The 144,179-nt window shown below is 47.8% G+C and overlaps 4 protein-coding genes and 1 long non-coding RNA gene across 9 annotated transcripts in view; all 5 read left to right on the top strand.

The window, feature by feature from the left end:
* The window catches only part of LOC139047354 (uncharacterized), a 121,673-nt gene extending 105,784 nt beyond the window's left edge, over positions 1–15,889 (top strand). For 2 of the 4 annotated variants that reach the window (XR_011507112.1, XM_070521179.1), the window contains exons 3-5: positions 1–43; positions 13,171–13,293; positions 15,753–15,889. The exon at positions 1–43 is cut by the window's left edge and continues 77 nt beyond it. Coding sequence is in view for 1 of the 4 variants with exons in the window: in XM_070521179.1 (XP_070377280.1) it covers positions 1–43; positions 13,171–13,293; positions 15,753–15,763 (177 nt within the window). In the remaining 3 variants the exon portion in view is untranslated. The remainder of the gene's footprint in view (positions 44–13,170; positions 13,294–15,752) is intronic. The other 2 variants (XR_011507113.1, XR_011507111.1) reach the window with 1 other exon arrangement.
* Positions 15,890–35,938: 20,049 nt separating this feature from the next.
* LOC139047748 (kelch-like protein 10) lies at positions 35,939–67,998 on the top strand. Its single transcript, XM_070521769.1, has 12 exons — positions 35,939–36,398; positions 39,554–39,761; positions 41,444–41,593; positions 42,153–42,355; positions 46,426–46,504; positions 48,936–49,132; positions 50,906–51,074; positions 54,371–54,525; positions 56,269–56,447; positions 59,952–60,071; positions 66,234–66,359; positions 67,892–67,998. Exons 1-12 carry the CDS (start codon positions 36,130–36,132, stop codon positions 67,903–67,905), a joined length of 1,869 nt encoding a protein of 622 aa, XP_070377870.1. The 5' UTR covers positions 35,939–36,129; the 3' UTR covers positions 67,906–67,998.
* A 4,725-nt stretch (positions 67,999–72,723) lies between these two features.
* Positions 72,724–135,650, top strand: LOC139047747 (fatty acid CoA ligase Acsl3-like). 2 transcript variants are annotated; one of them, XM_070521766.1, is made up of 3 exons: positions 72,724–73,140; positions 126,257–127,818; positions 133,988–135,650. In XM_070521766.1, exons 2-3 carry the CDS (start codon positions 127,102–127,104, stop codon positions 135,428–135,430), a joined length of 2,160 nt encoding a protein of 719 aa, XP_070377867.1. In that variant the 5' UTR covers positions 72,724–73,140; positions 126,257–127,101; the 3' UTR covers positions 135,431–135,650. The 2 variants fall into 2 exon arrangements, with proteins under 2 accessions (XP_070377867.1, XP_070377868.1); XM_070521767.1 differs by lacking the exon at positions 72,724–73,140 and adding an exon at positions 92,528–92,551.
* Positions 106,480–107,856, top strand: LOC139047353 (uncharacterized). The gene is made up of 2 exons (XR_011507110.1): positions 106,480–106,801; positions 107,584–107,856. It is a non-coding gene; the product is annotated as an uncharacterized lncRNA (long non-coding RNA).
* Positions 135,651–138,494: 2,844 nt separating the features above from the next.
* Positions 138,495–144,179, top strand: part of LOC139047746 (fatty acid CoA ligase Acsl3-like) — an 8,070-nt gene continuing 2,385 nt past the window's right edge. Inside the window, exon 1 of the mRNA XM_070521765.1 lies at positions 138,495–140,883. Within this exon, the coding sequence (XP_070377866.1) occupies positions 140,167–140,883 (717 nt within the window). The 5' untranslated portion in view covers positions 138,495–140,166. The remainder of the gene's footprint in view (positions 140,884–144,179) is intronic.

Here is a 144,179-nt window from a genome sequence, read left to right as displayed (position 1 = left end):
CTCTTCTTTACTTTTGGTGGGCACAGACCTATGCGCAAGTGCCGTGAGTATTTGCTTCCACTCGAAAATTTGAATTCATTTTTGATGCGTGGTCACGGCGTAATGGTAAAATTATCAGAAATAAAAAGTCATTTACGAATGTTATGATGTAGAAATAGTCGCGGATAATACTTTGATTATTATGAAAATTGTCGGCTCATTTCTCTGCATCATATTTATTTTATGCACAAAATTACGCCTGTGTTAAAGTACTCTAGATCTAAAGGCGCATAGTATAGTGCCATTTCAAAATAGAGTTGTGATCGTTTTGATCTTATCGCTAGTTTTATGGCGTTAGATTAAAAACGCAGTAAAAGACCATCCTGTATTGGCAGGTTTGATTTCAATAAATCCGCGCACTTACAGTCCTCAATACATTGCAAAAAATGTACGCAGCGTACGTTAAAAGCTCTGCTCAGTTTTTTCAAGCACGACAGGCTTATGTGAAAGTATGTGACCGCGTGTCACTGTAACTCCAGCGTTCCCTAGGTTGGTTTCTGTCACCATCTTCCTATTCTCCCACGTGGGGAGAATGGGAGATACTTCTTTGAAATTTTGACTCGGCGCGGGCCTTACGCGAGTCAGTGATGCCTTGAATTACGCGCTCTGGCTGCTATACAAAATAATGGAACCACTGGCGGGCGACCATAAACACACACACTGTCACCTACTCATTTTTTGGACATGGACTCTAAACAGTTTTAGTACTCCACCATAACGATATGTACGCAGCATGCAAGTGCTTTGCGGCACGTAGGAGTGCGTGTCGCATTAGGGATTTTAGTACTGCGAAATGCCTATATATACGTAAGCGGGATAGTGTCGTTAGACGCCGGGCCCGTCGGAGCACGTTGGCCGCATCCGCCAGTGGGTCGAGCCGTCGGTGAACTATAGACGCTGTTGTTCTCGCCAACGTGACGTAACGTGTGCGGGTGCGCTCTATAGCTACGTCGGACTGTATTTAGCCCTTTTAAAGACTCTACAATTAATACTTACAACAGCAATAATTATTACAATTTTTGTTAATGGCAATGACCACTTCTTCTTTAAAAGTACGTTTAGGCAAAACAAAGAAGCCGCCATCTTTGTCTGCTTGCAGCAGGCACAGGTCTTTCTGCTTGAAGTAGGTTACAATACGCTGAATTGAACAATTTTTATCCACACAATTGCGATTCGCAGCACTTTTGTAAACACAATCGGCGCACTCAAGTAAACACCTTTCACGCTGTTCTACTTCCTCTTTTGCAGCCATACGTCTATGCAATGCAGCTAAATCATGCGCAGTTATTTTCGGTTTCATTTGGGCACCTAGTATGGCTACTGAAGGAATATCGAACAAAACGTGAGACGCTTGGTCCACAGAGAACCATACGCATACCGCTCGGTATCGTACACCGGCGAGGCAAAATTTTCCGAAGAGGTTGAGCTCAAGCGAACGCGTTGCAATCCGTCGAGTTAGTGATGGCTTCGAGCGACAATGCATTGTTTCTTTTTCTCGTCTCCTAGCCAGAAAGCGTCTAAAACCCTGCCAGGCCAAAATCCACTCTGTCAGAGATAAACGATTGCTGTCCGAACTGCGTCGCACGGTGTTCGCGACAACACAAGAAAAACGCATGCGCTCTGGCTGGCTGTGGCAGCCCGCGGGTAGCGAGAACAAGAAAAATTGAAGACGCTCAACGTGTCCTCACGAATAAAAGTCAAAATGGAAAAAATATAAGAACGTAGTTTCCTTTGCTGGCTTTAGTGTCTTCACATAGATGCCTTGGCGCAGGTGAAAAATATGTCAATATTCTTTTCTGTGACATGATGGCACAAGTGAAGCACTACAACGCTTTGTATCATCGAACCTCGCTGCATGCTTTGTCAACTTGTCTGATAGTGTCTTGATTTGGCTTCTATCGTTGTGTGGTCCGACGTACGACTCCAGAAACGTCAATGCATCTTTGGCGTCAAATTTTTATAACACTAAACCCACAAAGTTCCGGGATTGAAAATCTAAAGCAAGACTTTAGAATTGTCAGTGCACACTTCGCATCAAAATTTTATGAGAACTTTACACCCATGAAGATTCGGAATTGAAATACATGTGCTCCGTACATTCCACCGCCTCCTCGAGGTGCCGCGACGAGCCCGTTCGCCATCAAGACGCCCCCGAAGCTTTGTGCTCGGTTGGGGCTCCTTGCGTTATGTGACTCCAGGTGCATAGGCGTTGCCACGAAATTCAGTCCGAGTTCACAATGTTCGTGGCGAAATGTCTTTTTCAATGCGAAAGACATAAAATCCAGAATGATTTCCGGCGCCGGGGTTGTTTTGGTCGGCGGTGCATGACAGCACGAAAAAAATTTCGGGGGGAAAAGGAGGGGCTGAAGCCCCATAAGCCCCCCCCCCCCCCCTCCCCTCTGGCTACACCCCTGGTTGCGGGGTTGGAGTAGGTGTTTGTACGATGTCGCCTCCAAGCTACTTCTTGTTGCTTGTTAAGGGATTTGTGTGCTGGCGTGTATACATGCCCTGGCTAACCTGTGGTGGTCATCATCATCATCAGCCTGGTTACGCCCACTGCAGGGCAAAGGCCTCTCCCATACTTCTCCAACAACCCCGGTCATGTACTAATTGTGGCCATGCCGTCCCTGCAAACTTCTTAATATCATCCGCCCACCTAACTTTCTGCCGCCCCCTGCTACGCTTCCCTTCCCTTGGGATCCAGTCCGTAACCCTTAATGACCATCGGTTATCCTCCCTCCTCATTACATGTCCTGCCCATGCCCATTTATTTTTCTTGATTTCAACTAAGATGTCATTAACTCGCGTTTGTTCCCTCACCCAATCTGCTCTTTTCTTATCCCTTAACGTTACACCTATCATTCTTCTTTCCATAGCTCGTTGCGTCGTCCTCAATTTGAGTAGAACCCTTTTCGTAAGCCGCCAGGTTTCTGCCCCGTAGGTGAGTACTGGTAAGACGCAGCTATTATACACTTTCCTCTTGAGGGATAATGGCAACCTGCTGTTCATGATCTGAGAATGCCTGCCAAACGCACCCCAGCCCATTCTTATTCTTCTGATTATTTCTGTCTCATGATCCGGATCTGCCGTTACTACCTGCCCTAAGTAGATGTATTCCCTTACTACTTCCAGTGCCTCGCTGCCTATTGTAAATTGCTGTTCTCTTACGAGACTGTTAAACATTACTTTAGTTTTCTGCAGATTAATTTTTAATCCCACTCTTCTGCTTTGCCTCTTCAGGTCAGTGAGCATGTATTGCAATTAGTCCCCTGAGTTACTAAGCAAGGCAATATCATCAGCGAATCGCAAGTTACTAAGGTATTCTCCATCAACTTTTATCCCCAATTCTTCCCAATCCAGGTCTCTGAATACCTCCTGTAAACACGCTGTGAATAGCATTGGAGAGATCGTATCTCCCTGTCTGACGCCTTTCTTTATTGGGATTTCGTTGCTTTCTTTATGGAGGACTACGGTGGCTGTGGAGCCGCTATAGATATCTTTCAGTATTTTTACATACGGCTCGTCTACACCCTGATTCCGTAATGCCTCCATGACTGCTGAGGTTTCGACAGAATCAAACGCTTTCTCGTAATCAGCCTCCTGTGGTGGTGGTGGTGGTTAAATTATATTTCCGAAAAGGGGCCTGAATGACACCGGACTGTTCGTCAAGGTGTAGAGGGCACCTCCCGTGTCGAGACGGGGAGCCCTAGTGCTGAGTTATTTCCTGGTAGCTGACCATGTGATCCTAGCATGCGATCCCTCGCTGATCCTAGCATGAGCCGTCTGCGTGCTCGGTTGGCGAGTCCTCGAGCGGCGGTGTGGGCGGCATCGTTGCCGGTTAAGGAGGAGTGGGCTGTTGCCAAATGATTTGGATTGGTCGTGGGTGTTGGTTGGTGTCTAGTATATGTTTTACGGGAGCCGAAACCCGACCTTTCGCAAAATTATTTATTGCTGCTTTGGAATCGATAATAATGTGATGAAAATGTGTGGAGGCTATTGCCAGAGCGATAGCCGCCTCTTCCACGGTTCCAATGCTTCTGGTTCAAACTGAGCCACTAGCGCGCATTTCACCTGAGGAGTCCACCACTGCGAGGGACGTACAGGTACGTTCTATGTATGCTGCTGCGTCAACATAGACGACGTCTTTGAAGATGTGCAATTTCTGATGCACGGCTTTGGACTATTCGGCCCTCCTTTGTGGAATTCGGAGTAAATGTTTTTAGGGAGTGGATTAACTTTGAGATGAGGCCTCTGATCATGAGCAATGTCTGCTTTAGTGCTTTGCATCGGCTCATAGTTGATGCCGAGGTTCCGGAGGATCTTTCGCCCGGCGGCACTCTGAGCTTATCTTTCGTATTGAGATATAAGGAGCGCTTCCACAAGTTCATCGAGTGTATTGTGCACACCTAGGGCTGGCAACTTAGCGTTGGCCGTTCTTATAGGTAGCCCAAGAGCCAGTTTCTAGGCCCTCTGGATAATTCCCTCTATTTTCTCTTTTTCAGCCGCTTTGAGGAGCCAAAGGTACGGGGCGATGTAGGTGATGCGGCTGAGCACGAAGGCTTCTACCAACCATATGAAGTTGGCTTCTTTCAAGCGAGTGTGTCGGTTGGCAATTCTTTAGATGAGGCGCCTCTTCTGCTGGACGCACGCTTCTAGTTTATGAATGGTTTTGCCGTTGCGCCCGTGGGCTTGCATGAAGAGGCCGAGTACACGGATGGTGTTCACCACCGGGATCGCGACTCCTTCAGCTTGCACAGTGATCTCTGGGAGAGGTCCAGTATCGGATTTGCGGTTTGTAGAGGTTCTGAGTAGGAAGAGTTCTGATTTTTGTGGGGAGCAGGCGAGGCCTCTGTCAGTTACTTTTCAACCGTGCTTGCAGCTTGTTGTAGCTTGGTTTCTATACATCCATCGTTACTTTTAACCACCTACAGGGTGATGTCGTCGGTATACAGACTGTGGTATAGATCTGTAATCTGATTAAGTTGTTCCGGTAATCGGATCATTGCTAAATAAAAGAAGGGGGACAAGACTGATCACTGCGGTGCGCCATGACTTCCGAGAGGAATTTTGTCCGATTGTAGTTTCCCTATCCTTAGTTCCGCTATGCAGTGGCTGAGGAAATCTTTGATGTAGTTGTAGGTCCTCTGGCCTACCCATAGATTCCATCCCATCCCAGAGGCGTGGAAACGCTCTAAGGCAGTCCTGATACCGAAGCAAGGCAAGCCGTCCAGCCTCGATCACTTTCGGCCCATTTCCCTCACATCCTGCGTTGGCAAGGTGATGGAGCACGCGTTCCTCTCTCACATGAACCACCACCTGGAGGACACTGGAGCTTACCTACCCACTATGATGGGCTTCCGGTCACACCTCTCCACTCAAGACGTCATGCTCCAGCACTACCACAAGATTATCAATGACCCAACTAGTGGCAACGGGGCCATCCTCGGCCTAGATCTGGAAAATGCATTTGACAATGTAGCACATGCAGCAATCCTGAGCCGCATAAACAAGCTCAACTTGGGTGAGAGAAGCTACAACTAAGTCAGAGACTTCCTGTCGCGCCGCACAGTCACCCTCGCGATCGGCAGCACGACATACGACGAACACACATTAGGAAGCACCGGCACTCCACAAGGGTCGGTCCCGCTCCTTTTCAACCTCGTGATGCTGGGTCTCCCAGCCTACCTCGACGAGATCGATGGCCTCCATCATGCCTTGTATGCAGATGCCGTCACCCTGTGGGTCAACAAGGGCAGTGACGGTAAGATAGAATGCATTTTACAAGCAGCGGTCTCTGCAGTCGAAACCTGCCTCCAAGACACAGGTCTCCGACTATCGCCACTCAATTCGGAGCTGCTCGTCTACCGCCCGCGCCGCCGGACCAAGCCTACAGCCGAATTGCACCAATGTGACGACATAATCCTCTATATGCAAGACGGCTCCTGCATTCCCCGAGTCCCGAAGATACGCATCCTAGGCATGCATATAACAGCCAACGTGTCAAACATAGAAGCTATTCGCACAATCGAAGGCAAGGTTACAGCGGCTACCCGCCTGATCAAACGCATTACAAACAAGCACACGGGCATGAAGGAGGACAGTGTCATGCGACTTATACACTCTTTCGCAATCAGTCACATCACTTATGTGGTGGCCTTCCACAACTGGAGTGTCACCGAAAGGGAGAAAATCAACACCCTTATACGCAACAATTACAAGATTGCCCTTGGCCTACCGGAGTCCACAAGCACTGCTCGTCTGCTACAGCTGGGGGTATACAACACGCTTGAGGAAATCGTGGATGCGCAAAGAACCTCTCAACTCGAACGCATGTCTCTGGCAGCCACGGGCCGGTACATCCCGCAGAAACTCGGCCTCATCTACCACGTCCAACATGGTCAGAAACAGGTCATTCCACTCGACCTCAGCGACACGCTGTTTGTCACCCCTATCACTCGACACATGCACCCCGAATTTAATCGGGGCCGACGCCAGGCCCGTGCCAAGGCACTGCTGCGCTCCTTGGGTGGAAAGAGGACTACGCGCTTTGCAGACGCCGCAGAATACACACGAGAACAACGGTTCACGGCGGTAGTCGTAGACGTCAGCTCCCGGCTTACGCACGCGTGTAGTGTCGCAACGGAATACCCCGAAACAGCGGAAGAGGTAGCGATTGCGCTTGCGCTTACTAACCCCCTCTGCGAGGTAGTTCTTAGCGACTCACAATCCGCAGTTCACAATTACGCGCGGGGGTGCATTTCCTCCGAAGCTCTCCAGATTCTAAGGAAAGCTGGTCGACAGCATTTCGATAACACCGTGATCATGTGATTTCCAGCACACGTTGCCCCCCCCCCCTCCCCCCTACCTATGACGGCCCCCTAACTTGAACGAGGTATCACACCGCTCTGCGCGAGAACTGACCCGCCGCGCAGAATCAGAGACCGCCTCTTCGAATTCAGAACTCCTGGTTCAAAACACGGGAGAACACCTGGTCAGGTACAATGACATCACCAAGCACTACCAGCTAGGCAGGCGGTTGCTGCCCCCACCTCACCCCATGCTGAAGCGTCGCCAGGCAGTCATCTGGCGACAATTGCAAGCACAAACATTCCCCAGTCCGGTGCGACTGCAGCACATTTTCCCCGCGCAATACCCGACTGCTCTTTGCAAATTATGTCAGGAAACTAGAGCAACGCTTTCACACATGTTGTGGGAGTGTCGTGTTACATCAGCTACAATGGCAGCAGCTCCGAGGGCTTTTGCGTCGAAGTGGGCCGCCGCTCTGCGCAGCTCCAACCTCAAGACGCGAGAGTGGGCTGTCCAGCAAGCCCGAGTAGGCGGCTACGAGGCAAGGCCTCGAAGTCCCCTCATGGGAGACCTGAGCCCGGGTCGTCAAATTTGCCGGATTCAAAATAAAGTTGTTTCCATCCATACCTCTAGATTTAGGTAGCCCTAAACACAGCCTTAATGTCTGCTTTTATCAAAGAACAAGAGGGCGAAGCACATATGCACGCGCCCCAGAGTTCATTAAACACTCGAATTCCAAGACGGGGCGTACATACATACAAGAGATTGAAACCAAGGTGGCTCTGCGCATCCCTGATCGACTGTTGTTCAGTCTATGTCTAAGAAAGCCGAATAGCACGCGTCTCTTATTGGGTTTGGCAAGAAAACCAGCATTCTTTGTCATATTCATATTTTGCTCTCGACACAGTATGTTTAACTTTATTTGCAACAAACTTACAGTATCAACAATTTTTAGGGCCTTAGTTATGTAATTGATTCTTCAAGGCGGATTTTTTAAAAGTTTGGCCATTATGATTGTGCTAATTATTTCACAACTTTGAAATTTTGCAAATATCGCCTTTAGTTCCTTAGCACTCCTTGTCCCAAATCTTATCTCCGCATGCCCCTTAGATAACCCATAAAAGCGATTTAAAGTATGCAATTTAAGTGTAACACCTATTGTGCAACATTACGTGACAGCAAAACATTACAAGCACTAAAGCTTGACTAGGATTTATCTTCAATTGCGTGAACCTTAAATTCAGCTTTCCTACGGAACGCCTTTAAGAAAGAGCAAATGCTTAATGCCTTTTGCTTAGAACTCGCTTCAGACAGGGTAGTCAATGATGACCACAAATTACTTTGAAATTCAATGTAATTGGCCAATGTTCGTGCCTGAGATACTAAGTACGTCACCGGGCACATAATTTCCGAAGTCACCGGAATGTGGTCACTATTTGTGGCATAGTTAACAGTCGACCGAGAGGACACGCAAAGACCTGACCCTGAGAATGTCGATTCTAGAGCGGAAGCCGCTAAACATCTAACAAATGTAGGATGTCCTAAATATTGACATAAGAGATTGATTATTGTCGTGTGACCAATGCCACAGTAGAGTACCACAAGGATGTATTTTCAAACCCCATGCCAGATAATGAGAGTCCAAGTCAACCGCCAGTTTAACAGCATTGCACCTAGTAGACATTACACTTTCCAGAGGTCGTGTGTCGTGAGCCGCTGAAAGATCCTATACGTTCCCGGTGCAAAATGAGTGACATAAAAGTATACTTACGGTTATTACTAGAATTCCGAATTCAGTGGAAAGAAGTTTTAATGCTATTTTAGCTTTGTGGCCCATTCTGGTTGACACTAATGTTAGTAATCCACCGCCTCTTGTAGACCGATCTAAAAGAAAAGAGCGATACATTCTTAGATGAAATCTTTTCCCCGGGGCTTGCCAAGTTTCTTGAAAAATGATTATATCAGCATTTATTTGAGCAGTGAGACACAACAAGTCTGTGGAAGCTGAAGAAAATTGAACGACTGTTCCACTGCAATACCTTTAAGGATGCTATGATGGAGATAGCTCGCGTAGCCCCTCGCGTCCAAATGCATGATTTGTATTCTACTCGGCAGAAGCCGGAAGATATGGAGCAGCGCTTAGGGGCCCTAGTGGAAGAGAGCCGCCCAAGACAAACACGTGGCTACTGAGACTCTCTGAAAAAAAACAACGACCGTCTCCTACCTTGCAGGACGGCCAAGGAGACCCTATGCGCAACATCGTAATTAAACGTGAAATAGAATACGATTAACATAGGAATTAGATTATTAATAAACATGAGAAAGAGCCCTACTATATACATATAACCAACATTTATTCATGGAATCATTTGAACAATCGTGTACACCCGTAAGCAGAAGTAAACGGACTCCAGGGTCGTCGAAAAAACTGAATTTCTTCGTAATTAACACTGATCAATGGAAACTCACGAGTGTACTATAAAACTTGTAATACAGTCTTTAATTTCAAGTTACATTCAGAGAAAGAGGAGAAAATTAGTTTTAAGGCGCAAATCCTGGTCGGTATACTTTTGCTCACGGATGTACATCGACCTTGTCTTCTTTGGCGTCGACGCTTCCCTTTTCACACACTTTTCGGGGTCTGTCTGTCTGTCTGTCTATCACTGGGAGGAGGAGGAGGGGAAGACATAAGTAGAAGGCAGGGAGGTTAACCAGAATAACATCCGGTTGGCTACCCTACACCGGGGGAATGGGGGAAAACAAAGATAACAGGGAGAGAGAGGAAGGAAGGAAATTGCGGTGAGTTCGCTGACGTGTGTGGCCTTACAGAAATTACATTAAAAGTCACAGATGGTCGCACAAGCCCGTCGTCCTTAAAAATGGCTGTGGCTTAGCTGAGGTTAAGCCCAGGATGCGAAGAATACTAGCCTTTATTTTAGTTGTTGAACCACTGTTTAGCCTGGTGAACTGCTGTTGCTTGGCTATATTTGGTTCGGCTAGACGAAGAAACAACTCATGCGTTACTCTGCTTCGCCTTCAAGAGTGGAACGCGACAGCGTTCCCGTCGACCCGCCAAGGGGTGTAAGACAATGGGCTTCGGCGCAGCGACTACGCGCCCCGCATTGGACGCGGTGAGCGTCGCGCAACGCAGCGTTCGGCGCGGCAACGAAATGTGCGCCTGAGCAAGAGACGCACGCCTGAGAAACAGCTCGTTTCTAAGGCAACACCGCATTCACTAGAGGCGCTTTTGTACCGCTTTGAAGCATCGTACTCGTGGCTCAGTGGTAGCGTCTCCGTCTCACACTCCGGAGACCCTGGTTCGATTCCCACCCAGCCCATCTTGCAAGAGTTGAGCCAAAGCCACCTAGAAAATCAGTCTCTGTAGCACGCCGCAACCTTCGCTTCTCATTCCAACGAGCAGCTCTGTCTCCAAGAGGCATCTCACCTCGTGAGTGTCTAGCAGAGGCAAGCGCAGCTGCTTATATACCGCCGCGACGCCGTGAGCGACGGCGCGAGTTGGAGCCCCGTTTCTCCTCTGTCGTGACGTCACGGTGTCACGTGGTATTGAAGGCGACACCGCCGCGCCTGAGGAGCTGGGTTGAGCTCTCGTAATATGCTTCGCATAAAAGCACAAAAGCGCCTTCACCGCTTTATGGGCCGACGGGCGATGGGGGCGGTGTTCCAACAGCGCCTGCACAGAAAGTGGCCGATTGTCCAGTTTTGGAAAGCTTTGGCAAGTTCTTTTTTCTCAGGGGTGTATCGTGGACAGTGGCACAGCAGGTGGTCGATGTCCTCTTCTGTGCCACAGACCTCGCATGCTGCGCTCTCAGTTACTCCAATTATTGTAGAGTATGCCTTTGTGAAGGCAACTCCTAACCAAAGGCGACAGAGAAGCGTAACTTCACGTCTATCTATCACTGAGAGTCACTTGGGTCACTGAGCATGTGCCAATGTGTACACACGTGCACATTGGCACATGCTCTTCAACGAACCGCTTTCACGCAAAAATGGGCCACTGTAAACGTGGGATTGGGTAGGTCCCGCTGTTTGAAGAAACTCTTTAGGCCGACTTGGGCTTTTGAGCAGATGTCATTTGGTCTGTGCTGGTCTTCAATGAACATCTTTGACGCCACCTGGGCTAACCAGGTATGTGCCACTAGGAATGTATCGCCTTACATTGACGAAACAGGTGCCTAAAATTTCTCCGATGCTGAGAGGAATCGAGCCCACGTTACAAGGGTTCTAAGGACAGCAACCCGACGCATTTGAAGGCTACGCCACAAATGCACTGGGTATGTGCTTTTTCAATGAACGCATGTCACGCCAACGCTTTAGCAACTTGCCACATGAATGCACTGGGCATGTGCTACGTTTCAATGCTGTTATCAACTTCGGTCAATGAATATGTGCCACTGATTGTGCGGCAAGCGGAGGAACAATTCTGAGCATTCGCAGGCACCGATGCGCCAGGCTTCTCGTCTCGGAAGCCGCACGCAGACTTCTCGGCAGTGCCACTAAATGGGGCAGCACCCGCCGTGGTTGCTCAGTGGCTATGGTGTTGGGCTGCTGAGCACGAGGTCGCGGGATCGAATCCCGGCCACGGCGGCCGCATTTCGATGGGGGCGAAATGCGAAAACACCCGTGTGCTTAGATTTAGGTGCACGTTAAAGAACCCCAGGTGGTCGAAATTTCCGGAGCCCTCCACTACGGCGTGCCTCATAATCAGAAAGTGGTTTTGGCGCGTAAAACCCCATAATTTTTAACTAAATGGGGCAGCGAGTCCAGAAAGAAGCGCGACGAACCCACTTATCGCATGACGCGTTTCTCAGCGCACACACGTGCACCATCGCGCCATACGTTTCGGAGGTCACGTGCAGGCTTCGCGGAGGAGGTGCTAGATGGCGCCGAGTGTCCCTACGGGAAGTGCGAAACAGGAGTTCCGCTGCAGTACACGCCTCTTGCATAATCCATTTCAAAGGCTGCAATGTGTTCTGTCGCTATGTGGATTCCATGATAAAGCACTACCGTCGACAGTCATCGTGAGGTGGGGTCTGCCGCAATTTTAAAGGTTGTCTTCGCCCAAACTAATCTTCCTCATTGCATCTGGGAAGTCAAGGAGGCTGGCCTACGACAGACTGCTTTCGTTCTAGTGGTCACTAAAATAATGCACGTGTACTATATACAGGGTGCTCCACTCAACGTGTGACAAAATGTGAAAATATGGGAGTATGATGCAGCTGACAGAACCAAGGCATGTGGTTTGCCGTCGCTCAGCTAGACCGTATTGTCTTTTCGTGAGCGCTAATTGTTCTTGTGAGCAATCCAGGTATACAACTTCGCGAATGAACAATAAAAAACGATATCCCAGTTTTTAAACTGCACCTAATAATACGTCTAAAGAAGACAAAGTTGACGTGCTATACATCGCTCTGATATATGCCATTAATTTCTGAGTGCGACTTTTTCGAGTCCCTCCTAAGCATTGCAACAATGCACGCAAGCTGTAAATTTGAATATAAATTTTGCCCACTTGAGATGTTCAAACAGGTGCATTTTACAGAAAGGCGGTTTCGGTTTTTTGGTGCCGGATTGCAGACCTGTAAAATTTATGCGTCAAGTATTTTAAACATACCAGTATTTGGGGAATATTTAAAAGCATCGAGGTCCAAAATACAACTTCTTCGACACTGATTAATAGAATTTAGCTTTCGTGGTCAAATGCAACAACTTTCCTACAAATCCATCCAGTAGTTGTCTCGTTATGACCTATCTGCGTTTTACGTGTATTGTAATATAGCGCAATTGGAGCAGCTCGCTTTAAACCTTATGACCTCCGCCGGAAGGGGCACTTCTCTTCACGAAAGAAGGAATAGAACCAGAAATTGATGATTAGAACATAAGGATCGAGAAAAGAGCAGTTTGTCAGATACTGAAGGCTGAAGTAAAACGTAGAATGGACCTTGGCAATTTGAACAAAGCTGACAATTAGAATGCGTGCAAATGAAATGAGAAATATTACGTCATATACCTGTTTATCGATAAGCAGCACAGTTTTGCACTTCATCATGTCACACAGCTCTTATTTTCTTTGCGGGCATTTGTGTCACTATGATTATTATATGCTGTCAATGGTAAAACCGGGAAAAGTTAAAAATGGTAACTTAAAAATATTTAATCCCTTACTTTTGATGGCCACACCACTCTGGAATGTTTATTGTGCTTTTTTAACTGTGTCTGTGAGGGTGGAGTGGGGTGGCCGCAGCGGAAGCTTTCGACCTTGTAGTTTTTCCATTTAAAAGTGATTCTAATTACTTATTTTTACAGTGCCGTGGTTTACCGGGAGGCGATATGAAGATTTTTTTCTGCCGGAATGCAAGGAAAAAGGCGGCCGCACTGTGCGCTGCGCTGGCGCAATCGATCTAGGGAAACGCGCATGTTGCGAGTGCTGTGAGTTACATTATATATTGTTTCTTTAACTATTATTTCGATAGCAATTATACATGATGTTTTCGTTCTTCGGAAACCGCATGCAGATTTCTTTACAGAAAGACTATTAATAAACACATTTTATTGCGCCCTTACTTTTTTAAAATCTTGAATATCACGCCTAATTTGAGATATTCTTAGTCGAATTTCAACGCTGAACACAAGCAATATCAAGACTGAGCGCGCGCCGGAGCTACGTCAGACAACACGCTTTGTGACGATGTGAGTGAGGAAGTTTCAATGATTGCAAGTCGCGGCAAATACTAATGCAGCATATCGCGGCAGATGCTTGCCAGGCAAAACGCGCCGTGTCGTGTATCTGCCGGATGTTCATATTCAAAATTCAACGCGCTTTTCGTCATCAGGCGTTTCTGTCTGATGGATAACACTAACGCTGCGCTCGGTTTCGGTTGAAACATGATTATGAATTTTTTTAATTAGGTGAAATTTTCAAGATTAAAAAGATGAGGGTGCATTAAAATGTGACTTCCTCTATATTTGACATTTAAGCAACTGTCCCGAGGGTTGAAAAAAAGGTAATTGACGATTGTTCGTTAATTCTTCTGATACTCACGTTGTTAGCGGCAAAATATGATCGCCTTAAGGTCAAACGAATTTGCAAAAATTCCCCGATCGCTAAGCTCATAATCTATATACAAAAAATCCGCATATATGGTTTAAACAACATGGTGTACGGACGCTCCTGGCAAATTTTCACGGTGTTCGCCACCATTACCGTCACTGTGCAATGTTCCGCAAATGGTTCGGTAGGTTATTCTAAAGCAGTTTGTCCCCTTAAGGGTGTTCTGCTGTGTTAGTTATAGACACGCAAAAACAACCTTCAATAGCTTTAGCTACAGCTAATATCAGCAGCCATTTATGACTTCTGGGCCTAGACGTACATCTGCGCTACAGGGAGTTCGTAGCGACCGTGCTATATTCGTCGTCCCCGCTCCGCGGAATACCAGTTTGCCTCGTTCTCAGTGCCTCTACGTGCGGGTCATTGCCCCCTTGCTGGCCCGACGGCGGCGTCACCACAGCCATTCGGCAAACCTGCTTTTACTTTTGAATAAAGCCAGCCGACTCTCCGTTCTCAAACAGTCAAAGCGCCTATTATTTGCCTCCGCAAAATCAAGCTCCCAAGTTCATGCAAGCGAACTTCAAAACTTTCGACTTTAAGCTCAACACGCATCTGATCTGAGTGACTTTTTCTGTATTCTAACGCCGTGAATCGCCTTTCCCTCACTTAACCTCGCATGGTCACCGCACCCTCCCTCGCCCTCGCCTCACAACGTGCGCCCCCCCCCCCCTCACCTCATTCTCACCTGAGGGTTAGGGCAGATGAGGGTGTCCATGTCAGGTAAAAATATATATTTTTCTCTGAGCAGCCACAAATAACTTCTTTGTAGCTGACGTCCAATCCACCTCCGCGACCAACTTTCATAGACCTGTTTTAGATTCGTCTTTCTAGAATTTACTTCCTCGCTATTTTAGTACATGATCTTTACCCTCGTAAAAGGTGGCAGTTTACTATTTTCTATTGATACATTCTTAAACATTTCTGAAAAGACTTCTTAAGAGGAAGCTTTAGCTCGGGCCCAACTCCGATGCGGCCTATTCAAATACATATAAAATGCAAAAACGTTTTTCTGAAATAACCCCTGGACCGATTTTAATGAAATTTGCTGCATTTGAGAGAGAAAGGTAAATTCTAGTGACTGTTGGAAACACAATTTTGATTTACTGTTTCACTTTTGTTTAAAAAATTTTCAAATATTAGACGGTTTGAAAAAAAAAGAAACCAGAAGCACGGAGTTTACAAATTCGTAGCTCTGCATCAAGAGCAGATATCGCGGTTCTGTAAAAGGCAACCGTTAGATCACTCGAAGCGGACAAATTCGATATGTCATTTTACATCTTGCATGAATTTGTTAAGTTGTTTACAAGGGTTCTGCGCAATCTGTACTTCCATATTAATACATTTTTTGATATTCATGTGTAACATATCAATTTTGTCCGCTTTAGATGTGCTATTAGATGCAATTCACAGAAGTGTATTGTCATTTTTCGTTGTTGGGTTACAGAGTTGTAAACTTGATAGTTTGTGTTTTGATAATTTTTGATTTTTACCAATTTTTATTAAAAAATTGACGACCTAAATCGAAAATTCCAAACCAACAGTCACTAGATTTTAAGTTTTTCTTTTAAATGCAACAAACCTTGCCAAATTTGGTGCAGCGGTTGCCGAGAAAAACGAATTCTCCTTTTACATGTATTTACATAGCAGCGCCGGAGTTAAAGCTTCCTATTAAGGTAAAGAATAAAAGGTGAATGCATATGAATAAATAGGCAGAGTATTACGAGTCATGATTTCTTCCATGTTTAACTTATGTGAATATTTCTTTTCTGTTTCATTGCAGACCGAACGTAACTTGGATGATGGCAATAACAGATCACGCATTTGTAGCAACTTTACCTTATGATGGTGGTGGTGACCTATCCTGGATGCTCTATTGAAGTAATCAGAAGAAATTAGACAAAATAAAGGTTGGCAAGCATAGTTCGTTGATAAATATACTCGGAATCTGGCAAGAGGTTACGAAATTATTATTACGTAAACGGGTTCATTGTTTTGGTATCTTTATACGGGGACTTCTCTCGTCGCAGCTATAGATATACCAATATACCTTGACATCGGGCAAAGGGAAGGGGTCTGGCAAGCGGCCAGCATTTCCTCCTCTCTGACTTTCGCGAGCCGGCAAGGTGCTGTTTGAATCTGCTGTTATCGCGGGCTGTCGAAAAACTTGGGAAGATTTAGCTCGTTTTGGTAAATATGTACGCGATGGTTATTCATACAAGGAGGACGGGGAACCACCATTATATGCCGTAGCCTTCGGGTGCAGCAGTAACTCTGTACAGTATGTAGAAAGTTATCTTGGCTGCGCAAGCATGCGACGTGCATTGCCGGATGCGATATGTGTAGCTACGTGTTGTGACCTATTTTGGCTGTAAATCGTGACGAAAGCAGCGCATAAGCAGCGATAAGCAGTACCGGCGTAAATTTGATAATCTTCTGACTGTTTGATTGCTTGGCGTAGGAAATGAATGTAAATGCGCTCGTGTACAGCCAACCCAATGCAACTCCGAAACAGCTAAGCGGCACCTGTTATAGAACGTTTGCGGCATCGTTCTGACGCACTTCATGTCTACTATGCTGCGGCTGCATTAGCGTCCTGTGTCAGGCCGATGAGCCAAAACAGTGATCATTGTGGTTGGTAACCCAACATGATAAGATAACCAATGTGCTTCAACATTGCCTATTTGCCCTTTCAAGCGATGATATCTGAAAGTGACCACAAAAAAGAATGCGACGGCTACTTGTGAGGACACAATTGCCGCGAAATTGGTTAGCCCGTAGGATAGGATGGGCCCAAAAAGACCGAACAAGAAAATCGGTTTTCATCCTCTTCCGGCCTGTGCGGTTTGAAACTCACTTATCAAGATTGATCAAATGGCTAATTTGGTCATCGTCTAACGCTAAGGAAAATGTGCCAAGACACCTAAGCACCTATTGAGATTTGTGAATGCGAAGTCATTAAGGTCCTCTTGAACGCCGCTGATGGGTTCTTCGAGTTAGCTTGGCGCGTTTTCATTTCCCCTTACCGAGGGGCAGTCAGAACGCAGCCGAGAGCTTGCGCGGACAAAGAACGCGAGGATAACACAGGCTTACCATAGCGAGGGTGACGTGGCGTCATGGCGATGCCCTCTCCCCTCAGGCAAGATCTGGCGCGCTAATGAGCCAGCAGGTGTTTTACTTTCGCCTGCTCTGGTGTGACGAGGCGCAGCTTGTGACCTGGCGTCGCAACCAATGGGAACTCCATCGAGGCGCGCTCATGCAGTGACGAGTTTAGGTGCCGTTTTGCTGCCGCAGCTGACGGACGCCGGCTATTTCGTTCAATGGGTCATTTGACGCTTTCGCCAAAAAAAGAACAGCCGGGTTAGCGTTGCAATAAAACCGCGCTTGGTCATGCCGCATGCTCTTTCCATGCGCTGTAGAACAAACTTCTACCGCGGATCCTAGCTGACGTCAGTCAGGCTGTTCAGCAAAAAAAAAAGCAACGAGTACAAAGACACTGTGCAAGATACAATTACAATATCTACGGTGTTTACTCGCCAGCGTTTCCGCGATCAAACACCGTCGATCTTAATATTGCGTCTTGCATCAAGTCTTCCAAATCTTTTTTTTTCTTTAATGCGAGATGATTACTTGGCTCATTGTGCAACCCAGCCGTCATCGGAAAGGGCTGGAAGAAAAGCTGTGGCAGAAAAACGGCACACAAATTACGTCGCCTTCACATAACTAAAAAAATTCAAAGATTTCTAATCACTTCTTATGAGTTGTGAATGTGAAACCCATGTCCAGTTTAACGCCGCTGAGTAGACCTTCGAGTTTTGCGCTGCGATTAATGTTATTGAGTTTTGCTGCGGGGTACGTTACCGAGTTTTGACACTACCCAGTTGAAAAAGACAACAGGAATTCCTGTCGCAACTACAGAAATTTCTGTTGTACAACAGGATTTTTCTGTAGTAACTACAGATTCCTGATGGAGCGACAGACTTTTCTGATGTACAACAGACATTTGTTGTTGCTACTACAGAAGTACAGTCTGTCGTATGTCTGTTGTTACAACAGAAAGCTGAAGCTCTACAACAGATTTTTGTAGTACTACAGAAATTTCTGTTGTACAACAGGATTTTTCTGTAGTAACTACAGATTCCTGATGGAGCGACAGACTTTTCTGATGTACAACAGACATTTGTTGTTGCTACTACAGAAGTACAGTCTGTCGTATGTCTGTTGTTACAACAGAAAGCTGAAGCTCTACAACAGATTTTTGTAGTACTACAGAAAAAATTGTCATCACTACAGGCACCCTGTTGTCCCAACAGAAATACTCCTGAAGTAACCCGAAAAACTTCTGTAGTGCTACAGAGAGCTGTTGAAATACTACAGAAACCTATTGTGGCAACAGGCCCCCAATTGTCACAACAGAAGTGTTCCTGATGTAATGCGACCAACTTCTGTTGTACTACAGAAAAATGTTGTTGTACGACAGAAACCTATCATTGCAACAGGCCCCCAGTTGTCATAACAGAAGTGTTCCTGAAGTAATGGACAAACTTCTGTTGTACTACAGAGAACTGTTCCACAACCTGAAACCTATCGCCGCAACATATACCCAATGATGACAACAGAAGTGCACTGAAATTGTGTGATGCGACAAGCTTCTGTAGTGCCCGGTTGAAAAAGACAAAATGAATTCCTGTCGCAACTACAGAAATTCTGTTGTACGACAGAAGTTGTTGACATTTCTTAATTGGGAGACATTTCTGACGTTACGACAGAAATTCTGATTTCGCAACAGAAGCATTCTGTCGCGACAACAAGAGTTCTGAAGTCGGAACAACAGCTTTATATCCTGACAGCGACTCCGACGTTACGACACCAATTCTGACGTCGCAGCAGAAACATTCGGTCGCGACGGCCAAGAGTTCCGAAGTCGCAACAGAAGCGCTTCCCGTCACGGTCCTTTAAAATTGTATGTTTTTGCATCGGTAGTGTACACTGTACTTTTCTCCTGCGCGGTATTCAATCGCACTTCTCTGAAGCCGGCAATGCTGACACCGATGGCACCGACACCGGTATTAAAGTCGACGTGGCGAATAGTTATAATTGTGCCGTGACGACGCGGCACCAGCAACGCCCTACCGGCCTCCTCTAAATCGGCCGCTGATCAAAATCATACCATCTGCGGGAATGGCTGCGTATCCGTTATTTTTTTTTTTGGTAAGATGTGGCACACAGGCCTGTGGACTTACATGTGCTGTTACACTGACACATTAGTTAATTTCCCAGGAATATTTCACAAGCTTATGCGAAGCGGAAAAGAAGATTTCGGTTGTTCCACAAAGTTGCGTGAAAAGCTGTCTCGCTCGGGTCTCATTAATCTGATACAGTGCTGCCGTGAGAAGCCAGTATGCTGTCAGAAAGAACTCTCATCCACGAATGTTTATGTAGATATTTTGCATTGAACACACGAATTATATGCGCGCTCAAAAGTGTAAAGAACGAGAGACAACTGTCGAAACTAGCAGTAATAACCCTAAAAGTCAACGTTGTCTATTTCTGAATTTCTTATTTAATATGGATATCGTACATCAAAATCGATGTTCTAGCACTGCACGATGTACTTGTCGATGGTACGAACACTCTTGCTCTTCTAGAGATGCGGCACTTGACGCGGTGGAGTGATAGCGGATCTTGGCTCTCAAAACGCAAATGTAAACATCAGCGCATCAGCACGTCGTACTATTCACATGGCCAAAACGTACACTCGAAGACCATGTCAGGGGTGGTGCAGTGGTAAGATGCCGGGCTAGGAATCGAGAGGTCGCATGTTCGAATCCTAGGCAAAGACGTTTTTTTTTTAATTTTTTTTTTACTTTTATGTTTTTCTTTTTTGTGCTAACAAATTTACATAATCTTACGGACGTCTCTGTCAATTTTTAAAATTAAATATTGATCAAGAACTACAGAACTTTCTACTACAGGACGTCACACTACAGACAACAGAACTACAGGCAACAGAACTACAGGCAACAGAACTACAGAACTACAGACAACAGAACTACAGAAACAACGTCCCAAAATACAACAGACTGGTAAAATTTCCTGTTGTGTTTTTCAACTGGGTAAACTGGTGCGTAGGTTTATTTTTTGTACAGTTTCTGTGTTAGCATGTTGCCTGTAGACCGGAATCATTTGGACGATATTGCTGAGAAATCAAGGACGCCGCACGCCACGGACGTCCTGCGGAACGAGGGACAAGCGAAGTAGCAGCAGCCACCAGCAGGGCATCTACGCCACGCCCCGCGGTGTTGCGTCGCCGTAACTGCTCCGTCGAGGCGCGCTTGTGACGTGGCGTCGTGGCGATGCCTTCACCCCTCACGCAATACCTGGTGCGATAGTGCAGTAGCAGGTGTTCCGTACCGTCCGCTCTGCTTCGTCGAGGCTCAAGCCAGCAAGCACGAACAAGCGTCACAGTTAATGGGATTTTAGGTACCCTTTCGTGGCTACAGACGCCGCCAGCCTTTTCACTCAATAGACCATTTGACACTTTCGCATCAAAAGATGGCTATGGTGAGGATTCAATCCTCTGCCCCATAGCCGCTGCTACTGCTTCGTGGCCGAGCGTGCTAACCAGTGCGCCATAATTCTTTATTTTTTATTTCATGATATTTATTACGAATACAATACCTACTTGCGTAAAGTACCTACATAGCCACCAAAATAGCCATAGCCGCGTCTACAAGCACAAAATAAACGCTTCACAATACAATTATTACAGTAAACAGTTCTCTAATAAGGAGGCAAAAGGACACGCTGCGTCGACAATGGATGCCAGTCTGGTTGTAAATCTTTTGGATCGTAAAAAGATTGCAGCTGTAAAATCATCTGAATTAAATATGAATGCCGAGACACAAGTGGTTCTGCATTCGGATCTAAAATGCGAGTTTTCTATAAACTGTACAAAGTCAAAGGTGCAGCATGTCAAAAGGCACATCTTCACATTTAGGTGCCATAAGGTATCGTATCGTATGAGGATTTACATCAAGATCCTTTTTTAAAAGTCGTATGGAGAATGTACTAAAACAAGATGGTGTCCTTGCAGTAAAAAACAGCGTTCTGTAGTTTTGGTTCCACTTCAGAGACGACAGTTAATTGAAGATACATATGTGTCTTTGTCACTTAACCAGGCATTAACAAATAGCATTTCAGTACGCACTTTATAGATGAATGTATTGGAGTGGTGGAGAAATAGGCATTTTACAGACTCGTGAAAGCACGTCATGTCCAGCTAAGCCGATGCTCAGCGATCGGTGTTAGGGAGGTTAAAAAGCACATCAATTGGATCTTTATACAAATTTTTGCGCGAGATAGAAAATAAGTATTCATTTGAGAACCCCATTGCCAGAGAGTGCACGGAGAGGTGTAATTCACGCATGAATCCTTGCAAACATGGACGTGCAGCAAAGTTTGTCAAAATGACCAAATTTGGTAAAACGTTGACGACATAAATTTGCAAGAACAGTAAGCAATGGGTGAGAACAGGCTCGAAAAAGGGAGAAATAAGCATTTTTACGATTAAGGTGAGCCAGGCCAAGTCCGCCTATAATAATTGGTCTGAAAATGTTGTCACGCCTCAATGGCTCTTATACGTTGATGAGCAAATAAAAATTGCGAAGATTCCGCGAATTCGCTGAATGTAAATCCTGGGAAAATGAAATATCTACAGCACATAGAAGAGTTTTGTTGCCAAAAATAAATTCCATGCTTTAGCTCTGCCAAAGATTGAGAGGTTCGGGCAATGAATGTTCGGGCATAGCGCCTTAGGGTTGACACTTGACTTATTTGCATCCAGTGTAACGCCCGGGTATTTTGGTGGCTCACAAGACCATTCAATACCAACAAACTGTGTTGGCTCGAAGATCCATGAACCAAACTACAGCCCCAATCTTTCAGCTCAATTCGGTCGTGCACCAGAGGTGGTGCGAAATTCCTCTATCTTGGACACCCGAGTCTTGATACTGAACTTGTCCGTGCAAAAGAAAGCGAGGTCATCTGCATATGCCAGCGCTTTTACCTCTGTCCCATAAATACTGAAACGATGGCTATTACTAGAGTGAACTACGTATAAACACGGTGGTTCTAAATAGCGGGCAAGAAGTAATGGTGACAAGGGACAGCCTTGCCTCATATAGGAACGAATGGACACAGGCTTGGACAGGTGACCATTAACAATTAAACGAGTTGAACAATCGTTATAGCACAGCGTCACACCTCTAAATACAACGGAGCTGATGTTAGCACGCTCGAGAAAAGAAAACGGAAAATAATGACGGACCCTATCAAACGGCTTAGCTAAGTATACTTGGAGCAGTGCTAGTTAGCCATGAGAACTTGAACAGTGTTCCATTATTGTACGGGCAATGCCTATGTTTGTATTGAGCGGCCTTTTAGACCTCTGGTCCCGTGAGAGCCAGTAAGAACCGACATTGCAAATTGTAGTCTGTATGACAGCACCTTTGCAAAAATTTTATAGTCTACCTTACAGAGTAATATGTCTGTAGGCTTCAGTAGATCTCAGTTTCTATTGGTCTGTGTATTTTGGAATGAACATTTTTTTACTTCTAGTGAATGCTTGAGGAAGAGCATTCAGATCAAAGCCAAGTCCGAAATTATTGAGTAACACGAAAAGGAGTACGGACTTATGGCTCCATAAAGCTCGCCTGCAATGCTATCCGGACACGGCGTCCTTGATATCGATAATTCGTCAATAGCAAATTTTTTGTTGAGTGAAAGAACCATTAATGACAGCACACTCTTGTTCAGTTAAAGGGGTCGCAAAAAACACAAAACGTGCTATCAGATTATCATTTTTTTCATAAGGGGCACTAAACAATGCAGTGTACCAAACCTCAAATTCGGAAATAATTTCCTTTGTATTAGAGACCAAGGACCCGTTGGAATAAATATCTAATATCCACCTGCTTTTTTCATTGTGCTATTCACCAAGTAAAGTATGTCGTGTGGGTACCTCAGAATGCAAAGTACAATTATTACGCGATCGAACATGGGCACCTCTATAGCGCATTGTGTCATATTCCTGAAGTGCGTCTTTAACTCAAGTGCTGTCCGTACACGTATCTACACCTTCTCTCTCCCTTCTCTCGCTTCCCCTTCTCCCTTCCCTCGGCGTAGGGTAGCCAACCAGACTATTGACTGGTTAACATCCCTGCCTTCCTATATTACTCTCTCTCTTCCTGAAGTGCACATTTCGCATTAGTAATTTCGTTCCTATAAGAACCCGGTGTCTCGCATCCTAGGTCACAGAGGGTATAAAGACTTTTCAGTAAAGTATTTTCTTCAGATTTTCTCTAGAAGGACCGCACAGACTCAGTTTAAATCGCAGCTGACCAAACTTCTTGTTTCAAAATCTCCCATGAGGCAAATAAAGGCATATCAGCAGCAAAACAAATTTAGAGTTCCAACCACGCACGAGAAATAAAGTAGCCATCATTCACAAGTTAGAAGTTAAGTTTCCAGAGCGCCTAGTTTGGTCTCAAATTTGAGCGAAGGTTTTGCTAATCTGCGCGATAACAATGCAATGATCTGAAAGAGAAACAGCTTTTGTTTTACAAGACATTCAGGGGATATAAGAGCAGATGAAATATAAATGCGATAAAGTCGTGAGAGGGTACTACCTTGTGCATGTGCATAACAAGGGAAGCTGCTCGATACCCCTCTGTCAAAAAGCCCAGCCTTCTCAATCACTGCGCGCAATCGTTGCATCGCGCAGTTATCACTGTTATCCCAGCTGTAACAGGCGACAGTGACAATTGCCTTCGGCCCCGTGCACGCACTTCACCTATGCCTGGCGAGCGATTCAATAGATGGCGTAACGATCGGCTGCGGAGTAAAAGCTTTACTGCGGAGCAAGCGTGGCGAACTGCAGCCGCTCTCTCTGCCTTTCGCGTTGTCGGCGATCCGCACACGCCGATGCCGGAGCCCATGGCTGACGTCGAGGAATAAGACGCAGCGCACTTCAGGTACCCATCGGACGACTGCTACGACATCTCCCGGAGTATGAGGGGGAGAACGATGAAGAACCCAACGAACCCGATGAAGAAAAGTAGTGTCACCACCGTGGTGCCGCTCGGAAAAATACTGTGATCACCTGGCAAATGGGTGTAATCGTATGAAAAGGGGTGTCATCGAGAAAGAACGCTCACAACAATGTGCAACTAAACACTGCGTTATTGAGAACTACGCAAATAAAACTCAGTTGAAAGATCGCAATATGGCTGATTTGTCGTCTTGCGTCGTTGAAACCTCATAAGCACTGGTATTACACTCTGGAACAACGCAGCAGCACTAAACTCAGCAACTTTTTGCCTCAATATTAAACTCAGTGCCATCATTTATTTTATTTGTTTATTTTTTGAAAGTGCCCAAGAACAGCTTTACACCTTAATATTAGTGCACTTGTGCTACACAAAGAACACAAAACCGAAAAACAAAACAGGATATCTCAAACAAAAGTGGCACAAAGCGCAACAAAATTTGAATTAATCAAAGACAGAAGTCAGATAATGAGCAAGTGGTAGAGCTGAAGGTATCAAGATCATGATGCAAGGTATTTTGTTGTGCTACAAGACGTGTTATAGCGTTGGATGTGCAAGAGGAATTCACGTAGAAAATGCTAGGATTACGCAAGTTAGGGCGAGGCAGGCAGAACGTTACAGCTAACAATAACAGCGGACAGGAGAAGTGATTGTGAATTAGTTTATACAAAAATAAGTAATCACGCTATTTCCGCCTTATTTCTAGGGGTCTCATATTAAACATCTGCAGTACGCGCTCATAGGCATAAAATACACGGCGTCCAAGAAATCGCTCGTAGAGGATACGAATGAAACATCGCTGAACACATTAAATTTTTTCAACATTGGTCAAATTAATACATTTTCATACAACTGAACTACACTACAACTTCGAGCAGACAAAAGAATACTAGAGAATAAGGCAGTTCACATTCGTAAAGGTTTTAGTCATCCTTGATATGAGGCCCAACTTCCCGTAGCATGCATTAACGATGCTTGGAACGTGTTCTTCGAAAGTTAGCCGGGAGTCAACCAATATTCCTAAGTCGCGCGTAAAATTCACTCTTTTCAAACGAATTTGATCAGGTTAATATTCGTATAGTAAAGGGTACATTTTGCGATTAAAAGATACAGCAAGCGACACACTCAGCGATACGTAATGCTCTGGCATTTACACATCACAGGAACTGCTCAGGTGGCCTCATAGTTTTTTTTCTCTGAGGAGCTTGGCTAAGGTTAGCAGGGACACCCTATATGATCCACCAGCTACCACTACTTCGGATGTTCGCACAGTCCACAGCCGGTCGCACAAGTGTAGTTCACACTGTACGATGTGCTTTTATTACTCTCAAAAACCATTTTATTCTCGGGCGAAAACCGCGTCCTACAAACGAGGTAGTCACGTAATGTATCTACAAAAAACGATGTCAACGCTTGTCAAAGCCAACAGCAGAGCTTATTCTATAGCGGAACAGTACCCAGACTGCTGAGATCAACGCCAGTTCCAAGATATTCATTTACAGAGTGTCGAATGAAATACATTGGCTTCGAGTTACTTTTCTGTTGCATTGTCTGGAACTGCAGTTTGTTAAATATGCCTTGTAAACTCAACCGCTTTGATTCGTAAATTGCAAGATGAGCGGTAAATCAGTTAATCAAAAAAGTTAATCTGTGAATTCTTGTTAGCCGATTATACATTCTCATTCCTCGTACGTATAATGTCCGCCGCTTAGAGTAATCCAGCTCCAGGACTAATATTACACCGTCTGCCACAGCCATCTTTTTTTTTCCAAGAATTTCTCAATAAATATAACAAGGAAAAAAAGAAATAAAAACGATGTGTGCTAGGCGAGAGGACATCGAGGCACCTTACTCTAAACTAATAAAACCAATTATATGATTTTAGGACACACTCCAGTATGTTTTGTATATTGAATGGGTTTACTGATTTAATGAATTTTAATTATTCGGTTTCCTGCATGTATGTCTACGCTATACGCTTTAGAACGCATACGAAAAAAATAAACCCAATTATTTGCTGCGATCTATTTTTTGCTTGACCTTATTTTCTTCTTCCCGCATTGTAACGAAACCCGCGATTCAAAATATATACGAATCAAATCAAATTTAAAAATATACGAATAAATATATACGAATCCTACGCACCATGTGATACGGTGGACGCGAAACTTTGGTGATGTAGGAAGCTTGTATTTATCCTGTAAGTGTTCACGTTCATGGTACATCAATGCAGGTACTGGGGCCCTATAACGCAAAACTATTCCAATATGTTTCTATTCCAATCTCCTGACGTCAAATTTGCGTAACCACCAACGCAAGCACCGGGCGGTCACCCGCAGGGTTGTCTGAACAGACCAATCAAACGCCCTCTTTTGTTTGCTTGAAAAACGAATAACATTGCCTACACTGATCGGCTTGTCGTATCTAATTGGCTGAGAAGGGGCGAGGAGAACGCTCAAGTGGAGAGGGATTCGATGGGGCCGAGCCACTGCACTGAAAGTCGATAACCGGATGAAGCGGGTGGTGCCGGCGTCTACGATTGGTCGGCTTTCCCTTACTTAGCTTGCGGTGGCTGGTCGAACATCGCAGCGGCATGCAACGGAAGCTCAAGAATGACGCTAAAACGGACCCTCAGCAAAGAAGAGTTGGCAAAATGAGGGGGTAAACGTGCCGAAAGTGCTCGAAAACGTTACACGGCCACGCAAGAAGTTTTATTATACGCAAATACACCCATGCTCCCCGGCAGGTGCGAGTAGCCAGCGTCTGAGCGATAGGCGGCAACCATCTTCTATTCCTTTTGGAACGGGGCAGCATGCGGCTATTCCGAAGAAAATTCAGTTTTGTTCGGCATATTAATGCATCTTTATCGCGTACACGTCACTTTGACGCGGTGAGTTCTTGCGGGTTTGTGACGTCACGTGACAAGCAGGGGAAGTGGGTGCAGCCCGAAAACTTTTTACCAATAGCCGAGGGCTAATGGCGGAAAGGGGTCGAATCAGAAATAACTGTTTTTTTTCTGTCAAATCATGAATAATCAGTGTGTACACATAATATCAGATGGGAAGGTATCGCGGCTTTCGTGACGTCGCATGAAAGACAGGTGAAGTGGGGGCGGTCGAAAAAATGTTTTGACCTATCGTGGAGGGCTGATAGCAGAATTGGAATAGAAAAGTTTGGAATAGTTTTACGTTATAGCGCCCCTGGGCTACGTTTCTTGAATGTCCCGTTTGCGTAATGTATGTACCATTGAGGTGACTTCCTAATTCCCTAAACGAGGCGAATGATGGCCACTGCTTCACTTTAGAATGTATCCATAGCCGCGACAAGGTTCCATCATACCCTCGATACCGAGACCCTGTTGGTGTCGCGGTTTAGGTAGGATTGCAACTAAAGCGAGTCCGTGTACTGAACCGTATGAAATGATTTGCGGAAATTACCTAGACGTAAAGTGAGAGCACCTGCCAAATCAAGAAATGTGTGCTTACTGGACAGATGAAGTTCGCTGGCACCACTCAGCTCTAGATTGAGTCACCCTGGGAGCTGAATAAAACAGGGTGGGAAGCAACATCTGCCAGTACGCAGTTTGTCCTTTAATACGCACATCTCTGCTCCTTTGCGATTGAAGCTTATATAAAGTGCCAGCTAGGGAACCTTTAGACTGTTTGGGACCCTTGTTGTCATCCGTACCAACTGCATTTAGCGAAAAAACACGCGCATCATTCTGACCAAATCTTTAGGGCTATGCTTGAGGCCTTGTTATCGCGCTCCCGAAGTATCACTCTGTATTAGATTGAGTGCTTCTTGTTCCGGCTTTTCATGGATATTCGTGTGCGTTAAATATGTATTTCCATTGTTTTTTCTCTCTCTCCTTTCCCTTTGGTAATCCTCGCTGCTCTTGCGAGTTCTTATAATGGATATAACACTAATGGCACTTCTGTGCTTTCTGAGAACGTCTCGCTTGTGTCAGTGCCTTTGACTCTGTAGTGCTGTTCGCGCACGTCTTTCTACCCCAATCTCTCTCTTTCTCTCCCTTCTTTCGCAGGGTAGTCAACCGGGCTATTGACTGGCCAACATCCCTGCCTTACTGTTACCTCTGTCTCTCTCTCTCTTTCTCTCTGAAAATCAATAAAACTGACATGAGCATTGTCACTGAAAAATGACAGATAAATAAATTAGCACAAAATCACATAAGGAAAATCAGGCACACACACGAGCATTGTTTCATAACTGTGAGTTTATTGATGAAAATGAAGTGCGACAGAAGTTCTCTCATGTCGTCGGTAATGCGCTACCGTTGAATCAATATAGCGACACAATGTATTGCTACCGTCAAAGTAACTTATGTATGAGACATGTATTGCAGCGGGACTGCAGTGTTGCGTTTCCTAACACTCGGTGCTACCAGGCGCCGCCACCTCGAAGCCTGCGCGTGACCTCCTAAATGCATCACATGCCGGTGTGGCCGAGCGCTGAGAAACATGTCATGCTGGAACCGGGCTCCTCTCGCACTTCAGTTTTCAGTTCAGCTTTATTAACTTAAAGACCCCTTTCTGGGGGGCACTGCATAAGGGTTGAGTTTTTAATTGTATACCAAACTAGCAAGGAAGATTACCATTTAAGATGATCACTAACACAATCTTGAAAAGTGACGTTGAAGCGATGATGGCGATGTCCCAACGAAGGCCGTTCCAGTCTGTAGCTGCTGGATAAAAGAACGAGGCGGAAAAACTAGTAGTACCTGATCATGGGCGGGCAACCTGAAATGATTGACTGGTGTGGTGAGATATGCGTGTTGCAGCTGTTATATAAGGTGGCTGAATTAGTGAAGAATGAAAAATTTTATGGTAAAGGGCGAGAGTGGCAATGCGGCGACGCAACGAAAGGGGCTGTAATTCAGATTTAGCTTTCAAAGATGAAATACTGATGTAATACCAGAATGAATAGAATGGAAAGAACAACCCGCCTAGTAATTCATTTGAGTCGTGACAGTGCTATTGGAAGGCCGTGTGCTTACGAGGTGTGCCGAAAGTGTGCATAAGTGCATTTGTCTTGGGGCTGGTCCACTATATGTAGGTGTACGAAATAGCAGCTCAAGCCAAGTCGCAGGCCACTGAAGCATCTTAGGCTAATAATTGGGTAAAGTGCATGTGAATGTCGCGATGTGTATAATTTCAAGCTATGTCATAATGGGTAATCGTTCTAGTGGCCATGCACAGATTCGCGGTACAACCACCATAACCGCGTGGGCGGGAGACACATATTTTTTGAAAAGGGATTGTTCGTAAAGATAAGAAATGTATGTTGTGCTGCAGAGGACACAATAAGTATGCCAGGCCAGCTTGTTCTCACTACGATATCTGCGCAATGTTGTTAAAGTACATACGATAGTAGCCTCCAAGTAATCGATCACTTATTTTGTAATTCCTCAATTACTTCCGTGGGGCAGCGATTTGCAACTGTAATCAATTACATTTTTGCGTGAGGTAATTGTAATTACATTTTCTTTCTGTATCGTGCAGAAGTCAGCACACAAGCCTCTGACTTAAACTGGTGTTGAAACATCTCTTAAAGGGGTCCTGAAACACTATTTGAACGTAATAAGAAAGCGTTGCCGATCTGCGCACTTGAGTCAAGTATTATTGCACTGAAAGAAGCAGGAAATTTACAATTCCGTGTCAAAAGTAGTGAAAAATCACTTGCCCAATCACATGCAAAGAAATAGTGACTAGGAGAGGGAGGACAAAGAGCCGCGTCAGTGGAAAGGAAATCTGGGCAGCTCTTGTAGGAATCGTGCAGAGAGTCCGCGCTAACCCAACCACTGGCATCGTGGAACCCTGCGAGCATATTTTTAGGGAGCGCTTTGGCAAAGATCTCGGCCCTGACCAGAGGTGGAAGGGACATGTTTCTCATGAGGGGGCCTAAGCTGTATTCCCAGTTGGGCAAGAGCACGTCTTTCTGTCGTTGTAAGCGCTAAACAGTATAGCTGTGCAGTTCGGTGGGCTTCAGTCAGCTCACCTACCGTGTTATGAACGCCCAGGAGAAGCAGCTGATAGGTGCTGGCATAGCGAGGGATGCCAAGTGCTGCCTTGTAGGCCTTTCGGTTGATGGAATCCACCTGGGTATGTGAGAAAGCGCATATGTGATCTGACTGAGAATAAATGACGGAACTGGATCAACTTACAAAGGTCTTTTTCCTTAGCCCCGTGTTTGCGAATAATACCAATGCGACCTGCTATCTGCTGCGCCGCTGCTTTCAGCTCCGTGATGGATGCCCCATTGTGCGTGCTGTTTTGCAGCAGCATTCTTAAGAGGCAGATGGTCTGCCCCTCATGAGTGCTGACGCCGTTTAGGCGAATATGAAGGGTGACAGGCCGGGGTAAAGGCTAAGCACAGCGTTTGGTTTTGTTGCGAATTACGAGAACCTCGGCTTTGCTGGTGGGCCAGTCAGCCCCAGGGCCTTCATATGCGACTGCATGGGGTGAACAGCGGCTTGAAGGGCAATCTGAATGTCCCCATCACAACCTTTGCAGGTCAAGATGGGAACATTGTACGCTAAGAGGGAATGAGCCATATTTGAAATGAATGCCAGCTTCGCAGGAAGCTGAACCTTTGTATAAAGAGCAACGGAGAAATGCCCCGCGGAGTTGTGCCCCGCGTTGAGAGAAAAATACACTCACTGGTAAGTTCGCCGAATGTCATTTGTACAGTACGCCTGGTCAGGAAAATCCCGAGAATGTTGTATGCACGGGAATACGGGTTGGTGGAATTTAGATTGGCCATGATGGCGGCATACTTTCGATGGCGACCTAACACCGTCGAACGCATTGCTGACATCAAGCCCAGGAATGGCCCTGGGGGCCCTCAAAGAACGGGGGTCTAGGATATCGTTCTGCACTTGGTGCAGGATGTCATGCGTTGACAGGTGGCGCCTGAAACCAAATATGGTGTCAGGAAAAAGGTTATTATCTTCCGTGTCGGTGATAAGCTGTTTAAGAAGCACCTGTTCCATGGCCTTTCCAATAGAAAATAACGCATAAATTGAGCGAAAGTTCTGAAGACTGAGAATCTTCCCTGGCTTCGGGATGATTGATCAGGTTAGCTGGGACTGCTATAAGTGGCACTTCGAGGTACCGCAGCATTTTGTTAGCAATGCCGTCAGCCCCAAGAGTAGAAGTGATGCGAAGTTGGTCGAGAACGGTGACAATTCCGGCTTCTGTATTGTCGGCATCGAGCAACGCATTAGGCGCACCCAAATGTTGGAGAGTGGGGTCATTATCTTCATGGAGATTAAGATACCATTGCTGAAGTTCTTGAAGAACCTCTGCGTCGGTGCCAGGGCATGGATGTACCAATTAATGAAGGCGGTATTTAGACGGGGCTTTGGTCTGCGCAGAATGGACAAGGCGGCGGGTCCAACTGCCCGTTAAGGCTATCACAAAGTTGATGCCATTGTGTGCGATCTACGTAAGCCGCGTGCTTCAGAATCTCGCGCTCCATCGCCGTGATTTTTGAGCAGGACGGTAAGATCGTATTTCTGCCGAAGTCACCGGTGCTGGAGGATGGCCTGAGCAGACCACAGGTGGGCGAGATGGAAGTCCAGCACCGGTTGGTGAGCGGCTGTTGGGAGGTCAGCTGTAATGGCCTTTGCGTCCTCAAGAAGCGAGGCGGTTTAATCAGAAAGATTGTCAATTTCACTGGGTGTCATACGCTCGTGAAGGTGGCTAGCTTGTTCCGATCAGTGTAAGAGGCTACGAAGGCACGAGCTTTGTGCATGGCTGTGGAAATGATGATGGACAAGATGTAGCGGTCACTTCCCAGACTCTGGAGGGAGTTCGTCCCGTTAACGCGCGACGCGTGCTTTACCAGGCTCAAATCCGGTGGTTTGATACGAGAGACATTGTTCCCGATTCACGTGTGATGCGAAAGATCATTAAGGACGGTGAGGCCAAGATATCTGATGTACTCCCAGAGCTTAGTAGCCTTATGCTCGCATTTGGTAAAGCTCTAGAAAGTGTGGCGGGCATCGCAATCGCCAGCGATTATGAGCTGGAAGCCAGCAGCCAGACGCACGACTCCGCGGAGCAGAAACGAAAAGCGCTTGTCCCGAGGGTACCGTAGACCTTGAGCACAAGGAGACTGGTCTGTGCGCTGTTAGGAGGAATTTAGACAAGCGTATGAGCTACTGCAGAGACAGCAACATTGTGCAGTATCGCAGTGAGGCTGCAAGGAACTAAAATGGCGGTGATTGGCTGGGAGCCTTGACTGATGAGTTGGTTGAAGGCGGTGCATACCGCAATTTGGCTGGTGTGCCACTCCCCTGTAGAATCAAAACATCGGATGGACCACCGGAGTGCCAAATGAATCGCTGCAGATTGCCCCACTTGGAGCGAAAGCTGCTGCAGTTCTATTGCCAACCATGAATCGAATCGTTGCTCGCCATGCCTAATGAGAGGTGGTAACCGTGCTGGACGGCTGTATGGGCGGTGTTGAGGAGCGCTCAGGGAGGAGTGGCGGCAGCAAAGTCTTCTGCAAGATGGAGACAGAGGGCTAAGAACAAGAGGTCGTAATTCGGGGTTCCGAGACAGCCTGCACGGGGGTAGAGTGGCGTAACCGATAATTCGCGTCGCGTAGTAGGGAAACGCGAGATTGATGAATGAAGCAGGGACCTGCTCCTGAAGCTGGGTGAGGAAAGTTTGGAGAAGTTCCAACTTATGTACCCATGTGACGAGATCAGACTTCTTCCATGGAACCTCGGCGGAGGCAGGGAGCAGTGCAATGGCCCGGCGCCTTGGCCTCGGGTAGTATTCGCGTTCATAACGGCTGACACAGGCTGACAGGTGACCATTACCAACAAAACGAGTTGAACAATCGTTATAACACAGTTTCACACTTTTAAGTAAACCTCTTGCTGGGCTATAGTTGGTTTACTCAAGTAAAACTCTTGCTTGAGCTAGTTGGTTAGAACTGAATAAGGACACAAACAACGCCGGTCCGGTCGTCGCTCCTGTCGTTTGTGGCAATACTTGTCTTTTGCGTCTTGCCTTTACTCACACACACCTTTAAGTACAACCGAGCCGACGTTAGCATGCTCGGGACAAAAAAATAGAAAAGAATGATGCACCCTATCAAGCGCATTAGCTAAGTGTACTTGGGGCTTTGCTAGTTGGTCATGAGAACTTGAACAGTGTTCCAATACTGTAGGGGCGATGTCTATGTTTCTATTTAGTGACCTTTAAGACCGTGGGCCTGGTGAGAACCAATAACAATCAACATTGCAAATTGTAGTCTGTTTGATAGTACCCTTCGAAAAATGCATAGTCTGCATTACATTGTAATATGTCCGTAGACTTCAACATGTCGCAGTTTCTCTCTGTCGGTGTATTTTAATATGAACACTGTGTGACTTCTAGCAAATGATTGAGGAAGTATCCAGATCAAAACCAAGACTAAAAAATATTGAATAACACGAGAGGAAGTAAGTGTTTAAAGGCTTTATAAAGCTCGCCTGAAATGCCATCCTGACACGGCGTCCTTGATATCGGTAATTCGCCAATAGCTAAATATATTTTTGTTGAGTGAAATAACCACTGATGACAGCACATTCTTCTTCAGTTTAATGGATCACGAAAGACTCAACACGTGCTCCAAGATGATTATTATTTTTTCCAGAAGGCGCATTAAATAAAGCCGTGTAGTAAGCCTCAAATTCGGAAATTATTTCCTTTATGTTATAGACCAAGGACCCGTTGGAATAAACGCCTAATATCAGCCTGCTTGCGCTAGAAATGGCTGCTTCTTCGAATAATCCAGCTCACAGACAAGACTAGTGCTACCTGCCATGGGCGATTTCTAATAATTCCGAAAAACATAAAAATGATCAGTTCGTATATAAACCAGACTTCATACACATACACGTTTCTTTATTTTTAATTTTTACGCTCCTAATGCTAACCTATTAATATCTGAAACGTACGGACAGTTGCGACGCTTGAACTTGGTGGCGTGGACGATACCACTGGTTGGCGCAACGGACGACGTAGTGTGCATTTCTAGAATAATTTCGTAGTTGACATCAGTCACTCGACAAAGCACGCAGTGTGGACTTGTGTAAGAGGATAGTAGTTTGCCAAAAGTACCTGACTATAGTGAGGGGGACCCTTCACTATAGCCATAACACTATAATGACGGGGTAACAGCCACCGACCCAGAACTTGTGGAATAGTGGACGTCGTCTGTTTCTATGGCGCCGCGCAAGAGGATTGGGATTATGGTCGTGTGGTCGTGGCTTCAAACCACGTTGCTGCATTGTTATTTTCATTGTGTCACTTCTGCAGTACTTGTCATTTTGTTCTACGCTTCACCACCACGCCTGACAGGGAGCGCCCCTGCCAAGAGGAGCGAAGCGACCCGTTACGTAGCCCTGGGGAAGGATCGTGGTGGCCTTAGGTATATGCTGCTTTAGCCGCCACTGACCAACGACAAAATTAAGAGCCCTTCCACTATGGGAAGATAGAAGACCAGCGAAGCTGTTAAGGGCTTGACACAAAGGTGACCCAGAATATTCAACAAAGGTACGAAGATATTTGTTGTCCTAAACTGTGGTCGTCGTGGCGATATACGTACGCACACACATTCGCGTATCGCCTCTGTTATTAAATGTGTCCGTCACGTGAGACAATGAATGGCTCATGCCCCTTAAGCAATGGCTCATACCCCTAAAACGCCGCTCCACATTACGACGGCAGAAGTGAGTGAGTGAGTGAGTGAGTGAGTGAGTGAGTGAGTGAGTGAGTGAGTGAGTGAGTGAGTGAGTGAGTGAGTGAGTGAGTGAGTGAGTGAGTGAGTGAGTGAGTGAGTGAGTGAGTGAGTGAGTGAGTGAGTGAGTAAAAACTTAACTGAGTTTTAGTAATTGTGTTTTTCTGCGGCTGGGACGGTATCTTCAGGGGAGTCTCCCTCCTTGTGTCTTCCCCGGAGGTGTTCACTAGCTGCTTCGTCCGTCCTCAATCGGAATGGTCGGCGGCCCTCAGTCCAGGGCTCCGCTGGCCTCTGCTGTCCGTCGTGCACGCCACACAACGATGTTTCGTCGTTGTCCAGTGAACGCTGCGAAGACTGAAGAATATTGAAATTCTATGCTCGAATGACCAGCGGCAACGGAGCCAGCTGTGGAAGGCGACGACGTTTGAGCCATTGCTGATGGTGATAGTTTTTTTGCCCAATGGACCCAGTGCGGAAGAAGACGACGACGACGAACGCGAGAGCAGTGGCACTAGCGCGTTTGCGTGGTTCGCGGAGAGAATGTTTTAGCAATTCTTTTTGAAAAAGTTGTACAATACATTTTTCAAAAACATCTGTTCGTATCGTTGTGTTTGGGACCTCTTTGGGTCCCACGTGTGACAAGGATAGTTCAAGGGCACGTTACAGGTCCCCGAGCCCACAGGGTTATGTGCCATTAAGCTTGGACGCTTTCTGCACTCTCACCAGGCCCGCCCCACATGACGATTTGTTTTTGTCAACATCTCGGGACACATTTTTTCCAGATCTTAGCCATTGACAGTTTCGCTGTAATAATGACGCGTGGTTACGTTGTTACTGTGCGACCCAGCGACACGGATCAACCCCTGACAAGCGAAACTCCGTTCACATAACATGCGGTAGAATAAAAGAGCCCCCTCACTGGATGGCGACCAAACCAAAAATGCGATCGCGAAATGCAAGCAACGAGGCGGCGGAGGTCACAACAGTGCTCCTGGGTCTCTCGAAAGACTTGCAGGCGAGCGCGTGCAAGTTGCGAGCATGGTCAGGCCGAACGGTAACGAAGACGAGGAAGTCGCGAACTACGTGTCACACAGTGCGTGCAAATCGCCGGTAGGGGGCTATTGCAGCCGCCAAGTCCAATCACACGGCGACACGGCTTAGTCAGCGCTCGGTCAGGCCGGTGTGCTCTGGGCGCACCGGTGGTGTGGCCGGCTGGGCGACGCTTGGCTGTGACCAGCTCGCTCGCTCGCTCGCTCGCCTTGCCCTGGCCACCGCAGTTTCGCAATAAACCCAGAGATGTGCGCCGCCGTTGATGCCGCGGAGAAGCCCAAGGATGTGGATGACACCGCCGGCAATACCGGCGACGGGGCCATGGTCACCATCTGGTCAGAAGCGGCGCTGCTCTTCGACGACAGTGGCCAGCGGCATGACTTCGCGCCTCGCCCGGCGTCCAGGGCCATGCCTGGACTGCGAGCACAGAGGAAGACCCGCCAGTACTGCGACGTCGCGTTCCAAGCGCCCGACGGTTCGGAGACCTGGGCACATGGGTTCGTCATGGCTGCCAAGTGAGTGTCGATCGTTCCCGCTTCCCTCTTTTTTCACTTGTCGAGTTGTCGCGCATGCACTTGCTTGAGCACCCGCTGCAATACTGCCAATGTAAATACTAAGTTAATTGTAAAATAAAAGCTAGTTGTTTCAAGCTAAAGATTTAGCTATGATTGGGCAGCGAAATCAGGATCAACCATAAAATTTGTTTTAAAGCCGTTCATATTCATCCTGAAGTCAATGACACAAAGACTGCTTTGTAAGAAAAAAAAACACCCGAAGTGCTTGAGGGAGTAGTGTGCGAGTACCGCTTCTTCGTGTTAAATGCAGCGCCGCTGTTTGCAAGCGTGTCTACAGTTGCCGGCGTCTTTTTCACTTAAACCCGAAACGTGCGGGTTGAGTCTGCCGTCGGGTGCGTCTATAGTCGGTGACAACCTAAGAATTACAAGGTTATGTCGTGCCGCGCTGCGTATTTACAACATGAAAACGTTGCGCAATCCGATGAGGGCGAATAATACAACCTTTCAAAAATTGCATCCGAAATTGCTCGGTGCGACTGACCAATGTCGGTGGCCAAGGCCATATACCAGGGTCATTCAGTACTTCTGATTAGTCAAGGACCCTGGTTATATGCACACTAACATGAATACAGTTTGTGTGGATACGGCAGCCAATCGAGTCTGCTTATTTTCATGACGTCAAGTGGTTTCGAATCTTTAAAACAACCGTTCTTTTTTTTCTTACAAAGCGGTCTCTGTGTCACTGACTTCAGGATGAATCTGAACGTCTGTAGGGCAAAGTTTATAGTTGATCATGATTTCACTGCGCAATCATAGCTAAATTTTTAGCTTGATACAACTAGCTTTTATTTTACAATTAACTTAGCATTTACATTAGCAGAGCGAAGTCATTAAGTCCTGAGCGGATTCGAGCAGACTCGGCTCTCTTTCAGAGGTGAAAGACAGGTGTACTGCGTTTTTGTAGGAGGAGCTTGTTTGTATTGTCACCGACTACAGACATCCCCAGCTCAAACAGCTACCGCGTTTTAGACCAAGTAACGAGCGCGGTTTTTGTGAGGCAGACAGCACAAGTTTCCTTTCCGTTAATTCCATCAGAGCAAATTCAAGCTGAATCGCCAATACTTTGTCGGGCTCACGTGGCGTTGCACGTCGAGGCGACCCGTGCGAAAAGGAGGCGTCAGCTATATGATATAACGACGCGCCATCGTGTTTTCTTTTCCCGCCGGTTATCCAGCGACCGGCCACCATCCCGGCTCGTGTACTCATTTCCATACATTTTACCAAGAGGTTCGCTCGAGTATACCTGATCGCCAGCTGGATCGCCAGTGTTGGTCTTACTCGATAAATAACCCGGCGACCCAATTTCGGCTTGGTAAGCCCACCCGATCGGAGTTTGTCGAATTCATGTATGCATGCGATCCAGGAGCCGGCTCGCAAAATTGATTTGAAGCGAATGCCTTTCCTTGGCTCTTTCGGCCGTTTTCGTTTCGTGGTGGCGGACGTGTCGGACTTTCATCTTCGATGTAAAGCTAGTTACGGGACCCGTTCATTCCCGAGGGCCGATTACAGGTCTTTGAGACTCACGTGGCTGTCGTGCGAGAACTTTGCAGCGTCTGCAAGTTTAGGTGGCTGTGGTCGGTGGTGGCACTTGCCGCCTCTCCCTGCCACCTGGGCTGACGGTTGCGGTGCGCGCGTATTCATCGCCAAAATCCGCTGAGCGTCTCTTGTCGAGACGCGCCGTTTTTCTCGTCTTGCAGGCTCATTACAGCTTCGCTTAGACTGACTCCCACAGTGCGGGAGGTCTGCATGATTTCTGGTCTCTGTGCAGTAAGCAATCCAGCGGAGAAGTAAGCCCACGGTGCGCAGCCGTTGTCGTGGCATCGTTAATTGTCACGCTGTCGTCATTTCCATTGTCGTCATGCCATCATGGTCATGCGGCCGTCGCCATCGTCACGTGGTCACCCCCTTCACCGCCGTAATGCCATCGTCGTCATGACGACGTCGTGCCGTCTACCAAACTTGTCGACAATAACTTGAGCCGGCGTTATTGAATACCGTTATCGACGTCATCGGAGCTGCTTTCGGAAGATTTGCTAGTTTGTCCATTTCATTTCCGCATAAGCTATGCGCTTACTTTGACAACCACCTATGATATTTTCCGCAACAATTTTTCTAGCTTCATCCTAACTATAGCGCACCGGGACGAGCAAGCGGATGGTCGAATCAACCCGCTTGCAGGTTGAAGCCGATCGTGAGGAAGGAACCGCCTGTTCAAGTCGCCCTCAATGCCTTCCAGTAGCCACGCTTATATCCGATCTAGAAAAAAAATTCTAGTGAAAAAATTGTCCGGCCGATATATGTCATTCGGTATGGCAGATGGTGTGTCGCGTTGACTTGTACATGGCTGAACTCGTTGGACCCATTCACTTAACGAAATGCATACAAACCTGGTCGGGTCGGCCTGGATCAACCCATCTTCTTAACCAACTCTGCCTCGGTGATTTTTGTAAATGAATTACGCTATAGTGTGCGGTGTTACATCGCACACTAGCGGAATCTTGCTCACTCGTGCTACGAAGCTCGACGTGGAACTCTAGTTAACGCATAAAGCATAATCATCGGGTTGCGGCGACTCAAAATAGACGACGGAATGCACGAAGAAGGCGAGCAAAGGTCACATATATTTGCTCTGTCGAGTTACTATAAACTTGATATCTCTATCAATTAGCTTATAGTTTTAAGAGTTCCAATTACTGATTAGGTTTCATTTATTCTCCTCCAAACTCTTGTTGTTTGTTTAACCGTTGCACCACCCATGTCGTGGCCGACCCCCATTCTTGCGCCATTTCACAGAGGACCAACCAATCATCCTAGATCAGACGTCGCGCGCGCACGAAAGAAAAAACGGAAGTGCTTGCGGTGTTTTTATAGTTGACAGTACCCATTTTGAAGGTGGGTAGAACGAGGGTCACGCGACTTTGTGCACTCATTTATGCTGCACCATTTGAGCGATGAGCACCGTTTCATTCTGGTGACGAAAGTAGGAGGGAGAGCTAAGCTAAGGTCAAGACGAGAGTTGCCAGAAGGTTCTTTGTTCATCGTAGAGACACAAGGCTGACGCACTATGAAGCCATTATCGATCATTTCGCACGCAGGTATTCTGGCTGCTACGAGCTCTTCGTTCTTGCCAAGGAAGGCATGAGCCCCGAACAGGAGTGGCCCCTGCCTATCAGGGTGGGGGTGCAAGACCTGGACCGCGAAATGATCGAGCTGCTTGTCGACTTCGCCTACCACATTCCTCTGCACGAGCGCGTCGGCCTGCACAATGTCGGCAAGGTGCTCGAGCTCGCCGAGAAGCTCAAGGTGAGTTGTAGCCCCGGACAGGGGGCCAGAATGAAATAAATGTTTCTCTCTCTCTGATGGTGAATCGTTTGCAGCGAAGGCGCTTCTGAGGCTTCGTCTTGAGGAGACGGCATGCAGAGGAACATTGCCGCTAGCATGTATAGTCATGTGTCATGATCTACATGCTATAGTCATGTCATGACCCATGACCCATAGAACGATGATCGTTCTATGGGTCATGGGTCGAGGGTGTGGCTTTCGTTGGTGGTGGTAGCGAAACGCGACGATGGCAGACCTCTGGAATGTTTGAACCGGTGTTTATTTGAACGCTTGAGAGACGTAGGGGGAAGACTTTCTTCAGAAGCCATGCCCTACCTGGTCGTGGTATAGCTCATGGAGTTGTAGAGCCCGTAGAGAGTGTAACGACGGGATGTATAGTCGCAGAGAGCATGTTGTAATGCAGCAAGGAGTAAGCAGGGACCTTTGAGTTATGGTTTATGGCTAGCATCTGGTGTGAGGCAGAATATAGCATTTAGAGAAAATATATTATGGTGACAATCGTTCAATAACGGATGGTACAGTTACTTGCCCCGGTTTATAAAACTAAAGAAATTAGATTTTTCATGAGTTGTGTCTGAAACATGGCGATTATGGTGGCACCTGGCCGGCTTGCGTCACCTGCATTACGGCAAAGCATGGCCTTCGATGTCTAATGTAGGTATCACAAGAGATGCCCGCAAAGACAACTTCGCATTTTATTTTGTTGAGAAACTAGTGGTATAGAGTTGACCATGCAAAACAATTAGATAAATGCAATTTTCCTCGAAATTTGATAAAAGAACATCTCTAACTTAGCAGCAGTAACTACGAAATAATAAAAAGTTGTGCTCAACTTTTGCCGAATCGTTCGTTTTCGGAAAGAACTCCGTACGTACAGCCCGCTTGATGGAGCGCTTAACTGCTTGCATTTTGCGGCTACAGAAATGTTACCGAACAACGCGTCTGTCCAAACAGCCCTCGCGTGCTGTCAAACACGGGGAAAGCACAATGTGCATCGCAGGCGCAAATCAGCCGGCGCTGAACGTGTCACTCAAAACGCGTCGAAGAGCAGCAGCGATATTCTACGTCGTCACGATCAAACTGTCATAACTGAGCTACAAGACGAAGCAACAACGCTACCGCGAATAATAGCAAGTACACTCTAAACAAAATTACACCTCTTGTGTCGTATCTATAGCCACACAACGATTACCGTCATCCGTCTTGTCGGAATTTCCTTCCTTCCTTTAACGCTGCGAGCCTGGAACTTGCGAGCCCGCTTGCGCGTTATCAGAATGACAGAGCATTCTCGGCAGGAAAGTAGAGTGCACAGCGTTTTCAAGAAAGGAAACGCAGGCAAGGCAGATGATGATTATCGTTGTGTGGCAAATATACACGCCAAAGGTTTTACATTTGTCTAAGAGTGTATTCTGAGAAGCGGCAAACGTTGGTTTTCCGACTTACTTGATCCTAGGATAGGCGATCGGTGTTGTTCTTCCTTTTTTTTTGCACGTGCGCTGAAGATGGTTATGCGGCTGTCCGCTAGGGGAAAGAGTGGCGCTGGCGTCTCGCCGCAAACATTACTTTGGGAGCCCCGTTGTATATACGAAGTTTGCCGAAGTGCGCAAAGACTTCACCTAAAAAATGTGATTTTCACAACGCAGGTAATCCGGTTACGGGATCATTGCCTCAGCGTTCTCAGGCGAAACCTTGAACCGGAAAACTGCATCGAAATTTATCATCTCACCTCGAGCCGCGGGCACCCGGACATCGCTGGAGAAGCATTCCGCTATCTGATTCGGAATTTCCGCGAGGTACGGACACTGAAGGTGGATCGTTTTCAACAGAATAACGCGTCATAAGTACAGCTCGCATTTCGCCATCGACGTTGAAACTTGTGTTCACGCACTTGGAAAGAAAGAATAGTTGCTTGGAACTTCACAAAGATAATGTAATAATTCAAGTCTAAGGACATCTGGAATGTCCAAACAGGAAGATTAGGGAAATAAATGTGTTACACGTCATTTATTTGTTTTTTTATTTACACAATACTGCAGGTAGCAATGTTGCCCAAGCAGGAGAGGGTTTACAAAATATGCTTTTTTAACAGTTTTACAAATGAATCATAACATGTGCGTTCAACAACACATTCTGGTAAATGATTCCATTCTTCGCTCAACGTACGTACGTAGCGAAGTTAAGCGACGTCGCTTAACTTCGCTCAATGACGATGGTGCTAGTTCCCTTCAGTAGCTTTTACAGCGAACTGTTCGTTACTGCTTATGCTGCAGCCCTTGGTGATGACCCCACAGGGGTGGAACCGGATGTCTTGACCCATTTACACACCACAGAGGCCGTCTATGGGTTGCGCAGGTGTGGAAGAACAGCACCCAGTTCGGGGACCTGACACCAGAGGAGCTTCGTACCATCCTGGAAGACGACCGACTGTGCGCATCCAGCGAGGTGGAAGACACGTTCAGCGCTATCCTCGAGTGGATCTCCGCCGACGTGGCCGAGAGAAAAGCCTACCTCGCCAAGTTTCTGCCGCTCGTGCGCTTTCCACAGTGTTCCGTCATGTGAGTGCACCCCGCCAATGTCATCCGCGTCTTTGTAAACGAAAGCGACGGCCAATGGCGTAGCCAGGTGATGGCACACTGGACACGTGCCCTCACTCTTCTTCGAAATTTCTGCGTTATTATGACGCCTCCCCAGCCCTCCTTCCTCTTCCTTCCTGGTCAAGTGCGTAACCGCTCCCCCCCTCCTCGTCACCCTTCCTAAAAAAAGATTCTGGCTACACCACGGACAACGGCTGCACGGTGCATCGACTTTGTCATCGCTCATGGGATCACACTCATTTCATGACCTCTCAGTGAATCGGGACACTGGACATATTTACACAGTGGGACAGCCGCATTTGTGGGTGAAGCTTGTACCGACTATAAAGTGGGGCTACATTTACTCGTTAATTAAAGACAGCTTTATTTAATTAGTTGGCATCGACGAGGGAAGCCATGGAAGTGGGGAAGTGGTTCCGATTCATGCTTGTCGCGGGAATGAGAGAAAGGAAATGAGAAAAAAAATGCAGATTGTTGTGGTGAGATGGCCCGATAACACTGTACGACGGGCGAAACTGTGTGAAACGTGTTTAGAAGCGTGAACTTGCGCGCGCCACTGCGGCCGCTTTTTGTCGAGTCACAAGCGCTGACGCATAGGGCCGGCCCGGTGGCGTATTTCCAACTGCTTGTAGGTACAGCGGGGCGCGACGCTTGCGGAGACGACGGACGTTTGCGCGCATGCGCGAGTAAGAGCAGGTGCGAGAGAGGAAATGTGGGGAATTTTGCTCCTTGAAAATACGACTCTGCCTAGGTACTACGGAGGAGTTTCTTGGCGCGCGTTGTATGCGCTTGTCCCTAGGCATGCCGGCAGAAGTCGCGGGGCGCGGTGGTGCTGAACTTACCACCGCAAGTTGGCAGCTCGAGGCAATTATATTTATTCGATCATGTTTTTACTAATGAAAACAACGTGTCATTATTTCGCATTATTGGCGGCCCCTCCAGGACACCAAAGCGGCAACGGGGACATCAAAGCTAGAAGGCGTGCCAGGGGAGTATAAAATCGTCTGTCCGCTATCGCGGACAGCCAATTTTTTATGCGAACAGTCCCTGGCACGCTTCGGCCTCTGCGGCCCCAACCCACGGGCCGCCCTGTTTCCAGCTTTGATCCCCCCGCTACCGCTTGGGTGCCCGGAGATCCTGCGCCGCCTGCTTTAATATAACCTCACGAGCTCTCCTGAGGCCTCCGTTTGCCGGTTACATGTGCCCTCCCGGAGCAGTGCTTGTAAAAATCCGATCTATCGCCGCGACGAAAAAAGCGACCCGCGACTTATACACACCAGTCAGAACATTATCTCTTCAGACACAGTGATCACCAAGCGGCGTCCGCGCCCGCTGCCTCACCGCGCGGGCAGCCAGCGGCGGAGCGTATAAACCAACTCGACCGCACTCCGCAATGTCGGCATGTCTAGGGACAAACGAATACAACGCGCGCTAAGAAACCTCCTCCGTACTGCCTAGGCCGAGTCATATTGGCGGCGAGGAGTTACGGAGTCGCCCTCTATCGGAAGCGCCTCGCTGCCGTAGTATGAGGGATCACGTGGCACGCTCCTCATAGGTTTTGCTGTCAGCGCTCACTGAAAACACCACGCGCGAGCTCTCCCGGACATTTCTGTAAGTACTTTCGACAAGAGAGAAGTTTCTTACTGTCTAAATAATAATCTTGGGCAAGCTGAAAGCACACAATCGTTTACAGCCGCTATCTCTTTACCGAATACGTACAGTGAACGCCACTGCGCGGTCGCCGCGATGGAGTCGCCCGAACCGGCTTCTTGCGTGAAAGGTAGGTAAACGCTGAGAGCAAACTATGTGAAATATGTTGTTATAGAGTTGTATAACTAAATGGAGCGTAATAGAATGAAGCCTCAATGCAGCGATCGCGCAGATTCGCAGCGACCGACTGCGCGTCTGCATACTTGTCCACGCACGGTTTCGCTTTCTCCGCGCGCGCGTTTTCGCACCGTGCCATGAGCTTTAGGCCGCAGAATATGAGCATTTGACAGTATACAGGCAACCATTGTTGCGTGGGCGCTATCAGAGCTGTTCAAAAATAATTTCATTGTAGAGACTTCGACGCCTACGGGGACTGTGAAGTGCCGTCGCGACAATGCAATCTTTTTTTTCTTCTAAGTTCTTTAACCTTTCAATACTATTTCTCGAGTTGCGTCGCACTGTATGTTTATCGGCGTTCTCAGCGTGCAATTTCCCGCTGCTCCTTTTTTGTAATCCAGTGCATTAATTCATAACACAAACATGACCACATGCCACGCTTTCTTTAAATGTGCTTCTTACCGCTGCCTTTCCACTCCACTGAACTTGCCAGTATCTATAGTATCGACAAGTTCATAGACCAAACCGTCATGACATTAGTCGGGCAGCGGACTCGGGCGAGCGTCTCAGTGCGCGTTTTCAGAACATCGCAGACCGGGCGCCGTAGAAGAAATCTTCCTCGCGTCTGTGCTTGCTGCATACCCGAGTTGTAGCCAATGACAGTTTGCCGGTTTTATGTTTCGCGAGCCAAGCTTCACACAGCTTCTTGTCCTGCGGCTACGTGTGAATAAGGCCGACCCCTGCCTCCGTTACGTGCGTCCGGCCCTGCGGCACCGAGCAGTAGCCTGCCATGTTGCGCGCCTTCAAAGGCAGCCACTACCTATTGTAGTGCTTTCAAGCGTTGTAAAGGAGACACTCGAAGCGGGAAAATTTCGCCACTAAATGAAAACCGCAGATTACGAGGGAATTTAAACTCGTTTTCAGCTCGCTTCGGCGCGCCCGAAGCAGCCGACGCGGCCGCTATGTCCACGTGATCCCTCCTAGCACGTCACGCCGACGGTGGCGCCAGCTTTTCCCGTGGTGGAGCTCGAGGCCAATATTCAAGGAGCAAAAGCCCCCAGGTTTTCTCTCTCGCGCCCGCTCTTACTCGCGCCTGCGCAGAAACGTCGAGCTCCGTCAAAAGTGCCACGCCCCGCTCTACCTACTAGCAGTTCTAAAAACGCGGCCCGGTGGCGAGCGCAACGAGTCATTTTTTTTTTTTTCTGGGGTGCACCTTCTCGTGGCCAATCTTCGTTGTTTCTTTCTTTTTACGAACGGTGCATTCTACCGCAGAAAAGCGTGACAGAAGACGCGCTCTATAGAAGGAGACCGGCAAGACGACAATGGACAATTGATTTCCGCTGTATAAACGAAGTTCTGCCCGTTGAAGCCGCCACAGCGCATATCGCAAGAGGGCTACCTCGCGGCTACATTCGGATATCGCCGGCGCCCAAGGAATGAAGCGCGGGAACATGCACCCTTGCAGTCTTGGAGGGACGCGCATGCGTGCAGGCGTTGTCTCGACACCAGGGGTTCACCGCTTGGAGGGGAGGAGGGTCACTTTGCCACGCGCTCGCGCATACCGCAATCTTTTGCTGTTGACTGTACATGCTTTTATGTGACACTTGATGCCGACGGCTTCCTTTACACAGTTTCCTTTATCTGATGTTAAGCAGACAATAGTTTTCGTCGTAGCAAACATGTCCGTGGAAGAAAGGGTTAGCGTTAGATATGAACGTTGCTCTGGTTGAAATCATGCGCACTTTTGTTATGTATTATATTGAAGTGGCTCACCTTTGATAGGTTTAACTGCCGAGGTTTCGCAACAATGCGAGGTGGAGAAGCCAATAGGGGAAAGTGAACCGAGTTTATTGCTAAGGATGTTCTTTCTAGCCATATATGTGCTATTGTTGAATAAAAATGCGGCTACTGTAGGGACCATCTATGGTTAGTTATTGCATGAAAGGTTAGACAATGAAGACTATATTCTGATAACAAGTCCCTTCTATTTCGCTGCACTTTCTCAGCCAGTTCGCGAGGTGCAGGCGACATACTTGCGTGCGTCTCGCGTTCCGTTTTTAGGTGCCTGACAATATTGATAATCACGTCAAATTGTGGTTGCAGCAGCGCGTCCCGTTCGGGCCATCAGAGCCCTGGACAAAAAGCTGCTTCGCTTCGGGCCACTTCACTTTCCACAGCATAGCTTTATTTACGCCTTGGTGCAGGGAGTTTGAGAAAGTCATGACCCACCCACAAGTCCAGGGTGACGGAGACAGCCAGAAAGTGCTGAAAGTGATCTACGAGGTGAGCTGGTCCTTTTCTGCACAACGCGACGCTCGCCGTAAAATAACTTACACCCTCAAAAATGAATATAGGTGTAAATCGGTCGTACACTCTTAAATGTGCACCCTTTGGGTCGTATCTTTCCGGGCAACGATAATCGCCATCTGTCTTGCTTTCATTTCCTTTGTTGAAAACGCTGCGCTCGCTACTTTCCTGTCGAGAATGCTCTGTCTGTCGTGCTGATAACGCGCATGCCGTTCGTGACTGCAGCACCGGGCTCGTAGCGTTAAATAAAGGAAATGCGGACAAGACAGATGCCGATTGTTGGGGGGCAAGATGACCGAAAGGGTGTAATTTTTCTTAAGAGTGTATAACTCGAAACTTTTCGCCCTTTTACTCGTAAAAATGAATAATGGCGTAAATCGGTCATATAACTCAAACCTTTACGCATTTTTACACCCTTAAAGATGAATAAGGGTGTAAATTATCGTGTACCTCGAACCCCTACACTCATTTTGTTACACTCTTAAAAGTGAATAAGTGTAAATCGGTCGCATAAGTACTACCCTTCCACCCAGGTAGGATGTAAAGGTTTGAGTTATAAGATCGATTTATACCCCCATTCACTTTTAAGAGTGTCAGTAATTTTACTGTGCTTGCTCTATTCCTGATCAACACATGCTGCCTGTGATAGCATTGGGCATGCTGTTGGTGACGCGTTGATCGCGACGTAGTTGTATGTGAGCTGTGGGTTCAGTCACAAAATAAGGAATGAATGCTCCTGCATGTACGTATATGTACCGTTATCTGCCGCCAGATGTTTAGACTACAAAACACTACGAAAGGGTCCATGCGAAATCCAAAAATAATGCATATGCGCCTTTATGGCGCATGCATTATTCTGGCGTTATGCTATGCGTTATCTTATGCGTTATGTTATGCGTTATGCTGGCGCATGCGGCGTCGACATTGTAGTCGTGCTCTATAACTGCTCATTTACGGACGTGGTGTATAAAGATCGCGCTACAATCGCACATGATCGGTGCAGTCCGCAAAGTCTCCAAGTGTCATTATAAACACGTATACTCAAATGATAGGTTATTAGTCATCAGACTTTGAAGTCATCAGACTTGACGTAACGGATGAAAAACGCAACAAAAAGATGAAGCTAGGAAGACTGATTTTTTGGCAAGCTATAAAGCTGTCAGTGCTTCCAGAAAATCAGACGTCTCGTAAGGCCTCGTAAGTGAATTTAACGAGCGCGTACAAAACTATTATTGCAGTGACGGTCTATGCAATATTAATTTGCTGATGTGAAGACGCCGGTAAAAGTGTAACCGCAAATTTATAGTAGCTTTCGTGGTTTCTTCTGACGAGATACAACGTGAAAAAAAAAATGGGAAAGCTCGGCGCATCTTGCGTTTATGTGTAATTGTCTTAAGCCAAGCGTTCTTTGGTGCTTGCCCATATGTGAAAGCCAATTGGGTGAAAAATTCGTTACGCTAATAACAGAAAAGCAGGTAGGCGAACGGAATAAAAAATTTTTGCAAATGTAACGATTATGACGCAGATTCAATACAGTGTTTGCTGTTGGGGCACAAGCACATTGTGTCAATCTTTCTTGGGTTGTTGGTCAGGACTGTGAAAACACGCAGAGTGACATACCCATTTTCGCATATCTAGTGACCAGGGTTGACTATTCGGGCAAATACCCAGTGGCACATAACCAGCCGTCCATACTCAACGACTCATGCTTACTACCACGTCAAGGCAGAACCGAAAAAGTAGGCAAAGCAGAGACAAATAAAGGATTGCTTCAACAATGTTTTCGAAGCGTGTGGTTCAGCAACCTGCCTCAAGACATCTTTATTCGGCTGCCGTCCAAGTCTTCTGTGTTCCGGTATTCTGTAAATCGTAGTAAGCACACTGACACACACAAAAAAGGATTTCCATTGACTCCTTCACTTTGCGATGGAGAGTTCTAGCTTCCCCGTGCACGTACCACCCTTAACGGAATAACGAGATGGCGCAGACGTCGAGGGCAGTATAGTCGCTGGTAGCGGAACCTTGCGACAATTGGTGAACGCGTTAGAAGCATCTATGTTAACATGCATGTTCGCATCGGAGGAGGAAAGCAAGTTAACATCGCTGCTGACTATTTACACAACGGGTGTGTGTAAAATTGATCGCCGCAATAACAACTCTGTGTCCTCGCTCGCTAAGCCGTCCCCCGCGAGATGGCGCCACCAACGCAGCCGCTTGCAGCGTGTCTCCGGTAACCTGATATTCGGTGAATAGTTACACGTATACGGGGCAACCTGAATCTCTACCATATTGTTCGAGTATTGTACTAGCCTGATTTCCAATTGTTGACTTTTTTCCTTTTGTATCGAGTATTGCTCTAGCCTGTTAATCGGAGGCATGCTTAAAAACGAGTGCTTTCTCCGTGCAGACGCTCACCCAGCGGCACATGACGGTTGGCGCAGTAGGCGGTATTGACCTGTCCCCAAAGATGTGGACGCCCCGAGTGCCCAAGGACATCCTGTTCGTTTTCGGCGGCTGGGTACAGGGGGCTGTCAACCACATGTACACATACAACTGCCGCGCCAACAAGTGGCGAGCGATGGGCAACCAGTACGCCGCGCCCAGGTAACGTGTACGCTCGTTCGTTCTTGCGTTGAAGCCATTTGTCGCAGGTGTAGTTGTGGCGACGAAGATGTTTGTTGTTGTTGTTGTTGTTGTGTCGGGGTGAGCAGCCTTGCACAGTTCGCAGGGTAACAAAACGCGTTAGGAAGAGTAGCCACTGGTTGATACGTGCACATAGGCATCGTACGCAGACGAAGGCTGCCGTCTGTCAAATATGATGAGGAATGAAGCGGCTTCGCTTTGTCTTTGACAAACCGGCTTGTATCTACGATAAATATTATAAGTGTTTTCGCTGATTTGTCACTTCGTCTGAAGCCTCTTTTCGTGTCATATGTCTAATCAGGCAAGAAAATGCATCGAAAATGAAAATGTGTGTATTGCAATCTCGGAGGCAACAGCCGTGACTTGCCGATGAGCACGTGCCGCACAAACAGATGCTGCACCAAATCGGGAAGACGGGACTTTGCTATCGCGGCCCTCTAGTTTGTTTACCAAGGTAGACGGACACGACGAGACAGCCTTTAAGGCTCGTCGCAGTTAGTAGTATGCGAGGTAATTACGAGATGCTGAAAGCAGCCATTTACAAACTCCCGTTTCCGCTGAACCCCTGGCTCGCTCGCGCTCACGCTTCGCATGTTAGCGACATATCATTTATTGCCGCATTTGCACGAAGTGCTTGCGTGTCTCGTCCAGAAGTGGCTCCATCACACCGTCTGCTGCGACCGTGACGAAAAAAATGGCTGTGGCTTAGGTAAGGTTAAGCCCAGGATGCGAAGCATACTAGCCTTTATTTTAGTTGTTGAACCACTGTTTAGCCTGGTGAACTGCTGTTGTTTGGCTATATTTGGTTCGACTAGACGAAGAAACAACTCATGCATTACTGCTTCGCCTTCGAGAGTGGAACGCGACAGCGTTCCCGTCGACCCGCCAAGGGGTGTAAGACAATGGGCTACAGGGCAGCGACTACGCGCCCCGCATTGGACGCGGTGAGCGTCGAGCAAAGCAGCGTTCGGCGCGGCAACGAAATGTGCGCCTGAGCAAGAGACGCACGCCTTAGAAACAGCTAGTTTCTAAGGCAACACCGCATTCACTAGAGGCGCTTTTGTACCGCTTTGAAGCATCGTACTCGTGGCTCAGTGGTAGCGTCTCCGATCCACACTCCGGAGACCCTGGTTCGATTCCCACCCAGCCCGTCTTGCAAGAGTTGAGCCAAAGCCACTTCTCCTCTGTCGTGACGTCACGGTGTCACGTGGTTTCAAGGCGACACCGCCGCGCCTGAGGAGCTGGGTTGAGCTCTCGTAATATGCTTCGCATAAAAGTTTGCTCGTCGGCGAAGCGCCGGCGCTGCCTATCAGGGCCAAACGTACACCCGGCCACAAAAGTTTACGGACCACGGCATCGCAGAAAACGTTCAATTTCCAAGCAGCCTGCAGCAGTAGCCAGTAGAGCTGCATACGAAAATGTTCTTAACATGTTCTAGCCGATGCTCGAAATGAAAATACCAGGTTGCGTTGTGAGGTTGTGGAGATATTCAGCTTTTTCTCAAATTTCGTGGTCCGTAATATTTTGTGGCCGGGTGTACTTCCAGTGTTAGCCCGCTACACTGGTTGCCGCCAGCGTGCGATTAAATAAAACGCGACAGTCTTTCAGCGTTGCGGCTCATTAGGAAGTCGTTCGCAAATTTTCGTTCATCGGTCTCGGGCACATAGGTAAATGTGCTCGCGTTTGAAAGGCGCTCGCCGACCCACCGGCTGCTCTGTGCCGCGTCCACTGCAGGGCGTACCACGGCGTCGCAGTGATCGACCAGTGCATCTACTTCGTGGGCGGCTTCAACGGCCGCGAGTGCTACCACTCGGTCATCTGCTTCGACGTGTCTCTGGCCAGATGGAGCTCCAAGTCGAACATGTCGAGCCCACGCTGCTACGTCAGCGTCGCCGTCCTCCAGGCAAGCACGGCCGACGAAAGGCAGCCACGCACTTTTGCTGCGTATCGCCAGCTTTTTAAAACAGCTTGCGTTAACTGCAGTATACGTGTTTGGGCTATCCGTATGTATACCAGGTATTCTTTTCTACGCGCACTTTTAAAGCGAAAGCTTTACTGGCCGCGAACTTGCGATTTCGCCGTGGCCGTGCTCCGAGGAGGCACATGACGTCACACCGAGTTCCTCGTCGTTGCGCTCGCCTCCGCTCGCTTCGCCAGCTGCGTGGCATGCATGATAACATCTCGGAGGACTGAAAAAGATAGCTCGCGTGCGCCGCAACCACAATTGAGGTGGCAGTATGGACGGCGACAATTCTGATAAGGAGGAGGATGTCTGGAATCGACATCGGAACGAGATGAAGAGGAAACATATCGCCCAGGAAACAGACAAACAGCGCGCCGAACGACTGGCTAAATGCCACAACATAGCTAGACAACCAGGCTAACCTGCACTTGCAATCAAGATTAACCAAGGCTAACCATGCTATGCCTTAGCTTTCGCTAGGTATATCCTGGCATAGCCGAGCTAAGACACTGCCATTTTTTTTGTCTGATAGGTGAGGTCGGTAGGCGAAAGAGGGAAGTCATGTAGCTTAACTGAAATCCTAAGCCTAGCATCACTTTTGAAATGTCCGCTCCCAAAAGCTGCTAAGCGATCCCGGCCTCGGTGTTCTAGTTAACATGGTCACGAGCTATTACTAACAATTTAAGCTGACATGTCTTGAAAGTCATGCTAGTGTTAGGATTTCTGCTAAGCGTACGTGACTTCACTACTCCTCGGCTTCAATGTAATCTTGTTTAACCAGCATATTTTAGTTAATTACCAAATTTTCTTTGACCTCTTTCTTTTCTTTTTTGGTGCTATGATCACTCAACCACGTATCCATAAGCAAGTACGGCAGGCGCCTGTATATATGACACTTATTTTATGGTGCCGCATCAAAAAAAAACATGTGTTATATGTTCCTTATTCATACATAATACTGGGACGTATGGAACATAAGGAGCATGTGTAGCAACAGCCATGTTCGTAGCGACGCCTTCAAGAGCGGAAATTTTGGCCTATTTGAGGTTGGTTATTCATGATTTCCAGTAACCGCACTGTGACCTTTTAGATCAAGCACTACGTGACCCTTGCGCTTGAAAAGGACGTTCGACATGCGATGTCATGGCTGCCAGTGGCGCTGGCTACCACTCCCAGGGCTAATTCTATACGCACATGCACAAATACCCAAGAAAAAGCTGGAGGACGCTTAAGCTTCGCCTTTAACAGTGGAACGCCATAGCATCCAAAGATACCTTACTGCTTCTCGCGCTTCGCGGCAACTGGAGAGCATGTAACCGTAATGTTTCCAGGGAAACGCTAATTCGCAAACGCTATGCACGAAGGCGGGCTTTCTGGTAGAAACGCGGCCTCTTGCGTGGGTGCGCCATGCGGCGGAGGCGAACGTCATCTTGAGGTATGGCAAGGAATCGGGCGCGCCGCTCCGTGGCCCCCGAGATACTGTTGCTCCGGTGCGCGCCAATGGCGGACGCCGTCGCTGGTCTATGAATGGTAGAAACGCTCGAAAAGTGGCTTCCTTGAATTTTCGCGTGACACAATTATGTTTTCTCGTATATCCAAATTACAGTCCGAGAGCCATCATGTCTATAGGTTGTGTGCATGTCGTATTTTACGATTTTCGTGCGTATTTTAGCTTGAGAACTTCAATTAGTTCAGTAATTTTCTTGCGCCGCATGGAGGGCCTGGGCATGGGTGGTTAGAAAATATTTTAGCCGAAGCGACGCCGGACACCGGAGGGCGGGAGACGACGGCCTCCACAGTAGCTTAAATGGTGTAGTGCACAGCCTGCGCATATTGCGGAACACATGGGGAGCCTTCCATTTTCATATTTATTTTCTTCATTATTTCTACATCTTTAATTAAAACGTAACAGTCTGTTCTCGCTACGCCTTCTCTGGCATTGTTGTTTGTTGTGTTCACTGCGTTCCATTGCAGAGCCCAGGGCACAGAGAACCGGCCGATGCCTGCTTGATCTATAGACCAAATGAGGCTCTTGCAACCAAGGTAGCCAACGACCAACTTCAGCGAAATTTCGGATCGCGTAAAAAAACATTTGCCGTGATAATGTACAGTTGCAGAGAGGATGCAGCGATGATGGGAACAGGCACATCAGAAACTCTCGAAAACCCATATTTCATCGTGCTGAAACTGTAAAAAAAAAATACCCCAATTACAGATGGCCGGGAATGACGTGGAACCTAGACTCGGACTGACTCGAGTCGTAGTTGCTGCTCGGTAATTTGCCTAGTAACTTGCCTGGCGCACAGCCATATTTGCTCCTGTCATCTGCTATACGGGGAATATGAACGCTAATAATTAAATATGGGAGACGTGCGCATAGAAGTTTTAATCGAATACGAATCGAATAGCGTCAGAAGCATCTCGAATAGGAATCGAATACTGTCAGAAGCGAACAGAATCGAATCAAATATCGAATATACATTGCAATAGCTTACGAATATTGCAGGGTCGTCTGACGATTTCTGTCAGAAATGTCTTTTTTTTAGATCCTAGTATTTTCAACACTATGAAAGTTGTCATTACACTGCACAACATAAAGCATGTCTTATTAAAGCACAACGGGAGAGTTAGGAACAACTAAGCATTCTGTACAAGAACTCAGGGTTCTTCAGAGCACAAGTTGCCATACATTATCAAATAATGTTTAGAAATAACAAATACATATTTCGTCCGATGAATAGACGCAGATATTGTATGTTCAAATAATACCAAACAATCCCCACTGCGGAGTGACATGTCTAAACAACGTATTACTTCGAGTTATTGTGGTTAACCTGAAAAGTCTGGCTGTCTGTGCGATACTGCGTACTGAAGCACGTTCCAATTTGAATTGGTTGGAAGTGATTCCATTTTTGCGTCAATTATGTCTCTGACCACGCACAGTCGACTACGTTAAGTATTCTAGAACCATTCAAAAAAATATTCTCATTTTTTTCTACAGTGCCTATTCTATTCGAGGATCGAATCGAATACGAGAGTATTCGATTCCCGATTCGAAACCTTGGGATATGCGCACATTCCTATATTTAGTGTGCCTGCGGTTGCCGCTAAGCCTCGTACGGCTTTGTCGCAGCCACACCTTAGCGATAACTTTGGTTTTGCGTTATTGTCAAACTGAGCTCGAACGAGATTTGGGCAGCAGTTCTCTAAACGGGGCCTGTCGCGTTGTCTCGCAGGGCTACATCTACGCCATGGGCGGTTTCGACGGTCGCACGCGCTTCAGGACGGTGGAGCGGTACGACATCAAGAAGAACCAGTGGTACCCGGTGGCCGACATGAACGACAACCGCAGCGACGCCGCCGCCGCGGTGGCACGCGGGCGCATCTACATGTGAGGCCGTGTTCGTACTCTGGTCTGCATGCTGCGCTTGAAACGCGCGCACCATAGAGTTTCTCACTATAACACCTAAAGGGTAATCTGGCGCCACCGTCTATGCGAGTTTCTTAAGGGGGCACCGTGCCGTCATGGGAATGACGGTATATGTGTCTGCGAGGCTCGTGTTGGCTGGTGTTGTAAGAGGCTTCGTCTAAAACGTGGATATGGCTACGCAAATAACGCGTTCTCAAAGTAAAATCTTCATAAAATGTTTCCATTCACGCATAATACATCTTTACTCACCCACGATGCATGACCAAGCGAAGAAAAGCCAGAACAGACGACCAACTGTTTCAAAGCGAGCGTGAACCTTGTCGTCTGTCCTCCAACTTTAGCGGCGCACTGATACTTTTTACGTAACATGTAGTCGTACACACAATAACATGTTCTCATAGTTAAACAAAACATGTTTTCGCGTAATAATAAAGCTATAACAGCTTTTGACGTGCTGTTTTAGTAGAAAATGAATCATTGTGACAGACAGAACGGTACTTGCCAAGCGCGTCTTCAAGGTGTCCTGTCTCTACGAGAACGATGACAATCCGAAGTCACAACATACCGGCATTCCCATGCATGCCACAGCGCAGCAGCGCCAGATTTCCCTCTAGGTAATGTAGTGAGAAACTCTATGGCGCGCACGAAAGGAAGGAACAGACGGCACGAAAGGAAGGAACAGACGGCACGAATGGAAGGAACAGACGGCACGAGCGTTGCCGTGTAGTTTCTGTCGCGGATTTGCACTCGCATTTTGTCACAAGAGGCGCGTGGCAAATTAAGCGGGAAGTAATAGAGGCGTTCCGCAATGAAGAGGTGGCCACAGAAAAAGAATTCGCCTATCTTAGCAGGGCGTGTCATGGGATCGACTGATATACTAAAGACAGTCGGCGTTTGTTTTTGTGGTTTAAGTTATTCCTCATTTCGTCGTGTTAGCTTCGCCGCAACGCGGTGCTTGTACGGTTCCTTAAGACTAGGTGACTAGTTTTCACCGCCCCGTTTCCAAGTGGATGTCATCGTCATCCAATTCAGTGAAGCGTAAACCTTCCAAAAGCGCTTGGATTTAATGGGGACGGACGCATGAGCCGGTCAGCATTCCGGATAAGCAAGACACGTTTAAAGTATATTGGTGGGGGAAAAAAAACAGGGAAGAGATTGGTACGACCGGATCCGTTACAGCCATAAGTAGCGGTACAAGATAGGGAAGTTCTGAAGAAGGGGAGGAAAAATGGTTAAGGAGATGTATACAAAAATGCCAGGATGAAAATCATGTATAGCATAACTGATTAACACAAGCAGGCTACTATTTGTCGCCGCCCCGTTTCAAAGGGAATGCCAAAAAATCATCATCATCACCATAATCATCATGAAATAATGGTCCTTCTATAAAACTACCAGTTGAGAGTTGGCACCCGTGTCATTCGGTAGATCACTGAACTGACTGATTTCAATGAATCTATCCCTGTATTCAGAGTACCGACTCGGAGCTCTTCCTGGACTCCGCGCGACGAGTGCTCTAACAATTATAATGCAGAACGTGCATTGAAATTGAAGCGAACTCTTCAGCTGGTCACATTTATTAGCAGGTGTTCTGCGTTCTTCGTATATGAGCTCACGTAGAATAGGACCGAGGAAGTGGACTGCATCCCTATAGCGTACTTAACTGCAGTGATGGTAATTGTGATCACTCTCATTCTCACGCAGCGTGGGTGGCTTCACGGGTATGGCGATGTTGGACACCGTGGAATGTTACGACCCGTCGACCAATGTCTGGACCCGGGTGCTCACCATGGGCTCGCCACGTAGTGGCCACAAGGCAGTCGTCCACAAGGACATGATATACGTCATGGGTGGAACCAGCGGCCTTGTGCGACTTTCCTCCAGTACGCCTCTGCTCACTCGTTAGCACTCTAAACATGGTATCTGAAGGCAGCACAAAATGGTATTAAAAACTTGCGCTAGGCAATGTTCACTTCTATAGACCTCGCATTACAATAGTTATCATTTTATTATTACGCTGGTCAAGGTACCTTTGTTGAAGGCACATTTATTCTTATCTAGGGCAAAGAGCACAACTTGCTAAAGATGTGAAACATAGGCGAGCTATGACGTTCGTGCGGTAAGTTTTATTCGCATGAAGCGAATGAACGAGATAAGCACAGTGAGCACCCACCTTCCGAGGCTATTCGGGGCAGTTCTCCGCATAGCGAGAGAGAAAGAGAGAGAGAGAGAGGGAGAAAGGTTAGTTTCTCGCGAAAGGCAAAGCGTTGATAGCGATAGCAAAGTATTACACGATTACACGAAGTTAGGTTTGCAGTTCATCGGCCGTTTAAGTTGCAGTAAACATTCTGAAAGTAAACGGAGCTTGAAAAGGGGCCTAGTTGGTGCAGCTTCAGCGTTCTGTGGCGCTATGGCAGGCACGGTGACACGCGTAGTACAAGACAAGGAACAGGACAAGTGAAGCCCAGACTACTTTAAAGAGGGAAGAGGGGTGGGTAAGGAAAGTCCGAGGCACACGTAATGAACACGCACATGTAACACTAGCTTACTAATAAATTAACAAGCATGGTGTCGCATGCGCACAGACAAACATGAAGGCATGTTATTCAGCGACCGCGATCAGCACTCCCACACTAGCATGATGAAGAGCGCCGGCAGCAAACGAGCGAACGCTTCATGCTGCCTATCGCTTCAACGCGTCTCCAATTAAATCTTGCATGCTGCAAATGACGCCACCTCCAACACGCGGGAAGACTGTGCACATGAAGCTACCGACCATCTCGGCTCGCCTATGGTTTGCACCCACCGCAGATCGCCTCCAAGATAGGACGCGCGGGCCGCGCATGCGCACAGCCGGGTCATGCGCAGCCACGGCCTGGCTAGAGGACGAGACGCGCGCTCACCTGCCCCCCTCCTTCCCCCTAGCGCGCACTTGATCACGTGACCTCCAACTCGAGGCCCTCGTGGGAAAACGGTAAACGCGTTCAAGCCACCATTCTCGGCTCACCCTCGCATATTTTCTCTCGTACCCACAGCAAACGGCGCCCGGGCTGTGATCTTATCGCACTTGGACTTCATACAGAACATCATGGCGACGGCGAACATTCGCCTGAGTTTGCATAAAGTGTTATCGCAATAAAGGAAACGCTAGGTGACCCCGAACTTAAACACGTTTTTGGGAATGATCAATAAACCCGCCGAGGCCCTGTGGAATGCTCCCCCGATTACCTACGGCGCGTATTACCAGTATGGCAGGCAGCAAAACTCACACAGTTTAACTTAAATGTAAGAGCGTTTGCCTTTGTCGTAATCGAGCCGATTTCTGTGCTTATTATGACGCGCCAGTAAACATGATGGCTGCTGGCTGGGCTTTATTTGTCATCATGACAACGTAGATATAGCCTTTAATATCGAGCACGTTTCATACACATACACGTCTTACGACGTCACTGCGAACATAAATGCTTAAGAGCGACACCTAGTCGTTGTTTTTATTAGGTGCGAGAAGGTCTTGCGGGAACTTCGGGCGTGTTCGTCAGCAATCATTTCTTTGTGATTTGCTTTTCTTTTGTGGCTTACGAATTCATCCTCTCATTGTACGATGTTCATTTTTTTCTGTCGCAGGAGCGCGATTTACTACAGCGTAACTGATTCCGATCGGTTCCCCTTCGCTAAATAAATGCTATGAACTGTACCACGAAGAGAGATTACAGGAGCCACCAATGTACTTATTTAAATAAGTCTTGTCAAATCAGAAATAAAATCATGTACTGACAACATCCACCGACCGCTTATTCACAACAAAAGCTTCAGAACTATATTCAGTCGCAAATGAGAAAATTAGGGAAATACTGCTCCCCCTGCTGCCTACAACCCCACCCCCACCCCAAAAATCGCGACGAGCCCTCTTTCCCCACCCTCTGTGCTTTAGGAAATACTTCCCTCATTGAGACCACCGGCACCCGCCCAGTGTACGCTTCGTTTGCACGACTTCGACGCGAGCAGGTCAAGTCTAAAGTCATGCAAGCTGACCCAGCCCGACCCCATCGCGTTTATGTGCATCTAGCACAGCAGGTTAAGCGATTCAAACCGACGCCTTCCTTTGCCTGCAGGTGGGTTGACCAAACTCACTTCGACGTTCAGTCGTCTCGTCCCGATAAAGTTTACACGAATCCGACGACCAGTTTTCAACCCGACCAGTCGACTCAACCGGACTTTATCAGGTTCATGTCAATGTCCCTATAAACCCCATAGTTGTCCAGAAAACGAGAGAACGCCGCAGTCGTGCGTGAAGCGCACATGCAGCGAAAATATCTGCGTGTAGCAATAAGGAAGACAACACAGGAAGTGGTCGTCGTTCGAAAGGGAGTTGGGAGAGTGATTTCCTTGACCAACACATCAAGCGAGCTGCCTTACCATCGTGTTCATCTCAATGTCAACGCCAGCCATACCGCGAAACGGGCTTGACGAACAAAACACTTCTCGACTGACGAGATTCCACCCTTGCAGAACTTGATTATCGGGATTCTGGAAACAGTTACGTTTCAGTCGCTTAATACTGCCTGAGTGAGTCATGCTAGTGTTACCTTGCACCCTATTGGACTGAAGTTAATTTTTTTCTAAATGTTTAGAAGGATAGGTAGAACCTAGGGTGCCCAGTGACAGTGACAGATAATGAAGCCAGACAAGGCATAGGGGAAGTTAATTGTTCTGTTTAATTGAAATGTAGAAAAAATAATAACGCAAAGGAAAATCAAAGTGGACGAAAATACAACTTGCCTCAGGTTTGGACCAAGCTCGTATCTCAGCATTGCGCATGCGGTCTTCACTTGTGGCAAGTTATATTTTCGTCCACTTGCATTTTCCTTTATCTTTTTCCTTTATCTTAGGAAGAGAGAGAGGAGTGGTCGGGGAATGGAAAGACTGGCGGAGAAGTAACATTGGGCGTTTATTGGTTGACGCTAGCGATGACGTCATTAAGTCCCCGACTAGGCCGGCTGTTAGCAGCGGAGTAAACGCAAATCCTTCGCTCACACCGATATCACTGTTCGTGGCATAAACGCTGTTTTCTGCATCTTTAAGGAGCATAAGGTAGCAGCCCACAACATGCTAGCGTGAGTAAATCTCCATTCTTACTTTATTTCAATAAAGAAGACGAAAAAAAATGCGACTATAGCTTTGATCGATGAGTACGCCTTGTTTGTCACAGCAGGTTTCCGCTTCGCTGAGCATATTATTATTATTATTATTAATATTAATATTATTATTATTGTTGTTGTTGTTGTTGTTGTTGTTGTTGTTGTTGCTGTTGTTGTTTCTTTGCCTCTGATGACGACGGACCCCGCCTTCTGACGCGTGCTTGCGGCTTTTCCTTCACTGCTTTCCAGTGGTGGCGTTGGACGTGACACGAGCTCGCTTCACGGAGCTTCCGGCCATGCCAGTGGGGAAGAGCAACTTCGCTGCAGTGGTTCTCGAAGGTCGCATCTACACTATCGGGGGATTCAATGGTAAGCCGAGCCTACATACACGCCCGCTCACATTACATGCGGCATCGCTAGCCTTTTTTCCTTTATTTTTTGCCGATTATTGAATCGCTTCAGGCACATGCAGTCGAGAGCTAGCCGAGGTAAGGGCTCGAACCTACAAGGTTACCACGGAGAAACAGTAGCTAAGAGAGGACTTTGATAACGCAATGCGAGAAATTATAGAACTCAAACAGTGCAGCCGGAACATGAACACTGAAGTAAAAGGCCTCCCGTTTGTTATTCACGAAGACCTGTAGGGAAAACGATGCAGAAGGTGGCTATGCATCGTAACTACTCTTTCTGAAGGTGACATCGATATATTCCATAGGATGCTGTACTACGTCAAATCGGAACCAGATGTCGTCGTGAAGTTCTAATGTCGCTCAGCTCGTGACAATGTGCTTTCTGCTGCCAGAGAATCAAGACTGAACGTCAGTTTGCTCGGGTTTGAGGGTGATGACCCACTATATGTTGAGCATTTCTGTGTTGAAGACAAGGCATTCAATTAAATAAAGCTCGCAAGCTCAAGAAAGAGAAGAACTGGAAGTTCGTTTGGACTCCTCAGGGGAAAATTTTAGCCAGAAGGACAGGAACTTCCCCAGTCCTTCACGTGACGCGCGAAAGGGATCTAACGAAAATTGTGTAAACGTGTACCGCATCTTAGCATAAACTTTCCATCTTCATGTACTACTCATTTAGTGACATAGACAAAGTAACGAAAAATAATTTTTCCATATTCCACTGCAACATTCGTAGCGTCTGAAGAAACTAAATACTCTACTAGCTCATCTCTCCATGCATACATTTGCTTTTTATGCCATTGCATGAAGTGAAACTTGGCTCAGGGATAGTGTATTGGTGTCTACACCTGGTGATAAGATGTCATCGCTTCCAAAAAACTCACGCACTCGTGGAGGTGGTGTTGCACTCTTTCTTACACATTATACCTTCAAGGTTTTGTCCACTGCGTCTCCTAGCGACGAAGACACTGAAGCACTGTTCATTAAGCTTAGTTGAGGTCTTGTTAATGGTGGGGTCTACTGCCCTCCCAACTCGGCAATGGCATCGTCTTTAGGGCAGTTCGAATCTCCTGGCTACAGTATCTCAAGCAAATCGCGGCCATATTGACGTTGTTGGCAATTTTAACGTAGATTTAAGAAATGATGCGAATCATAACTATAGCTTTCTTCCGCAGTCATTCAAACTCCACAATCGTATAACTGAGTCTACTCGAGTAACCGGCACACGTACTTCGTTAATTGATCATCCTCTAACGAACACTGATACCGGAGTGTGTTCTCGTGTATCATCATAATTATCATCATCAGCCCATTCATGTCCACTGCAGGGCGAAGGCCTCTCCCTGCGATCTCCAATTACTCCTGTCCTGCGCCAACCGATTCCAACTTGCACCCGCAAATTGCCTAATTTCGTCGCACCATCTTGTCTTCTGCCGTCCTCTACCGCGCTTCCCTTCTCTTGGTACCCATTCTGTCACCCTAATGGTCCAACGGTTATCTAGTCTGCGCACAACATGACCTACCAAGGCCACTTTTTTCTCCTAATGTCTATTAAAATGTCGTCTATGCCCATTTGCTCTCTGATCCAAACCGCTCGCCTTCAGTCTCTTAAAGTTATGCCTAGCGTTCTTCGTTCCATCGCCCTTTGCGCGGTCCTTAACTTGTTCCCAAGTTTCTTTGTCCCCCTCCAAGTCTCTGCGCCTTATGTCAGCACTGGTAAAATGCACTGATTGCATACTTCCCGTTTCAATGATGACAGTAAGCTCCCAGTCCGGAGCTCATGATGTCTGCCGTATGCGATCCAACCCATTTTTATTCTTCTGTGAATTTCCTTCTCATGGTCAGGGTTCCCTGTGATTAGTTGACCTAGGTAAACGTACCTCTCCGCGGACTCTAGAGGCTGATTTGCGATCTTGAACTCTTGTTCGCTTGCCAGGTTATCTATCATTATCTTTGTCTTCTGCATATCAATTTTCAGCTCCACTCTTACGCTCTCACTGTTAATGTCCTCAATCATTTGTTGTAACTCGTGTGCATTGTTGCTGAATAGAACAATTTCATCAGCAAACCGAAGGTTGTTGAGGTATTAGGTATTCGCCGTCGATCTTTACTCCTAAGCTTTTCCAGTTTAATAGCTTGAATACTACGGGGGTGCGCCCCTCTGTCAAGCCAGTCATAGGCTTTTTGGGTGGACCCCTAACATCCCTGATGTAGAAATAAAGGTATTTGTATTTGTACTTCTTCTAAGCACGCAGTGAATAGCATTGGAGAGATTGTGTCTCCTTGTCTCACCCCTTTCTTTATAGTGGTAAACAAGAAAAGTGGGTATCTTCCCACTTTTCTTGTGTAGAAATATGGTGGCTGTGGAATCTCTGTAGATATTTTCCACGGTATTTACGTAAGCCGTCTGTACTCCCTGATTACGCAATGTCTCAATGACTGCTGGTATCTCTACTGAATCAAATGCTTTTTCGTAATCTATGAAAGCCATATAGAGAGGCTTATTGTACTCTGCAGATTTCTCAATAACCTGGTTAAGTACATGGATATGATCCATTGTAGTAACCTTTCCTGAAGCCGAGCCTGTTCCTTTGGTTGACTAAAGTCCATTGTTGCCCTTATTCTATTGGAGATTATTTTGGTAAATATTTTATATATTACTGGGAGTAGGCTAATTGGCCTATAATTTTTAGTTCTTTAACGTCGCCCTTTTTATGGATTAGTATAATGTTTGCATTCTTCCAGTTTTCTGGGACCATAGCAGTCGATAGACACTTCGTATAGAGAGCCGCCAGTTTTCCTACCATTATATCTCCTCCATCTTTGATTAAATCGACTGTTATTCCATCCTCTCCTGCCGCTTTTCCCCGTTTCATGCCTTGTAAAGCCTTTCTGACCTCATCTCTAGTTATAGGAGGAGTTTCTGTATGTTGTTCATGATTGTTTCGAATAGAGTGCTCCTGAGTCCTCTGGGTACTGTAAAGGTCAGTATAGAATTCTTCCGCTGATTTTATTATTCCTTCGAGATTGCTGATGATATTACCCTGCTTATCTTTCAGTGATTACATCTTGGTTTGCCCTATGCCAAGTTTCCTTCTCACTGATTTCAGGCTCCGTCCATTTTTAACGACTTCTTCAGTTTTTCTCACGTTATAATTTCTTATATTACTTATTTTCGCTTTGATGATCAGTTTTTACAGTTCCGCGAATTCTACCTTATCTCTTAAGTTGGACACTTTCATTCTTTGTCATTTCTTTATTAGGTCCTTTGTTACTTGGGAGAGCTTGCCTCCTAGTTGCCTCGGTGCCTTGTCTCCCACTTCAATTGCTGCCTCTGAAGCCAGCCTCGTTACAGTTTCATTCATTACCTCTATGTCATCATCATCATCTCTCTTTTCTAAGGCTGCATATTCGTTTACAAATACCAGCGTAAATTTGTCTGCTTTTACCCTTACTGCCTCTACGTTGACCTGTTTTTTCTTAACCAATTTAACTCTTTCTCTCTTCAAATTTAGGTGAATCCTAGTCCTCACTAAACTATGATCACTGCACTTTACCCTACCTATTACTTCTACATCGTGCATTATGCTGGGATCAGCAGAAAGTATAAAGTCAATTTCATTTCTCGCTACACTATTGGGGCTTTTCCAGGTCCATTTTCTGTTGCTACGTTTCCTGAAGAAAGTGTTCATTATTATCAGTTTATTCCTTTCTGCAAATTCTACCAGCATCTCTACTCTAGCGTTTCTAGAATGGACACCGTAGTATCCAATTGCCTGTTCACCCGCCTGCTTTTTCCCCACTTTTGCATTGCAGTGCCCCATTACTACTGTATACCGCCTTTGCACATTTCTCATCGCTAATTCAACATCTTCATAAAACTGATCTACTTCCTCATCGTCGTGGCTAGATGTTGGAGCGTAGGCTTGTACTATCTTTAATCTATACTTCCTATTGAGTTTGATTACGACTACTGCTACCCTCTCGTTTATGCTGTAGAATTCGTCAGTGTTACCCGCTATGTCTTTATGGATTAGGAATCCTACCCCGCATTGCTTCTTATCATTGGGACCTCTATAGCAGAGGACATGGCCGTTATTCAGCAATGTGTAAGCCTCAGCAGTTCTAATCTCACTAAGGCCGATAATATCCCAAACAATGTCTGATAGTTCTTCGAAGAGTCCTGCTTAGCTAGCCGCACTCGAGAGGGTTCAGGTGTTAAACGTTGCAAGGGTCAGTTTCCATGGGCGGCCTGTCCTGACCATTCTTAGCACCCTTTGCTGCGTTACATGTCTGACCGCCGCCTTGATCAGGTGCTCCGCAGCCACTGGAGACTGAGCGCAATTGGTTCATTGAGATCGTTTCAGTAGGGAGGTTGTGGTCGAATACTGCACCAGGGAGGCCAATTCCTGTTCTGGTGAGGGAGTGTCTTTGTTCAAGCTTAGTGGGCCTTCCTAATTTGGTTGTACCTGGATTAGTATAGCCCCACTCGCTCTCGGCGTCTTTCGCTGGTGTCAGGCGCCACTCCGAGCCTGTAGATGTAGTGCACTGGAGGATGTCATACGTGAATACACCATCGTCAAAAAAAAAGGGGGGGGGGGAGGATTTGAACTTCCGACTACCGCAACCGAGCCTAAGAAATAGCTCAGTAATATAATCCCGCAAGTGACTAGGCTACCTGTCAACGATAAGTACGGCCCAGAGGGCCTTACATGCCTAAGAGATCCGCTCATTTGTCCGCCCTTTGCGGGGTTTTGCTGATCGGCATAGGTTCTACGACGTAGTGTCAATTTTCGGTTGTCCTAGCCTTTTGTTTCCCGCATCTTACGCGTGCACGTGGTACAGAGCGCGCCGAGGTGCACGATATATTTTTGCTGAATTTGAACAGCGTTTAACTCTTGTGCGTAAAAATGGAAAAGAAAGGGAGAAGTTTTTCAGCGCTTACCGAGAGGTCCCAAGTGTCGTATGATCCGCTCGTCGCGTCCGCTTGTCTCTTGTCGTCCGAAAAACTCGCTTTCCCGGTTGTCTATTCACAATGTTTCCTAGCATATTGATAAATGATAAAGCCATAGATGGAGCATTTCTAGTGAATTGTTAAGCCGCGCTGCTGGCCGTAATGGCGTTCAAGGCCGACCAATGTGCGTTCTGACCGCATAGATGGCACTCAACTTCTGACGTATACAGCAACCCTATAGCTGACCACACGCCTATATTCCTGGTATGCAAAGATCAGAGGTGTGGAAGAGCCAACCGCATACGCTAACAGATTACGTCATGTTCCGCGACATGTTATGCCAAACAGGCTTTTATGCTACCTGTGACCATGATGTCAATCTGTATCTCCATGACTCCTGACAGGGTTCGCAGTCGTATCTTGTCTCGCTTGGCACCATTTGTCAAGTGTATGCAGTGTTGACCACAAGCTTGTTTAAAAAGAACCTCTTAAAATTTTGATAAGTTAGGGGGGCCCCGAACCACTTTTTATCGAAGTGGAGAAAGACATTTGAAGTGAAGAACCACTTTGCCGCAAAAAGTACTTCAATGCGTTCAGCAGAAGCAAAGTTATCAGCAATCAAACGCGGCCTCAGCTGTGCTCCCCTTTCTCCTCCAATGCCTTGCACTGCGAAGGCTACGGCGGAGACGTCACCGTGACGCGCAGTTCAAATTTCCGATTCGGTGCCTATGCCGCGCTAAACTCAAGCCAAGTGCGGCTGTCCTCAGAGAGCCGCGGTGCACTTAGCCACTGGACTCGTGGCGGCACCTCGCGGCGGCCACGGTGTAGCAAAACGCAGCGACCAATAGCGGCCGCGTATCGGAGTGTGCTTTATGACGAAATAAAGCACACGGAAAAGAGCGAGGATCATGGGGTTTTTGAAACGAGAGCGTTTGAGAAAAAGGTGACCGCGCTCCGATTGCGAGCTCCACGGACCGCGTACGACAGCAGAACTTGTCGGAGATGTTCACAACAGCGTATGCTACCCGCGGACTATGTTATTTCACCAATCCCGAGGGGTGTTTCAGGGCCCCATTAAGCTTCAATAGTTCTTCGTGCATGAAATAACATTGTGTGTGTCGTTCTTCATCAAATCTGTTACACGATTGACCCTTCTTCATCCCTTAACAGGAGCGACAACTGTGTCGCGGGTGGACCGGTACGACATCGAAAACAAGAAGTGGTATCCGGCTCCCGAGCTCAGCACGAAGTGCAGTGCAGCCTCAGCCTGCGTCGTTCACGATGTTGGCAACGTTGGTAGGTGTCATCAGCATCGTGAGCATGATCAACATCCCATAGTTATACCCAGTGTTTGCCATACGCAGTGATGTTTAGGATTGTGGCATTAAAGATAACGAGAAAATTGTGGCTAATAGAACAATTACCGGTTGACGCTAGCACGTGTAGAGAGCAATTGGGAAGATTGAGGAACCAGGTAACCGGTGGTCTTCCTAGAGCAGCGGGGTTGGCACACAAGAAATAGAAGTTGCACCTTGGAGCAATGGAAAGGCCATGGAAACAAACATACACGGACCCAACGCGCATGTCGGTATCTGGCTGAAGCGATGCGTTCCTGAAGCGGTTAACGCTCCAAAATTGCGCCGTGCTTTGTAGCATAGCGATTACATGACTTCACATGGAGTCCCCCACAAAGCGACCCACGTGACCGTGGACTACGCTGTATCCGATTAGATTAGCAACAGCAGCCTGGTTGCGCTCACTGCGGGGCAAAGGCATCCCCCATACTTTTCCAACTATCCCGGTCATGTGCTAATTGTGGCCATGTTGTCCCTGCAAACTTCTTAATCTCATCAGCCCTCCTAACTTTCTGCCGCCCCCTGCTACGCTTCCCTTCCCTGGAATCCACTCTTTAACACTTAATAACCATCGGTTATCTTCCCTCCTCATTACATGTCCGATATATGCCCAGTTTACTAGTGATATACTGCAGGACCGGCCCATTCAACTTACTTGGCGGGAAACCGACAGAGCCGAGGAGGAGGAGGTGGTGGTTATATAAGAAGAGGGGAAACACGGCAACAGTCTAATACACTAGAGGACACCTCAACGGAGGTGACCTAGCGGACGCACCAGGCTTTGATTACACTTTGAAGCATAACACTTTGAGCATAACACTTTGAAGCGACGCCACTTCGGGACTCGATCGGCAAGCCGTTGATCGTGCTGCGCAGTTCTGGACACTCGTTTCTGCTTCGGGCAAAATGAAATTTTCCGCTTGAATGGTGCATGCCGCATTGCGCGTATATCGGTGATATTTTAGCACACAGTGTTTCTTCTTTCACCTCAGTAAAGCTGGATTCGATACGACGGGACGGATACTGATTCATTCAGCGGACAAACATGGTTCTTGTCTCGGTGTTGCCGCGTCGGGCCAAGCACAACGGCGGGACAGAGAAGCGGCTTCACAGCGCTATTGGTCGCAGCTCTTGAGCCACGGCACTCTTGCTTGCGAACTGAATCTCCAGCTATCCGTCCCTTCGTCCGAATCCTGTTGACGAACTTTTTTGCCCAGCATATTCTTTCTTTGTTTCTAATCGAAAAGACCGTCTCTACTTTCCAGTCCGTCCGTTCGTCTGTCTGTCTGTTATGCCTATCTGTCTGTCTGCTACGACTCTTTGTCTGTTATGACTGTCTATCTGTTATGACGGTCTATCTTGTCTGTCTGTTATGAGTGTCTGTCTTGTCTGTCTGTATTGACTGTCTGTTTCTGTCCTGTCTTCTTTTCATGACAGTTTTATCTCCGTTTCTTCCTTGATTTCTTTATCTAGCGCCATGGTTATGAGCCAGCAGCGTTGCGCTCACCTGCGGAACGAAACTCCAGCGACCAGCTTCCCCTGCCGATTCAAATTAAAAACGTTTTCGTTGGACTTCATAACGTTTATATCTCATTTTCTTCCCTCATTTCACTATCTGGCTTCCTGGATTTGCAACAGGCCTTCGTCCTTTTAATCGCACGACATGGAAAACGCCGGCATAGGCCTGCGCTGAAGTTTTGAAAGGAGTGTGGCGCCATCTGCTGACTTGTGGCGTGAAACTGAGTACTACAGGGTCTGACTCCCTGCCTTAGTTGGCTGCGTAGCTATATAGAATGTGAAGCATTGTTTCCTTTTTTTTTATTATGTAGCTCTTAGAAGAAGAGCTAACAAGTTATATCCGTCGTGGTTGCACAGTGGCTATGGTGTTGGGCTGCTGAGCCCGAGATCGCGGGATCGTATCCCGGCCGCGGCAGCCGCATTTCGATGGGTGCGAACTGTGAAAACACCCGTGAACTTAGATTTAGGTGCACATTATAGAACCCCAGGTGGTCGGAATTTCCGGAGTCCTCCACTACGGCGTGCCTCATAATCATGAAGTGATGTTATAAACAGGCATAAGGTGCCTCAGAAAGGCTGGCCAACGTTTCGATAGGAGGACCGGTCTTCGTGAAACGGGGCCTCGTGTATCCTCGGCATGTTAGTTTTAAAGGGTTAGTGCAGTGACGTCACTTGCGGTTGGTGTCGGTGGCGGCTGGTTGTAAAGGGAGAGACATCAAAGAGAATGGGCGCTGTCGCCTGATCACTGTGAGCGTGGTTCCCAAGGCAAGAGGACGAGAGTGGGAAGGCGGGGAGGAAAGAAAAGCAGAGAAAGAAAGAAAAGGGCGCACCGACAAAAAAGGGAAAGAAGAAGAAAAGGGGGGCTTGGGGGAGGGGGGATGTCGGGGAAGCGAGAGGTTAGGGAGCATTCAGGGGTGTCGTTGGCGGCGTGTTTTTGTGGCTTTAGAAGAGCCGGTCAGGCGGTCAATGCATGAGTATTAAAAAATGGCTGTGGCTTAGCTAAGGTTAAGCCCAGGATGCGAAGCATACTAGCCTTTATTTTAGTTGTTGAACCACTGTTTAGCCTGGTGAACTGCTGTTGCTTGGCTATACTTGGTTCGGCTAGACGAAGAAACGACTCATGCGTTACTCTGCTTCGCCTTCAAGAGTGGAACGCGACAGCGTTCCCGTCGACCCGCCAAGGGGTGTAAGACAATGGGCTACGGCACAGCGACTACGCGCCCCGCATTGGACGCGGTGAGCGTCGAGCAACGCAGCGTTCGGCGCGGCAACGAAATGTGCGCCTGAGCAAGCGACGCACGCCTGAGCCTTAGAAACAGCTCGTTTCTAAGGCAACACCGCATTCACTAGAGGCGCTTTTGTACCGCTTTGAAGCATCGCACTCGTGGCTCAGTGGTAGCGTCTCCGTCTCACACTCCGGAGACCCTGGTTCGATTCCCACCCAGCCCATCTTGCAAGAGTTGAGCCAAAGCCACCTAGAAAATCAGTCTCTGTAGCAAGCCGCAACCTTCGCTTCTCATTCCAACGAGCAGCTCTGTCTCCAGGAGGCATCTCACCTCGTGAGTGTCTAGCAGAGGCAAGCGCAGCTGCTTATATGCCGCCGCGTCGCCGCGAGCGACGGCGCGAGTTGGAGCCCCGTTTCTCCTCTGTCGTGACGTCACGGTGTCACGTGGTATTGAAGGCGACACCGCCGCGCCTGAGGAGCTGGGTTGAGCTCTCGTAATATGCTTCGCATAAAAAGACACAAAAAGACATCAGTTGAAAGTGTAACTTTAGTAGCGTAGCAAAAATGCATCGAGCAATTTTTAAGAAGTTAAGGTGAGGACAAGGAGTCTGGGGTGTAATGCATGGTGTAACTGGAAGGCATCGGCATGGTATTTCTGCTGGCGACATTAAAGTGGTTAATTACAATTGTTATGGTAACTTGCCATCCACCGTTCCATTGACAAGGTGTCAATTAGGAAGTTCTCGATAATTATAAGTATAAATGAACTAAGGTATTTTCAGCAAGTTACAATTAGCGTGCCAAATTCTTCTAGCCGTAAAAGATGGCCCAGGATACTTGAGTACTAGTACCATGTGATCACCTTCTCATCAGCACTAAGGTCTCTAGGGATCTTAAAGGGGCGGTCTACCATTCGGAACATGTCTTCAAATTACAGTAGGAATGAGAAGATTGTGTGTCATATTAACGGAAACAAGCATGCTTGTCTCAGATAATGAATTAATGCAATTTTTAATTGGGCTCTGAAGGTTGGTAAAAGTATGACATGTGGCGTCGTTCAACGGTGAAACAGTGCAACCAATCTGTGCACCATCACGTAATCAAGAAGCCGGCAGGGAGAGTTATTTTGCTTAGATACAATATTGTACAGCCTGAAATTATATTTTATGGGCTTATGCTAAGTTTGCTTTGCCTGAGAGAGCGAGTTTTTTCTCAATTTTTTTTCCATCTAGCGCTTGCTGAAAAGTGGCGCCGACTTGTGCAAACGAACGGAGTCACGGTGAACGGAATGGTGCATTGATGTATGGCCTCTGAGATTGCCATCGAGCCCAGTAATCGGTGTTGTCGGCGCCCGTACAAAGTTTTAAGAAGACACAGAACTTTAGTTTTAAAAATTTCTGCTCGCTTTCCAGAGAAATAATTGCAAGTTTAGACATTTACAGTGGTAGGCTTTCTATTGCGCTACAAAATTGAAGGTCCTTTCCGCACTAGATTGACATCTTCTAACTTACTACCTTTGGTTGCGTATACAGCAATTCTATTCCGCACAAGAAAGCAGCACCCTCACCCAGGCTCATTGCAAGACGTCAGGAAAAAGTAAAATAAACAAATAACGAATGCAAAAAAAGTTTGCGGGAGAGTCGGACAGGTATGCTTTACTTGGGGCGCCCCACCCGAGATCGCAAGTACCCTTCATGTTGGTATGTAGAGAGTGGCGATAGCTCTTGTAGCGTCGTGGGAAAAACACATGCGCACATAACTTATCTGTTGCGATACCTTATGTACCACATTTAGGAGGTGGACATCTCCAAATTGGCCCAAACATTAGGATTTCTGCGAAAAGCTCATCAATTCAATACCGATCCGCCTCTACACCGCAAGTGAAACATTGCCTAGTTATTAGCATCAGTACGAAGGAAGGAAGGAAAAAGTGGAGAAGGAAAAGCAGGGAGGTTAACCAGTTTAGCTTAACCTGTTTGCTACCCTACACATGGGAGAGGGATAGGAGGAGAGGAGCTTGAGCGTGCTGTAATCGGTAGAGCGCGCTCTACGCGCTCCAGCCTGGAAGATGTGCGCGGTAGTTCGTGCCTGCTATGGGCTTCCGGCAAGGTAACGTGTTCCCGCCGTCCTTGTACTTTCACCCTTTCAAGGTGCAGTTGGCGTGTTGCACGCGCTGTTTGGTTTCGCATTAGCACTCTTTGTTTCGCGCGAAGCGGAGAAATGCCTGCACAATTTCTGCTTGCCAAACGCCCTGGTACGTAACCAAATAGTGGCATTCCTAGGTTGGCCACCTTATTCGTTGGCTACGTAATTATGAATTACTCGAGTCGAAAGCCTCTCCAGTTCCCCTGCGATGTGCAATGAATTACTGCAATCGGCATACCGTGGAGCAAACAAACAATTCGTCTTGTGCACTATCTCTGGTAGCAGCGCGAACAGCTTGCATTACAAAATGTAAAACGCTGCGTTGCGGCCTACTTCGCCGTTCGGCGAGTACCTCGAGCTCATCATCGTCGATCAAGAACTGCAACAGCTTGTCAGCGGTACCACGTTCACAAAGCGCGTGAAATGCGATAGCGAAATGCGGAATGGACAGAACACTCGGCAATTGACGCGTTGGTCTTCCCAGACGCAGTCGTCCAAAATCGCCGCTAAACTACGCTCCAAAGGCGTCGCACCCGAGTTCACTCGAGAGCGCTCGAGTTAAATACTTGAGCGTGATGACCTAATGCGCCCATTGTTTGAAAACAAGGCACAACAGTCATGACTCCCCCGGCGTTCTTTCAAAGAAACCGCGAATAACGCCGTTTGTCACGTGGCCAGCAAGCACTTCGTCTTTCACCCGCATGGCGGCGCCACGTGGTCGCCCGAACACTCGTCGGCGTTTTGTAATCAACCGCCAAACAAAGCAGGGCTTGAAGATGCCCACCGCAGCGATACTCCCAACTGTTGTGCGGTGTCGACATCAGCAAAGCACGGAAAACAAAACCGGAAAACAGGCACAACCACTCTTTGATCATTATATGGCAGCAGCTTCCCTCTCCTCTTTCCCTCCTCCTAAACGGTCGCGCTGGCGTCTGGCATGGCTAACATTAGAGAGTTTTAGCCCAGCGGGTTTACGGCCAGCGGAGCGGAGCGGGCGAGCGGAGACGCGACTGCGCATGCGCACCACGCTGAGGCGGCCAGCGGTTTTACGGAGCAGCGTTTACGCCCGCTGGAAAGCACTCCCCAGCGGAGGGTATACGCAGCGCGCGAGCGTGCGTAAGGGCGCGCGGGCGTGTATGGGAAATGCAAGACGGCAGCCGCGAACATGAACGCCGGCAGTTCTGCATCGACGACGGCGACTGCCGCGCTGACCCGTACATTAGTACTCAGTACATTATTAAGAAATAATGCACTGAGAACATGTAATATATCTTTATTCAACATTTCTTGCATAATAAAAGCAAGCGTAATTCAATTTCATTTTTCAGTAACTCCTATTCGAACCACTAGGTGGGGCAGCAGAGCGCCCCGCTCTTTACCCCGCTCGAGCGGGTGATCCGCTGGGCTAAAACTCTTTTTTCGCGAGCCGCTCCGCTGGCGCAACGGTGGAGACCGCTCCGCTCCGCTGGCCGTAAACCCGCTGGGCTAAAACTCTCTATTACGGGGGCGTTGTGCGTCGTATCGCCAGCGAAAGGCTGTCAGCGCGTCCTCCTCTCCAACTACGACAACAGCAGCTGCAGCAGCTGAGGCGAAGGAAGGGTGCGGAGGCGGCAGCGGAGGCTGAGGGCCAACGCAGACGGCTAGTCGCGCCGGGCGCTTGTCACGTGGTCCTCGACGGTGGCAGACGACTGCTGGCTCGGCGAAAAGCTGAACACACGCACACGTGCACGCGCGCGACCGTCTGCGACGCGAACGGAAGGACTGCTTCCGAGCCCGGAGCACGCCGAACTGCGCACTTTGGCGATCGTCGTGCGAGAGCAACGGAGCAGCATCGGTGAGTACAACGTTACCAGTCCCGGTTGGCCTACAAAGTCAGGTGTCCCCACCTGTCAAGAAGTTTCTTCCTGCCGTTTACTTCGCGATGTTGACCGCTTTGGTGGTTTCTGTCGATACCGTTGTTCTTTGCCCTTTCGTTCAAGCTGCCTTGGGCGCCCAAAATTTTTCGCTGGTCTAAGCGACTTTCTTTTTATTTATTTTTGGTGTGCGGTGCTAGAGCCCTGGTTGTCTTAATCTCAGAATTAAAGAGCCAAACAAACGGTTCCTTTCTAAATCGTTGATGGTGACCGTTATGGTCGCATCTTGGATGCCATTTCTTTGTTTTCCCTTTCAAGACATCATAGACGGCGATCTTTCTTTCTTTTCCTTTTTTTTCACTGATAACGAGTGATACTTGTTTATTTTTCACATGCTGTGCGCGTGTGCGTGGAGCGTGGGGAACAGGTGCCCGAATTATGTTATACGACCTGCGTATTGCCAACCTTTCACACAACTGTCTTCGGTTCATACGTAGTGCTCTTCGCTGTATCGGTTGGTATCTTTCAGTGACCACTCGCTCAACTTTAAGCTCCAGCGGGGTGGACGTGTATAGACCTAATCTTATCCTAACAGACGAGGCGCCTACGTGTGCGTAGTGTGTTTGTGTAGGCATTATCTGTCCAAGTTCATCCGGCATTCTGCAGTCAAGAGAGTCGACCCAGACAGCTTCTCGCTTTGTGTGCATAACCGCAGTCTTCGAGTGCTTCAAGCGCCAAAGCCGAATTCCTTCCACGTTGGAAGCGCGGGTTGACAGGAAGAGCCGCTGCATGACTTTGCGATTCAGGCGCATGAACTATACTGGCGTGTTGCGAAGAGTTGCTGCAGGTTATGAGTGGTGCGGGCTTGATTGCACAGATAGTAGGTGACTTAAATTAGTTCTGCAGACGTGAATGCATGGATAATACGTAACTTTAATAAGGCTGCGTGGGTGACAAGAATTTGGGACAATTAGGGGATCGTTGAAAGACATGTAGCTGTGTAGTTAAGGGGTTAGCAGGTCATTGCAGCCTACGAAAGCTTACGCGGGTTGGAATGTTCTCGCTATAAGGGACCGTAAGCTTTAATGGCTTATTCATATCTCAGATAACATCAAGGAAAAAAAAAGATGCGATAAACCACGTCATTAGTAGGCACAGAAGCGACGTCTTGCCATGTCTGCAGAGTATATCGGCGCCCACTAACGAAAGCCCATAGTATTGTACGTGAATTCTCTGCGCTACCCAATGTTGTCTGTTTGTATTCAATTCTAGAAATTGTAAGCAAAAACGAACCTTTGACTGTGTTAGCTTTGTGGGAGGGGTGAGGTCCTTGAACCAGTACTACGGGGCTGTTTTCTCCTCGCACCAAGCGCAGGGAAAAAAATATAGAATAAATGAACCGCATAAGTCAAGCGTATATATCCTGCCACACGTGTATGGGTATTGCCGGAGTACGATATGTCAGCAATCAACACGCGAACGTTCATTCACAGCGCAGATTACTATATAACGAAAAGGTTTTCCATACAACGAATTTCGCTTTCCCTGTAAAGAAACAATTTGGCACAATTTAGTATGACATCGCTTTGTAACATACATTGTATGATCACAGCACGCATTAGTCATTGTCAATATTTCAAAAATTGCTATATATTTCACGCAATACTATAGCCATGTTACAGCCTCCGTACAGCCATGTTGCGTCTATGTCTTTTCTCTTTAACCACACAATGGACTACATCACCCGCCGTTGTTGCTCAGTGGCTATGGTGTTGAGCTGCTGAGCACGGGCTCGAATCCCGGCCAAGGCGGCCGCATTTCGTTGGGGGCGAAACGCGAAAACACCCGTGTACATTAAAGAACCCCTGGTGGTCCCAATTTGCGGAGTCTCCCACTACGGCATGCCTCATAATCAGGTCGTGGTTTTGGCACGTAAAATCCCATAATTTAATTTTTTTTTAATTGACTCATTGGCGCTCTTTGGCCACCATTAACCCTTGCGCCCAAAAACTGTGTATGTCTGTAGCATAGCCATGGCGTGCTCTGCCAGACCAGTGAAGCATCAGCGTAGTCAGTAGAACAAAATGAACGTTTATTCAAAGTTGTAGAGCGTATTTATAAGTAGCCGAGGGGCGGGAAGATAGGAAGGAACACGTGTTAATAGTGATAGTCCGAACTCTGAAGGATCGCCAGATGAGGCGGTAAAAGGTGCGCGCACTTCGAAAAACACACGTCAAGTTGCAACAACATCATCGCCATCAGCACCGAACTAAACAATGATTGCTTCCGCCTGTGTACAGTGGCTGTCTGGCTGCTTTTGCAGCTGCAGATATGGGCTGTACTTCCGCGTTTCGAAAAAAGACGCATACTATACGTGGCACGTTCCTAATAGCGTGGCAGCTACAGTGTGCACGAACCAGTGTAGGCGTATCACGGGATCCGGCAAAGCCAGCCTGCAGATGCTCCCGTGCACACCCCGTGTGCGACGTTTGGCTTGGGCACGGGCGTGATGGATCGTTTCGAGCTTTCCGCTGCCAGCTTTCACGAGTTCCAGGCACGGAGCCTCGGCTCTTTCCTTTTTTTTTTCTAGTCAGGAGGGCTGGAAACGGGGCGATGACGAAGCAAAACAAACCAACGAACAGGAACGGGAGTGAAAATTTTAGAAGATTATGCGTTTTTACATGCCAAAACCACTTTCTGATTATGAGGCAGCAACGAAAAGGAACGGGTGAGAAAATGTAAAAAAAAAAAAATTATGGGGTTTTACGTGCCAAAACCACTTTCTGATTATGAGGCACGCCGTAGTGGAGGACTCCGGAGATTTCGACCGCCTGGGTTTCTTTAACGTGCACCTAAATCTAAGTTCACGTGTGTTTTCACAGTTCGCACCCATCGAAATGCGGCCGCCGCGGCAGGGATTCGATCCCGCGACCTCGTGCTCAGCAGCCCTAGACCGTAGCCCTTGAGCAACCCCAGCGGGTGAGGGAGTAAATTCTTCACCGTAAAAAAAAAAAGAAGAATCGAAAAGAAATGGCTGCAACATACCTACTGCTTCACATCTGCAGCTCGCGACGTTCGCAGAATTCCGCGAAGGAGTGACGTAGGGGACATTGACTCTGGTCGTATTTATTTGGCACCGATTTCTCATAATCTAGGAAGGGACGCCGACCACACCAGATAAACGAATAAATACGATACATTTGGACTCGCATACTACGGAGCGATGCATGACTCCCGTACTAGAGCCGAGGCGTCTTGGCTTCTTTTCTTTTTTGGCGGATTGTACATTCGCTTTCGACTAACTGTAACCCCGACCGGACGCTCGAGCTGTCAACCAAACTCTTTAACTTCAGTGGTTGTGCAAATGAAATTACGGGGTTAAGCCTTCCAAAGCAATGCGCAGGCTGTGGGAGTCTTTCTTTTTGCAACAGCGCAAAGGCCTAGGACTACACGAGAGAGAGAGAGAGAGAAAATGATAAATGAAAGGTAGGGAGGTTAACCAGAACTGAGCCTGGTTGGCTACCCTACACTGGGGAAAGGGAAAGGGGGACGGAAAGATGAAAAGAAGAGAAAGTCCACTGGAGATATCAGTCGGTCTCTCAGTCCGAATCACAGGCGCTGACTCAATCTGGTCGCTTTCAAATATCGCAGCAGCGCTTTTGTGGCCTTTTGTAGCTGCGATATGCGAGGCCATGATCCCAAGATCTTCTTCAAGGTGAACGGCTTTCCATCTAGCTGATTGAGAGCTGTGCAGAGGTCTTGCCTTTCATTTTCATAAGATGGGCAGTAGCGAGTACACATACACAGCGATGTGTATGTGCATTCGTTTTGTCCTAGTCCTTTGCACTGTTGTAAAAACAATGTCACACCAACTTGCCCAAGCTTCAACAGTGTCTGTGAGAGCAACGGCGAGGGGGGGAAGGGGGCGCTGGTGATCCGAATTAATGGCAGTCTCCCGTATAGTGTCCTTTTAACGTGGCCCTAAATGCCAAGTACACGATCATACCTTTTCATTCCGCCCCGATTGGAGTGCGACCCCCGCGGCAGGGCATCGAACCCACGATCTCGTGCTCGGCCCTTTAACGTGGCCCTAAATGCCAAGTACACGATCATACCTTTTCATTCCGCCCCGATTGGAGTGCGATCCCCGCGGCAGGGCATCGAACCCACGATCTCGTGCTCGGCCCCATTGAAAGCCGTAGCCACTGAGCCAACGAGTCGGGCAGTGATTCTGTGAAATTTATTTATTTTTATTTCATACATGCTGCTTGCCTCCATATGGAGACGGTTGCAGCACATGGGAAAATACATTACAACAAATTATGAATGACAAACTAAACCTTTACGCATTGAACGATCGAGGGATGATAAGGAGGGGAGAGGGGAGGGAGATATTCAGCAAGATCGCTGCTACGAAACTTGGACGTAGAGAATTACCTGTAATTAATTACTTGTAGTCCGTTACATTCCTTGGCAATGTTGTGATTTAACAATTTTTATCCCCGCACGTGCCGCTTATACGAGCACTTTGTGGAGATGTCTCGACACGTTTGACTCACCACTTCGAAGCGAGTTCTAACTTCGCCCTTTCCTCTTAAGTTAGCAACCACCCAGAGGGGAGACCGCGTACTTTCGTGTTGAGTGAAACATTGTTCATTTTCGGCGTCGTCAGCAATGTTGTGATTTAATTTTTTTTCAGTCAGTGACGCTCACTGTAATACAGTTAAAATATTTTTCGGTAAACAATTAACTGAAATTAGTTAGTTTATAGACGAGACAAGCTGCAACAGGTGACGCAGCTTTGGGAACCTGAATTTTAGGGGAACTGCAGTATACAGCGTCCGACACCATGCGACACGGCTTTCTCGCGAATGCGCGTGTTCAGATGGGTAAACCCGACAGCTCGATATGTATTTCCCATTGTCAACGTTGCGCCAGATGTCGGCCGACGATTTGAACCGGTGCTGGTATGCCTCGATGTAACGACGGACACTGAAGATGTTAAGGCCGGTAAATCATCTAGAGACATTTTTTTCAGAGTTTTTCATTGGCCCATCCGGGAGCGTCTTCTTCAAGTCGCAGCAACAATGAGGCGTTGCGCGTCACAGGGGAGGACCCAGATGCTGAGCAACGACATTCTTGTGCGCAAGATGTCGCTGCCGATGTCTTCACGACAAAAACGGGGGAAGACGACCAACGAAGTTTTCGAAAAGCACATGTTAGTAGAGATGAGCAATGTAGGAGGGACTGTAGAAGAAGCACTGAACGGGCCAGGCCAGCTCGTTCTAATTAAGGTATCTGGGCAATGTTATAAAATGCTCGGAAGAAAGTCACGTAGAAGTAATCTATTACTTATGAGTAATTCCTCAAATACTATTGTGCACGGGGCAGTAATCGCTAACTGTAATCAGTTCCATGTTTTTGAATGAAGTAATTGTAATTGTAATCGGCTGCTTCTTTTTATGAAACGTGTGCAAGTCTGATTTCTTCAAAACTTGCCTCTGCTGCACCGCTCGATTCGATCAATGCGAAGACGGGAGGCAACAGCGACGGTGTAACCGTGGAAGTAGCAAAACGACGTGGGACGGAGGCGCATGTGTGAATTAGCATTCCATAGCCGTAGTGTTATCGCACGAAGAACTATAGGTTTACTTGAAAGGCGGCAGAATACTACGGAGTTGATTGGGGTCATACATATTTTATTGCATGATTTATTTTGGCGATCGCGGTGTCACAGGCGTGTACAATTTTTTTTCGTATCTAATAATAAATCTCAGGCAGGAAGACGACATCCAATGTTAGATCGCATTTCATAAATGACGCTTCGTTTGGGCAGAGACTAATGTGCGTGCCCAGGTAGGCGCCGTCGGGCTGGAATCGCAAGTTTATCGAGTATGTTTCCTGAAGCATGCAAAATCGGCAACAGCAAATTTGCTGAAGAAGCAAGTGCGATCTAAAGGAAGTGTGTGGCAATTGCCGGTCGCTGCTGTTCCAAGTTTGCTGCACCTTGGGTGCTGCGCTGAAGTTAAACCAGTTATAAGCACACATACCTATTCCAACAAAGGTGTGAGTTCAGGGGCAGAGTTTTAAGATTGCGTGCCCCTCCACCCTTCCCCCCCCCCCCCCCCCCTATCCCAATCGCGAGATTTCTACGAATTCTAAATCTCACAGGTTTAGGGTTGGCAGGTACGCAGTGACCGCCTGTTTTTGTACCGGCTCGTCCTGTACGAACTTTGTCAATGCATTTTTTTTTTGCTATTCACTAATACTTGATGTCCCAAATCTATGCCCCACTCTCGGCTGCCTCTGAGTAACAAAAACGGATCTGAGAGACTACACTTTTGCGGGCTGCGTGCGCCGGAAGTGATTGTCGAGCCGGAAACGCGTCATGACAGCCACAAAATAGCTCAGTCAATCACCCTGCCGTTTCATCCTGTTCCGGTGCCAGATATGCACGCATTTGCGCAGAGAGCGTGCTGCTATAGTTCCTGAGCCTCTAGAAATGGGAACAGTTTGAACAAAATCTCGCAAGCATTTGCGAACCTATAAAATCAGCGCGCACCTTATGAGTAATATTATGCTTATGCGTAGTCCAGTAGTTCGCGTATTCTGTCTTGCAAATGTATGTGCATGAATATTTCCACGTGCAAAGCCCTATAGCCTGCAGTAGCAGCCGCTGTTGTTATATACCGTACGTTGCATAGCGTACGTTGCATACCGTGCGTTGCATACCGTACGTTATATACCGTACGGTATATACCGTACTTGATTAAAACACGTTGGCGAGCTAGTTGGTTAGAATCCATGATAGAGTGTATAAGCGGGACTGAACGAGGACGTAGAAAGCAACAGATACGAATACAGATACTTATAAGATGCGCTGTCTCTGTGTGTCTGCTTCTTTCTACGTCCTCGTTCACTCACGCTTACACACTCTATCATGGATATGCCATACGTTATATGTACGGTATATGTTATATAGCGTACGGTATCCCACTGCGAGCATCAGATCGCCGTTTCAATACACTTCCACGGCAGCCACATTCCGTTGTGTGAGAAATGCGAAAACGCTTGTGGCGACATATATTTATATGTGCGTTCAAGAACCTCAGGTGGTCAAAGGAAACGTGAAGCTCTACAATCAATCAATCAATCAATCAATCAATCAATCAATCAATCAATCAATCAATCAATCAAGTCTCAAAGTCGTGTTGTACGTATGTGTAGGGAACTGGCTTGGTCAGCAGCGATATGTGAGCTTTTCTTGTGTTTTGAACTGGAAGAAAAACGCGCGCTCCAACATCGCCGGACAAATCACTCTTTCGAGTGCTTTCATCACCGCGTGCTTGATAGTTTACCCGAGCTCAGCGGTAAATTGCGTACCCGACCCGACACGCCGTGTTGAGACGCTGGGTGACGCAATAGCGGTTGTAACGAATGTTCGCTCCGATGCATACGCGTTGTTCCGACCAACGTATAAAAAAAAACGAAATTGTACGCCGTGAGACATTGGTCAAGTTCCACGCATGGCGCGTCTGTCGTCACGTTACTCGCAGATCGTCTTCCGAGTGTGCGTGACTCATTGAACCTCGTGTATAGAATTATCCGAGCACGGTTATCGATGCCTTCGGGCATATGGTTTACTCGTGCTTCGAGGTCGCTGTTTGGGGATATATTGCAGCTACGTGACCGCGACGCGCGTGCGTTTGCATAATTACGGTCCGAATCGCCTATGGTAATTGCCGAAGTGCAGGAAGTTGAGCGAGAGCCGGTTTATAAAGATTCATGCATGGCAGAACTACGGAAAGAAGCAAACGTACTGACGGGGGCTAGAAGGACCTTCGGACTCGCACACAACACGTGCACACTCGAAGTTTCGTTTTATTTTGAGTAGAATTAACGAGTGAAAGGATTCGATAGCAGAGAGGCAGAGAAGTACGGTGCACATGGTAATCTAAGCTGGGGCCCTTATTCTTAATCAAATAAGTCATGCTCGGGAATCGCTCGCTCGACATGCACAACCCGACGCCTAACTATACACACCCACTGCCAAAGCTGCCACCTGATAGTTGGGCACACATCTCACAACGCAAGCGACAGTTCGTTGGTGAAGCCTCGTGCGTGTTCAATTTTGTAGGAAACTCTATAGCGTGTTCTTCCGACCTCGGCTGCCGCATTACCATGGGGGCCAAAGGAAAAAGAACAACACCCGTGTACTTAGATTTAGGAGCACGTTAAGGAAACGCAGGGTGTCAAAATTAACCCGGTGTCCTCCAATACGGCATCCTTCAAGTACACTGTGCATTTTCGAGAGGTTAAACCTCAGAATTAAATGTTTATTCTAACCTCGTGACGCATCCATTAACGGAGTTTGAACTCGCAATTTGCCATCTCCGTTGACAAGGGCATACACTTACCGATCGAACAGGTATATATAATTTTTAGGTTGGGCGGGGCGGTGGGGGGGGGGGGGGTATGTTTGTAAGCGTCCACCTAGTGGACATGTTCATTTTGTCTGCTGCCGAAATGCTGATTGGCTGGCTGCGTACACCAGCCCAGCCAATCAGAATTTCAGCAGCATATGAAGTATAAATCTCCTCTAGGCGGACACTTAAAGCATGCCCCCCCCCCCCCCCCTACCTTTAGTACGACTGGCGCTTCATTTTAGTGGCGGACACGGGTGCTATTCCTTTGAACACACGCGAAATTCCGCCTTGTTGGTGTTTTGAGCCAATCACAAACGTAGTAGCCGCCAAGTCGGCCAATCAGAACCGACAAGATGGCGGAATTCGACAGTATGTCCGAATGTGACATTGTGCTGCGGAATAGGAAGGCCACAGTGGCGTAGCAACAGGGGGGGCCGGGGGGCCGTGGGCCCCGGGTGCAAGGGGCCAGTGAGGGGGGGGGGGTGTCATATACGTCTGAAGACACCCCCCTTTCCGCCGGCGACACCCGGGGACGGGGGTGACAGAAGACCTATGGGCCCCGGGTGCCAGACGACCTAGCTACGCCACTGGAAGGCCAGCACACCAAAGCCAAGGTCACGGCCAGTGAAGTGCAGTTTGAGTGTTTTCACAGGCTTCCTACTGAGCAGCAAGAAAGGGAGTGGCTGACGGCGGAAGGAGAGAGGAGGGGGCGATCTGTGGAGCTTCTAATCAGGCACGGATTTCCGGTACTCGACTGATCTACTAACGGATAACGGCTGTCGGTGAATGTCGCGGCGACTCGTTATCTGCATGTCGCTTCCTGCAATGCCCTGACAACGCACCGGCGCCGCTGGTTTGTGCACCGATATGTGCACGGCTACAGCGGAAAAAGTGGCAACGCCTTTAAAGCTCGGAAGAACGAGTCCCGCACTCGCGTGTTTTGTTTTCATATAAGCAACACCATCATATACCTGCAACCTTCATTGCTGCACAACATCGCAACGTGTTCCTTATCATGACGTCGCGATAATGTCGACCCCGGGACCCGCATTGCGAGACAAATTTAGTGTCAATTCAATTCAATTTATTTTTTGTATATAGCACAAGTACATTTGTACATAGTACACAAGTATATATACAGGAGTAAGTCTGAAGTCAAAACACTGTAAGGGCGAGTCCTCGTGCTAATACTTACAAACACAAAACGCAAAATCGTTCCATCAAAGGGCAAATTATTACAGGCCTGATAGAAATGTGAGCTTATAAACATAATAACAAAAAATCCGCATACGAATACTACACAAAAAGTATATACTAAATCGGGTTTACATGCATTGCTGGAAAGCGCGCAACTCGAATTTAAGTGAGGCAATGGCAGAATATTATTTTAAGGTTAGCCAGTAAGGTATTCCATAGTGAATTTAAGGCGAAATCGACAGCGAATGTCCCACAATCATATTTCTTCGTTTAGGCAAGAAAATGTTATTTAACCAAATTATTAAAGTGTTCAAATTAAAGTATATTGTTTCGCAATCTTCACACTTTGACTTCATTCAGGCATGTGTAAACATACGCAACGCATCGTGCCAACGAACTGAGGCTAAATGTGATCCGTTTTACGTGCAAGAAGCGTGTGGTGGTGTTTCTACAACTTATGCAAAATATGAGTCACTAATCCCTTACGCGTGAGGTAGAGTTCAGCACCAATGCTTACCGGAGCGACAACGTCCTCACAATGCGCCCCAGCTGGGCTTAATTATCCATTTAACACGCGCTGATGAATGAAACCCTTGAAAGTGATCGATCGGGAATGCGATTCCGTCTAGCTCTTCGCACATCTACGCGTTCCATTCAATCTTCCTTGACACTTCTACGACGGCTTCGAACAAAACGCTGCGTCTTTGTACTTTTCACGCTGCTAACTCTGACTTGATGGTATCGTCTATTTTGGTTAAGCGGAAATTAAAAGGCTTAAACCGTTCATTCGTTATCTGTTCCCTTGAATTCAATTATAGAAATACCAAAGGAAAGGTAATTGAAAGTGGATGAAGAGACGATTTGCTACAGGTTGTGGCCGAACTCGCATCTTCCTTATCAAGCGTGGAATGGTGAAAGATGGAGCTACAGCGGCGGCTATCGTACGGTACATATTAAAATATTGCCTATTTGTTTGCCTATGCAGTGGATCTCTAATCGACAGGAAGACGGCGACGTGGATAAGAGAGCAAACGGGGAATAGCCAGTATTCTAGTTTATGTTAATAGGAAGGAAGTGGAGTTGGACAGGCCACGTAATCGGTGGCGTATACGTGGCCGCATCAGTAGCTTAGTGGCTATAGCTTTGCGCCGATGAGCTCGAGGGCGTGGGTGCGGTCCCATGGCCGCGGCGGCCGCATTACTAACGGTGCCAAATGCGGAAAAGAAAAGAAAACAAAAACGCTTGTGTATTTAGATTTAGGTTCAGGTTAGGAAGCCGTTCCCTGAAGGTCGACATCAATCCCGAGTGCCCCACTATAGCGTGACTCATAATCAGATAATGGTTCAGGCACGTCAACTCCAGAATTTACAGAGGCAGAGAGAGAAATGGGTTGGTAGAGAGATTCTTGTTTGGGAAGGAAGAAACATGGGGTAAAGTGCAGCGCAGTAACTGTCTCTCAGATGAGGACACCTCAACCGCGCTGCACAGAGGGGATGGGGTAGAAAAGAGTGGTGGAAGAGACAGGGAAGTAGCAGCAGCAGGGAGGTTAATTTAGGCGGTGATATGTTAGAATTACCTAATATTGATGCCAAATGAAGGGAACCGCAGTGGAGGACGGCGGAGAGCTAGATGGCGATGATTAAATTCGATAATTTGCGAGGAATGGATGAAGTCAACAGGGGCAGTAGAATATCGCCGGGAGAGACCTTCGTGCTGCAGTGGACATTGTAATGTCCACAGTGTGTGCGGTCGCGCAGACAGCCGAAGCGCTTTGGAAGATGACGAAGACGAGCGGCAATCCTCGGCGCGAATGCCCATGCCGGCGCAAAAAAAAAAGAAAGAAAAAGTAAGAAACAAAGAAAAGAAAAACGTTAAGCACCAATCAGCGCGCACCACGGGGTCCAGAGAGAGCGTAAGGAAAAGGAGGTTGGAGGAAGATGGATAAAGAGAAAGAGAGCGAAGGGTGGAGAAAGTGAGGACACGTCGATGGGACGCCCGAAGAAGTCAAGGCGTCTTCGGTACAGGAACAAACCGGACACATGGTCCACAGTCTCCGGAGCGCCCACCCAGTCGGCGGTGTGGTTTCCGACGGCGGGGTCTCCTCTTGGTAGCGGTTGGCTACCGTTCGCTGGCTGCCATAGACCCAGGGGAGGCGAGACGGCGGACGTTGCGGAGGTGCAGTATCGGTGGGCTTCTTGGGCCGGTACCCGCAGGACTTCCACCCAGCCACGAGGTAGGGGCGCGGCAAGCAAGCGAGCGACTCCTCAGAGGCCACAGCGACAGAAGCGGTATACAAAGTTCAAGGCACGACGGCAAGTACGAGCAGCGACCTGCGGTCTCAGATCACTCACCAATACTCGCCGTTGAACACCTCGTACCGATACCTGGTGAACTCTACGTGTTTTCTGCTAGGCTCATTGCAATATCGATTAATTTTTGCATGTTTGCGCTTGTAGAAGCTTTTTCCGTTTAACTGTACGAAGTGTTGTTAATAGTGCATGTGTACTTCCGTGTTTGTGTGCGTGTGCGTGTGTGTGTGTGTGCGTGTGTGTGTGTGTGTGTGCGTGTTGATCTTTTTTACGTGTTTTCTTGGCAACGGGCCCTGTCATCCGTTGGAGACACCGAGACAACGCCCAAAATGGGTGTATATAGCCCGTTTCCCAAAAGATCCTGGCACTAAGGACATGAAACGGGCTGATGACGACGATGATAAGGAGTCGGCTCGTAATGACGGATTGAGACTTTGCGACAACGTGCTCGCGTGTTGCGTTGCAGCATCCGCCGAGCGCGTCAGAAACATGAGCTCTGTTTGGCGTTGCCGCGCGATGTGCGTCAAGATTACGCGCACAACGAATCAAAACGGCAACCAGAGACTCTCGAGCGGCAAAGATAGTGGCCGTGCCAAGCCTTATAACAGTATCCCCCCCCCCACACACACACACATTACCCACACACACATTCTTGCACTTTCGCTGCTGCGGACTCTCTCCACTGTGGAGCGGTGTCTCGAGAGGCGTGAGGTCAGCCGTTATGAGAGTCGCGCAAGCCTGGCCGCTTCTCCGGCGTATCGGGCGGAACGTATAAGGGCACATTCACACCGGCGACTTGAGGAGGTCGCGCGACCAAGTTGGTCGCTTTGCGACCAGTCGCAAATGGTCGCAAACGGTCGCCTTTCTCGAAAAGCGACCATTTTGGGCGAGTCGCGCTCTGCGCGATTTTTCAGTCGCGCGACCGTGGTCGCAAAACTGATAAACCAATCAGCGGCGCACCGGAAGTGATCTTTCGTGTGTCTACATCCGGCCTCCTCCGGCGTCTCATTCAAATTCCGCGTAGATTCAGAGAGTTCCCGCTGAGAACGATAATCGCCGGGATTGCGAATTGCGGGTCGCGCTCAGCGGGGCTTGCCGGTGTGAACATCAGTCACCTTCGGTCGCTTTTTGATTGCGAGTCGCAAATGGTCGCGCGAACTCCTCAAGTCGCCGGTGTGAATGTGCCCTAAGAGTGCCTGTTTGATGGGTCTCTGTTCACTTTTATGAATCCTGCATAGGGTTTGCTGCACGTATATCTTCGCGCTCATAAATGGGGTGCTCGTTCCACAGCGCAACTTAGCAAGGTGCAGTATTCTACAGTGCTATATCCTTTTTTTTTAAAGGGCCACTGTTAGATATGGAGCTGTTTCCTGCGATTACTTCGAGTTCCCCAGACCACATCGGATTGCAGCACAGCTAATTGAGGAATGCAGAAGCAGGAAAGCGCATTCCAGAGGAGCGGCCGAGCAAACAAGTTTAAGGCAACAAGTTCACGTGCCAACAAGTTCGTGCGCCGCCGGGATTAGCAGGTGGGCATCCGACAATGGAGCATGAGCAGCCCTCCCCTTCTCCTCGTTAGAAGTGCATTGCCAGTCTGCGAGGCAAGACCACAGAGAGCCGCCAGGTGTGACACCGCGACACGGGCGCCTACCATTGGCTGAAAGTGGCGTCATCGGAGCGGACTCTCCCATTGGTCAAACATGACGTGACTTACAGTGCTCGAAGGGTTTATAAGAAGCCTTCCAGAGAGACCTGAGCATTCTGGGACATGCCCTGATTCCCTGATTCACCTCTCTCGAACTTCTTGCCGCGGGCCGCAGCGTCCGAGTTGCTGCTGGCCCGTAATGTCTGTACGACTGTTAATTGACGCTCACCTCCTTGTACATAATGTAGAATAAATCCCTCCCAAGTTTGGGTTTTCATCCCGAAGTCCGTCCATCAACCCCTACATCTGGTTGGCAGCGGTAGGATCGCCTCCGAATGCATCAGCTGGTGGCAGCGCTACAGATCAACCTTCGTCGAGAGAGATCCTAAGGAACCGGGAAGAGCGAAGAAGAGAGAGCCTTCGTTGAAAGAGGTCCGAAGAAACTGGGAGTAGCGAAGAAGGAGCGAGCCTTCGACCCAGGGAGTCCGGAGGAACCGGGAACAGCGGACAAATGGACCGGATGGCAGGGTGCTGCAACCGTAAGTGAGCGCGTGGTTTTTTTCCTTATGATTCGCCAGACTCAAAGGTTGTGTGTTCAATTTTGATAGTTCTGGGAATCGGGAGTTTGATGCATTGTGTGTTTGCACAAATTAATTAAGGAAAACAGTTTTGACCACCTGTCGGGGCAGCTGCCATGGATCTTAGAAGGTTGACGAGGTTGGACTTGTTGTTGGTGTGCGACGATTTGGGAGTTGAGGCGGACGAACGGATGGAAACGCCAGCTATCATAAAGGCGATTAATGATAGTGGCAATGATGACAAAAGCATTGAGCTTGCTTGGGAGGTGATACAGGAGCCACGGGAGCGGGAGCGTCGTGTACGTTTGCGAGAGCGTCGTGAACTTAGGAGTAAGCGTCAGCGTGAAGAACGCGAGAATGAACGGAAGCAGGAGCTTCAAGAACTTACTCTTAGGTGTCAGCGTCACGAACGTGAGAATGAACGCAAACGTGAGTATCAGGAACGTAAGCTTGAGCGTGAGCAAAAGTATGAGAGAGAGAAGGCAGCACTGATCAAAGAGATACAGTATTGTGATCAGTTATTGGCACAGAGACAACGGCTGAATTCTGTAGGTAGTACAGAGCGAAAGAATGAGGAAGCACCTAACGGATTTTCGCCAGAAGCCGACGAGAAGAATAGTGCCTGTGAGATTGGCTGCCGACTCATAAGTAAAGGGAAAAGGCTAGCTGCTAACGATGCCTTAGTGGCAACAGAGGCCGTTAAAGGCCGCAAGGAGAGCGACCAGGTGCTGTGCCAACAGATGACTGTAGAGACAGCTAGGCCAGCTGCGAACTAATTGGCACAGTTACCGCGTGTGTGCGTCGCTGGTAATGTTAGCGAGGTTGCTAGCAAAGAAAAGGGTACTGTTGACCCGACAGAAGCGAGCACCCCTGTAGAGCCAGATGTGCGTGCAGAAGTGAAGTGCGAGCTGAGCGGTGCAGTTGAGGGTAATTCTCAGGATTGCGAGCTGCGTAGCTCAAGAGAATACAACTGCATTGTTCAGGGACCGGTGCGGCTCTCCGCCAGTCTAGATAGCCTAGATAGGGATGGTTCAGTTATTAATCATTCGGACTGTGCGCGTGAGACAGCGATCGATACCGACGGGCTGTGTGCCGATGCACAGCGTGAGCTGGGCAATGTAGTAGAGGGCAGTTCGCAAGAGTGCGAGTTGTCTAACTCGAGTAAAGCCTGCTGCATTGTTCCAGAGTCGGTTGAGCTGTCCGCCAGTCGAGGCAGAGAGAATGTTGATTTAAAGGAAAATCAATCAGACTGTGCGGGTAAGAGACCGATCCGGGCCGACGAAATGTGTACCGGCCAGCACGAGGCACGAGAAGGCGACATGAAAACGAGTGCAAAGAGAAAGCGCCGTAAAAAGAAGCGCAGTAAAAACCGAAAGTCGGTAACTAATGAGGCGCCGCCAAAGATGGCGAGAAACCCAAATGGGCAGGGCGCGAGGAAAAAGGTGCGGTCGTCAAGGACGATGTTGACGCATCCAGAATGGTCGAGCCACCGGTCAAAGGGGCACCGCGACGAATGCTCTGCACGGACGCGGACAAAGGGCACGAGGCTGTTAATCTCCTCGTCGTTCCGTAGTTCTTTTCATAGCTCAGCGTGCAGTTCGAAGAAACGCAATGTGGCAGGACGAGACCAGGTGGGGAGTAGCGACGCGGTCAATCGAGTTTGTGTTGAAAGCGGGGCGCCAGGACGCAAATTGGCAAGAGACCGTAACGTCTTGGGGGAGCTGATAGTAAATCAGCCCTTTTGTTGTTTCTCGGCAGCCAGAGTAGCTTTCAAGCCGCGCCCACCCCGAGGAGGGCTCAGAGTATGAGTCAGACATAAGCGTTTGGAACGGAAGGCCAAGAGAGCTTCCGTAGCAAAAAAAAATAACGTGTTTTGTTTTTATTTTTGAGCATCGGAAAATTTCGCGATTTGAGACTAGGTTTTCTTTCAATATGTAAAGGTATGAGCTTTGTTTGTGTTTTCGTTTGAGAAGCTCGAGATTTGAAAGATGCGTTTTAAGTAAACGTGTAGTCTCGCGAGATGCTCATTAATAAGTAGATAGGCTTTTTTTTGTGTGTGTGAGTAACCTGAAGGTCAAGGTTATCGTTGAGAGGCCTATCGTAAAGCGCGTGTGTTTTAGTTAACCTTCTTTCCTTTTTAAGTGTTTTGAATTTTCTAAGGTTAAGCGCGTAGATTTTCAGTGAGTGCATGATTTGCACGGAGAAGCGTTCTTAGTTCCATTAGCGCGTGTCCTGTGTGGACGGAAGGAAGCAGATTTATGACTGGGTTGCTTGTGTGTGGAGGGCAGCCGTGTTCTGACTTCTTTAGTGAGCGTGCGTGGAAAGAGTTAGTAGAAGACGCATCATTTTAAGGGTTCTGCGGAGTGTATAAGTCCCGCAACTTAATTGTTCGTTTACGTCACGTGTCCTGTAGGACTTTCAGGGAAGAAACGTGAGTAAGCGTAAATGAAAAGTTTGCCTACAACGCAAGTACGCGTTTTGTTTAGTGACCACAAGGCTAGTGCGCTTGTGATTACGTACTTGTGAGGTTGACCAGATTGTTCAGTGGCACCATTACGTGCGATAAGTACGCCACTGCGATAGATTGGAAACATGCTGTTTGTGTAGTTAGGCCACTTAAGTTATGTTCGGCTGTTTTCATTTGTTGTTTGCATCGTCAACGACCCTTTTGTTTTGCAACAACAATAGTACTCTGGTCTTGTCGGCAATCGAGGAGAAATGGATAGCTGTTTGGAAGGGTGGTTGGAACTGCTTTGTCAAAATTGTGGAACTAAAAGATGAGGGTTGATTTTGACTCAGTAATAGCCTGGCGAGTCAGGGGTGAAGAGCCTGCGCTTACGCGTGGTGCAGCGCTGTGTTGTTTGGTTTGTTTGACGTATGTTCTCCAGGGCCCAGGATCCCGAGGGTTGTCAAACGAGGCTCGACCCCAGTACCCTGCAGCTTCTTTCAGCGTTCCTCATGGCCAGCGAATTGAGTTCACCGGCCATTCAGAACAACCGGGGCGAGGACGAGCTGTTAGATATGGAGCTGTTTCCTGCGATTACTTCGAGTTCCCCAGACCACATCGGATTGCAGCACAGCTAATTGAGGAATGCAGAAGCAGGAAAGCGCATTCCAGAGGAGCGGCCGAGCAAACAAGTTTAAGGCAACAAGTTCACGTGCCAACAAGTTCGTGCGCCGCCGGGATTAGCAGGTGGGCATCCGACAATGGAGCATGAGCAGCCCTCCCCTTCTCCTCGTTAGAAGTGCATTGCCAGTCTGCGAGGCAAGACTACAGAGAGCCGCCAGGTGTGACACCGCGACACGGGCGCCTACCATTGGCTGAAAGTGGCGTCATCGGAGCGGACTCTCCCATTGGTCAAACATGACGTGACTTACAGTGCTCGAAGGGTTTATAAGAAGCCTTCCAGAGAGACCTGAGCATTCTGGGACATGCCCTGATTCCCTGATTCACCTCTCTCGAACTTCTTGCCGCGGGCCGCAGCGTCCGAGTTGCTGCCGGCCCGTAATGACTGCACGACTGGTACTTGACGCTCACCTCCTTGTAAATAATGTAGAATAAATCCCTCCCAAGTTTGGGTTTTTTCCATCCCGGAGTCCGTCCCTCAACCCCTACACCACCAGAAAAAAACATTGGGCTGTATTGTGCAAGTGTGACGAAGATTTAAAGCCTGCACGCCGAAGGTGATGGAATGTCCAACAAGACGGAAAGTAAGTCCGGCGGATCATATGACCGGGCAGACGAAATGTCCAACTAACACGGAATATATGTCCAACCGAGACGGAATAGGTGCAACCTAAACGGAATGTCCAACGAGTCTGAATGTTGACGATCGGACGTACCGCTTCTTTCTACGTTCAGGCTCGTTGGACATTGAGGCTGCAAGCGTGACGGCGACAGTATGGCGTACCCGAGGAAGCAGGTGCCTTGATGCCGTTTGTCTTCCCGCGCGCGCCCCGCGTGTAGGAGGTCACGTGATCCGCTGCGTTTCAGAGGCGCGACGCAGAGGAACGGTAAAGGGAGCGGCAGCGCGGAACGTTCGCTCCGGGCGAAGCACGAGCGCTCCCTGCTGTCGATGGCGCTCAACACGCCAGCGTTGTGAGCGCGAATTGTTGTGTCTTCAAGTACGCAGCAGCCTACTTGCAGGAACACATGTTTATTGCCACTTGCAATACAACGGAAAAGAACCACAAGGCACTTACGTGGCCGTCTTATATAGCTATACAGTGCCACTAACCAGTGACATCACAGACACACACACACACAAGCACGTGCGCTCTATCTAAGATACACAATTCAAGACTTCAGTGGCGTCAGAGTGCCACTACAGGTTTTATCTAAGAAGTGATGACACAACACGAATGTTCGCGGTGATATAGTGAACTCTGTTCATGTGTGTGCCTCGGCGCCTTGATACCACGCGTGCCTGTAGTTAGTAAGCGAATGTTTACTGCAATTTAGTCTGCTCCTAAGACTATGTACCGCAGCCTTATTTCGTGTAATATTCTAATACATTGCTATCACCCTTCGGGCGACGCCGCGGCTTCTTTTTTTCGTGATGGCGCTCAGGAACGAAACGCTCCGCGCGGGCCATAAATAAGCGAATGGCAGCGCGCACCCCTTGGGTGCAAGTCGCGCCCTTGTTTTTCAGAAGTTTCTTTTGTAATAGTTGTCGGACGTGTGTGTTGCATCCTGGTTCGAGTGCCACGGTGCGGGAATCACAACGTCTGCCGACGTTAAGCCGCGCTAACGATGGAGACGTTCGTTACGGTGGGGAATGAATGGCCCCAGCTGCGCGTATAACGCGTAAAAGTAATGGGCCTCCTTTATCGGTACGTATGAGAGAGAGATGAAAAAAAAAAGAAAAGATCGTTTCACGCGTTTCAGAATCGGCATACGAATAATAGCATCTCGTACGTTACAGGTAATAGCTCTTCATTTTACGTCCGTGCGCGTCCTGGTCGAGCCCGATAATTGCAACAGCAATCCGTGACGTGTCACGTGATGCGCCGTACATACAGCATGAAAATTAACGATTTCTTCGATCGTACGAATGCACTGTTGCGTACGCTTGAGGGGCTATACGCGAAGTTGCTTGGGCCCCACTATTTCTAAACGGCTCATTTCTTACCTTGGCCTTTGTTTTGGTGTGCCTGTCTCTCTCCGAATTCGTGGGACGTATCCGGAAAATCGCCGCGATCGTGGTCTCTTACAGCTCCCAAGCCTGACCAAACCGGTAATGTATGAGAGCTTGCAAGCGCTGCAATGACTTTGAAATGAGGGCACATGCTTGCAATCATTATTATTATTATTATTATTTGTTTTGCACACATATACACATATACACAGGTAACAGGAAAGGGAAAGCGAGGAGCAGGCTGGCAACTGCCACCGGAAGGGGCACAACGCCTGCCTACTCTTCTGAAGGGAGGCGACAGCAACACAGAAATGGAAGATAGGAAGGGGGGGAGGAGAAAGGAAAAAGGAAAGGAGAGCAACAGGACAAATCTAAAGACCAAAGTAGAACACTGCAACAGGACAAATCTAAAGACTAAAGTACAACTCTGCAGCCGGAATTAAAGTGACGCCGCGTCGAACAGCCTCCACAATTATCAACCACGTCCATGGCTAGTTCGCTATGCGGCTGATTGTGTTCTCCACGATGAGACGCCAAGTAAAGCTGCACGTAATCACCGTTTCACGTAAACACCTGCACGTAATCACCGGTTCACAATACACACTACAAGGTGTTTGAACCCGCCACCTCCCATCTTCGAAGGAAGAAACGTTAGGGTACAACACTGATCACACACAGTAGGGCCGGTCACTGAAGGTCACGCTAGCAATCATGGGCATGGCTGTCCGCAATCATGCACGGGGCTGATCATTTGCGCTTTCGCAGGGTAGCGAGCGTAACTATTGCAGGCGGGGAGCGTGGTATTAGGGCCGTTGGCAGCTATGTCCTTCTTGCCGACTTTCTTAATAGTCTTGTTTCATTTTTTTAACTCTTGCTTTCTTGCCGAACTTCAAAACTGAATTTTTCGCATCGCAAATTTTTCCTCTGGCTTTCTTCATAACTTGCGATACTGGTATTTTTTGCATGTTGTACGTATGTGGGAAAGCGCGAACCTTATTCGCTTGTGTCTTGTTGCAATTCACCGATCCGTACTACTTCCAATGCCGCTTCCTCACGAACTAAAGAATACTCGGCTTTCTTTTTTCCTTTTTTTTCTTCTTTTCTTCATGCGTGTGATGGGAATCTTACTGAAATGCTGAACCTTTATTCACCGTGATATGTTTGTTCGTATCTCTCGTTCTCAGTATGTCCTTTTTGATCAGTTCTACGCATATTGCTCCCAGACTCACCAGCCCTATCAGTAAACTAATGCGGTATCTATAGGAAGTGCATAATATGTATTATTAAAATGAGGAAGGAGTTCTCTGCATCCAATGAAATTATGACGTGCAAAGGATGAGATTTCGTAGTTACTTTCTGAACATTTTGAAATCTTCGTTCCTGTTGAGTCATATATATATATATATTTGAATACACGGAGGGGCGCACTTCGGAAAATTGCATGTTTAAGGGTTTAACGTGACGGCCGTCAAAGTTTATTCTGACGAAGTCCGTGCCACGGCCGCAATGTTAAACCGTTGAACATGCAATTTTCTGCAAGTGTGCCCCCTTCGTTTCTTATTATATTATTATATGGAGACTATAGAATATGGAGACCTCCCTATTCACTGTTGCAACGTCCATGCCATGGCGTGTGACAACTGAAGCGTGTTCTTTTGTTGCACAAATGTTGGCCGCATGCGCTTCCCGATAAACATGGCGCAGAGAGATCTGCTCTACAGAGCAGTTCATTTTGACTTAGTGTGTGTGTGTGTGTGTGTGTGTGTGTGTGTGTGTGTGTGTGTGTGTGTGTGTGTGTGTGTGTGTGTGTGTGTGTGTGTGTGTGTGTGTGTGTGTGTGTGTGTGTGTGTGTGTGTGTGTGTGTGTGTGCGTGTGTACGCAATGATCTAGGAGAGGAGGGCATCGTTCCACGGTTCCACGGTAGAAATGTGATGCAACTGTCGAGGGTGACGCAAATGGTGTTGACGTATGCCGCCAAGCACAGCCATGACTTCCCACGCGATGCAGTTACCGATACTGAAAACATCCACCGCTGCGTCATCATCGCTGCACAATTGCTGCTCGACAGCTCTTCCGAGAGTTAAGTACAACTGCACGCACAATAGCGTTTTACGAATGTGATCCATTCACTGCAAGTGCTCGCGTACTGAGCTGGTCAGTATCGCGCGAGTACTGATTTGCGACGCCTTTCTTATCATCAGGTTGACATTCAAGTGCACATTGCGAAAAAAAGCATTGTATATTGTGAATCTACTTAGATAACTAGGTGCAGACACATACAGACATCAGGCGGGAAACGGTTAAGAAACGCCACTTCTCTGTGTCTCCTTGCAACGTCATGGTAGGTGCAATTAAGTGACGGCGTGTGAAAACAACGCGCTTGAATTTTGTCGGCTCAAACTTAAAGACTTTGGTCAATTCCGCAAATTGTTCTGGTCTTCAAATATGAATTGCATATTATACGCAGTTTGTACCGTGCAGTATATTGGACATTAGTTTTCCAGCAGTATAGTAGTAGTAGTAATCGCAGTAGTAGTAGCAGCATTAGTTGTTGTATAGTTGCATATAGAAGTATATAGACTGTAGTAGTCGTAGCAGGAGCAGCATTTGTAGTATTAAAAGCAACAGCGCTGGTAGTATATAGTTGCAGTATTATGATTGCAGTTGCAGCACCAGCAATGGTGGTAGTAGTAGTAGTAGTAGTACCACAAACAACAAGAACAATAGTAACTCGTTCGGTACAATTAACGCGCATGTCGACAAACGTACGGGCATCTCGTCACTCGAGTGCACAGGCGGGCAAAGTTGGCCTTCACGTTGATATGCCCACACCGCGAGTACCGGCGCTGTAGTTAACGGCGCATTCATCGACTGTTGCTTGCGCAACGGCCACCACACTGTTGCGCACGAAACCACGCTCGACTGCTCGCTCGCACGCCGCTGCAGAGGCGTCGTAACGTGTTTCCCAACCTTTGCCCCCCACTCCCCCACCTCCCCCGCAAACGCTAAGTGTCGCTCTGAAGGCCGGGAAAACAAACAAAGGGAGGCGCCAGGACGAGACTTCAAAAGCGTGGGGAGAGAGAGAGCGATAGAGGGAGAGAGGCAGGGAGGGAGGGAGAGAGAGAGAGACATGGAGCAATTGACGCGGCGGCTCCGTGCCAGAATTGCTCGTGCTTCGGCCTCGCGTCTCGGACACTGGGGCTGCAACGTGTCGTCTCTCTCTCTCTCTCTCTTCTACCACCTCTTTTCCTCTCCCACCTTGCTGTCTCCTCTAGGAATTGTACGTCACCTAAAGTGCCAGACTTCCTCTTTAAACCCTTTGAAGCGTGGCGATGGGGCCTAAATTGTCTTGATTATGGGATTTAAGAAAGAGACGGAGAGAGGAAAAAAAAAAGGAAAGGCAGGGGGTGATAGGGACACTAAAGGCAAATACAAAGTCGACGTGCACTGTTTAAATCCATTTCAGAATCCTCGCAACGCTTGTTTCGTGTCAAGGAAAGACCTAGTTCGCGAGAGAATTGCATCTGAAGCGTCCGAATAACTTTTTCGAAATTCAAATCTCCCGCCACCCAACCGGGAAAGTGGTGACGTTGTGTACACCCTTTGCTGCCGTCGGTGAGTAAAACGGCGCCCGACAGGCGCGGTATCGAGCAGATCGAGACAGAGCGACAGAGCGGTGAATTCGCCGCTGCAGCTGCTTTTTGGACATGTGGCGTACACTCTAAGAACAGTTTACACCCTTTGGCGTGCCCCTTCTGCCACACAGCAGTAATCGTCATCTGCCTTGATGCGTTTCCTTTCTTTAACGCTGCGAGCCCGGAACTTTCCAGTAACGAACGGCACGCGCGTTATCAGCGTAGAACAGTTTACACCCTTTGGAGTGCCCCTTCTGATAACGCGCGTGCCGTTCGTTACTGGAAAGTTCCGGGCTCGCAGCGTTGAAGAAAGGAAACGCATCAAGGCAGATGACGATTATTGTTGTGTGGCAGAAGGGGCACGCCAAAGGGTGTAAACTGTTCTTAGAGTGTAGACCGTTCGGGCATAACGCGACATCACATGAACGTTGAATTATCTGCTACTTGCAGTTTGCGCGCGTTTCGCAAGTTAGTAAAACGGGCGCAGCACTGCGCGACTACGAAACTAACGAAATGCGAAAGCGGGGTGGGGGGGATGCACAGTCGAACGAAAACGAAACCTTTCGACCGCCAGCGTCGTCAAGGGTAACTTTAATGAGTCATTTTTTCTAAATGTGAAATGGAACTGGACAAGTAGCATTTTATTTCATCTTATAATACAATACTCACCAGAGAAAACGACATAACCAGTGCATATTTGAACGCCAGAAGGATATACCCACCGCCGAGTCCCAAATTGAACAGGAGGCAGGCCGTCGCCTGGCGACAACTCCAGACGAACACCTTCCCTAATCCATTCCGTCTGAAACGTTATCTTCCCAGATAAGCATCAGTACGGCACGTGCAAATTGTGCCAGGAAGGACCAGCAACACTCCAACACATGCTGTGGGAGTGCAATGTAGTTATAGGGGGGATGGCAGTTACTCCGGAGACCCTGTCGTCGAGGTGGGCCGCCGCTCTGCGCAGCTCAGACCTCGGAATCCAGACGTGGGCAGTCCAGCAAGCCCGTGAGGCGGCGTTGAGGCAGGGCCTTGACGTTCCCACGTGGGAGACCTGAGCCCGGGTCGCGTTAAACCTTGCCGGACGTACGAGAAAGTTGTATCCATCCATCTATCCATCCATCCATAATACAATACTAGGATGCTTTTTCTTTTCCAACGAGGGGTTGAGTACTAGCGAGAAAATTTAACTAAGGAGTGCTTCCGTCATCGGTCAAGTGCTTGAAAGTCCCGAAGGAATATCTAACCGTGTCCTGCATTTACCTCAATTTCTCGAATATTAAGGCGCTGTTGGCGATAATACTGACGCCTTAGAGGTTCTCGAGCACTAATCTATCACTTTAGCTTGACATAATATTTGCCTTTAGTGTCCCTGTAACTTTCTGCACTTTGCAACCGTGCTTGTGGGGAGGGAAATGGTGGACTGAAAGAGAGGGAAAGAGATAAGGCATGAGTATGGACCAATCGCACGCACTAGATAGCGCCACCCGTGTCTACAGCGAAGCACTCGAGTATGTATCGTTCTCGCGTAAACATTTTGAAGATGCCAACACAACACCTTGGAGTGGTGGTGTTGAGGAGAGCCCGAAGGACGATACGAGAATGTTTTTGTTTACGCTCCGCTTCCCTCAGAATACGCCGGCGCGGAAACCGAACCGGCCACTTCATGATGGACAGCACAGAAGGCCGAGCCAACCCGGCAGATGCGATGAAGGCCGTTGGTGATGGCGCTTGTGATATGTTGATATCTGGAAGTGACTGCTTCGTGCGCATTACCTGTCGTTGGCCTTGTATACTGCTTTCGAGAGCGTTTATGCGTTCCGGAGTGCTTGGACAAGGAAATTTGAGCTGTCCTCTATATACCTAAACAGCTTCCACTTCAAAGTCGGTTATCCCCGCCCTCTGTACGCCGTAGTCGATTAGCGACCGCGACGTTCTGCGACCGCCCGCCTTTAATGACTGCTTGTTGCGCCCTGCAGTTGGCTTCGCATCTGTCAACAAGCTGTCCCGTTTATTTTTATTTTTTTCGTTTTGTTCCTTCAAACTGGGTGCGCCGGCCCTGCACGGAGGAAAATGTCCTGCCACAGGATGACCTCGCCTACATGAGTAGCGAAAGCCGGGCGATCTAGTGTTCGTAACGGCGCTAGCGCGTAGCGCGCGATTGCGTGTAGAAAAGGGACAGAGACGAATTAAAAAGTGATGTTACGATACGCGGCCAACTCGCCTAGCGTTGTCGAGATCTACTGTTGTTGACGCTCCTGAAGGCCGGCATGTGGGTGCGCTAGCTTATTATAAATCTTTGCAATGACAGCTCCCTGGGCGTCGCCGTAATGTCTCCTCCGGATTGTCGGGAACCCACGTGGCATCTAAGCGCTGTAAAGACGGCGTGTACATTCCGGCGCTCGCCTCATCGAAAAAAAAAGTGTAGTACATGTAGATATACTTGGTTATCAATTTTAATGCAAACAGGCTGATTAAGTAGCTTAGGTTATTTAGGAAAGCTTCCGCAACTGGGAAAGTTACGTGCTGGAATAACACGAAGAAGGCGCCTGCTCCATCCAGTGCACAGATGTTGAGCGCGCGTTAGCCAATCATGGCAGCTGCTAGTGTGATCGCACTCTCCAGGATCGTTATTCTCCACTATCGTGTAGAGAGAGAGTGAGAGAGAGAATGGAAGAAGGCAGGGAGGTTAACCAGACTGAGTCCAGTTTGCTACCCTACACGTGGTGAGGGGAATGGGGAGTGAAAGAGAGAGAGGGAGAGAACTTAAGTGTAGGATGTCTATAGCCGGGCACTCAAGTCTGTTGCCTTCAGGTAGTGAAAAATCGCTCGAACTGCTTTCTGCGCTAATGAACTCCGATGCTACACTATTGTGTAGCATCGGGGGAGCGGCTGAGAGGTGCATTCCTGCACTACCAATCTGTTGGGTGTAAGTTCGAATTGTCGCAAAGAATTTTGGATATCAAAGGCGGCACCGGCGGACATCAAACAAACGACGGGAGGGAACCCTCGAGAGCTATCGCTGTAGAAAAGATACTGAGCTTCACGTTTACGTTTCTCTAAAAGTATGCGTAATAAAGACTGCAAACCACTCGAAGAGAATTCCAAATCGGAAGAATTTGATCTATTATATACCTCCCAAAAATATACCAATAATCTGTAGATGCTACTTCCGCAAAACTGACGTATAAACAATCTGTTTCACTTGAGCTGAACATTGACGCTTTATACGCCCCGATAACGTTTACGGAATTGCTGTGTATGTTTTTTGGCTAGGAGGTGTGCGTTTCGTGATTGAGTTTCATGGAAATTTAATGGTTTTAGATTTTACATGAAGAATTTCGCTTCCAACAGTCGGCGAAACTTAGCTATCTCAAGCGTGGCAAACTTTATCATTTGATGGGAAAATGTGCCGGGTAATTCATTTTAATTCATGTATTACGATCTATCGTGCATTTTATGTTTTTGAGTGTCTGAATAGGTAAATCGTACTAAATTGGCATCGAAGTAAGGCTTCCTGTTAAAACGCGCTGCTTCGACAAATCATTTAAGCAATATTTATACAGCTGAATGTGTCTTTGATTCTCTCTTGCACGTGACCACCAGGTGTAAGTCTTTGTATTACCCAAATGAAAATTGCCGTTGCTCGTAGGCACTTTGACGTGTTTGCGACGTTTGCATGCTTGACCACAACGCCGTGTCGATACGCTTGTATTCTCTGAATAAGAAAAGCCGTTTACGAATTGCAATTTGATTGTGTTGATTTTGTGACTTGTCCATGGATACCACAATGCGTATTCATGATCTCTTGTTCCTGGAAAAGAAAAAGAAGTGCAGGTGCTTCTGAGCGAGCGATTGTAGGCCTATGAAACGATCTCACTTGACACATGTACCGCATATCCGATAATCTAGTATGATCATATGAGAACACACGGGACCCCACCGTGGTGGTTTAGGGGCTATGATGTTGCGCTGTTAAGCACGAGGTCGCGGGATCGAATCCCGGCCGCGGCGGCCGCTTTTCGATCGGGGCGAAATGCAACAACGCCCGTGTGCTTTGCATCGGGGCATGTTAAAGATCCCCCGGTGTTCAAAATCAATCCAGAGTCACCCCAGTATGGCGTGCCTCATAATCAAATCGCGATTTCGGCACGGAAAACCGCAGAATTCAATTCAGAACACACATGAAACGTACCTGTTCACCACAAGATTATCTGATAACTATCGAACGCGATATTCACTCAGGAGAAAAAAAAAGAAGAATCCAAGTCACTTGACCTACCTCTTCCTTGTTCGTCCTCTTTGAGTTGCGTCAGCCAGCTTCATTTATTTTTCCAGCAGAGAGAGAGAGAGAGAGAGCCAGATAGCGAGGCGTCGCGCACTACTAGGTCAAGTGCACTCGAAATACTTACCACACGACAAGTGGGGTCTCCTGACAGCGATAACAGCTGGCAATCGTAAACAGCGCCACCACCTGCGGATAACAAAAGGGCATCGTGGCCCGAGGTATGCACGAGCGATAAGAGCGTATATCGCATTAAAAAAAGCCCCAAACGCGTACGCCTTGCAGAGATTGCGTTGCTGCCCTTTTTATTCGGTCAGGCGACGGAAACGTCGTCGACGTATTGTGTGACTACGATAAGAAGCAGTTATCGGTGCGGGTATTGCAGTTACAGAAAGTGGCGACGTGCCGAAAATTATCCTGCCGAATGGTGTGAGGAAAAGTGCGCTTGTCTACGGTCGCAACGAACCTTCGCAAGGCTTACTTGAAGAGCAATGAAACGCACAGGATTCATACACTCTAAAAAACGCTTGCACCCTTTGGGGTATATATCTGCCACACAACGATAATCGTCATCTGCCTTGATGCGTTTCCTTTCTTGAAAACGCCGCGCCCGCTACTTTCCTGTCGGGAATGCTATATGTCATGCTGATAACGCGCATGCCGTTCGTTACTGGAAAGTACCGGGCTCGCAGCGTTAAAGAAAGGAAACGCATCAAGGCAGATGACGGTTATCGTTGTGTCGCAGATATACACCCCAAAGAGTGCAAAATTTTCTTAGAGTGTACAAGCATGCATACATGGGCGCGCCATACTGGTTCACAGCTTCCACTGTGCCGGCGAAACGAATCGAGATAACGCGTAGCTCCTCGCCGTGCTAGCTCTACGGGAATGTGGCGCCTTCGATGACGTCACTGCATATCCTTTATAGCCATCGTAACTTTAGCCATCGTTACTTTTCTTTTGCTATGCACGCCAGAACGGAGAAAATCTCAATCTTGCCCATATTTATATGACTGGGCTGTACGACCGACATTAAATGTCACGGGCAACAAAATTTTAAACCTCGTAAAATGCCTAATTTGAGATAGTGTAGATATAAAGAAGGCCACTGTGCGAAATTTGCCGTTTGGAATGCGCACGACCTTCGGCATGACCTCCAAAACAAGCTGACGTCCGTGGCTGCCGGCGGCGAGCTGAAAAGTTTCGGAATCGGCGTCCTGCAACTTACGTCACAACGACAACCACCAGGTGCGCACGTCGTCTGCTTAAGAGGAAGCTTTAGCTCGGGTGCTCCCATCTGAATACATGTAAAAGGAGAATTCGTTTTTCTCGGCAACCACTGCACCGAATTTGGCGAGGTTTGTTGCATTTGAAAGAAAAACTTAATATATAGAGACTTTTCGTTTCTAATTTTTGATTTAGGTCGTAAATATTTTTATTAAGAAGTCGCAAAAATCGAAAATTTTCAGAAAAGGAAACTATCAAGTTTACAACTCTCTAAATCGTCAACGAGAACTCGTATCACAATTACGTGAATTGGATCTAACAGTACATCTAAAGCGGACGAAAGTGACGTGTTACACATGAATCCCGAAAAATTTAGTAATATGGATATACAGCTTTTTCAGGACCCTTGTACGCATCGTAACAAATTCACGTAAGATACAAAATAACATATAAAATTTGCCCCCTTTCAATGATCTAGCGGATGTTGTTCAGAGAACTGCAATATCTGTTCTTGATTCAGAGCTATTAATTTGTAAATATCGTTCTTCTACTTTTCTCCGAACTTTCGAATTTCTGAAACATTTTAAAGCGAAATTGAGGTCCTAAATAGAAATTCCGCTTCCAACAGTCACTAAAATTTAACTTTCTCTGTCAAATGCTACAAAGTTTATTAAAATCGGTCCACGAGTTATCCCAGAAAAACGTTTTTGTGTTTTACATGTATTTGAATACGCCGGGTCGGAGTTGGGCCCGAACTAAAGCTTCCTCTTAAGTGCTGTTTAAAGGCTGCAAACAATAAAACTATGCAGTTACCAGCCGTGCGGCTTTTCCAATGTCGGTTTGGTGGTAATACTGCTAATTCATTGCAAATTTAGTTGAAGTGAGAATTCGGTGCAGTTGGCCTTTAAATGCGCTTGAACAACACCATTGTGTGTGCCTGCGCGCATGACCTTTTATCGTCCTTTCCTTTTCCTTCCCCCTCAAGAATATCTGTCTCTTTGAAAAACGTCTCCATCCATCATCGGGATACTAAGCAGCAACACTGAATCAATTGAGACTTGTATTATTTTTTTTTAATAACTACGTTTTCATTCGTTTAGCATTTCAAGAAAAAGTGTCGGCTTCTTTATACGAAAGAATACCAAATCAGCACGAATCATGGTTTCCATTGCATTTTCCCACATTCGGGGGTTGGTTTAGTACAGTAAAGGTTCTCGGAACTTCCCAGCTCTAGTTTTCGGTTCGCTTTGAATGCGGTAAACAACTATCTAGACGCAGGGAAGACGCTACAAAGATCTGTGACGTCACGATGAGGTGGCAGGAGCACTTCAGGGCGGCGTACGATTGTATTCGGCATGACCGTGACGTCACTAAGGAAAAGAAGAAAAAAAAAAGCCCTGGTAACTTGCCCGCCTTTTCTTTTTTCTTTTTGTCCTCTGACTTGCGTCACTCAGCCTTTTCATTTATTTTTGCATGACAGAGAGCCGATAGCCAAGCCTCACGCACTATAGATAAAGGGCACTCGAAACGCTTACCGTACCACAAGTGGGATCCAATTGTGTGCGATTTCAGAAACGTACAGGGAGAGAAAAAGAAATGTACTCTGCGCTGGAGGACAAGGAAAGGGTGTAGACAAGATGAGGAGAAAAGAATAGACCAAGATAACTTGTCCGCATATTCACGAGGAGGGCAAATGACAGCGACTATGGTATTTCCATTCGGTCCCGGTGCTTTCATAAAGCACACTATGTAAAGCACACACTTTCTAGACATGATGGTCGTGGTACAGCTCATTTTGCAGTCATAATTCGTCGTCGAGAGTGCTGTTGTTTCCTGTCACGTATGTTGCTCCTACCCGCCATGGGCCAAGGAATTGGCCAAGGAATTGGCCAAGGAATGGATACGCGGATAGCAGCGGGGCCATTTCGTGTTGGGCGATCGTTTGCGCGTAATTGAAGAGAATCACGACGGTGACCCGCACACCGTCAAAAGTGTTACGTGAGCTTTTGCATATAAGGGAGACACGGGGCGCGGGTTGTTCAAGACATTGAGGAATTTGACGTCAATACGGGCATTTCAATTGAATTCAATTTTGACGCTGCGTTCGTATCGCCCTTTGTTGAAATAAACTATTTCTAAAACGTGTGCTTACTCTTTGCGCCGTCGGCCATTTTTGGTACCACGTTTTGGTCCCGCCCAAGGTGGTTTAAGCACTTGGCCACGCCGCCGCCGCGTACTTTCGCTATATGGGGCTTGTAAGGCTTCCACATTTAAAAAGCTTGAGTCAAGATACTGTTGGCAGCAGATTCTGTTATTTGGGCCGTCGATTTTTCATTAAGTTGTGGAAGAATTGCAAAACTAAAGAAAAAAGGAGCTAAACTGTTCATAGAGTGTACAACTCTAACTCGCCAATACTGCAATACTGTGTTCAAATACCTGTGTTTGAATAGGGAAAGCGGACTTGGCTTGCATTGCGGGGCGTTTGCCCTCCCGACAGCAGCAGCACGGCGTCAACGAATGCTATGCACGAAGCAAGAGAGAGAGAGAGAGAGACAAAAGGGAAGGAAAGACAGGGAGGTTAGCCAGTGTAAATACCGGCTGGCTACCCTGTGCTGGGGAAAGGGGTAAAGGGAATAAAAGGAGAAGGAAGAGAGAAAAAAAAACAAGAAAAATGCGCACAGTAACGCGATGTTACGCGCAACAATAGTCAATGGCGTTCGCACAATTCACATGTACCTAATAACTTGAGCAAAGCCCTTAAGGAGTTGAGTGCCGAAACCCGTCTGGACCAGTGTCCTAAAATTTTCTCTTCTGTGAAGGGGCGATTGTCCAGTTTTTCGAGCACGGTCACGAGCACTTTTCTTTGCACATTGTATGGCGAACGATAAGCTATTCGTTGCACTAACAGCTTGAATCGCCTAGATAGCGCACGCGCATCGTACGACCGGCCACTGCGTACGACGAGACGTTACGAAAGATGGTTGCGCAATCTTCTCGTGGTGCGATAAAAAAGGTGCGAGATAAAACGTTTAGCTGTGAGCGCTTTCTACGCATACGTGCAAAAGTTGTAGCTGCATTTTCGCATATAATGACGAAGAAAGAGCGCAAGACGGAGGACTTGTGAACGTGACAGGCGTTGTCACGTTGCCACTTGAGCATCGAACACCACGATAGTTGTGTAAGTTCTTTCTTTTTCTTCTTCGCCATGTGATCTGATGACGAAATCAATCAATCAATATTCATTATGTTTCAACAGCATGAAATTCGTGCGTACTATACACAGACAAGGGTCCCATATAGTTTCGGCGACTGTTATTCGTTGGCGTAACTTTTAACTATACTGACGCAGAAAACCGACTTAACGCTTTACCTGTTTTTGAAGGGATGCTATAAAGACAAACACTAAATCAACTTTATTTGATATAGCATTCTTTGGAAACTCATTTTTTAAAGTTTGGCGATAATTGATTATTAGACAAGAACATGGAAAGTTATCGACAGAAATTTTTGAACTTGGCTCCCCCACACGGCGTGCCTCATAATCAGAAAGTGGTTTTGGCACTTGAAACCCCACAACCTTATTTTATTTTTAATTTCGAAAGGTAATTAGCGAAATAAATAACGTCACAAGAGCGCTCGAAGCCACAAGGCCGAAGATTAGACAAATCCTCGTACTAATCGTAATTCCCATACTATGCATGATCGAAGCGCCAGAGATCCCTGTTAAAATTTTCGTTGCGAATTCTATGGCTACGTCATCATCATCATCATCAGCCTGGTTACGTTCACTGCAGGGCAAAGACCTCTCCCATACTTTTCCAACTACCCCTGTCATGTACTAATTGTGGCCATTTTGTTCCTGCAAACTTCATCTGATACGCCTACCTAACTTTCTGCCGCCCCCTGCTACGCTTTCCATCCCTTGGAATCCAGTCCGTAACCCTTAATGACCATCGGTTATCTTCCCTCCTCCTTACATGTCTTGCCCATGCCCATTTCTTTTTCTTGATTTCAACAAGATGTCATTAACTCGCGTTTGTTCCCTCACCCAGTCTGCTCTTTTCTTATCCCTTAACGTTACACCCATCGTTCTTTCCATAGCTCGTTGCGTCGTTCTCAATTTAAGTAGAACCCTTTTCGTAAGCCTCCAGGTTTCTGCCCCGTAGGTGAGCACTGGTAAGACACAGCTATTATACACTTTTCTCTTGAGGAATAGTGGCAAGATGTCGTCCAGGATCTGAGAATGCCTGCCAAACGCACCCCAGCCCATTCTTATTCTTCTGGTTATTTCAGTCTCATGATCCGGATCCGCGGTCACTACCTGCCCTAAGTAGATGTATTCCCTTACCACTTCCAGTGCCTCGCCACCTATCGTAAACTGCTGTTCTCTTCCGAGACTGTCAAACATTACTTTAATTTTCTGCAGATTAATTTGCAGACCCACTCTTCTGCTTTGCCTCTCCAGGTCAGTGAGCATGCATTGCAACTGCTCCCCTGAGTTACTAAGCAAAGCGATATCATCAGCGAATCGCAAGTTACTAAGGTATTCTCCATTAACTCTTATCCCCAATTCTTCGCATTCCAGATCTCTGAATACCTCCTGTAAACACGCTGTGAATAGCATTGGAGAGATTGTATCTCCCTGCTTGACGCCTTTCTTTATTGGGATTTTGTTGCTTTCTTTATGGAGGACTACGGTTGCTGTGGAGTCGCTATATATATCTTTCAATATTTTTACATATGGCTCGTCTACACCCTGATTCCGTAATGCCTCCATGACTGCTAAGGTTTAGACAGAATCAAATGCTTTCTCGTAATCAGTGAAAACTACATATAAGGGTTGGTTATATTCCGCACATACGGCTACGTATATAGACGAGGCAACCTAAAGTTTGCCCGCGCGGCACCAGCGCCGAATGCTCCCCTAGCGGACCAATGGAAGTTTGGAGGGTCGTCGCTGCGCTGGCGCGCGCCCGTGTTCTGTACGGCGGGAGCGCTCGTGCGCGTGGTTTTTGCGATGCCGAGTGCGACCTCATCAGCCAGGAAAGGTGGCACGCAATACTGATGTGTTGTTGATTGCCACAGCAGCCTCGAAAACACGAAAGGTCCTACGCCGCCCGTGAAGTTCTACAGATTTCCTGGGAAGTGGGACGATAAGGACAGACGACAAGCATGGATAACTGCAGTGCGCGGCCGAGTCGAGTAAGTCTCATACTTTCGCATTCGCGTGTAATATCTTGAAAGCGGAATAGTCATATGCCTGTTTTTAGTGCACGGCCGTTTGTTTAGTCGTGTCGCGTTGTTGAATTGTGGTGGCATCCGCCGTTTGTTAGCGGTAAATGCAGGCGTGTTGCGCCGCTAAGCTCTACGACGCGTGCTCGATTCCCAGCCACGGCGGCCGCATTTCGATAGGGGCAAAATGCAAGAACACCCTTGTTACCGTGTGCTTTGATTTTTGTGCACGTTAAAGAACCCCCAGAGCTTAAAATTATTCCTGAGACTCCCCATTACAGCGGGCTTCATATTGATTTCGTGGTTTTGGCACGGTTTTGGCACTTGGAACCTCCGAATTTATTTGATTTCACTGTGCCTTCCCTCGCGATTGGCATGGACGAGCTCAAGAGAGTTATTTCCTTTTTCCAAACGCTGCAACTTAAATTACTAGTTGTGCAGGTAACGAAAGGGGCCGCGCGCTACTTGTGTGTGGTATCAGACCGTATTTAATGCAAGCCGCGGTCGTCGCGTGCGTCGGGAAGCGGCAGATCGGATAGCAACCGCTCGAGACGTGCGCGTTATGTTTGTTGTTTCCCCATGCTTTCTAAGTATCTAAGTGTGCAAGTATCGTAACTTGTAGTGGTAGCACTCTTGTAGAATAATATATGCACACAATCACAGGAACGTTACCTTTGCAAACATATTATTGGGAGTAATTTAATCCCCACAACAAATAGGCATACATACTGTTTCACTCATATGCGATGCAGATGGAAGCGGCGCCAAACAGACCAATGGCAATCACAACAGTCTTCTCAGCAGTCAGCACCACTGGGACATGTGCTTTCCTACTGCAGCGACGCAGCTCTTGAGCAGCGGCAAGACACGTGTGAAACAGACTCCAGAACAAGCCTTTGTGAAGTGACGGAACCATCAAGAAGCAGCCCAATGGATCTGCAGTCACCGAGTAGTATGACAACAGAAGTTTCTGCTGCCAGTGTGACTTATGTTGTAATTGAAATAAAAGTGGCTAAATTTCTGAACATGGTGCGTACCTCTAACTCGACGTCGTCTACGATCTTGTCGGACACCTGTGACACGCACTTGGCTTTCACTATCACATCACCGTCCACAATTAGTTCAACGCCGTACACGTTCGGAAGCAGACGCTCCCCTATCGTGAGGTTGCCGCCACGAAAAAAAAGCTGTCGGCGTCGGCAGCCTTCTTGCAACCGCACGGCAATCTTTGCATGGCTGTTGCGCAAGCAGGCGATCTGCCGCCGTCGAAAACGGAGCGCCGTGAGCACGAGCAGCGAAGAAAAGCGCGGACAACACAATGTAAACAAAGCGGAGACTGCGCCACGGCGCGACCGCCCGACTTGACGCTTCCACATTGGGGGCGCTGTCAAGAGGCGCAGTAGCGCCGCCTGGCCATGGTTTTCTTGTCTATATCCGTAACTACGCGTGTTTCCACGCAATCTGCTCGCAGCGCCCCCTTGCGCACATGCAGCGGTTCCATACAGCGCGTAGACGGGCGAGCACACACCTGCAGGAAACCTGACACGTCTGGCGTGCTTCTTCAGACTCGCCGCTGTGCCGTGCACAGAAGCGATTATGAGTATAATAAAAGCGTCGCGTCCGTAACTACCCGTGTTTCCACGCAATGCGCTCGCAGCGCCCCCTTGCACACATGCAGCGGTTCCGTACAGCGCGTAGACGGGCGAGCACACACCTGCAGGAAACTTGACACGTCTGGCGTGCTTCTTTAGACTTGCCGCTGTGGCGTGCACGGAAGCGATTATGCGTATAATAAAAGCGTCACGTCCGTAACTACGCGTGTTTCGACACAGTGTGCTCGCAGCGCTCCCTTGCACACATGCAGCGGTTCCGTACAGCGCGTAGACGGGCGAGCACACACCTGCAGGAAACCTGACACGTCTGGCGCGCTTCAGACTCGCCGCTGTGGCGTGCACGGAAGCGATTATGCGTATAATAAAAGCGTCACGTCCGTAACTACGCGTGTTTCGACACAATGTGCTCGCAGCGCCCCCTTGCACACATGCAGCGGTTCCGTACAGCGCGTAGACGGGCGAGCACACACCTGCAGGAAACCTGACACGTCTGGCGTGCTTCTTCAGACTCGCCGCTGTGGCGTGCACGGAAGCGATTATGCGTATAATAAGAGCGTCACGTCCGTAACTACGCGTGTTTCCACACAATGCGCTCGCAGCGCCCCCTTGCACACATGCAGCGGTTCCGTACAGCGCGTAGACGGGCGAGCACACACCTGCAGGAAACCTGACACGTCTGGCGTGCTTCTTCAGACTCGCCGCTGTGGCGTGCACGGACGCGATTATGCGTATAATAAAAACGTCATGTCCGTAACTACGCGTGTTTCCACACAATGCGCTCGCAGCGCCCCCTTGCACACATGCAGCGGTTCCGTACAGCGCGTAGACGGGCGAGCACACACCTGCAGGAAACCTGACACGTCTGGCGTGCTTCTTCAGACTCGCCGCTGTGGCGTGCACGGACGCGATTATGCGTATAATAAAAACGTGATGTCCGTAACTACGCGTGTTTCCACACAATGCGCTCGCAGCGCCCCCTTGCACACATGCAGTGGTTCCGTACAGCGCGTAGACGGGCGAGCACACACCTGCAGGAAACCTGACACGTCTGGCGTGCTTCTTCAGACTCGCCGCTGTGGCGTGCACGGAAGCGATTATGCGTATAATAAAAACGTCACGAAGGAACGCGATCGGCTTTTTTTTATGGTTTCGTTAGCGCATCATGAACGACGCTGCGCCATTTCTGACTTGTGTACATCGGCTTTGGGCACGTAGCTTCGAGGAAGTTGAGTATACCCGTGACCTTGGCCTTGGATCTGACGGAGTACACCCTCGTAGTAAAAACAAAAACAAAAAAACACGAGCGTGCGCTGTAATGTATGGCTTCGTCTTTGTAACAAACACGGGCTCTGCATAGCACGATCTACAGACGCCTGAACCGCTGGAATGTGCGCGGAATATAGTGGCTCTAACAATCAGCCGACGTCCGATTTCCTGTAGTTGCAGTCTCAATGGCACGTGCTACACAGGCCGCTCTTCGAAGAACAGAATTAATGCCGACAGTTATCTCATTGCGGAATGACTTCCAGCTAGACAAACGTCATTTGAGCACAGCGATGCTGTGTTTGAGTTATGGTTGCCGCGGGGTAAACCTCTTGCATCTGAATCTCGGCACGTGACTCATTAATTAGGCCAGGGAGTCGGCATTTAACCCATGTCCCAGCCATCCCTCAAAAGACTTTCCACCTGCGCAGGTTATCTCTTCACTTAATGATTAATTCGAAAAGTGGTGAAGGGAGAGACAATTCCAGCAAGCACGCGGTCTCTGTTGTATGCGTTGAACTCAGATTGATTGATGATTAATGGAGTTTTATGGCGCAAGGGTCAGGGATGGGCAAAGAGTTTCGTTCACAGTGAGTGAGTGAGTGAGTGAGTGAGTGAGTGAGTGAGTGAGTGAGTGAGTGAGTGAGTGAGTGAGTGAGTGAGTGAGTGAGTGAGTGAGTTAAACGTCTCGAAGCTGCAGTTGGTCTATGAGATACGTCGTTGCGGAGGTGCTCGGAATTAATTGTTAAACCACCACGAGTTTTTCTGAAAATAACACATAAGCGAAAAAAGTATTTCAGCTCTATTGGTGTATTACCCTTCGATAACACGAAAAGAGAAACTGTATTATATATCATTACAGGAGGCCATAGGTAAGCCACAGATGACACAAAAATGAAATGCCGGTGCTGACGCCGCCTTGGAAGTTCTCGCACCGGCTCGCCGTAATATGGCATGTCGACGGCGTCTGTCCCGTGGCCTGTTAACCTCTAATCCTGTGAAGATCGGGCTGCACTGTACTCTAAAGTAGCCAAACATTGAATTTTGCAACTTTGGAGAACTATATACTACGGCGCCACAAGCAACGTTAAGGTACCAGGGTCTTTGTTCTGTAAGCTTTGGCCTCCGGACCGCCTAAAATACGAATACTTTGCAATCCGGGACATCGCACTGACATGCCGGCGTTGAGGCTTCCACGCAAAATTAGTAACAAAAAACAAGCACAGAGTCTTAGAGCTTCATTTTCTTCTTCATTAACTAGAATATAGTTTTCATCGAATACCTGTATTAGCTGCAGTCCAAACTGACTTTAGGTTTCTCTTAAGCGGTTCCTTTAACGTACAATGAACAAATTCGTTAGCAGTAAAGCGCGAGCGTCGACTGGCCCGCGGGTCAGCGACGAGACCAGCAAGAGCAAAAGAGGTCAGCAAGATATATCGGCAAGATCACGCGTCGCGCCGTTAGAAGGCGCTGACAGGCCGGCCGCTATTGGGAGCCTACATACAAGCTTTGTAAACAGAGCTTGCATGTAGGCTACCCATAGGCTAGTCTACGTTCGTGCGGTACTGCTAAAAAATCGCTCGACTGCATACATTTGGATCTAAGTTCATGCGCGTTCCTTTCACTCGATTGCGCTCCCGTTGGAATGCGGCCACCGCGGGTACATCCCGCCCGTCGTGCCTTGTTCTCCACACCAGAACGCGTCACGTTCGCTGAGCCTTCGGGGCAAGGTTACACCGCAGCTCAGTGCGCTCGCATGTACGTGTTTCTGTTCCGTCGTTCCTGTCGCATACATAGCCTCGTGACAATTCTCGCACGCGCAAACCTATATATATGCGTAAACGCCCACGAACACGTTACAGGCAGCTGCGTATGGGGGTCCGGTGCAAACACGGGCTGTAGGAAATTCGCAGTATACATGCACTAACCAGCAGCCCTCTTCGGTAACGCTATCCCGTCAGGGTTTGGTGCCAAGGTGAGCGCGCCGCGTTGACCCCGTTTTTAGCATAACGCGTGCAACACGTGCCTTCCGCTACGCGCTGCCCGGAGGCATCGAATGCGCATATGTACCCAACTGTCTCTCACCTGCATTGAGCGTACCCGCCGTGGTTGCTCAGTGGCTATGGTGTTAGGCTGCTGAGCACGAGGTCGCGGGACCGAATCCCGGCCACGGCGGCCGCATTTCGATGGGGGCGAAATGCGAAAACACCCGTGTACCTAGATTTAGGTGCACGTTAAAGAACCCCAGGTGGTCAAAAATTTCCGGAGTCCTCCACTACGGCGTGCCTCATAATCAGAAAGTGGTTTTGGCACGTAAAACGCCACAATTTAATTTTGCATTGAGCGTACGGATAGCGCATCGTCTAAAGTATAGCGCCAAGGCGGCACAAAAGCACTGCTGGTGTATCTGAGGTCCGCGGACCCTTAACGAAACTTTGCAAATGCATTTATTGCGTATTTAATAAAGGGAAAGTCAGACATCCACCCGTTCGTATAGCAACTGCTATTGCGTATATGTGAGTGTATCTCTCTCACTGTATCTGCTGTTTGCGTTTTTTTTACGTGACCACTGTGCATGCCATAATTATAACCCATCCCCTGAAGCCGCATGCCAGGTGATCAGCCAGGCTAACATCTCCGACATATATAATTAAACTTTGTGAGTCCCTCGTTCTCTCTAAGATGTCAAGCAGGACGGAGAGAAGTGGCGAAGGCATGTTGCTACTGAGGACTGGTGGTAGTTTATTCGCGTAACGGAAAACATATGCAGTTGTACAGGATGCTCAGCCAGAAATAGCCATAAGCCCCTCTGCAACTGACGTTTTCGACAGGTGGCGGCTGCGAGCGAACGCAGACTATCGAGCGGATGAAGCAAGAAAAACTATAGATTCGCATTCGCGCTGACACTTCCTCTTGGCCTTATCGCGAGGCAAAGGTGCCCGAGATTGGCTAAATGGTTTAAAACTATAATACGCTGACCATGATGCGACGACGCAACGTGATAGCGCTCGAACGCGGCAGCCCGAACATTAATATGGGTTTGGGCTTTTGGCTAGGCAAAATTGTTCGCGTAACATTGGGACGATCGATGTGGACGCTAGTAATTTATTTGTTTTTACATAGTAGATGTGATAGGGCTATTGCAGGAGTGGCAGTGGTTATAAATATGGAAAGATGGAAAGCAGTTCAAAGAATGGTGATGCAAGTAGGAAATGACGATTCAGTGGTTTCGCTAGGCAGCCCTAGCGGCAGGTGTAGGCGAAACTGGTGGGACTAGCAGATTACCCTGAGACCATGCCAGTATTGAAATAGTCTCGTTCTGGCGCAGGGTGCTATTTCGTCTTTCCGTACGCTGGCAATGTACAGCTATTGGCATTTGTTTTGATATAGGAGGCATGTCCCCAGTAAAAATGCTCACCACGAAAGTTATAGCTTTCGCGACGACTTGAAAAAATTAGAACTGTGTTTGCTGTGCAATGCTGCCTAATAGTATAGTGGTCCAAGAGGAAAAAAAAATTCGCTTCCTGTCTTGGTAGACAGATATGTGGCCTGCAAGATAATATGTATATATATATATATATATATATGTATGTATGTATGTATGTATATATATATATATAAGAAGCAAGCCTACACGTTTGCCATTTCGACACCCCTAAGCCCGACGTATTAAAAAAGAAAACGACGCACCGAAGAAAGATGATGAAAGCAAAATCTCACTACCAAGTGTTTATTTTCTTATACAGCAATAACACAATCACAGGGGACTCCCATCATGAGAAGGACATTTACGGAATAATAAAAATGGGTTGGAGTGCACATGGCAGGTATTGCGAAATCCTGACTGGGAGCTTATCACTTTCGCTGAAAAGAAAAGTATGCAATCGTGTACAATCGTTGATTTCTGCTGGTGTTTAACATATTGGGCAGAAACTTGGAGATTAACTAAAAAGTGTCATATGTACCTCTCTGTGCATATATCTTTAATCACAGTTACTCGCTCGACAAACAAGTTCCATTGCCATAGACCTCGTGAAGTAGCTGCGTATATATCTTTAGTGTGCATCTACAAGATTTGGTGTTTGCAATGCGGCATAGCTTGCGCATTGCTTCACAAGTACGGTACGCTGGCTGGAGTGTTATATAGAGGCGAGAACGTGGAGTGCAACTTTAGCTACGTGTAACGTAAAGGGTGGCATCGTACGGGATTATGAAAAGTCACTATCGCGGTCATCATGGGTCTTCACAAGAAATGTCGCCGTCCGTTATCATGACTCGTGGAGCTTGAATATCAGGTGGTTTCTTTTGTTGGCCCCGTTGATCGCGCCGGGCGCGTGGTAAACCCGAAATCGGAACTTATCTTTGGCCCTTTATCTCTAGCGGCGTTGGAAGTGAGCCATGACCGCAGCATAATGGGCGTGCAACATGCCCCTGACATGACGCACACCCTCACCGAAATACTGATTGATCGTGCTCCTCGATTCAAGTCGCCGAGTGAGAGAGATATAGAACCCGGACCCGGAATTGGCTAGAGCCCAACACTGGAGCTCAACCGCAATTCTCACTCCCAGCTTCTTGTTTTAGTGCGCCAGTAACGCACTACGTTATATACACATATATAATAGGTCGCGCGCAAAAAAAGTACAGGTGCAACTGGCGACTGTGCAGGGCAGCGGGCATTCCTTCAACACGAGATTCAGAGAACTTGAATGTGCAAAGGTTTAGTCTAGTCTACCGACCATTTCCCGTAGGCATGAAAGAATGCTGGATGTCTTGGTCAGAAATAATGCGCCGTTTTTTATGTCACCGGCGCCCAAGCGCATGATGACGTTCGTACTCTGCTGACGAGTGTCAAAGGCTCAGGGAACCGCTATTAGTTTGCAACAGGATCTAAGGCCGAATTCGTCCAGTTTTTTGTTCCTGAGAACTGCTTCTCACTGACCTTGGCAAAACTATGTTTGCCAACTTGATCTCTTTTATAAGTAAATTGAGATATTTCATAGCTTGTATATAGACTTCGAATAGACAGTTTTGCTTGATTACGGACCCGTCCTTTTGACCAGTATGGTGTGCAGACTCTCTCAGACAAGTCGTTAACAGCCCTAGTTGCTTTTGCCCACGTGTTCATATAGTGTTTCTTAACGCGTTGTTCGCGCAAACTATGTGGGTAGTAATGGAGAGAAAGGTTGAGGTGGTAACAAACATGTCGGTGCACATTCTGTAGACTTTATATAGCAAAAGAACTGCAGCCTTTCCTCTATTATGCTCATAATTTGTTAGGACGGGTCGGCCGGAGGGAGCATTGTTTTAACGAACCACTCGAGGTTTGTGAATATTGTTAGATATGGAGCTGGTTCCTGAGGCTACTTCGAGTTCCCCAAACCGCTTCGAGTGGCAGCACAGCTAATTGAGGAATGCAGGAGCAGGAAAGCGCATTCCAGAGAAGCGGCCGAGAAAACAAGTTTAAGGCAACAAGTTCGTGCGTCGCCGGGATTAGAAGGGGGCCTGGGACAATGGAGCTCAATCGACCCCCTTCGTCTTTGAAGAAGGCATTTGCCACCGCTGCGGAGCCGAGTCACCGGGAGCAGGTGGGCATCCGTCAATGAAGCAGGTGCACGGGCGCCCCCCCCCCCCGCTCCTTCTCCAGCCTACAAGTGGATTGCCAGTCTGCGAGGCAAGACAGCAGAGAGCCCCGCCAGGTGTGACCCCGCTCCTTCTCCAGCCTACAAGTGGATTGCCAGTCTGCGAGGCAAGACAGCAGAGAGCCCCGCCTGGTGTGACACCACGACACGGGCGCCTACCATTGGCTGCAAGTGGCGTCATCGGAGTGGACTCTCCCATTGGTCAAACATGACGTGACTTGCAGTGCTCGAAGGGCTTATAAGAAGCCTTCCAGAGAGACCTGAGCATTCTGGGATATGCCCTGATTCCCTGATTCACCTCTCTCGAACTTCTTGCAGCGGGCCGCAGCGTCCGAGTTGCTGCCGGCCCGTAATGACTGTACGTCTGATACTTGTCGCTCACCTCCCTGTATAAAATGTAAAATAAATCCTCCCAAGTTTTGGGTTCTCATTCCCGAAGTCCCGTCCTCCAACCCCTACATCTGGTTGGCAGCGGTAGGATCGCCTCCGAATGCATCAGCTGGTGGCAGCGCTACGGATAAACCTTCGTCGTGAGAGACCCTAAGGAACCGGGAAGAGCGAAGAAGAGTGAGCCTTCGTCGAAAGAGGTCCGAAGAAACTGGGAGTAGCGAAGAAGGAGCGAGCCTTCGACCCAGGGAGTCCGGAGGAGCCGGGAACAGCGGACGAACGAACCGGATGGCAGGGTGCTGCAACCGTAAGTGAGCGCGTGGTTTTTTTCCTTATGATTCGCCAGACTCAAAGGTTGTGTGTTCAATTTTGATAGTTCTGGGAATCGGGAGTTTGTTGCATTGTGTGTTTGCACAAATTAATTAAGGAAAACAGTTTTAACCACCTGTCAGGGCAGCTGCCATGGATCTTAGAAGGTTGACGAGGTTAGACTTGTTGTTGGTGTGCGACGATTTGGGAGTTGAGGCGGACGAACGGATGGAAACGCCAGCTATCATAAAGGCGATTAATGATAGTGGCAACGATGAGAAAAGCATTGAGCTTGCTTGGGAAGTGATACAGGAGCCACGGGAGCGGGAGCGTCGTGTACGTTTGCGAGCGCGTCGTGAACTTAGGAGTGAGCTTAAGCGTGAAGAACGCGAGAATGAACGGAAGCAGGAGCTTCAAGAACTTACTCTTAGGTGTCAGCGTCACGAACGTGAGAAGGCACGCGAACGTGAGAATCAACGTAAGCTTGAGCGAGAGAAAAAGTATGAGAGAGAGAAGGCAGCACTGATCAAAGAGATACAGTATTGTGATCAGTTATTGGCACAGAGACAACGGCTGTCTGTGAATTCTGTAGATAGTACAGAGCGAAAGAATGAGCAAGTGTCTCGCAGATTTTCGCCAGAAGCCGACGAAAAGAGTAGTGCCTGTGAGATTGGCTGCCGATTGATAAGTGAAGGGAGAAAGCTAGCTGCTAACGATGCCTTAGTGGCAACAGAGGCCGTTAAAGGCCGTAGTGAGAGCGACGAGGTGCTGTGCCAACAGATGACTGTAGAGACAGCTAGGCCAGCTGCGAACAAATTGGCACAGTTACCGAGCGTGTGCGTCGCTGGTAATGTTAGCGAGGTTGCTAGCGAAGAAAAGGGTACTGCTGACCCAACAGAGGCGAGCACCCATGTCGCGCCAGATCTGCGTGCAGAAGTGAAGTGCGAGCTGAGCGATGCAATTGAGAGTAGTTCTCGGGATGGCGAGCTCCGTAGTCCACGAGAGAACAACTGCATTGTTCAGGGATCGGTGCGGCTCTCCGCCAGTCTAGATAGCCTAGAGAGGGATGATTCAGTTAATAATCATTCGGACTGTGCGCGTGAGACAGCGATCGATACCGACGGGCTGTGTGCCGATGCACAGCGTGAGCTGGGCAATGTAGTAGAGGGCAGTTCGCAAGAGTGCGAGTTGTCTTACTCGAGTAAAGCCTGCTGCATTGTTCCAGAGTCGGTTGGGCTGTCCGCCAGTCGAGGCAGAGATAGTGTTGATTTAAGTGAGAATCACTCAGACTGTGCGGGTAAGAGGCCGATCCGGGCCGACGAAATGTGTACCGGCCAGCACGAAGCACGAGAAGGCGACATGAAAGCGAGTGCAAAGAGAAAGCGCCGTAAAAAGATGCGCGGTAGAGACCGAAAGTCGGTAATTAATGTAGCGCCGCCAATGATGGCGAGAAACCCAAAAGGGCAGGGCGCGAGGAAAAAGATGCGGTCGTCTCGGACGATGTTGACGCATCGAAAACGTTCAAGCCACCGGTCAAAGGGGGACCGCGAAGAATGTTCTGCACGGACGCGGACAAAGGGCACGAGGGTGTTAATCTCCTCGTCGTTCCGTAGTTCTTTTCATAGCTCAGCGTGCAGTTCGAAGAAACGCAAGGTGGCAGGACGAGACCAGGTGGGGAGTAGCGACGCGGTCAATCGAGTTCGTGTTGAAAGCGGGGCGCGGGGACGCAAATTGGCAGTAGACCGTAACGTCTTGGGGGAGCTGATAGTGAATCAGCCCTTTTGTTGTCTCTCGGCAGCCAGAGTAGCTTTCAGACCACGTCCACCCCGCGTTCGACTCAAAGTATGAGTCAGACGGAAGCGTTTGGAAAAGGAGGCCTGGAGCGCTTCCGTAGAAATGAAGTGTTTTGCTTTTTATTTTTGAGCATCGGAAAATTTCGCGATTTGAGACTAGAGTTTCTTTCAATATGTAAACGTATGAGCTTTGTTTGTGTTTTCGTTTGAGAAGCTCGAGATTTGAAAGATTTGAAGAGTTTGTGTAAACATGTAGTCTCGCGAGATGCTCATTAATAAGTAGATAGGCTTTCTTTGTGTGTGTGTAAGTAACCTGAGGGTCAAGGTTATCGTTCAGAGGCCTATGGTAAAGCGCGTGTGTTATTTAACCTTTTCTTTTTAAGTGTTTTTGAATTTACTAAGGTTAAGCGCGTAGATTTTCAGTGAGTGCATGATTTGCACGGCGAAGCGTTCTTAGTTCCATTTGCGCGTGTCCTGTGTGGACGGAAGGAAGCAGACTTTATGACTGGGTTGCTAGTGTGTGTGTGAGGGCAGCCGTATTCTGACTTCTCTGATAAGTATGCGTGGAACGAGTTATTAAGACGCATTATTTTAAGGGTTCTGCGGAGTGTGTAAGTCCCGCGAGTTTAATTGTTCGTTTACGTCACGTGTCCTGTAGGACTTTCAGGGAAGAAACGTGAGTAAGCGTAAGTGAAAAGTTTGCCTACAACGCAAGTACGCGTTTTGTTTAGTGACCACAAGGCTAGTGCGCTTGTGATTACGTACTTGTGAGGTTGACCAGATTGTTCAGTGGCACCATTACGTGCGATAAGTACGCCACTGCGATAGATTGGAAACATGCTGTTCGTGTAGTTAGGTCACTTAAGTTATGTTCGGCTGTTTTCATTTGTTGTTTGCATCGTCAACGACCCTTTTGTTTTGCAACAACAATAGTACTCTGGTCTTGTCGGCAATCGAGGAGAAATGGATAGCTGTTTGGAAGGGTGGTTGGAACTGTTGTCGAAATTGGGGAAATAAAAGATCAGGGTTGATTTTGACTCAGTAATAGTCTGGCGAGTCAGGGGTGAAGAGCCTGCGCTTACGCGTGGTGCAGCGCTGTGCTGTTTTGTTTGTTTGACGTCTGTTCTCCAGGGCCAAGGATCCCGAAGTTCGTCAAACGAGGCTCGACCCCAGTACCCTGCAGCTTCTTTCAGCGTTCCTCCTGGCCAGCGAATTGAGTTCACCGGCCATTCAGAACAACCGGGGCGAGGACGAGCTGTTAGATATGGAGCTGGTTCCTGAGGCTACTTCGAGTTCCCCAAACCGCTTCGAGTGGCAGCACAGCTAATTGAGGAATGCAGGAGCAGGAAAGCGCATTCCAGAGAAGCGGCCGAGAAAACAAGTTTAAGGCAACAAGTTCGTGCGTCGCCGGGATTAGAAGGGGGCCTGGGACAATGGAGCTCAATCGACCCCCTTCGTCTTTGAAGAAGGCATTTGCCACCGCTGCGGAGCCGAGTCACCGGGAGCAGGTGGGCATCCGTCAATGAAGCAGGTGCACGGGCGCCCCCCCCCCGCTCCTTCTCCAGCCTACAAGTGGATTGCCAGTCTGCGAGGCAAGACAGCAGAGAGCCCCGCCAGGTGTGACCCCGCTCCTTCTCCAGCCTACAAGTGGATTGCCAGTCTGCGAGGCAAGACAGCAGAGAGCCCCGCCTGGTGTGACACCACGACACGGGCGCCTACCATTGGCTGCAAGTGGCGTCATCGGAGTGGACTCTCCCATTGGTCAAACATGACGTGACTTGCAGTGCTCGAAGGGCTTATAAGAAGCCTTCCAGAGAGACCTGAGCATTCTGGGACATTCCCTGATTCCCTGATTCACCTCTCTCGAACTTCTTGCCGCGGGCCGCAGCGTCCGAGTTGCTGCCGGCCCGTAATGTCTGTACGACTGTTAATTGACGCTCACCCTCCTTGTAAATAATGTAGAATAAATTCCTCCCAAGTTTGGGTTTTCATCCGCGAAGTCCGTCCTCCAACCCCTACAATATGCACGCGCACTGGCTCGCGTATCTTTATAGCCGCTTGCGGTGCCAATAATTTATGGGCACAGAAAACAGTTTCATTACGTTTCTTACTTTTTTAAGACTCACTAAAGGCACACTGCGGCAGCACAGATTCAGAATATTTTTACTTCTTTGAGGCAGTTTTGTAACATTTACAAGACGTCGACTCGATGCCCGAACTGTGTACAGGAACGTCAGTGATTGGAGCTTGAACTATCAAATCGCCCATCCAGCCACTTGAATAATATACCCGATGTAAAACATCAGAAGCAGTAAAAGCATGCCAGAAGCTATGAAAGAAGTGAACCCTCGACATTACAACAGATCGGCACAGAAGGCGAACGCCCATCTTCCAACTTCTTCCGCCTATGCATTTCGCATGTATTATTTAAATTGTTAGCAAATGTTCAATAAGAAGTGTCTCAAGATACATGCGACACGTTTTAATAAAATATTCTCTTCAGTGCTTTTGCATTTGGTCTACTACGACCCCATAAGAAAACTAGAGGCTTGGAACAAAGAACCAATGACGATTCGGTCTCCAGCATGGGAGCCTTCTCCGAGATGGCGGTAACAGCAGTTTACTACAAGCACAGTGCACTGTGCTACTAGCCTCAACTTCCGGTGTCGCCAATTTGGAAAACGCTTCCGTGCAGGAGCTGAAACGGGTCATCAGTGTGTGTGTGTGGTTGTTGTTTTTTTTTTTTCGAGCTTCTAGATTTCTTATGTGGTCGGTGTCCGTGTTCAAAGAAACCTGTTCCGTGATAACCACTGACCCGAGGAGATTTCATCAAATCTAAGATATAATATGTGCACTGTTTCGAGGTGGGCCTTATGGGAACACAGTGCCGTCTGTCATATCGTCTGCTGAAGTGAAACCGTAGGGAAACTTCTGTCGCTTCGCGCACCCGTTGCCACAACGGCTACAGCGTTTCAGCACGTTGATTTCACTTCTCCGACATGTCCATCATGTCACGCTCTGACCGAGGCCGACTAGTGCGTCAAGCGACCAGTCTGTTGAATTTTCAGTCATTTGATCCACTGCCCATAGCTTTCCACATGGTTTGTTAGAAAGTCTGTAGGCATTAGTTGGCAAAATGTTTAATACATCTAAGCGCTGTCTATGTATACATTCTGTAGGCGTTGTTGCGAAGTATCTGTAGAAATTACATAGGTTGCCTAAATAAACTTTTCTGGCGGTTTGGTTGGAGGCCTTTTACTCGAGCGTAAGAACTACTAGTAGAAGGCTACAGCTTGGGAACCGACGGAGACAGAGGAGGAACGCAAAGTGCACAGACACTGCTCTGAGTACTGTGTGCGCCTCCTTTGTCTTCGTCAGTTCCCGCACTGTAGCCGTCTACTACGTTCAACCAACAAGCCCAACTAGTTACTCTGCTCAACTTCATTGTAAGAACCACGTTCTTAGGGCCTGTTTTTCAGTGGGAAGACAGTGTCGTCTGCTAGAGGGAGTTGTCGGGCATTGCATCCCTTTGATCTTGCTCCCGTTTCTGCAATAGAAAGCAAACTACGAAGCACAGCGAGGCTTCTGTGTACACATACACCTGCAGACGCGTCTCTCGCCTTAACAGCTACAGCATTGCATCGCATTGTTCTCACTTCCTGCTCGTCGATTGTGTGACAGCAGAGAGGCTTGTGTTACACCCTGACCGGGACTGACCAGTCTGTCACGTGATCTGTCCAAGGTCGGCCGCGCGCTTTCTCCCGGTCGAGGTCTGGCGGCGGGCGGGCGCGCGCGACTTTGCGTCCGCTTCCGTCGTCGCCGAAATGCGGGCCAAGGTCGGAAACAGAAGAGAGAGAGAGAGAGAGACTCGTCTTTTTGTCTTTTGCGCAACGGCTGATAAGGCTGCGTGCAGGGACTGGCTGCAATGGAAGTGGAGAGGAGGGCGGGAGAGAGGAAGCGGAAAGCGGCGGTGTCTGTGAGGAAGAGTAGACGCCGGATGGCGTAACGAACGAACGACGCCCTCGCTTGAAATAGAGGGCTCTGATCTTGGCTCCGCGCTGTAATGGCTGTTTGCGACGAGCCGAGAGAGGACAAAGAACGCGTCACAACGAGAGAGGGGGCGTATGTACGGCGCGTGGGCAACCCTATCTTTTACAAAACAAGGGCGACCACTACTGCGCGTTATCAGCGACGGGCAAGCAAGGGGACGCTCTACCTTGGGGCCACCTTTTCGACAAGGCAGGCTTTTCCTTTGTCAGGGCAATGACTTGATAAGACTGCTCTTTCTCACTTGAATTGCCCTGACGGATGCTAGTTCCTCGTTGAGTCGTTGGCTCCAGGCTGAGGCTTTCGTTGTTGGCTCACAGTTCATCATTGTTGGTCAAAATTCCACCTGTCTATGAACCTTTAGTCTTGGTTGCATTACTACTACACGAAGAACGATCAACTGCTTATCTTGTATTTCACTCTTTCTTTTTTGCAAGACTCCTAGTAGTATTCCGCGACAATGTATTTGTTCGCTTCGCTTTGAGTCGCAAGACAGAGTCATCATACTTCACAAGGAGGTGTAGTTACTCTCGAAAACAGAACTATATACAAAACAAGCGTTGGGAATTAAAAATGACCTCTTTATTTTTTCCCCATTTAACAGTTGGGGAAAGGCCGCAAACTAAAAGCTACAAAACTAGCTTGAGCGCTCCTGAGGGCCAACATAAATAAGTATATGGCATAGAAACAAAAAGCACAGACATGTCAAAGCAATACCATAATGAATTCACATAAAATAACACTCAATCGAAGTAACTGGCGCAAAAATAAACATTCATATAAGCATTCTTCTCTTGACAATTTACGCCTCGCAGTAAATCCCACGAATGAAATTCCACACTTCGATTCCAAATTTCGGATATTCGCACACGCCTTATAGAAAAAGAGAGTGAAAGAGAACACGTGAATCTCACTAGCTATCTGGTGGAAGGGGTTGCGCATCGGAAAGATCTCGTCTTCGATCATAATGCGGTTGTCGCAGACCAAAGTCTCAAATAGAACTTTTCTATAAATGCGTAAGCGTTCGATCAGTATTTTAAAATTTGAATACTCAGACAAACCTTAGTTATTAAAAAGTAAACCTAAACTAACAGGACAATCTAACTACTATTATTGAAGTGAGTAGGAGCGCTGTGGCAGTCTGCTTGGTGTAATTCAGTGACTATTCAGCTTCATGCAGTTATCTTGAAGCCAACTCAGAAAAATTACTAACAGCTGTTGCACAGACCTACAAATGCAACAAGGTTTCACTAAACAACGCTGCTTGACCTTCTAACAAGAGGCCGTCCGTCGCCGTGCCAACGTTGTTATACGCCCTAGGCACGGCTCTTACGTTAGGGTCAATAAATCAACGCTCTTTCATCTACCCACGAAGGCTTCCCGCTTCCTTTGCCTGTTTATCTCGAACCACCATGCGGTGTTCGCGTCCTTTTCGGTTTGTTTTCTTTAATGTCTGTTTTTCTCTACGCAAGGCTCATAACACATGTCTCGTCACAGCTTCCCGTCAGCGCATAATCATCCAGCAGGAAAAAAGAAGCTCGCACATATATTATTGCCTTGTCTTCTATGCCGAGCCGTCGCCGTTCTTGTGGCCCGCCCTGCCGTACACTATGCCGTTTTATTATCCTGTCCAGCTAACCGAAAATAAAAGAAAAAGGTTCCCCAAGGATGCGCTTGCTTCCTTTCTTTACAAGACAGACGCCTTCCTTTAAGAAGCTAATGTTCGAGCGACGTAGCACTTTCCTCTTCGCTTGTATGGATATGGCTGGTTTCCAAGTGGAAGCGTGGTTCGATATCGTTTGGTGAGGAACGTCTCTATTTGCGCAATAAATTGTCGCGAGTCCCTGAAAGGACATTAAGCTGCGCTCTGTCACTAAACTACGCTTCTGCAACCGCAAATCAGCCGCGGCAGTTGCTCATAGGTACGGCCGCGGTCTGTTTGTGGAAACAAAAAAAGTGTGTGGGGGGAGGGGGGAGAGGGAGGGGGTGTCTCCAAGGGTTCACTGGGATTGATGTTGGTCAGTTGCGTTTCCGCACTGTAAGCAGTCTCAGTGTACGCTCGGATATATATATATATATTTTTTTTGTTAGGCCCGCGCCTGGAGGTGCCTTTTTTTTGTTTGTTTTCTTGAGCGTACTTCTTTGAATAAGTAAATCGGAATTAGTCCTCGAGCTGAAATTTTCTCGAGGAAGCTCTAGTTCTCGGCCGAATCCAATACTATTATTCAAGCTCACCTGAAACGCGGAAATGCTTGATGAGACCACCGCGCCGCCCCATTTGGATGAAAGTCGCTGTATTTAAGGGATAAAGGTAAATTCTATCAACTCTATGAAGCAGAATTCTGATTTGGTTGCTCGGAATTTTTCATAAATATTCAGCAAAAATTGATGAGTTTATATATGTGTGTACGTAGAAACACTACATATACAAAACTGTAACTCTGAACCAAAAACGCGCGTACCACAGATCTACTGTATAAAAATGTAATATGCATATATAAATAAAAAAAAGAACACTGTATCACTCCAGGCTTACTTATAGTATTACTCGTTAAGAGTCCTGTAAGGTGAATCGACGAGCAAGTCAGGTAAACTGAAGAGGTTATAAATTTTTACTTGTTCATGGTAAGTGCGACTGACGTTGCCACAGAGGTAGGCATAACTGAGGAACCTAACGAGTGGCATTCAAGAGAGAAATGTAAGCGCGAATGACCGTGGCAGGTGCGAAAAATTGCGTTGCCGTGTCTGTCCTGGTCGACCCTGTCTTCGTTTCGCGTTTCAGCTGTACTATTTATGGAACACCGACTAGCATCTCAAGCAGACAAGTTTGATATATAAATTTATAGCTTATGTTAAGCTCTTACAACGCTTACGAGCTTCTTGCGAAAATTCTGTTCATAACAGTGTCTCAAGCGGAGAAATATTATATATCAATTTCTAACTTACGTTAATTAATTGTTACAACGTTTATGACGCTTTTCGCGAAAATTCCACTCAGGCTAGCGTCTCAAGCGAACACTTGTGATTTATTAATTTACACTTTGCGTGAAATCGCTACGTTTTTTACGAGGGTTTTGCAGAAGTCCTACTCCCAAATATATTTGGACTGATGTGCATAATGTAACAATTTTGTCCGCTTCAGATGTAGTATTAAGTTAACTTTAAGAATATCTGATATATTGTTAATTGCTTAGGCAGATTTTTAAACAGTAAGTTTTAGGAAATCTTATAATTTGCAAGAATATTTCTTAAAAAAAACTCACGGCCTCAATAACAAAGCTGCTTCCTATAGTGACTAGATTTTAACTTTTCCTTTTATATACAACAAACATCATCAAAATCATATCTGTGGTTGCTGAGAAAAGTTATTTTCTCGTTCTTGTGTATTTTCATAGCAGCTTCCAAGCTGAAGCTTGCTCTTGGGCACATTGTACACCAGGGATACAGTCAAGGGTACTTGAAGTTTCGTGCCTGTATGCAAGTTAGCCAACATTGTTCTTGCGACAGAAGTTAGGGCAGAGCTGCATCTGTCAGCAAATTACCCTACCAGAAATCCCCCTCCTCACAAGAAAAACGCTCCTGCTGGGAGAACAAACTTGGAAGCGTTCAGTGTTAGAAAAGTAAAGACTAATGCATAAGCCAACCCGACAATAGCCCTTACAGATAAGTAGTTCTCGTATCTGTGTGGCACTACACGTTGGATGCCGACACATGAAAAGGTATGTTTTGTAACACATGAAAACCTTTTTTTTTTCCATTCGTTCCAGCCTTGATATGGTGGCACGTGTACCTAGGTCAAATATTTATTTGCACCACCCTTCAGGTTAAACTAGTTAAAAGTCTGCGCATGCCTTCGGTGCTTCCTCCCTTGTACCCGTTTTTTCGTCGCCCAGTAATAGCATGAACGAGTCCTTTAATATCGGTCGACGAACAAATCGCGGGCTGCCGGCGAGGACAGAAAAGTTTTCGTGTACTTGATGGGTCCCGAGCCGTTCAAGTTGCCGCAGAGACAGGTATAATAGGAGTTGATAAAGAGCAGCGTCAAAGAGCAAAAGAAAGACGGGGGACGACCAAGGCATATAGCAACAAATGATTTTCCGTGTTCTGCCCTGGTCGACCCAGTCTTCAGCCCGCGCTTCAACTCCACTCTTTACTAACTGCCACCTAGCCCGCTCCCCAGCATTGGCTTATTGAAGAGCATTGATAAACACGGTGGTTCACGGTGATGAAGCCTTTGTGCATGACGGTTGAGCCTTTGTCACTCGCTGAACGCAGTAGTCCGCTGCCGCTGATGTAAAGTGGTCGATAAACAAGATAAGGGTACTGACTGTGTTCTTTTGTTTCTTTTTTTTTGCTTTTGTATTGTTTCAGGAAAAAGCAGCCAAGTCTACGGAGAAAGAGAGAGAGATAGAAACAAAGGCGACCAGGCCCAGAAGCACTTTCACTCGGCGCGGGGGAGCATGTCCGTCTCTTGGCTTCCAGCCAAGGCAAACGGAGCGCAATAAGCTGTTGCACCGACCCACCAAGCAGTCATCGTGCAGACCCCTCTTTAGCCAGTAAGAAGGCAAACAATACGACGACCTGGAGGTCGCTCGCACTTGTGTCTCAGCCTTGGAAGGACCGAGTGCTAGTTTCGAGTGGCGAGCATGCTGTGGAAACTGAACTGATTGAACTCTGTCGTGTCCGAGCGTCTACTTCCCATTGGGACGTGTTGCGAAACGGGATCACTTCTCGTTGTGCCGGATAGTGCATACCACGGATGTTGAGAAAACGACGAGGAATTGAAGGGTCGCTACGTTCCAAGGGTGTGCGCTTGATCGAGGCATTCTGTCTGATGCGACGTCGTACAATCCTCCAGTGAGGGTCCTTTCGAGTGCAACACTTCGATTTCCATTCCGTTCATTCCAAAAAGACTCCAGCACTGCCATCCGCGGAACAGTCGTCACCGTTGCTGCTCACCGTCAAGGAATCGGAAGTTCATCGTGTCGAAGTTCTCGTGTTCGTCATAACTACACTTTCAGACGACTTCACTTCCCAGCAAAGCCAGCACCGCAGGATCTGCCGTATGTCGAGTATTTTGATTCGACTGTACCGAAGCTGTTCTTGTGTTTGTTGCCACATTGCATTCCAGAGTGAGTTTCGTTTTCTGCCGCCTACGCCAGTGTTCCCTTCATCGTTACGTACTCTGTGAACACCGCAGTTCATACCGCGCAGCCATGTTCCCGTTCGCGATCGAAATCCTCCTGTGTGTCGTCAAGGTCGTGGGCACCGTCTACGACGTCGTCACGCTTCCGGTGTACACCGTCCTTCAGCAGCCCTGGGTGTACTGGAAACGGAAGCGGATGTGCTTCGCCAAGCCCATAATCGAAGGAGACCCGTCGTCCCCCTACCGCCTCCTGGACAACTCGGAGCTGGAGAACCTCAAGGGCGTCCAGACACTGGACGAGGTCGCGCGCAGGGCCATCCGGTCTTACGCCAAGCGGCCAGCGCTGGGCACGAGACGAGTGCTGGGTCGAAACGACGAGGTTCAGCCTAACGGCAAGGTGTTCAAGAAGCTCGTGCTGGGAGAGTACGAGTGGCTGACGTACGAAGAGGTGGGCCGCAAGGTCGACCTGACCGCTCGCGGTCTTCTGTCCATCGGCGCGCGGTCGCGACAGTTCGTGGCCATCCTGGCCGAGACGCGGGCCGAGTGGATGCTGACGGCGCAGGCGTGCTTCCGCACCAACATCCCGCTGGTGACGCTGTACGCGACGCTGAGCAACGACGACATCGTGAGCGCCGTCAACGTGACCGAGGTGACGCACCTGGTCACCTCCTCGGACCTCATCTCGCGGGTGCTCAGCGTCGTGGCCAAAATGCCGTCGCTGACACACATCGTGTACATGGAGGGCCCCAACGCCAAACCGCCGGCTCCGTTGGCTAAGGGACCACAGGTGAGTGCCTAACAGTCAAAGCAAATCGAATCTTGCTTTTACAGTGTACATGCCGGATGGTAACTTTCGGCTAAAAGCTGCACACGTAACATGACGTTTCCCAGAGGACCCTACCAGACAATAGCGGATCAAAGAGTGTGTGCGCAGTTGCAACAGTGCACATAACTAACTAAAGAAGGGAACGAACACTGCAATAGCTTGAAATGTGAATACAGTTCTTTTGAAAAATCAATATAACTTAATTTAGCATTGTTTTCCTCCAGTGGGAACGTAACAACATAATTATCTAACACACCTACAATACAGCCTGAAGATCTTTGTGCAGTAGCATTCGAGGCCTGTAGGAACACTTGCGGAGTGTGTTAGAAACAACTGAAATGCCACTGGCAGTTATTGTAGGCAGAAAAGTCTGAACCAGAGTTGCAGACAATTATTGTAACGGAACGCTGAACACACTGTAGAGGCAAGGACAACGTGGGTGCGTTTTGTGTAGGTGGCATGGTGAAACCAGCACGAAATACTTGTCATTTCTTCTTTTCGTGTGCGTTTGTCTTCCGAACTGTGTCATAGTTCACATAAGAACATATACTACTGAACACAAACAGTGCAAGTGATAAAATTGGAAAGCTCAGTATCATGAAGCGCTGTGAACTCATGAGTACCTTCCACGATCAACGTTGACGTATCGAGCAGGGGCTTCAATTCACCTGCGGCACGGCTGACGTCAGTGCTTCAAATAATTTGATCGAGTGCAGCCGACAATGGCGGGAAGACCATGCCCACTTCGCGACCGCGAAAGAGTCCCCTCAGAAGTCCCGACTCTGAACAGGAATTGTGGTCGTCATGAAGCCCTTACGTCGCACGAATTCAAAGAATGATTCAAAACGGAGATGCCTGGTTGAAACACTCGTGGCGAACTTTCTTTCCTACTTTGTTCCTTTCCTTCTTTCTAGTGACGTGATATAGACGTTATTGCTAAGGTTTGAGAACTCGAACAGTGATTTAGGCTAAATAAAACAGGTTCTAGGCAAGCGAAATTTTTGAGCTGCCGCTGTAATCTAAGCTGCCGCTGTAATTTTAGCTACCGCTTCCTGTGCGGTTTTTCTGCGTGCACATGCATAGACAGTGCCGTGTAAGCTGGTCGTTATCGAGGCGCCAGTAGTTTCTGAAAAGCAAGAGCGTTGAAGCGTGGGGTCGCCTGTTAAAAAAAAAATTAAAATAAGAATAAAAAAAGAACAGCAAGGATACGTGGCCTAGCTTAAGTGCTCATTGAGTAGTTCAGACATGCAAATCAAAATGCCTTGCTTGCATCCTATCACAGATCTATAGTGCGAAGCAACACTGTCCGTAAGCTTTGGCTTTACCCTTGTTATCTGCATAAGCGAGCTCTCGTTATATATATATATATATATATATATATATATATATATATATATATATATATATATATATATACATATATATATACATATATATATATATATATATATATATATATATATATATATATATATATATATATATATATATATATATATATATATATATATATATATATATCGTGTATAGCGCACATATAGGGATTTATCTGAAGCAGAGTTTCTCCATGTATGTGTAGCGGTTAATCGTAAATGCTGTACCATTATTTCGATGCGTACGATTGTCTTTATTGTCATCCTGTGCAACCTCTTGCCAATGTTTGTGCGCTACGGCGTTCACAGTGTATGGCGGAATGCAAAACAGAAGTCCCTTCGGATGTACAGCGTGAAACCGTCGACATTGAGGTCACGATGACGAAACCGATGTTTAATGTTTGTCGAGGGACGAATGGTTGGGGGACATCAATGCAGAGAGAGAAGTATGTGACGTGAAAATCGCTGGTGCAGGTTTATTGTTATTGCCCCTTTCACGAAAACTGTAGTGCGCATGCGCACGGGCCTGCGTGACGTGGCCTTTCCAGGCGATAATATCGACACGGAAAAAGAAACCCATTTTTGGAGGGAATCCGGCTGTTTGGGAATCCGGCTGTAGCTGTGAGACTGCGGTTTGAAACCACCGTCAGGCATGTGATGATTTTATCTTTGTTGTGAGTTATCTGTCAAGGCGGCAGTGGCAACGCTCAGCAATTGTAGGCCGGGAGCGTTCGCAAAGGAAGTTTCGCTTTAAAACCTGTAACGAATTCGGCCGCTACAGAAGAAGGAATTTCTGCAGGGATAATGCAACAAACTCCACTCCAATGTGCTGAGAATTTAAATCGGAATTTCGTGCTTCATCAGTGACTCGAGCAGCGTTGAGTCCGCCAGCGTTATCGCCGAGATCGGGGATGGCCGTGAACGTTGGAATAATCGGGAAGAAATAGAATCGGGCCACGGCGGCCACATTTCTATGGGGGCGAAATGCGAAAATACCCGTGCACTTAAATTTAGGTGCACTTTAAGGAAACCCAGGTGGTCGAAATTTCCGGAGTCCGCCACTACGGCGTGCCTCATAATCAGAAAGTGGTTTTGGCACGTAAAATCACATATTTTTTAGTAAATAGAATCAAGCGAAGGGAATCCGCATACTTGGCCCCAAGTTCATTTAGGATGTCAGAAAGCTTATAGAGCCGGCAGGGCATTCGTGATATCCATCACCATGGTTCACAGAGAAATTCCATAGTTTTTCTAAAGAGTGTTTATGAAAGGCTACCTGGGCTTAACGAAAACTGTATACGATGTCAATGTTATTTTTGAAAGGGTACGGAAGGCAGTCGTAGAATATACGTACACGAGAAGACTGAGGACAACACAGATGACGACAATCAACTGAAACGTGGCACAACTAGTGGCGGAAAAGAAGGAAGCCATAAAATGCCTATGCTTACGCTAGATGGAAGGCAGCGCATACAAAGCGGCAGTCATGGACACACGTGGGCACCCTCGACGCGTTGTTACGGTTTCATGCATGGTAATTTTTGCATTTCCAAGATACTCAAGGGCTGACTTATGCACATGACACAGTGATATATCTGATTTGTGGTGGTGGTGGTGGTGGTGATGATGATGATGATGATGATGATGATGATGAAAAACATTATTTATCCCTATTTGAAGGGAAGGGGGCAATGGAATAGAAGGTGTGGGAAGGAACTACTTGAAGTAGGCCTCCTGTATCCTCTCAGCCCACTCCAGGATGGCCTCCTGAAGATCGGGCCTCGAGCTGCGCAAGGCAGCGTCCAACTGCTCCTCACTAGATATTGATTGCTTGAGGAAATGCGTGCTTACGTGTTTGTGTCCGTGTTTCGTGCACTGTTAAGAACGTTTGCACCCTTTGGGATTTATCTTGTCTCACAACAATTATGATCAACTATCTTGCCCACATTACCTTACTTCAACGCTGCGCACCCGGTCTGGAACACGCGTTATCAGTCAGACAGAGCACTCTCGACAGAAAAGCAGCGAGCGTAGAGTTTACCGGAAAGGAAACGCAAGCAACACAGATGACGATTATCGTTGTGGGTGTATATAAGCCTCAAAGAGTGCAATTTTTTTATTATATAGTATTTTGGAGATGTTGTTGCCTTTAATTAGCGCCGGCTACTCCTTTTGACATGTGGATTTTAAAGAATTATAATAAATATAGTGAAATCATAACACGAGTTTCAGTAACATAAGTACACTAATGTCACACTATAACTGAAAGACAACTCCACATCATAAGAACACAAAGCCCAGTCACGTATGTACACTTTCTTTAAGAATGTACGGCTGCCATTTATATAACACGAATGTGTGTATTATGTGTGGACTCGGACATAAAATCATTCTCTCTTTTTAATTATGGAGTTTAACTTGCCGAAACCACAATTCTTTATTATGAGGCACGTGGTAGTGGAAGACTCCGGAATAACTTGGAGCACCAGGGGTTCTTTAACGTGCACCTAATTCTAAGTACACGGGTGTTTTCGCCCCCATCGAAATGCGGCCGCCGTAGCCGGGATTCGATCCCGCGACCTCGTACTTCGCGCCCCAACGCCATGGCCACTAAGCAACCACGGCAGGTAAAATCATTCTCGTTGGGAAACACTTGAGAAACACAAGTTGAGAAACCCAAGTTAGGCTCGTTGCACGAACTCCAGCAATCTAGCTTGCTTTATCAAATACAGCCCGATGTTCCGGAGCCCTTCTTAAATCTTCGTGAAGGGTGACTTCTTGGCAACTTCAGCTGCGGCAGGTTCTCGAAGTCACGCTTGGGATAACTCTGATATGCTTGGCTGAATACAGGTTGGTGTTTGTATAATTAGGCTAAATTTACATTTACAAAACATTTCACACCCGCCGTGGTTGCTTAGTGGCTATGGTGCTGGGCTGCTAAGCACGAGGTCACGGGATCGAATCCCGGACACGGCGGCCGCATTTCGATGGGTGTGAAATGCAAGTACGTCCGCGCACTTAGATTTAGGTGTACGTTTAAGAAACCATGGTGGTTAAAATGAGTCCGGAGTCCCCCACTTCAGCCTGCCTCATAAACCATATCGTGGTTTTCGCAAGTAAAACGGCGCGATCTTTTGTTTTTGTTTATAGCAGTTTATACAGCTAATAAATCTAATAACCTTGCTTCGTATGACTATCTAATAATTTGCTGTCACAACGAATGCCTCGCTTTTCAGGCAAAAGTGATTTTTTTAAAGTTATGAATGGTACGGACTTCAGTATTGGGTTTCAGGGAATGGTTCAAGCTTTCTACAGTGGGTCGTCATCCTCTGTCGTTAAACAGGACCACGTTCCCTAGCCTTTAACGGTGGGTCGTAGTGTCGGCCAGGGAGAACTGTTCTCGCATGCGTTCTACGTACTCGCAATTTAACCACTCCTGTACAGTTTTCTATTTATCGACAGGCGACTTTTTGGCGACAATTGACGACATTTTAGCGACTTCAAAGTTAGAAAGAGTGCTTTAGATATGTATGAGCTCCTAAAATGCATTTTATTATTCAAAAGCTACATGTCAGCCACCGAAACCCGTGGACTTAGATTTCGGTGCCCGTTAAAGAAACCCAGGTGGTCCAAATTTCCGTATTCCCCCACTACGGCGTGCCTCATAATCAGATCGCGGTTTCGGCGCGTAAAACCCCATAATTTATTTAATTTTTAAAAACATCTCACGATGTTAACCGTGCTACTTCTTTTTTAAATTTCTTTAATTCTTTGATGTGCCAGAGCCCCCAAATCAACTGCTTGTAGGAGGCTGCTTAAACGGCGCTGTTCCACTTCCTAAACTCTACGAGCCAGATCGAAGGCCCTGCCCTAAAGTGCGCCCCCCCCCCCTTCACCGGGGCATGCCGGCTTATATAAGCACTGAGCATGCAGCGAACTCCGCTCCCCTGACATTGAGCTGTGCTTTTAAATCTTCAAAAGGCTGCGAGTTGACCGAGTCTCTGTTAACTTTTGCGGACTCTGTCGTTGACTTTTACTTTCTTCAGCTGTTCCCCACGGGCGCAACTGCCGACGTATATTTTCAGTTTGCCCGAAATCTATAAGCATTCATTTTACCTGCGCTGACTTGCTTGATATGTAACTATAGATAACCGACGTTTTTGTTTTAAACAATGCGACTTGATAGGAGAAGTGCTAGCATGGAAAATGTCGAGCAAAGAGCTTATCATGCTTCAAATTCCGTGTGTTCTTTTCTCTGCGTTTCCCATCCTTTGGCAGCCAGTCCCTTAAGCTAGACCATCGGGTTATCTGCTCCAGGCATCGCATGGCCCGCCTAGCGCAACTTCCTGTCGGCTACCTCCGTTTGTTCTCTAAGGCACACCGCCGTTTGCCTGTCTCTGAACGTTACACTGATCATATTTCGTACCATTGTACAGTCCCCGTTCCTTAGACTCTTCTCAAGCGTGCTGCTGCTTTATTAAGCGTTATGCTGCGAGCGGCTGTGATCGTGTGCTCTTTCTCTATGTCCGTCTTATCCTTTATTCTCTCCCGCACCCGTAGTCCAGTGCACTGCAGCAAACCGGATTTCCTATTTTAATTAATCTCCTTCGCTGTTCTTTCTTTCTTTCGTGTCTCTCTACCTTTCTCTCCCTCCTTTAATTGTATAACGACAGTGTCCGTGCTTAACTTACCGTCCCATGCCTCTCTTTACGGGAGGACTTGCCTCCTGAGTTGAAATTTCTCGCACCTTCTCGCAGGTCATCCCATTCTCAAGCCTGGAAGAGAGGGGTGCCGACCGCGAACTCGAGGAGTGCTCGCCTTCGCCGGACGATGTCGCGATCGTCATGTTCACCAGCGGCTCGTCGGGGATTCCAAAGGGTGTTATGGCGTCGCACAGGAACCTCATCTCGGCCATGACCGGCTTCGGCGTCGTGTGCGACCACTTTGGGGCGTACACTAGCGACGACGTCTACCTCGCCTACCTGCCCCTGGCTCACATGCTCGAGCTGGCGGCCGAGACCCTTCTCTTCGGCGCCGGTGCGCGTATCGGCTACTCGTCCCCGCTGACCATCACCGACAACTCCAGCGCAGTGGCCAAGGGCTGCCGAGGTGACGTGACCCTTCTTCAGCCTACAATATTTGTCTGCGTGCCTCTCATAGTAGACCGTCTGCGCAAGGGCGTCAACGAGGTCGCCGCGTCGAAAGGACCCGTCTTCAAGGCCCTGTTCGACTATGCCGTCCAGTATAAGAACTTCTGGCTCGACCTCGGCTTCGACACGCCGTTCCTAAACCAGCTAGTCTTCAAGCACGTGCGCCTCTTAATTGGTCCCAACCTGAAGGTCCTCGCCTGCGGCTCGGCGCCCCTGTCAAGCTACACGCGCCGGTTCGTGAGGGCCTGCATGGGCTGTCGCGTCATCGAGGGCTACGGCATGACCGAAACCAGCGGTGCGGCGACCATCATGAACGCCGACGACGCTAGCGCGGACCGCGTGGGGGCGCCACTTCCCGGCTGCTACATCAAGCTGGTCGACTGGGACGAAGGCAACTACCGGACGACGGACAAGCCCAACCCTCGCGGCGAGGTCGTCGTCGGTGGGCCCTGCGTCGCCAAGGGCTACTTCAAGAACGACGAGCTCACGAAGGAGTCGTTCAAGGAGGAAGGCGGTATCCGCTGGTTCTACTCCGGCGACATCGGCGAGATCTTTCCCGACGGCACGCTCAAGATCGTGGATCGCAAGAAGGACCTGGTCAAGCTGCAGTTCGGCGAGTACATCTCGCTGGGCCGCGTCGAGTCGGTGCTCAAGACGTGTCCGCTCGTCGACAACCTGTTTGTGTACGGCAATTCACTGCACACTTACCTTGTGGCGCTCGTGGCTCCCAACCTCAAGCATCTCCAACGCATCGCGCGAGACCTGGGCAGGGGCGACAACGTGTCCGATGCCTCACTCAGGGAACTCTGTCAGGATACCGAGGTAGTCAAGGCCGCCGAGGAGGATATTCTTGCGTACGCTCGCTCCAGCGACCTCTTGAAGACCGAGGTGCCGGGAAAGGTGAAACTGTGCGCCGAAGAATGGAAGCCGGACTCGGGTCTTGTGACGGCCACGTATAAGATTCGCAGGAAGCCCCTGCAAACGTTCTACCAGCGGGACATCGACGCGATGTACGGGTCATCGGAGGCGAGCAGACTGCGTCGTGCGTGAGATCGTGCGCGTGTGTACATCCGGTTCGGAGGACCATGTGGTGCGCCTGTGTGATGTTGAAAAGCTGAAAACGGACAGAAAACAGCGGATACCAGGCACTTTCTCATCGTTATGTAAACACTGGTAGAAGGGCTAACGCGTCCTTTCTAGATGTGTAACTGTACCCTTCTTCTTTAGAAAAGCAAAAAGGTGGACTGAATAAACCGTCCCAGCCACTAAACTTGGTGCATCGAGTTGTTGTTGTTGTTGTTTGTTTGTGTGTGTGTGTGTGTGTGTGTGTGTGTGTGTGTGTTTGTGTCTGTGTGTGTGTGTGCGTGTGTGTGTGTGCGTGCGTGCGTGCGTGCGTGTCAAGTGGTTACGGAAGCACGAGGCGATGGCGAGTGATCAGCTGATAGGAGCTGGATAAGTGTGGCCCCTTCGCAGTCCTCTATCATGATCTTTTCTTTTTCGCGGTATGTAGGCACAAGGAACCGCCACAAGCTGCACTTCGCTGTTCTTCCACAACAAACAGATAATGCCGTTCTCGATACGTTCAAGTCTAGAGTCGATAAGATGCATTTAATAGCAGCCCTTGGTTCCCGGCGATAGAGGCGACTGCCTGAAAGAAGAAAACAAACGTGTGCGCCTTGTGCGAGATTAATTGTGTTCATCGATTCGACAGACGATTCATCGACGCATCTGTCGTGTTACGACAGTGTGGCGACCTGACATGTCTCTGTAACACATGCGTTCTCCGTCTGTGCAAGCGAGTAGTTACAGCCATGCTATTCGCCATCTTTTTTTTTCTGCCAGCTTAGCTTGTGCTTGTAGGGAGTAAACGCCCTTTATCGTGCATTGGGTGCATGTTAAAGAACCCCAGGTGGCCGAAATTAATCCGGAATTCTCCACTACGACGTGCCTCTTAATCAGATTGTGGTTACTGCACGTAAAACCCCAGAATACAATTCCTGTACTGATGTGCCTTCTGAAGGCCAGAATACACTAGTCATACCTGGTCTAAATGATCATAGCGCTGGCCTTTGCGAGCTGAACTTGCGCCATGTTAAACTTATAGATAGCGGGACAAGGTGTATATGTAGCTATAAGGAGGCGAATACTGTGATGACAACAGAAGCACTTGACCATTGCGAGGTTGTTTTTGAGACGCTATCAGAAACGCCCGATATAGAAGATAAGTGAGTAAGGTTCAAAAGTAAACTGTCTGAATTACTTCGACGTGTTTCCTCGTGGCTGACGTTAGCTAGACGCAGCAAAAGTAAGCCTTGGTTCACAGGTGATTTGCAGAGATTAGTCCGCAAGAGACACAATGCATACACTAAATTTCAAAAAGACAAGAGAAAGGGCAAAAGAAAGCTTGCAAATACAACTAAAGCGAACGAAGCCATAAAAGAAAGCAATGGCTAGGTACTTTGAAACCGTAGACTTCAGAATAAAAGATCGCCCGAAAGAACTATTGCAGATATTGAAAACAACAGAAAGGCCTTACCTCGTTATTTTACATCGGTATCAACTGTGTAATTTTCTACTCATGCACAAACACTTGCGAATTTTCCTAGAAGAACTCGTGATGCCACTATAGAAAAAGTTGTGTTTAGCCTGCATGCATGGAATTGAAGTTATTTTTAAAGCATTATATCCTACAAAAGCCAGGGCTCCAGAAGAAATACCGAATGCTTTGTTATCACCATGTGCGCGCTCAGTTTCAAAATATTGATATCTGCTCTTTACAAAATCGATCGAGCAGGGCATCATGCCCTCTGATTCGAAAAGGGCTAGTACCGGTGTACAAATATGGACCACGAAATTAGGTGTTCAGTTGTGGCCTCGTGTCCTTAATTAGTACAGTGTGCAAAGTGCTGGAACATGTTTTTCTCTCAAACTTCAACATTTAAAAGAGAATCTCCTGGTAAACAATTGCCAGCGTGGATTCCGCAGTGGATTTTCCTGTGTCAAGCAACTCACAGAATTAATCATGACTTGGCAAGTGCATTGGAAGTTTTCGATGTCGTGCAGCATGATTTCTTAAGGGAAAAGTCATGGTATCGTATTCACACTACAGTAATTAATTGAAGGAAACATTATCTGCAGCTTACACGTTTAAGGTTTGTAACAGGAGAGAAATCGGGTGAGGCTGACGTGACGTCAGGGGTACCACAAGGGTCGGTACTTGGCTCACTGCTCTTTTTGATTTATGCGAATGACATTGTTAGTGATATTAAATCTGTGCGCATGCTCGCAGAGGACTGCGTAATGTATAGGTTATTGATAATTTAACTGGTTGTGAGACATCACAAGGTGACATTGACAGGATCACACAGTGGTGTTTAACATGGCATATGAACCTTAGAGTAAAAAAAGCAGTGCACATGTGTTCATCTAAAAGAAAAGGAACAATTTCCGTCTAATTATAATAATAATGGCTTGTTGACTGTGTCAGATTGAAATATTTGGTAATGTATTTCACGACTCACTTATCTTGGACATGTTGCGCTGACCACAGTACTGCCAAAGTACCTCGGGTTCTAGGTTTAATGGAAAAAAAACGCAAAACTATTTCCAGTCAGAGTGAAGGCTTTACTGTATCTGTCCACTGTCTGATCTTGAATATGCTAGCAGGGTTTGGTACCCTTGGACACGAAAGAACATAGACAAACTGGAAAGAACACAGGGTAAGGCTGCACGATTTGTATTTAAAACTTAGACGAAATTTTCGTGTAACAGAGGCTAAAAAGAAAATTGAGTGGGACATGCTGCAAAAACAACGTTTAATTCATAGATTGAAACGATTCTACAATGTTTTTCATTCAAGGACAGGTATTGATAACATTAACTATATACATATCCCCGACTACGTGTCTATGAAAGTTGATCGCGAACTCATAGTGAAATGAACTTTATGTAGAATTAACGTTCTTAGCAAGTCCATTTCCCCCAAAAGCACTCGAGACTATAATCGGTTACAAAGTGATATCGTGAAAATAACTTCAAATGATATGGTCGTACAGTCACTTCATGACGTAATAGTGCAGATATGAACATGATGTGGTGTTTTATACTATATTGCGTGCATTATGTATCTTCTTTTTTCTTTTATGTAATCCCCCTCCACTGCAATGCCTATCGCAGGCACTGGGTATACTTTAGTGAATTAATTAATTAAACTTCGATTGTTTCTTTTTACATCATCTCGTCTTCCCTGCACTCTTCCCTGCGGGAGCCTCTCAGATGATCAAGCTGGTTCGAAATCCAAGCTGACGCTGCTGATCACAAAGCCCCGTCACCATAACACTGTACATGTTCGCCCAGTAATGATATGAATGAGTCCTGTAATATGGGTCGACGAACAAATCGCGCATTACCTACGAAGTAAAAAAAATTCCAGTACATGATGGTCCCGCACGGTTGACGTTGCCAGAATTGAAGTTTTTAATGAGCAGCATTGAAGCGCGAAAGAAAGACAAGGAGGGGGGGGGGCGGAGCGAAGGCACATAGGAACGATTGATTTTCCATGTCTATCCTGGTCGACTTCGTCTTCAGCTTCCGCTTCAACTCTACTCTTTATAGAATGCCACCTAGGCCGGTCCCAAGCATTGAAGAGCAATGTGGTTTGTGCGGGACGGTTGAGCCTTGGTGATTCGATGGACATAATTGTCCGCTGCCGGTGACCTAAACTGATCGATGAATAAGAAAGGTACGGACTGTGCTCTTTTTTTGCGTATGTTTTGTTCCCAAAAAAGACCAGACAAGCCTACGAAGAAAGAGCGAAAAAAGCAAACGCGACCGGGCCGAGAACCTAACAGTAGCACCGAGCGCGGGTAGCATGTTCGTCTCTTGGCGGCCAGTCAAAGCAAACATAGCGCAATGGGCTGATGCGTTAACCCACCAGGTCGTCATCCGACACACTCCTCACGCGAGACGTATTTCTAGATGAGACAAAGAAGCCCTCTCGAGTGCTGCCGCGATTAGAGCTCCGGTCTCATTGTTTTGTCTCTGTCCAATCAGTGAGAACCACCGCTACGTCACGTCACTGCAGTTGGCGCCGAGAGGGCCAACTTTTGCCAGTAACAAGGAAAACAAGACGACGACCCGGATGTCGCTCGTACATGTGTTCCAACCTAAGAAGGACCGGCTACCATATTCGAGGGGTGGACGTGCTGTGGAAACTGAATTGATCGAACTGTGCCGTCACCGAGCGTCCACTCGACATTGGGAGTCGTTTCGAAACCGGATCCCTTCTGATTGTGCCGGATAGTGTATGCCTCGGATGTTCAGAAACCGAAGAGTTATCTGGAGGTCGCTTTGTTCCAAGGGCTTTGCGCTTCATCGAGGCATCCTGTCTAATGCAACATCGTAGAATCCTCTAGTGAGGATCACTTCAAATGTAACAGTTTGAGTTCGCTTCAGTTCATTCGAAAAGACATCAGCATATCCATTTGCGGAACAATCGCCACCGTTGCTGCTGACCGTCAAGAACTTGGAAACTCATCGTGTCGAAGTTCTTTTGTTTGTGAGAACTACACTTTCGGACGCCACCAGTTCCCAACAACAAAGCCAGCAAAGCAGGATCTGCCGTCTGTAGAGTAGTTCGATTCGGCAGCGCCGAGGGTTCCCTTCTGTTTATTCCCAGATTACATTTCAGAGGGAAGTTCATTTTCTGACGTCTGCTCAGGTATCTGCTTCGATCTTCGCTTCATCGTGTGCTACTCCGTCAAAACCGCAGTTCATACCACGCAGTCATGTTCCCCTTCGCGATCGAAATCCTTCTGTGTATCGTCAAGGTCCTGGGCACCATCTACGACGTCGTCACACTCCCGGTGTACACCGTCCTTCAGCAGCCCTGGGTGTACTGGAAGCGTAAGCGTATGTGCTTCGCCAAGCCCATAATCGAAGGAGACCCGTCGTCCCCCTACCGCCTCCTGGACAACTCGGAGGTAGAGAACCTTAAGGGAGTCCAGACGCTGGACGAACTCGTGCGCAGGGCCATCCGGTCTCACGCCAAGCGACCAGCGCTGGGCACGAGACGCGTGCTGGGGCGAAGAGACGAGACGCAGCCCGACGGCAAGGTGTTCAAGAAGCTCGTGCTGGGAGAGTACGAGTGGCTGACGTACGAGGAGATGGATCGAAAGGTCGACCTGACCGCTCGCGGTCTTCTGTCCATCGGCGCGCGGCCGCGACAGTTCGTGGCCATCCTGGCGGAGACGCGGGCCGAGTGGATGCTGACGGCGCAGGCGTGCTTCCGCACCAACATCCCGCTGGTGACGCTGTACGCGACGCTGAGCAACGACGACATCGTGAGCGCCGTCAACGTGACCGAGGTGACGCACCTGGTCACCTCGTCGGACCTCATCTCGCGGGTGCTCAGCGTCGTGGCCAAGATGCCGTCGCTGACACACATCGTGTGCATGGAGAGCCCCGATGCCAAGCCGCCAGCTCTATTGGCTAAGGGACCACAGGTGAGTGCCTATCAATCAAAGCAAATCAAATCTTATTTTTCCGCTACAGGAGGTCGCTACAGTCGGTCGCTGGGAATTTCTGCAGGAATAACGCAGCAATTCCACTCCAAGGCGCTGAGAATTTAAATATGCATTTCACGCTTCGTCAGTGAGCCGAGCGGCGCTCCGACGACGTTATCGCCGAGATCGGGTCAAAAGCGTGGCAGTTTGGGCGAATGTTTATGTCGTGACTTTTTTAGGCTTGTAGCGCAGCTCAGAACGAGCAAAAAAGGAAAATGGAAGGGGTAATGAAAAGGAACGGAGAACAGGGTGAGCGCTAACTTCTAAGTGACGGTTTATTTCGTGAATCCGAAGGCTCCTTATACACTCGGCAAACCATGTGACATGTAGAGACAAGAACACAAAACCAAGCAATAAAAGCAAAAGTTACCATGTGAAAAAACACATTCAGACTGCCTATGGCGGCGGTCCGAGATACGCCAATTCGTTGCTTGATGACGATAATGAAGGTGAGCTTACACATGCATGGCCAAAACCTATGACAGCTCTTGATTCAATCATTGCTCTTGTAAGCTGATTATGACTACGACCTAGAATGACGCGTTCTTCTAAAACAGGTTCGCAACCACACGTTTTGCAGTGCTGTGCAAGAAACCCTCCAGCTGTAATACAATTCTTAGCATTGTAACAATGTTCGCGCAGCCTATCATTCAGACATCGGCCAGCCTGACCGACGTAACGTTTTGCGCAATTGAGCGGAAAACAATAAACAACACAATGTGCGCAATTAACAAACTTCTTTTTATGATTCTTATCACAGCTAGGAGGAGCCTCCTTATTCGGATTAGTGAGCTTGCAAATGCTCATAAGCTTGTTAGGCGCAGAAAACACCACACGAATATTCGCTCGCTTGGAGATTTTCTTCAGATTATGTGAGGCTGTGTGGATATACGGGATAATAGTTGTCCTGCCCCGAGTAGTTGTAGGATTATCTCCATGTCGGTTGTCTTTTCTAAACTATCTTAGAATCAGTTCAGCTACTGGCACTTGTGAGGACAGGGGAAAACCAGCCTGCGAAAGCCGTTCGCACTGAGGAGCAAAGCTAGAAAAAACGGTATGGATTTTTGCAAAGCATTATTTAGGCAAGGCTTAGCAATGCTTCTCTTGACCAACTTGGAATGAGCCGAATGAAACGGAAGAAGTGGTTTGTTGGCACGAGGTTCATAGTACCAACACGTATGGATATCGGAACAGTTCTCGGATCAGGTATCAGATGTCAGATATCGGATCAGTTGGAAGTTAGCGCTCAACCGGTTCTCCCTTCCTTTTCATCACCCCTTCCACTTTTCTTTTTTGCTCGTTCTGAGCTGCGCTGCAAGCCTAAAAAAACGCCGAGATCGGGGATGGCCGTGAACGTTGGAGGAATCGGAAACGAACAGCCTCGAGCTAAAGGAATCCGTGTATTTCACTTGGCCTCGAGTTCACGTAGAATGACGGAAAGCCGATCACGCTGGTAGGGCACTCATGATACCCGTCACAAAAGTTCGCAATGAAATTCATAGTTTTTCTAAAGAGCGCCTATTGAAGGCTGCTTAGGCTTAATAAAGATTGCATAGGATGTCAGCCATATTTTTTTGGAAGAGTAACGAAAAGGCAGTCGTGCAAAATACGAACACAAGAAGACCGAGGACAATAGAAATGCCGACAATCGACTGATAGGTGGTAAACCAGTGCGGGAAATGAAGGAAGACACAACACATATATGCGCATGCTCGATGGAAGACAGCACATACAACCAGGCATTCATGGACGCACGTGGGCACCCTCGACGCGTAGTTACGGTTTAGGCATGGTAATTTTTCCTTGCATATATGTCTCTTGCATATATGCAAGAGACTTGAGGGCTGACTTACGCATGTGCCACAACCATACTTAATGTCCTTACGTCCTTAATGTCCTGCGTCCTTACGTGTTTGTGTCCGTGTTTTGTGCACCTTTAAAGAAAGTCTGCACCACCCGCCGTCGTTGCTTAGTTTCTATGGTGTTCGGCTGCTAAGCACGAGGTCGGGTGATCGACACCCGGCCGCAGTAGCCGCATTTCGATGGGGGCGAAATGCGAAAACACCCGTGGTACTTAGATTTAGGTGCGCTTTAAAAAAAAACCCCAGGAGGTCTAAATTTCCAGAGTCACATACTACGGCGTGCCTCGTAATCAGAAAGCGGTTTTGGTACGTAAGACCCCATAATTTTTTTTTTAAGTTTGCCCCCTTTGGGGTTTATCTTGTCTCACCACGATAATCCGTAACTGTCTTGCCCACATTACCTTACTTCAACGCTGCGCACCCGGTCTGGAATGCGCGTTATCAGCCAGACAGAGCATACTCGACAGAAAGGTAGCGAGCGCAGAGTTTACCAGAAAGCAAACGCAAGCCAGGCAGATCACGATTATCGTTGTGGGAGAAGATAAGCCTCAAAGAGTGGAAACGTTTTTTAAGAGTGTAGACGGCTGCCTTTTCCATACCGCGAATGTGTGTATCACGTGTGGACTCAGGGTATAAAATCATTCTCGTTGCGAAACTCTTGAAGTTAGGGGAGTTACAGGAATTCCACTCATCTAGCTTCCTTTGTTAGAGAGTTTTTGGTTGGGGGACAGAAGCGGACAGAAGCGGGCACAGAAGAACTGGGGCCACGGTACTGTGCATGCGAAGACCCCTACGTCTGGGTGGGCGCATGCACTCTACCGCTTGCGCCCCCTAACCTGAAGCTGTCTATCAAATGCAGTCCAACTTTTCGGATTCCTTCTGAATTCTTCTTAAAGGTTGACTTCGCAGTAACTTAAGCTACTGCGGTTTCTCGAAGTCACCCCTGATGCAAATGTCTCAACAGCTCTGATACGCCGGGCTTACTGCAAACTGGTTAGTGTTTGTGTAATTAGTCTCAATTTACGTCACATTTGCATACGTTGAGGAAAACATTTCAGGTTGCTAACCGCGCTATTTTATTTTTTTATTTCTTTAACTCTTTGATGGGCCAGCACTCCCGAAGGAGCTGCTTGTAGGAGACTACATAAACTGCGCCATTCCACTTAAACTCTAAGAGGAACATAGAAGGCACTGCCCTGCCCCTCCTCCCCACCCTCTTCCCCGGATATGACGACTGATAGTGCTGAGCGTGCAGCGAGCTCCGCTCCTCTGTCTTGAAACCGTGCTTCTAAATCTTCGAAAAGCTGGGGGTTGAGCGAGTCGCTGTTAACTTTTGCGGACCCTGTCGTTGAGTTTTACATTTTTCCCCCGCTT

This window comes from Dermacentor albipictus, chromosome 7 (assembly GCF_038994185.2).
Source record: "Dermacentor albipictus isolate Rhodes 1998 colony chromosome 7, USDA_Dalb.pri_finalv2, whole genome shotgun sequence".
Lineage (NCBI taxonomy): Eukaryota > Metazoa > Arthropoda > Arachnida > Ixodida > Ixodidae > Dermacentor > Dermacentor albipictus.
The sequence above is the reverse complement of the archived record's forward strand: the minus strand, read 5'-3'. Positions and strand labels throughout refer to the sequence as shown.

Coding starts and splice junctions, on each gene's coding strand:
- LOC139047748 (XM_070521769.1), top strand. CDS start 36,130: ATGTGCGCCGCCGTTGATGCCGCGGAGAAGCCCAAGGATGTGGATGAC. Junction 41,594..42,152: donor TGATTCGGAATTTCCGCGAG/GTACGGACACTG, acceptor TGGGTTGCGCAG/GTGTGGAAGAACAGCACCCA. Junction 51,075..54,370: donor TCAGCGTCGCCGTCCTCCAG/GCAAGCACGGCC, acceptor GTTGTCTCGCAG/GGCTACATCTACGCCATGGG.
- LOC139047747 (XM_070521766.1), top strand. CDS start 127,102: ATGTTCCCGTTCGCGATCGAAATCCTCCTGTGTGTCGTCAAGGTCGTG. Junction 127,819..133,987: donor CGTTGGCTAAGGGACCACAG/GTGAGTGCCTAA, acceptor ACCTTCTCGCAG/GTCATCCCATTCTCAAGCCT.